This window comes from Thermobia domestica, chromosome 12 (genome assembly GCF_964235325.1).
Source record: "Thermobia domestica chromosome 12, izTheDome1.hap1.1, whole genome shotgun sequence".
Classification (NCBI taxonomy): domain Eukaryota; kingdom Metazoa; phylum Arthropoda; class Insecta; order Zygentoma; family Lepismatidae; genus Thermobia; species Thermobia domestica.
The window spans coordinates 106,722,024-106,866,202 of NC_137465.1; the positions used below are offsets into that span (position 1 = coordinate 106,722,024).

At 35.9% G+C, this 144,179-nt stretch overlaps 1 protein-coding gene across 2 annotated transcripts; it reads left to right on the plus strand.

The window, feature by feature from the left end:
* Positions 1-19,035: 19,035 nt before the first annotated feature.
* MRG15 (mortality factor 4-like) lies at positions 19,036-118,294 on the plus strand. Of its 2 annotated transcripts, XM_081733948.1 has the most exons (11): positions 19,036-19,194; positions 54,745-54,859; positions 64,750-64,845; positions 74,854-74,946; positions 89,527-89,740; positions 90,265-90,366; positions 91,411-91,502; positions 98,754-98,856; positions 109,491-109,560; positions 112,439-112,523; positions 117,824-118,294. In XM_081733948.1, exons 1-11 carry the CDS (start codon positions 19,167-19,169, stop codon positions 117,906-117,908), a joined length of 1,083 nt encoding a protein of 360 aa, XP_081590074.1. In that variant the 5' UTR covers positions 19,036-19,166; the 3' UTR covers positions 117,909-118,294. The 2 variants fall into 2 exon arrangements, with proteins under 2 accessions (XP_081590074.1, XP_081590075.1); XM_081733949.1 differs by lacking the exon at positions 74,854-74,946 and having other exon boundaries at positions 19,039-19,194.
* Positions 118,295-144,179: the final 25,885 nt, after the last annotated feature.

Here is a 144,179-nt window from a genome sequence, read left to right on the forward strand (position 1 = left end):
TTGTCTAGACACATTTTCACATTTCGATTTTCTAGACAACACTTTTACATTATTTAATTCACACACATTATTACATTATTAAAAATACACACTACATATTTCACACTTTGATCAGTTCTGACGAAAACTTGATTAGTATACCATAATTATTTGTTTCAAAATATACATAAAACACTACCAACAAACAAATCAAGACTTCTGTATGCCACCTCATAAGAATGGAATTAAAATACTCCAATGATTGGTCTCACAATAATATGCTGAGTGTCTTAAATGTATTATACTGTATATAATAAAATTGAGAAGAAAATACATACTTTTATAATGTATTTGTACACACATAATATTTTTACACACTTTCATATGGATGTGATAAGTAATTAAAGCTCATCTGCACTCTTACTTTGACAATTTTACATGTTTTATTGGATTTTCAGTTCTTTAAAAGTAAATGAAATGTTATTTCAATAAATTGAAGAATTACAGATAAAACTTTAGAATTCATGACAATTGAAGAAAGAAACAAACATACAATTTAATTAGGGTGTTCACAGGCACCTATCACAGCTGTGAACATGATACTGTTCCTTGGATTTTATCCGCTTGGATTTTGTCCGCCTTGTCAGAATTTAGCTTGGATTTTGTCCTCTTGGATTTTGTCCGCGCCCCATGTTCATGGCCCCAGAGAAGGCGTTACCTTCTACGGCTTGCCCATCTTCGGATGGGAATGAAATTGCACATTTAAAAAATAGTCATTACAACGTATTTTTGAGGTAATTTACTTTACGGAAGAGAAAGTAAACGCTATCGTTAGTCTCCAGTTCTTTAACTCGTTAGTGCTGTTCTCATTGCGGTATGTTCGGATGTTGTGTTTCTGAATTGATGACATTATTCAGATTCCAACATAGAAGCTGTTTGCAGACTCAAAATTAATGTGAAGCCCAATGTTGAAGAGTGTTTTATTTGTCAAGAAAGAAGTGAGATTAATATGTGACACCGGACGAGGACTGGAGACGTTAAGTCAAGCTTCCGAGACAAGAAATAAACTACTTGACACGGATAATAAATCTACAATCAATCGGATCCAAGCAGTGGTATCATCAGGTGTCAACGTACTGTGGTGGCATAAGTCATGTTTTTCATCTTTCACAAGCAAGACTAAGGCCCGCTATACATTATAGGATAGATCCTAGGAAATCTCTTACGATTTGTCCTAGAGTCAAAATCTTAACGTGTATGGCATCAAATCGTATGTCATTTCCTGTGTACTGAACGATCCTATGAGATTTCTCTTGTTTAGAGCACGCTCTATTTCGGAAAGAAAATTCGTAAGATATTGATTTAAGCGACATCAGGTGAGAGAAAGTGAAAACAAAACAAGTGAAAACACAACTAATGAGGTATCTTCTAATCGTGCAGGTTTACTTTAGATGTACCGCTCGAAATAATTGTTGAAAAATTATAATTTGTCACTGTTTCCTAAACGATTTGCGTTGACCGACATGAAAATATCTTACATAGCATAGATAAAATCCCTCAAGGAGACTATGAAAAGCAATTGTTGATAAACTACAATTCTTTTACGATTTGCCTACAAGTACGGGGCCGGATATATAGTATAAAAACTATAGTTCAAGAAACGCAAACCAAATTGTGTTAGGTGGTTTCTGGAAAGTACGAATGCTATCGAACCGACTTATTGCAGGGCGAAGCGGGGGCCGGAGCGTCAGCGAGTGGGTGCGAGCGAAGAAAGCAGGCGCATCACTGAATGTAGTGAAAACGAGTGGGTTTGGGCAATGGTACGAGTTTGAGTAGCATTTGTCATGGTATCGTGGTAGAGCGCTCCACTTGTAAACATAAATTATAGCTTCTGTAAACTATACAGAAATACACCGGTGGTGGAAATTAGTATCACCGGTCATCTTTCATATGCACTCACTTAGGTAAATGTTTAGCAGAAGGGGTCCAGAAGTAGGCAACACATACAAAATTTACAGGAGAAATGGAAGATGCAAGTACTTAGACCTAACACAACCTAACCAAATCTGACCTAATGAAATTAACTAACTTAAATTAACCTAATATTAATAGAAGTAAGCGAATTTCTATCGCTTTTTGAAAATTGTGCTGGACCCATATACCAATATAATCTAACGTAACATAACCGTAACTAACCTGAACCAACCTACACTAAACTAATGTGAATAGAAACTACCGAAATTGTAACATTTCTTAGAAAAATTAGCTGGACTCTGCTAAATATTGTCTCTCACCTATTTTATCCGTCGTTAAAACATTTATAATGATTTTACACTAGTAACCCTACAGCTGTAAACATAAAATACAGGTGTATTATTTTGTATTTAATTATGTTGTTTGCAAAAAAAAAATTGTTATTTATAAATATGTCTTTTCATGCAAAGTATTAAATTTTACTTGTAAATCTTCTAAAATGTGGTGCGCCAAAAGTTTACCAGCACCCTTCTGACTTTTATGCTTTTTTCTTTTCTTTTTCTTTCTTTTTTTTATAGATGGGAATATAAAGACGGTGAAAGGTGATAGGAACATTCTGCAGTGACTAATTGCTGACCTCAGGAATGAGTCCAGGCTTGTCGTCGACCAACCTTGTCGTCAGCGACCCAAAATGAGATGTGTCCAGGCTTGTCGGGATCGACCACGATAAGCTTGGACACCTCAGGAATTCGTTCGAGTCTGGCGCAAGAGGATAAATTGAGAAGTGTCCAAGCTTGTCATCGCCCAACCTTGTCGGGAGCGACCAAAATTAAGTGTCCAGGCTTGTCGTCGTCCAACCTTGTCTGTGTCCCGTTCTACAGGCCAAAATAAAGCGAAAATGTTATAAGATGGTTTGCCCTCCAGGACCCCCTTCAGCCGCTATGGGCAATCAATATTATTAATGGGACTCCATATTATGCTCTACTAGAGTTTATGTTAATTGTGCGAGGAGCATGTCAAAAAATTTTAGATACTAAAATTCAACAGGGTTCGGGACATTGCTGTAACAGTATCCCGATTTTAATATAGAAGTAGGTGACTAGTTTTTGATACCTGGGCAGTGCTTAAAGTGAGCCGGTATGAGCCGGTTATGCATCCGAAAGTTCGAAAATTGGCCGGTATGGCATACCGGTAAAAATAACTGATTTGTCTACAGAAACAAAATATTACACATAAGTGCAACGTTAGCATTGACTCAACAAATATGTTTGTACTATCGAAGATTTCGTTGCTGCTGTTTGGAATGTAAATATCAGTTCCCTATCACCCTATTCAATGGCAGAATTTGTGCTCTTGGTATTTTCAACATTTGTGTGAGCAATTCCATCCCTCTCCAAAAAAAAAAATCTAAATACCGTACCACCCGTCTTAAAATGTTTAACTTCGGTCCGGCATTGACAGGACTCTTTTTTTAAATTCCAAATTATTCTTTTCATATTGCCTGGACTTCTGCGTTTACAATTATAAGAAACTTAGTGTTGACTAGGAGACGAGACGAGACGAGACCAGAAGAAGTTTTTGAAAATGGAAATTAGATTGGAAAGAATCATTAAATACTAGTGAGATACATTACAATACAATTGAATTCAACGGAAAACAATATTCATTAAATACTAAGCTGATGATAGTGGGGAGTAAAACATTGGTATATTAGTCCTCACTCTTTCTCTCTTTCTATAGATTTTCACGTCAAAAATGGTGTAAAAATGACAAGAGTAGAGATGCTATTTAGAGTTCTGTCAAAATTACTGCTCTAAGGGGTTATATTTGTTCCATACCGTCACCTCATCTAATGTCATTTTAAGCACTGTACCTGGGTTGTATTATTAGTGATAGTATTGTAAAACTTTCTCTGTTATGTAGGGTAGAGGAAAATACGGTACACTGGAGATTGGACTTTCCCATCACCTTTTTTTTTTTTTTTTTTTTTTTTTTATAAAAGATTCTCTTGAGTACAAAAGTATATTACAATAAATAGTTTTCTCTAATATATAAGTAAATAAGGAACCCAATGACCAGGCGTCTTAGGGCATGCAGGAAAGGTATCTCTCAATTGACCAGGCGTCATGAGGGGTAAGGTATTCCCAATGGCCAGGCGCCTTAGGTAGAGCTTTTGGTAGTTTGATCAACCGGGAGAGATTGATACTTCTTATAGTGTGCTCTTCTCTTTTATACCATATGGTTGTTGACTGCTGGGCTCTGTGTCACAAGTCGAATGGTGGCGATGAATGGCGGCGGCGAATGGTGGCGACCTCTTCGTTAATGTCGTCTGAAGTGTGTTTATTTACTGCAAGCACGTGTAGTAGACATGGTTATAGCATGGTGTGAAGACATGCGAAACCTTAGAGAATGAAGGTGAAGTGAAATAAAGGCAAGGATAGGAATGACGAAAGATGCCTTTAAGAGGGGGAAAAATATTTTGTTGATCTTTGAATAAAGAGTAAAAGACTCATTAGTACTTGATGGAAGTGTTTTACTGTATGGGACAGAGACACGGACATTACGTAAAAGCGATGGAAAAAAAACCTGGAAGCTTTCGAAATGTGGGTGTGGAAAAGAATTGAGATGATTAGCGAAGTCACATGGAAAACGATTGAGAGAGAGTTGGAAATGGTCGGGGAGATAAGAACAATTGATATAATTGAAAAGAAGAAGAGAAACTTGTTGGGATGTTGGCTGAGAAGAAACTGTATTATGAGGGACGTGCTAGGGCATATAGTGGTTAGAAGAGGGAAGAGGGGGGGCGAAGGAGGCATAAGTTCATGGACGATATAAAAACAGAAAAATCGTACGTGAAGATGAAGAGATTAGCTGAAGACCATAGGGCGTAAAAGCTTCTCAGTTACGTCAAGTGATCTGCCAATAAGGGCAGAATCTATGATGGTGATTAATATATGGATGGTTCAAAAAATGAGAATTAATGTTCAATGTTTACTGCTGGCCTAACAGCAGCTGAACTTGCTTTCGATCACGCGCTTCAGCTTTCGCTGTGTAGTGTACTCATCTGCTCTAACAAACGTTATAATAATCCTCAAGAATGTCTTCACTAAACATCCCCTAGTTCACGTCTTCACAAGACATTCTTGACAGATGCCATGACTTACTGCAACGAAGCTGTGTCATTGTCTGCTAGGTGTCTGTACATGTCAACTTTGTGCTGACCAAGGATGTTATAAAATAGATGATCTGCCCATATGTATCTGCATCCTATTAATTCGATGAAGCCAAAAATCAACCTAGCATCGGGACGTCTGATTGGTTACTTTCGTTTGGCCATCGTCTGATTGACTACTTTCGTGACCGCCATGATTTTGGCTCAAAACATTGCGATCTTATAGGGCGGAGTGGGCAGAGTAGGGGTGTCGAAATTGTGATGTATGGCTTCAAGATTTTGTTGTAAGGGCAGATCCTCTATTTTATAATATCCTTGGTGCTGACACAGCAGCCAAGAATGTTGTATTGGTAGTTGTGGCACTGGATCACTCTCTCCCAGGTTCTGATCCCCGTAGCTATTTCACCAAATGGATCTGCTCTATCTAAATGGCAAGAGGATTGGAACCAGGCAAACGAAAGTACACTTTGTCCAGTAAAACCTATTTTGGGCAATTGGCAAGCGTTGTCATATACTAATCGCCGATATGAAGTGGTCTTTGTACGCTTACGTGTAGGACACTCTCATCTCTTTCATTATTATTTCGTCCACGGCGTTAATGATCCGTATTGTGAGGATAATATCATCCCACTAAGTATTTGGCACATATGCATGTAAAATGTGCAGCATATTCAGACCTCAGAGAACGTTTAGGGATAACTAAAAATCTTAATTAGGTTTTAGGGGATAATGCGGTCTCTAGTGACCATATTATCCACCTTTATTCGTAGATTGGGATAGTTCACATGCTCTGAGGTTTTGTTTTAAATTTTTCCTGTCATGTGCTACTATTATTACTTGTTTGACTAATTTTTTAATTATACATATCTTACATTTTGCTATTTGTTCTTTTGGCATTGTCACGTTCTGTTTGAATTTTAATTTCTTTAAAGTGTTATTATTGGTTATATCTTTATCTAAACTTCTCTCTCTCTCTCTCTCTCTCTCTCTCTCTCTCTTTTTTTTTTTTTTTTTTTTTTTTTTTAAGTTGCATGTTAAATATAAAGGATGTGACCACCCATGTCCAATCTACAATCAATACTCGTCTGTCATTGCTCGCTAATGCCTCTAAGCCAAAGTTTCTTTTGGAGGGATAATAATATAAATATAATAACCTTCCCCCGTATATTTTTGTACCAGTCTTCATATAAGTTTACGAAAGGTAATGCAACGCAAAAGCTGGAATAACCCATCGTAAGACGTGCCTGAAGTTGATCCCCCCCACCTCTTCCAAATTACACCAAACATTGCACATCGTTAGTGCATCGTTAGTGCACGTTAGTGCGCTCAGAACTAACATTAGTGCTATCAGCGTTTACGAGATATTGAAGATTTTTGGTGGGGGGCCAACTTCATATGAAGTTAGCCCCCCACCCATCTTTATGCAGACAGATTTTCACAAAACATAGCCCATCGTTAGTGCATCATTAGTGCACTTAAACACACTAAGCACTACCATTAGTGCTACCATATTTTGGGATTTAATCAAGATTTTCGGTGGGGGGGGGGCAACTTCAGAAATATCAAATTCTATACAAATAGAGGTAGAAACATGGAGTTAACGGCAATCGTTAGTGCATCGTTAGTGTACTTAAACGCACTAAGCTCTAACGTTAGTGCTACCATATTTTGGGATTTATTCAAGATTTTTGGTGGGGGGCCAACTTCAGAAATATCAAATTCTATACAAATAGAGGTAAAAACATAGAGTTAACGGAAATCGTTAGTGCACTTAAACGTACTAAGCACTAACGTTAGTGCTACCATATTTTGGGATTTATTCAAGATTTTTGGTGGTGGGGCCAACTTCAGAAACATCAAATTCTATACAAATAGAGGTAGAAACATGGAGTTAACGGCAATCGTTAGTGCATCGTTAGTGTACTTAAACGCACTAAGCACTAACGTTAGTGCTACCATATTTTGGGATTTATTCAAGATTTTCGGTGGGGGGCCAACTTCAGAAATATCAAATTCTATACAAATAGAGGTAGAAACATAGAGTTAACGGCAATCGTTAGTGCATCGTTAGTGCACTTAAACGTACTAAGCACTAACGTTAGTGCTACCATATTTTGGGATTTATTCAAGATTTTTGGTGGTGGGTCCAACTTGAGAAATACCAAATTCTATACAAATAGAGGTAGAAACATAGAGTTAACGGGGGTAGACCCGGGTTCGATTCCCGGCGGGAGCTCATGTGGTTCGGATTCCACGTTAATCAGTAGGTCCACGTCTCATATAGCCTCGCTGCTGAAAGGGACGCTAAACTAAAATCAACTCAACTCAACATAGAGTTAACGGCAATCGTTAGTGCATCGTTAGTGCATATAAACGCACTAAGCACTAACGTTAGTGCTACCATATTTTGGGATTTATTCAAAGTTTTTTTGGGGTTGCCAACTTCAGAAATATCAAATTCTATACAAATAGAGGTAGAAACATGGAGTTAACGGCAACCGTTAGTGCATCGTTATGTGCAGTTAAACGTACTAAGCACTATCGATAGTGCTACCATATTTTGGAATTTATTTTAGATTTTTGGTGGGGGGCCAACTTCAGAAATATCAAATTCTATACAATTAGAGGTAGAAACATAGAGTTAACGGCAGTCGTTAGTGCATCGTTAGTGCACTTAAAAGCACTAAGCACTAACGTTAGTGATACCATACTTTGGAATTTATTCTAGATTTTCGGTGGGGTGGGCAACTTCAGTAATATCAAATTCTATTAAAATAGAGATAGGAACATAGGGTTAACAGCAATCGTTAGTGCATCGATAGTACACTTAAACGCAGTAAGCACTAATGTCAATTCTACCGTTTTTTGGGATTTATTCAAGATTTTTGGTTAGATGTCAACGTTAGAAATATCGAATTCCATACAAATTGATGTAGAAACATGGGGAGTGTTTCGTTAGTGCATTTAAACGCACTAAGCACTAACGTTAGTGCTATCATATTTTGGTATTTATCCAAGATTTTCGGTGGGGTGGGCAACTTCAGAAATATCAAATTCTATACAAATTGACGTAGAAACACGCGGTTAACGGCAATGATTGGTGCATCGTTAGCAGTGTTGGGAAGTAACGTAACGCAAGTAACGCGTTACTTTTAAAGTAACGTTTCCTAGTAACGCGTTACATTATTCCCAAAGTAACTGTAACGGTAACGCGTTACAAATTTTTAAGTAACGTACCCAGTTTGCGTTACTTTTTTCGCGTTACGTTTCGGATGAGTAACTACAATATATGTATGTTTTTTTTCGGAAACAAATGTTTCTTTCCTGTAAGTTAATTTCTCAGAATGGAACAATGGAACATGAACGATGGTCGTGACCGACGATTCCTGCAGTGTTCGCCTTTCCCCGTTTCGCCTTATGACCTCTAGCAATGAAATTTGAATGTGAAACCTGTTATCACTTTTCATCTTAATGTAAAACTGAACTTGAAATCTCGATTTGCATTTTCCCGTTTCGCCTTACGAACTTTATGTTCGTAGGCTTGCAAATACATTCATAGATACAATTTGATTTGTTTATTTATATAACAAAATAGAGTGCCACTTGCTGTTTTTGGAAGATGGGGACAGCCTCAGGGAAATCACGTGTAGTGGTTGCAAGCACCTGGAAAATTTTGTCTTAGATTTTGACAGCTCGAAATCAATACATTCAGTGAGTGAACTACGAGTGCAATTGTATTGGTAATCTATTTTACTTTGATTGGTGTTGTTTTTATAAAGACGGAGAACGAAGATATTTTATCGTTCGAACATTTGAAAGAATACTTTTTCTTAAAAGCTGAAGATGATGGTGAACAGAATTTAAAAGTAAAGTGGTGCCCCGGCGAGAAATATTTATCAACAACTAGGGAGCCATAATTAACGACATACAGTAAGGGGTTAACATGAATAAACTGTATTCTGATGAGCAGGCCTACTTTATTGATGTAATGTTGATGGTATGTAATATTAGAGTTCCTTTAGATCAGTTTGCATATCCTAAAGTCCCGTTGATTATAGAGTTTGGAACAACTAGCTTTAAAAAGCAAGTATCGATTTTAGAGTTTTTGGCAAGTTTTGATTCACCCCCAGTTCATATGTTCTCATTTTGTCAGTTGTAGTGTAATGTTTCTCTATATTCTGTATTTTTAATTTTACATAGCAACATTGTTATTATTATATAATTAGTTTAGCAGAATAATAATAAGCAACCATTTTTCTAACGCATAGGGATGGGCACGAGTCAAGCTAAAACTCGACTCGAATCCAAGTCGAGTTTAGAGTCGAGTCAAAAGTAATATTCTCGAGTCGAGTTCCGAGCCGACTTCCTGTTTTTCGCGTCGAATTTCCAGTCGAGTCGAGTTTGATAGATGGCTCGCTCGTTTTAACTCGTTTTGAAATCATGGCCTGATTACACTGGAAAGTGAAAACCATGAGAAATGTAAGCTAAGTTTTAGTGTTGCTCACGAGAAGGGACACTGCTCACATTTCGTCGCGTCTGGATAGCGAGACTACAAGAGATTTTTATAACAAGCTTAGCTCGGCTCGGCTTAACTGAGCCGATGGCTCAAGCCGGCTCGCTTGGGGTAAACCATCGGCTCGAGCTAGCTTGGTTGGGATGAACCATCTGCTCGGTTCGACTCAACTGAGCGAAGGGCTCTAGCCAACTCGGTTGGGTAAGCTGTTGGCTCGGCTCACTTCTCGGTTTGGGTCGAAAGTGAATGAGCTGTGAGCCGAGCTGCTCGAGTCGTTGACAATTCTAAACCCAGGCCGAGCAGTTTTGAAGATATTTGGCTAGTGCCCTATAACTTTTAACAATGTTCGGCTCGAGCCCGAATACTCAACCTAGACCCTCAATCCAAATTCAGAAGCGCGTGAACATATCCTTGACTCCTAGACTTCACGACTACCGAGGTTGGCAATCAACTCCTTTTTAGTATTCAGATATAAACCGCCTATCTTTCATGTTTATACACAGTGTTGTTATAATAATAATAATAATAATAATAATAATAATAATAATAATAATAATAATAATAATAATAAGTTGTAGTAATAGTAGTAGTACCATTGATAATAATTATATTGTCTATGTAAGACACTTGAAGAGAGTACTCGAAACTATACATCAGATTTGGCTCGACTCGACTCGAAACTCGACCCGAATTCGAGTTGAGTTGGAGGAAATTTTTCAAGCCGAGTTCTCGGGTTGAACTCAAAGATGTTTATTTCTAGTCGAATCGAGTTTCAAAGAAAACTTGCTCGAACTCACTCGTGCCCATCCCTACGAGTAACACAGTATGGCATTTTAGTCAATGTTACATTACATTAAAATGTTCATATAGCTGTCAAGTAAAAATTTGTCCTTGCATTTACATAAATCGATCCAGAACGTGCAATAATAATAATAATAATAATAATAATAATAATAATAATAATAATAATAATAATAATAATAATAATAATAATAATAATAATAATAATAATAATCATAATCATAATCATAGCGGTAGTACAGAAAACTGAAGCAACAAGACTTTTTTCACATATTCAAAGTTTCGGACCTAAAAGTAACGCATTAGTAACGCGTTACTTTCGAAGTAAAGTAACAGTTACTTTTTTGAGGCAAGTAACGCGTTACATTTTAAGAGAAAATAAAGTAACTTGTAACGCGTTACATTTTTACAAGTAACTTACCCAACACTGATCGTTAGTGCACTTAAAAACACTAAACACTGACGTTAGTGCTACCATATTTTGGGATTTATTCAAAATTTTTGGTGGGGGCCAACTTCAGAAATATGAAATTCCATAAAAAGTGTCAGTATTTTCAGGAAGCAGTAATGAATCCACTAATTACTTTGTTAGTGCTTGAAGTGGGCGTAAATTCATGGTGACCAACAAAGATATTTTACTTGTAGCACCTACACTAATTAAGCACTAATGTTAGGGTTTGGTGCACGAAGAAGCACTAACGATGAACTAAGGATTGTACTAGAAGTAATCATTAATGCTTTTTAATTTGGCAGAAATTTGACAGAGTGAAAAACTGCCCTTAAATTTTTTATGTGAGTTTCCTGAGATGTAACTGGCCATAACTACACTAGTAGTGAAGCACTAACAAAACTAAACGTATTTTCTAGAAGCACGAACGATGCACTAACGAACGGCTCTAATTTTTTCGTTATTGTTTGAAGTGGGGGCGCCAAGTTCATGAAGGCTTCCAAAGGCTTATTTACTTGTAGGACCTACATTAATGAAGAACTAACGTTAGGTGTTAGTGCACTATGAAGCACTAACGATTTCAGTAGAAGAGGTCATTAGTGCTTTTGATTTTGGCGGAAATTTGAAGCAATGAACAATTTCCCATGAATTTCTTATGAGACTTTGTGGCATATAATTGGCCATATCTACATCAATAGTTAAGCATTAACGGAACTATGGGTGTTTTGCAGAAGCGCTAACGATAAATTAACAAATGGACTTATTTTTCGTTAGTGCTTGAAGTGGGAACCAAGTTCACGCTAGCCCGCAAAGTTTTTTTTTTACCTGTAGCACCTACACTAATGAAGCACTAAACTTAGGTGTAGGTGCACTAGGAAGCACTAATGTTACAAGTAAAGAAAACTTTCGAAATTAGCGTGAACTTAGCCCCTACTACAAGCACTAACGAAAAAATTAGTTTTATTCGTTAGTGCATTGTTAGTACCTCTAGAAGATACAAGTAGTTTCCTTAGTGTTTCACCATTAGTGTGGATATGGCCAATTATAAGTCACAAAACTCCCATAAGAAACACATGGGGAATTATTCATTGTATCAAATTCCAATCGCATTCAAAAGCACTAATTACCTCTGTTAGTGCAATTGTTAGTGCATCTTAAGTGCTTCTTAGAGCACAAACACATAACGTTAGTGTTTCATTAGTGTAGGTGTTACAAGTAAAAAAAAAGACCTTTGGGGAAGTCAGCGTGAATTTCGCACCCATAATTTAAACACTAATGGAAAAAATAGTGCCATTCGTTAATGCTTCTATAAAGCCCTAACAATTTCGTTAGTGCCTCACTATTAGTATAGTTATGGTCACACGAGACTCACAAGAAATTTATGGCAATTTTTTTATTGAATCTAATTTCCGCCAAATTCAAAATCACTAATGATCTCTTCTAGAGCAATCGTTAGTGCATTGTTAGTGCTTCTTAGTGCATCTACACCTAAGGTTAATGCTTCATTAGTATAAGTGCTACAATTAAAATACCTTTTGAGGCCAGAGTGAACTTAGCGCCCCCACTTCAAGCATTAACTAAAAACCGAGTGCCATTCGTTAGTGCATTGCTAGTGCTTCTAGAAAACACTAACAGTTTAGTTAGTACTTCACTATTAGTTTAGTTATGGCCAATTACATGTCACGAAACTCACATAATAAATTTATGGGAAATTTTATATTGCATCAAATTTCCGTCAAATTCAAGAGCACTAATGATCTCTTCTACTATCCATTTCATAAAGATAGGCCCCTGACTTGGCGGTGCTGCCGTGACGTCCAGTCAAAACTTATATTACATTGTCGTACCTCGTTGGAATTGTTGGAATGTTGTCTTTTCAATACTTAAGACATACAAATTTTCTTTGTACTGTGTAGTGAGAAAAAAATCGAAATTAATGAAAAAGTGCGTATTTTTTCGTACTTTTTTGGTAAATCAATGTTTATAGGACTATATCTCGGAAAGGAGATAACATGAAATAATTTCCTGTGCACCATATGTAGATGCATATGTTACCTGTAAGTTCTGAAAATTTCATCACTCAACACGTAGTAATTTTCTTGTTATTCAGTAAAAAGTGAGACATCATTATCTCTGAATTGCTGCGGTGTATTAACAATCTTAAAAAACTTTTAGAAAGATCTTAAAGTAGCTTTTTCAACCAAACTGTTTTGACTTGTTTTAAAAGATAAATAATCACAAATATGACATTATGATTTTCTCAGCTTTGCGCCCTTCGCTATCGCAGTTTATACGGAGTGCTACGTTGCCACATTTTCCTGGCGCGTATACACTCTCAGACGGACGGGTATTTAAACTTGTCACGCACACTGTCCGGCACTTTTTAGAGATATTTTTAAAATTTTATCTCCACAGATTTTAAACCAATTTCTTAGAAATTAACAGGATATACAGAAAATGTGCCAAATGTTCAAAATTAGAAAAGCGAACTCTTATTTTGTTTGGATTTGCATGTGATGGTCTTCGAAAATTTGTTGCTTTTTATCAGTTTTTCACTTACTGCACGCAGTACAAAATACACTTGCACAGAAACAAATACAAGCATAAACTTTATTATATGATACAACCTTAGTTGATATGTAATATTGAGTTTACACTTCACAGAAAATCTGTTCCACCACTTGACAGACATACTAATAGCTCTTGCGTAGTTGATTTGTAAAACCGCCTGAAGCTGGCTTCCGTACAAGGCTTATGTGAATAATTAGTGTAAAAATTTCCTTGTTTTTAATTAAAGTAACACGCTTTCATTTAGAAAACAAAGATTTTTGTTTTAGTATTTTTTTTCTTTTTCTCAATCTGCTGTTTTGCGTATTGATTCATAACTTTTACTACTATTCCTGGTAGAAGCTCATGTAGTTTGGATTCCACGTTAATCAGTAGGTCGACGTCTCATATAGCCTCACTGCTGAACAAGACGTTCAACTCAAAATCAATTCGACTTTTTTTTTTTTTTTTTTTTTACTATAAAACTTCATCGGTAAAAACAGCTGAAACACTTTATATGCGGAATACTCTGTAGATAGCCCAGCATTTTGATCAATTTCCGGGATACCACTAAACAGGGGTATGCATTTACTTGAATTTTATCGCTCCAAGCTACATCAGAATCTGTCTTTGAATAGGAACGACACTTTTTTTCTCTCTTTCCCGGCGCAGCCTCAGGTTCACTTGAAACAGAGTTACTATCTTGTTCACTCCCAAATACGCCACTGAGCACAGAATAATCAATGTCATTACTATTCATTACTAACTCATAACCGTCTGAGTCGGAGTCATTCATCAGTTCTGCAATTTCATTATCCCTAAAAATTTTGTCTCTTCTTTTTGTAATACCACCGCTCGTAAAGGAATATCCACATATATATATATATATATATATATATATATATATATATATATATATATATATATATATAATCAAAAGCCACGACATATACTAAGGAAAATATAAATGCCTATTCGTCCGTCTCATTGCAATGAACCCATATGGTGTGAGTGCATGTCTAAGTTTTTGGCGCCTACGAACCGAAGGGAAGTGTTGAAGACGTAATCAGTGCAACGTGATTAGACCCAAATACAGCCCTCGTCACCTACTCATTGCTTTAGTATTTTTTTTTTTTTTCGTTGAAAGAAAACAAAGGACCCATTCTGTGTTATTGTACATTCGGCAGGGGAATTGATCGCAGAACTTAGGTGAACACGTGATTGCCAAGGATACATTTCTTTTTAACCTTTAACATGTTCGTAAGCTGGAAAGTGTGTATACTGATACAGGATCTTGAGGTAGAAATGGAGCCATTGTTAATAAGTATACAGGAAGATAACAGGAGCAGCGATGAGTCAACAAACCTATTACGAAAGTGAATGAAGTAAATAGATGAGTTTTCGGATGTTTTACTTCAACGTTTTATTTCGATTAAATTGAGATGTGTAATGCATTATTATTATTTTTATGATGTTGTGAAAGGTTATAATAAATACTTTTTCCTATTACATTCTTATGAAGTAAGCTTCGCGCTACAAACTTCCTGAACGCGACAACACTGCACGACAGCGTTGCCGCACTTCCACTTACTGTATGCTGTTTCTTCATATAAGCGCGGGGAATTTAAAGATTGGGCTGCAACATGGCTCACCGCTTAACGCAGAGAACATGTTGAAGTAAAAAAAAAAATTTTAAAAAAATAAATACTCTACCAACTAAACCTTTTTATGTTAATAGTTTCAAATATTTGGAACACTAGACTTCAAAATTTTCGAACAGTGTTTTGTACGTTTCTCTAACTACCATGGTAAAGGAGATCAGAGCGTCGTACATTTGTTTTAATTACACAAAAAGTATCAAGTGATGAAAATTGAACTTTTCACAACTTACAGTTAATGGATACATCTACATATTGTGCACAGGAAATTATTTCACGTGATCTCTTTTCTGAGATATAGTCCTCTAATCATTGATCTACCAAAAAAGTACGAAAAAATACGCACTTTTTCATTAATTTCTATTTTTTTCTCACTACATAGTACAGAGAAAATTTTTATGTCTTAAGTATTGAAAAGACAACATTTCAGCAATTCCAACGAGGTACGACAATGCAATATAAGTTTTGACTGAACGTCACGGCAGCACCACGAAGTCAGGGGCCTATCTTTATGAAATGGATAGTAGTACAATCGGTAGTGCATCGTTAGTGCTTGTAGAAAACACTAACAGTTTCGTTAGTACTTCAATATTAGTGTATTTAACGACAATTACATGTCACGACACCCCCATGAGAAATTTATTGGGAATTTTTAATTGCATCAAATTTCCGCCAAATTCAAAAGCACTAATAATATGTTCTAGTGCAATTGTTAGTGGTTCTTAGTGCACCAACCCCTAATGTTAGTACTTCATTAGTGTAGGTGTAACAAGTACAATATCTTTGGAGGGCACGATGAACTTGCCCCAACTTCAAGCAGTAACAAAGAATTAATGCCATTCGTTAGTGGATCGTTAGTGCTTCTAGAAAGCACTAAAGATTTGTATGGACTTTAATATTTCTGAAGTTGCCCCCCCCCCCACCAAAATTCTTGAATAAATTCCAAAATATGGTAATGCTAACGTTAGTGCTTAGGGCATTTAAGTGCACTAAAGATGCAATAACGATTGTCGTTAAATGTATGTTTCTACCTCTATTTGTATAGAATTTGATATTTCTGAAGTTGGTCCCCCATCTAAAATCTTGAATAAATCCCAAAATATGGTAGCACTAACGTCAGTGTTTAGTGTTTTTAAGTGCACTAACGATGCACTAACCATTGCCGTTAACCGCATGTTTCTACGTCAATTTGTATAGAATTTGATATTTCTGAAGTTGCCCACCCCACCGAAAATCTTAAATAAATACCAAAATATGGTAGCACTAACGTTAGTGCTTAGTGCGTTTAAATGAACTAACAAGACACTCCCATGTTTCTACATCAATTTGTATGGAATTCGATATTTCCAACCAGTGGCGGCGGTTGGACGTTAAAAGTGAGGGGGCAAGACATGATCTGAATATTTGTATATAAATGTTAGTTTTCCTGGTTGTTTCTAACAGTTTGTTTGACGAAAGGTTGTATAACTAATAGAATGCTATATTTTCAGTTAAAATACCGTATATCGTATATAATAGTTCATTAAGTAAATTGAGAAGAACAACGCAAGTAGATACTAGCCCTTTGTACTCTTAAACAACGAAAATGTAAGAAGAGATTTGATTCTTTGCTCATGAACATCTTAAAATTCTGTCTGGAAAATTGTGTGATCAGATTATTTAATAAATTTGCAAAACAAATAAATAGAAAGGATAATATTAATCATAGTAATGAATAATGATGCTTGTTTTGCAAAAGTTATATTGAAACTGAGGATTAATGAAAAACTTAATATTTAATTCCACACATGCTATTAAATGTATATTATTACTCTTAGAAAATGAAAGGCAGTAAATACTACAAGCATATGCTACGACATTTAGAGAAATATTTGCTTTTGCAACTTCTTGAAATATGTTCGTTGCCATTAGGTGCAGTTTTCACTTTCTTGGAACACATCAAAACACAACAATACTTAGAATCAATCCACACTTCAGTTATACAAAATAAACTTAAAACCTAGAATTATGTTCAATTTACTAAATTTTATTGTATATACACTCGTACATCCTTAAACACAACACTTCACTCGTATATTACAGTACAAAACAATGGAAAAGGTAGAAGTTGTTTCTTATCACGCTCTTTTTAATCAATGTTCCGTACTTTAGAAAGAAGAAAAGACATTTTAGGAACTGTCAATTTTTGTGCAATTAAAGAATAACTTGTGAAATAGGCCCTACTTTTTTGCATGATGTTCTTTCGATTAGCTTCAAAGCGGCTCACTAACATATCGAGCCCTTGTAAGAAAAAATGAAAGTATGCTGAAATTGTGCTCCAATAGGTTATTTTTTGGGGTTATTTTCTGTGGCGATTAAAACGCAATTACTGTAGCTTTCTTTACTCCACGGGAAGACAACCAATACGTATTCACGCAACAGCAAATATTATATGGCAGCATTTTTTCCTATTAATCAGTAACAATACAAAATCGTTACATTTCCAAATGAAACTATATACATTAATTGGTTACTTCAAAAAAGTGCGGGGGCAACTGCCCCCCTAATCGCCGCCCATGTTTCCAACGTTGACATCTAACCAAAAATCTTGAATAAATCCCAAAATACGGTAGAACTGACATTAGTTCTTACTGCGTTTAAGTGCACTAACGATGCACTAACGATTGCCGTTAACCCTATGTTCCTATCTCTATTTTAATAGAATTTGATATTACTGAAGTTGCCCACCCCACCGAAAATCTAGAATAAATTCCAAAGTATGGTATCACTAACGTTAGTGCTTAGTGCTTTTAAGTGCACTAACGATGCACTAACGATTGCCGTTAACTCTATGTTTCTACCTTTATTAGTATAGAATTTGATATTTCTGAAGATGCTCCCGCCCCACCAAAAATGTTGAATAAATCCAAAATATGGTAACACTAACGTTAGTGCTTAGTGCTTTTAAGTGCACTAACGATGCAGTAACGATTGCCGTTAACTCTATGTTTCTACCTTTATTTGTATAGAATTTGATATTTCTGAAGTTGCCCCCCACCGAAAATCTTGAATAAATCCCAAAATATGTAGCACTAACGTTAGTGCTTAGTGCGTTTAAGTGCACTAACGATGCAGTAACGATTGCCGTTAACTCTATGTTTCTACCTCTATTTGTATAGAATTTGATATTTCTGAAGTTGCCCCCCCACCGAAAATCTTGAATAAATCCCAAAATATGTAGTACTAACGTTAGTGCTTAGTGCGTTTAAGTGCACTAACGATTGCCGTTAACTCTATGTTTCTACATCTATTTGTATAGAATTTGATATTTCTGAAGTTGGCCCCCCACCAAAAATCTTGAATAAATCCCAAAATATGGTAGCACTAACGGTAGTGCTTAGTGTGTTTGAGTGCACTAACGATGCGCTAAGTTTTGTGAAAATCTGTCTGCATATAGATAGGTGGGAGGGCTAACTTCATATGAAGTTGCCCCCCCCCCACCAAAAATCTTCAATATCTCGTAAACGCTGATAGCACTAACGTTAGTTCTGAGTGCACTACACTAACGTGCACTAACGATGCACTAACGATGTGCAATGTTTGGTGTAATTTGGAAGAGGGGAGGCAACTTCAGGCACGTCATCGTAAGTGGTATACTGATTATCGCGAATTCAAATGTTTGCGTTACGTTGACGCAAATCCATACAACATGAAATCCGTGGTACCCTAAATTGAGCTTAAATCAAAACTGCCTAAGAGTTTTCTCGTATATTACAAAATACGTCTACTTAAGTGAAAGATGAGTATGCAAAAAGCACTAGTTTGTAGTTAGGTTTGCCTGCTGTTCTCAATTTGCAAACTTGTTTCCGTTGAAATACATAATAATTTTTAAAATTTGGCTATATTCTTTTTCTTTTTGTGTAAGGAAATTGTTAGTGCAATTCTGCCTTTTGCACTGACAACACTGATAGTTGTGTTTTTGTTTTTGTGGAGGATTAAGCGTTGTGTACATCGACCTTTCGTGCTGGGCTGTTTCGAAAACTTATTTAATTTGTTTCGGATTGTATTGATTATTTAATTTTAACTTTCAACAAAATGCCACCGAAGTACAGGTTCCAAGAAGGTATGTATCACCGTGTTTGTGACAATGTGAATTGAATTAATTTGTTACAAGTTTGTACCGGTATCATGGGTTTATATTTGCCGCACATTTATTGTTCAATAAAATATGTGATTATTAGAATATCTAATGTTCGATAGAGAAATAATGTGATAACAGTCTTTACGATTTAATGAGTGCTATTTCTTCTTAATTATATAAAACTCAGGTCATCTATAGCTTTTAATTTTCCTGTAATGTCACAAACTGACAGTGGTCTGAACCAATGAGAAAGTTGAAGCTTTAGTTTATAGTCTTATATTTTTCTTATTATGGACATCATTTCGAAACTTGTATTTCAAGAATTAATATACATTTTCACCCTTCGAACTCTTTCCTTTCCTGTTTCCAATTACACGCCTCAAAGGAGTCGTGAGGAGGCTTCGTTGCATCATGGGAAACAATCGGGCTTAGCTGCTTGCATACTGTATGTGTGCATGAGTGTTGGGCATTTAATCAGAATAATTTAAAAACGTAAGAATAAAATGTTAAATTAATCCTTCGTGCTCTATAATAATCTCAATAAATTCCATTTTAGAAATTAAAATGCAAAATTTAATTTATGACTGGTTCAAACAATGCAAAGTATACACAGGAAATGTAAGATGTATGTAAATAATTAGTTACTGAAAAGTCATACATGAGAACGTTTGATAACTCCTGATCAGCATCGAGGCTATATTAGGCGTAGTGATGGGTCGTTACAAAGAAACGACTCTTCTTGAGTACTCAAAGGAACGAATACTGAAAACGACTCAAAGGACTCGGATTCACTTCGGAATCTTTTGAATCCAAGGACTCGAAGTATTCGTTTGGTTTCGGATTTAAAGTTAGACATATGATTCCTAGAATCAATTCGCGTCTGCATTGGAGAGAGATTGACAAGATTTAGTAACGAATACTCACACGAAGCAGACAAAAAGACACGTTGGTAGCATATGGCTATTATAGTGCGCATGCGTTAAGAAAAAAAACACACCATCATTCCTTGATTCTTCTGCTTGTTGAGTGCTCTCTCCTCTTAACCCTTATGCACGCTTCGTAAACAGGAAGACGAAGCTAAGCTGTTTCCCTCCCCTTTTTTACGGCATGGCAACTTTTAACATACAGCGGTTAGAATCTACGGCTTTAGCCATACAAGCGAACAAACAACAAAGTAATAAAAAAAAAGTGTAGTGCCATCTATTCCCCAGTTATATACAAATTCTTTTTAAATGTATTTACAACTATTTACACTGGCAGTCTTTCTTACATGTTTGCATATAAAAGCTGAATTTGGGAGACTGGAAGATTGCAATCACCTGCGTGCAGTTAGCACCCCCTTACAAAAAAAAATAAAAAAATAAAAATAAAATAAAAAAATAAAAATTAAATTACTTTTATGTCAATCGTGTGATCAGGTATGCTCAACAATTTTTAAGGTTTGATCAGATTTACTAATATAAATATAAGCTATATTTAGTAGGGGGGGACCTAATAACTACCGCCGATTCGCCTTTTTCTTGTCAATCATTTGATCACCATTTTTTAACGTTTGATCAGCTTTAGTAACATAAATATAAGCTATATTTAGTAGGGGGCTACCTACACGCTAGCCCCCTCTCCGGCTATGGCTTAAGGACCAAGATAGTTCACAGCAGAAACAAAATGTCTCCATCTGTTGCCATTTTGAGCAGCTCCAATTCAATTTGAATCCTTATACGGCTGTGTTCTAATTGTCTCGTACTTTTATTACATATGTAATATTTAAAAATACTGCAAAGATAACACAATTTCTCATTTAATGCCGTTGAATTCATTGTTCTAATCGCTTTCTTCACGTAGATTTTTTGAATCGTAATTTGTGGTAACACTCTAAATGTCTACAGATATCAACGCTAATGGTTGCTTTTAATCATCTTTTCTGGTGCATAACACCATTATCTATGATTATGGTTATTCATATTCCAGTATTTGCTTTCATTCTTGACAAACTAACAGACAAAAGAAAAAAACCGTTAAAATGTCATTTAGGGGGGGCGATCGGGCCATCGCCCCCCAAAAGAGGAAACTTTTTTTAAATTTTATATATAAATAAACCTCATCCCAGAGTTTGGAGCTCTTAAGCACGTATGAGGGATGACGTCCTCGGCTAACCGGGGGAGGTGGAAGGAAGGAAGCGGCCTAAGACCTATGTATTAGATACCATCCCGGCATTTGTCTGGTGTGAATGAGGAAAAAAACAGGAAAATCCAATCAGGATGACTGGCCTCAGAAAGATTTTACACTTTTTCGACCGAGTGTCCCCACCGGGAATAGAACCCGGGACTGCTCGCATCAAAGGTGAGAGAGTGTTAGCGACTACGCTATGCGAGGCCACTCTTACAATTCTTGCGCAGAAAGTACCGGTACCTTAAATTTTTGAACCTTGTCGAATTTGTCACTTGTAGTCAGTATGCTAATTAATTAATTTAGGGAGGACAGAATCCAAGTTCTATTTAGTCACGGAAGATTTCAATTTTTCCGGGGGAGGAATTCCAAGGTATTTTCCAAGCAGCCCGCACACTGCTTGTAAAGGCTTGATTTGTAGTGGAGGCCAGAAAGTTTTGCGTTCTATAATTTTTTTTAAATCTCAAATTTCATTCTATTTTCCCAATATTTTCTTACTTTCGAAAGATATTATGTTAATTCACTTCAAATTCATGTAAATAACCAACACTATTTTTCTAAAAAGTATATTAAAATACAGTGAAACACAGCCCTTCATACTTTGTCTTATTTAGCCGCCCCACAGTTATTCACAATAGTACTATCAAACTTATGGCAGTTCTACGTTGGGTGTTCATTAAGGAAGGAAGAATGAGAACAACTATTTTACACCGCTCGCTGGTGTCACTCCCTCTAAAGAGGATGAAGTGGGAGGTGCTATTTTCCTTTAAAGTCAGTAGCCTAAAAATATTCTTTCCTTTTCTCCCTTTCACACACCCGAAGCAGAGTTCTACTTTGTTGCTTTATGAATAGTATGCTGTCAAAGATATACAAACTACTACGAAGCCAAACTGAATACATTGATGAAAACGAGGAGCAAGCTTTTGAAAACGTGTTTGAGTATGGGTAATCAGAATTGAGGGAAAGAAACCCAAAAGGCAACTGAATACAGGGATTCAGAGGGACACATGAGTCCTTGTACTCAAAGTAACGAAAGTAGTCGTTACTTTTTATGATTCCTTTAACTCAACGAATCCAAAGGAATCGAATACCAGAAAGGAATCAAATTCCCATTACTAATTAGGCGTGGACATACAGCTTAATGTGATTCAAACCACGGGTTGTGTTCTAAAGTTGGGCGTCCGTTTCCAGCAAAATTTTTAAAATTTACAGGGAAGATACGGATAATTTGATCGTTTGTGTGCTCGATAATATATAAGGATCTCGAAAAATATCTTTATTTGTTATATATAAACGATTATAAACATGGGACTATTCGGCGAGCGGAGAGAACTACTTGGCGCAAGGTAACAGAATAGTTGCATTGTGGGAAGCTAACGAGCATTTATATTATCAACATGACGGCAAATATACCGAAACGATGCATAGGATGTGAACTGACTGTGTTAAATTTCGTGAAGCAATAGGTTCAGAACGAGCAAAATCTTCTACAACTATGTGAAGAGCATGAATTAATGAACCTAAGAACAAATTGTGGGAAGTGTGGAAACGAGGTGACAGCACAGAAACGTGGAGAAAGTTATTGTTTGCAGTACGAACCGAACCGAACCGAAATATATATATATAATATATATATATATATATATATATATATATATATATATATTAATTAGAGTTTAATGAAGACTTGAAGACTGAAAACAACGTGCCGTGCGGGGCTCTAACCCGCCTTCACTCGCTGACGCTCGCTGGGCAATACTATGTGAATTAAATAGTATACTTTGTTCGGACGTCTGTCCAAGGGTACCTCTTGTATATGCAAACTAAACCTAACCTAACCTCTCCCCTACCTCACAATGTAACGAAGGAAACCCTAAAGTCAGTTAAGAACGTAGAAATTGAAAAATTATGAATTTTAATAGCTTTTATGAAGATTTTGCTCGAAAAGTATCGGACGCCCAACTTCGGAATAAATGCCCAAACCACACTAGCTCCCATCTAGAATACGGAGTTAAGTTTCTTAATGGGTGTACACATGGTTTAACTCTTAGTACTAATCCTTTGTTATTAGAGTTCAATACATTGGAGGATGCTTGTTTCAGTATTCTTGAATACATTAATGTTTGTTACAGAACGGCTAATCCAGGAGTTCCGGGTGTGACAGTCTGACACAGGAAAGCTAAATATTTTAAAACTCAAGGACTGTTTGACTAGTTTTTGTTGTTATTACAATGACAAAATATTTGTATTTTACTATCTTCAAAATATCGGTTTGCAACTCTGATTTAATTTCGTATAAATAAAAAAAAAAAAAAAAAAAATGCGTTATGAATGTGACACACATGGGCAGTCAAACTATGTATGCTATTCTCCAATCGCAGAAATCTGTGAATATTCACCCTTTACAAATCAATCAAACACTTTAGAGCAATGAATAGATTTCAAGCTTTCGTATGTTGTATATATTTTCGAGAAAGCATGCTTACATTTTTCTCTTAAAAAATTATAAAAAGGTTCTGGACGTGACCTCTGAGAAGATCTTACATGTTAACTCTGTTTAATACAAACATACTTACCTAGAAGTTTGAGCAAATGGTATGTATAAGATGGTTAAAAATTACCTGGTTTAGAAAACAACTCTTCAATGAACTGAAGCTACTTTTCAGTAAATTGGACTTATATATTATTTAAAAACATAAATTTTAAATAGTAACTAATTAAGTGTCCTAAATTTTACTGGTTTTTCAGTTTATTTCCTAGAAAAAGGACTAAATATTTAACTTGTAGTATACTGTAATGTTAAATCGTTATTGTGTCACACAGGTACACTGCGATCACAAAAATGACAGTTTCTATGTTTGTTTTGTAACACAATATTTTACACAGGAACTTCTGTAAAAGTATACACCACTCAGTGTAAGCCTTGCATTTCAATTTGGAGAGGAGAAATTATTTTTCTAATCTCATTCAAAGAAACCACCCACTCTTTATTAGCAGCTGTGTATTTCGAATGCGATCCTCCAAAAGGTTCAAGAAATACTACTTCCATCATTTTCATCACGCCCGATAGGCAAATGCAAACATTTTTTCTTTGTGTTAGTTTTGCCACTAAGCAATTCCACCATCACGAATTTCCCTGCTAGCAAATCCTCTTCATTTCAATACCTGAAGGAGTGAAACAAGATTCAATTTCATCGCTTGATTCGTCTTTGGAATCTGAGTAGACATCTGTGAGATTTAGAGGCGAAGCATTTCTAATAGGAGAAGGAGATAAAACAACAAGGGTTTTAGGTGGGGAACTAATAGCTCTTCTTAGAGTAAGGGAGGTTTTGTCATTGCTGTAGAATACGTGGAGCGACTTCAAACCTTAGATTGGGTTGTTCCAGCCTTCGTTGAGTATTGGCTTGGGATGCTGCAAACAAGGACCAAGTTGCTGTAATAACTAGATCTTCTTTCGAGAAACAGAGGTTAGACGAGTAACGATTTTTGAATTCAGTCGCACAGTTATGAGAGAAAAAAAAGGTTTTTTGCAAATCAGTTACTGTCACCGTAATAAATGTTCGTAAAGCATGTTTGTCGTGTTTAATTTCGTCGCTAATGACAGAACAGTACTGCACTCCTTGTTGTGTCCAGATGTAACAGATAAAGATTGTCACCATTCCATCCAACCAGTGAGCCGCTTGAATTTTTTCTTGTTTACGAAGAGTAATTTTCCGTAAAATCAATTTGGACCACTGCATGTTCAGGAAGAGTATTCTGCTTCAATTTATCGAAATGGTCGTATTGCACTTTTTTGATGAAGCAATGTTTTTTGAAAGGTACGAGTTCGTTCTCCAGTGTGCCTATATCAGATTCAAGCGTTGTCTTCTTCCTAATATTTATGCTATGATTTATCCAAGGTGTTTGTGACGCGTGATAGTTACTCAGTAGCAATTGTGAAAGGGGGGAAAGTATGTGATGCACGGATGATGTATGCAAATGAGATTAGTTAAATGGACCCTGCCTACACTCACAAGTTTAAGGCAAAAGAAATTAAATTCAGTCGGTAGAGCTAAATTTACTTGAAAGAAAAATTTAGAAAAGGTTACTTTAATGATGAGAATCTTAGTTTCAGGGTCCTACGCTGTTTTAACGCGAGAAAATTACTCACAATACACATGAAATATGCCCAGCAGATTCATGGGATTCTCCAAATCATAGCATCTGGCCTGAAAAGAAACATGTTACAGTGAAATGGTAACACATACCTTTAGCTGCCCTGAGGTGGATGAAAGGACATTCTCCAAGTAAGCTGCATGAATCCTTTTTAATATGAATCCAGGATCCCAAAATTGTATGATACACTGTATTCATCACACGCAAGAGTGAGGAAACAAAAAAAAAAATTATATATATATATATATTGACAACCTCTTCAGTTCGTGTCTGAAATTTGGGGATGTTGGTGTGAACCGAAGAAGTTACCTTCCACTCATAATCTTATGGGGATTTTAGTATTGGAATAACAACTCAGAACTTCGATAGTAAATGACATGTGTATTTTCATAATAAAATGTGAGTAAGTGTGAATGTCGTGTTTTAAAAACGGGTAATTAGAAGTTTTGCCAGATCGCACATCGCATACCAAACATTGAGCTGTTGATCAATGAATTGAAAGCAACACATACCTCTTTGCTTCTGGTCTGCTTGTCCTCTGGTGCTGGTCCTCGAATGCGTCTCTCACGACGGGCTGCAGGCTAAGAAGTATCTTCGCTGATGTTATCTCCACGATGTGGGACGATGGTTCGAACACTAAACATACTGTTTTATAGTTTCTCAGCTATCGCGCTCTTACATAGATCTATCCTCGACTGATCTCCGTGAACTGATCCTGAGACTTCTGGTCCTTCTGGTTTTGTCCAACTTCTTCTCGGCCGGAATCCGCCGTTTCTGCACGACGTCAGAGTCATGTGCTTTTTCGTGTCCAGGAAACGAGGTTGTTTCCTCATTGTGATCAACAACTGGCAATCCTTGGAATGCTTCGTCTCACGATTCCTGGCAATTCTGACATACCCGTGAAAGTTTCTGATGTTGACAATCGTTTTACAAATGCACTTACAGTGGATTTTATTAATTCTTCTCATTCAACCATTTATGAGATTTTAATCCTTAATTCCCAGACATAAAACAATTTGCTAAAAACGATGTTCTAAATAACTTGTTACATAAGATTTTAAAAAGTAATGACTGCTACATTTATGTAATGTGTTATGCTGTTGATAATCGTTTCCGTGTTATTTTATTATTTTACAATTCTTAAACCCAAAAATATAAATCTTTAATAAAATAAAATTTATAAAAATATACTTGAAAATGGATATGAAATATGGGCTCTGCCACAATATATATATATATATATATATATATATATATATATATATATATATATATATATTCAGATTTAAATTTCAACACCTGAGCTCAGATCTGGCTACTTTGTTTTAAGTTCACCGTTCGTGCACGCGTTATGTTATACTTTCACACGCATCTTCTTTGTCGTTGAATTCCTGTTGCTTCCAGCGGTTCTTCGACCACTTCCGGTCATGAAGATTCCTGTGGGGACGCCGGGAACTCGGAAGTAGTTCAGATGACGCTCTCTCCTCTCCTGGAGGTCTGGATCACAGATGATAGCTCGTTCTCTGCATCTGGTCCTCTGTTCTCACTTCTGTTTGGAATGCAGGGGACGGTCATCAACACCATGGCTGCTGATACTAGTTCATCGTTGCTTGAAGTGTTATATGGCGATTCGTTGGTGGCACGAAAAAGTCTCGCTCTGGATTAAGCACGCACAAGTTAAATATATATTGAGCATTGAATTGTGATTATATTTACATTTTATACATCTATATACAAATGGTGACGATGCCGTTCTTCGACTCGCATAGTTTGTACAAAGCGAATTAGCTCAGTTCTTTGTACGCGATAATAAAGTAAAAAGAACGGTCATCAAGTTTGTCACAGCTGAAACTTCATTATTAATTATAATTAACGTTCACTTGCACTACGAGTAATTAATGTCACTCGCGAACGAAGTTTAGTGAGCTTATCACTTGTTAAAATATCTAGAGCGAATAATTAATACATGTTCAATGTGAGCTTATCCACCACTATAGAAACACTGACCGTACAAACTGTTCGGGTGTCGAACTCGTACACGCACGACGTGAGCTCGACTACAGCTAAAGATCAACTCACCACGAGTCTCTCAACTCCGTTGTTTTTAAAACAAACAGAAGTTCATTGTCTCTGAGAGACTCGCACTGGTTGGAACCACTTTCCAAACAGTTGAAAAATAGGGGTGTGGGATTTCTACCCTCTCAAGCACGCTGCTTGGTGACCTACTTTGTGATTATTTTTGCACTTTCATTTACTTTTTAGCATGTCTCTTCTCACACGTTGCAAAGTACTATGAGTGTTTATATTCATCGTATAGAGTATTAAACAGGCTTCAAATTGGTGTATGTCACTTCACAACACGCAATATATTAAAGTAAGAAAACGTAATGTAAACACAAACATTACTTCTATTTTTTAGGCATCTATACTTTTTCACAGTTCCTGTCTTTCACTCCCATCTGGTCGCAGGTTACCAAACTTCCACCTGTATGACAATGGAGTAGTTGTGGTAAACGCTGTTATTTCACAAAAGTGTTAAGTTTTTTAAGTGTTTATCAGTTCATTCTGATTCAAATAAACAAACTACATATATTAATTTTGCTGTATGTAGCCTCTCAAGGGCTGTCATAACTTAAAACCTGGTAAAAAGGATAAATAACCTGGCGAGCATCTTTCTCGCCCTTCAGGTTCGTCTGCGTTGATTTAAAAAAATAAAAAAACTTTTGTATGTGCTCTGCAGACATGTAAATTTGCAGAACCGTCAAGCACTCTCAGGACCTACATTAATACAACTATTATACTTTATTAAAACATATCTACGCTCTAATATTAATATATCTATCGAAAGCATCCAGAAAGTTTACTGTACATAATATGAACAACGTATTATAGCAGAAGCTGATGACAACGAATACAAGGGTGACATCTATCGTGAGTATCATGCAGAATGCTCAAATTTTAAATTTTAGAGGCTTACTGTGCCAACCTGAAGTTCGTTGAAGGAAAGCAAAGCCACAGCGATGTAGGGCGCTAGAAAGGGGAGGAGTTTGAAATGTTCACACTCTTTTGTATCCAACTTTTCGTATGGACACGCGAAAATTTCCTGAGTTTGGAAGACATTGTCTTTTCTCGACTTTCTGTCTACTATAAGCAGAGTGTCCGACTCAGATACAAAGCGCTGCAACTGTTCGCCTATCTCTTTTATGCTATTCTTGCGTTCATCTCTGTTCCTACATTAGAAAACGAGATAGCAACAGTGCATTACTAAAAGCATGCAAGCTTGCTCGCACAAAGGCAGAGCGTCGACATTCGCTTTCTTCTTCTTCTTTTTTTTTCTGCTTCGCTGTCTCTGCGAAACTCAACTTTTAACGTCTTTTCAGCTCCTTCAACTCCCCATATCCTGATATCTCTTGGCTTTCAATTAAAATATGCAGTCGTTCTATATATGTTAATAATGAATTGATGTCACATTACGTTGTTAATATCACACAAAGCAATATTTACATACAAAAATACACTAATTAATTCAGCTTCTGTATAATTATATTAAATCAAAATAAAAATAAAACTAATTAAATCATTAATTATTTATGTATTCAAAGCAAAAATTTCATATGCAAATTATATATATAATAATTACTGTTGTGCCTATCACACAATGCATTATTGTTCTGCCAACTTATAAGAGTAGGTCGATCACAGTGATTGTCCGAGCTCATATGACAATAGTTAGCCGAAAGATTATGTGAAATTATGGTAATCTTAGTGCATATTTCTTTTAAAATGTCTTAATCAGTAAAGTTCTAAAGTGAAACATGTATTTTGGAACTGAAAAAATGCATTGCGTTGCACAGCAAATATGCATCCTTTTTAAAAGTTTATATATAAAAATTGAATACAATTTTTCGAAATTTCTGTCATCATAATTTTCTCATAATGAATATCAGTATCTTCTGCTGTACAATTGTAAAATTATTCAAGGTAAACTTGCATATCAGCTTGAATTATGTATGGATATAAATATTTGTTAGTCTATCTGCTCTCAGTATGACAAAAAAATAATACTAGATTGTGCAAGATATTTTAGTAGTAAGATTTTTCAAATCAGGAATAGCTTTCTCTTTTCAAATATATTTTTTAATTCTTCTTATTTACAGTAGTAGCAAGTAGCTGAAGTGTCCGTTGTTAGTACGAGAAGAATACGTTTATGACAAATATATGAAAGATATATTTCAGCCCTCTTTCTCCCGCGTAGGCAGGGTTGGCTGGTTTAAACCAGCTGTTTTTTTTTTTAAAAAAAACCAACTGGTTTAAACCAAAAAACAAAAAAATGTGTAAGTGTTTGTAAAATCTTGATGAACATACATTTGTGGGTTATCACGTTTCACTCCCGTATATTATTCGTATTATATTCAGACCTAAATTCCCCATTCATTACTCAAAAAGATTATACTACAAAAGAACTTTTTTTACAAGTTTATAAATGTTTATTTTGTGATTTTTTTGTAGTTGTTATTATTGTTATGTAATTGCAATCGAAGAAAAATTCTAAATATTGTTTCGTTTCAATGTTTACTATTGATAAAATACATCGAAAATGCCGTACTTTTTGTGTGTGTGTGGGGGGGGGGGGGAAGTCATGCAGACCCCACGAGAGGAATTTAGTGAAATAAGTATCTTTGGTATCTATTTATGTATAAATGAGTTTGAGCCAAAGTGGACTCAAATAATTCGTATCTTTATTCACTTTTCTTATTGATATGCAGATTAAGTCGGTGTATTTCTTTAATTTGGACCAATAAAAGTCGTTGTGAACTAACTTGAACTAAATTAGTTCTTCTGTACTCCGTAGTACTTTGAAATTGTTCATATGTAATTCTGTGTAATGGTTTAACTTGTGCAACAGTTTATCTTTTTGTCCTTCTGAAATTACTCTTGACAGTTATATTAAGAAGCATGTAGAAATCAGTACAACGTATTTTTTTTTGTCAGGATTCCTTCGTGAGTGAGTCGGCAGACGTATCGCATTTGTGGCCAATTAGTCCTGGTTCTGAGTTCAAATGGAGGACAATTTCTCTCGGATGTAACTCGAGAAGCGGTTTTTATTCCGCTTTAAGCTTATGTGACCCCTTCCAGCATAACCCGGTTGTTGCATAATAACATCAAGGCGAAACAAACTTATTTCTGTCCATATATGATACGAATATATAGAGCAAATCATTTAAACCATAAAAACCTGGTTTAAACAAAAAAAACTGATTTAAACAAAAAAAACCGTTTTTTTTGTTTGTTTTTTTTAATAAAAACCATGGTTTTTGCCAACCTTGCGCGTAGGAGATGTATTGAATCGAAATTTAAAAATATAATCCTAACTGGACCCAAGTGCTAACCGGCTTGAAAAAATCTTTTCAAATGGTCCTGCCGTTATTGTTTGCATAAAATCTACCTCCCTTCTTTAGAATATGTATCTGAACCCAAATGTGGAGCTAATCATAAGCACCCAAGTCAACTTAATTTGTGTGTAAAAAATTAATTTTAAACAGTTCAACTGTGTCCTAACTTTTGTCACTTTATGAATATAAAATAGGAATATTACAGAAAATTTTCCTCCGTTAGAGGTAGAATTGGACACAACACAACTTATTTTCAGTATGGATTTTATATTCTGAATTGCATGGAGGAAATTGGAATGCATTGCAAGGAAATTCCAATGAACATATGCAAATCATTTAAACTATTATCAAGTAGGTCTAGGCTGCCAAACATGCGCATTCTAACAGTATATTATTTTTCTTTGTTCACACTATTTTCTTCGGAGCCTGTATCTTCCGATCCCATCAAAATCCCAAAATTAAATTTTAATTATTTTTATGAAGGCCTATCCTACATATGAAATTTTAAAAAAGTAAATAAAATTGTCCTTTTCTTATTAATTCTAATTCGATTTTTCGGAAAGCTAACCCATATTGAGTTGACCTTAAAACAAAGGCTGCAATGATCCAGGATCCAGTTCTGTACGTAAATTAGAAGCTGACATATATCAAATTAAAGAATCTAATATATGCTTTTTTTTTTTTTTTTTTTTTTTTTTTTTTACAAAAATTTGAAATTTCGAATCCTAATTAAAACCTAGAAGGTTGAAATTTGGCATTTTTCAGTCTTGCTATAACCTCTTCATATGACGTAAAACTAATCATAATCTCAGACATTCAGTCTAAAATGGTGTGTTGATCTGATACGAAATGACCCACTCTGTTTTTGGTGTACTCTGCAATAGTCATGATGATTTTGTTGGTCAGTGTATATTTAGTTGGCTTTTAGTTTACTGAATAGTTGATCAGGAGTTGCAGTCTTCACAGACAAAAGATAGTTGCGACATCACATTTTTAACATCACAAAGTTAACCTTCGGAACTTAAATGAGAACCTTTTTGCTCTGTCCCTAACCCCCACCCCCACCCTCTCCGCATTGCGGGCCCGATAGCTACGCCACTGGGTAGGCGTTTAGATAAACCTGATACCGTGAGACGACTTTCGTATGTGTTCCGTAACTTTGATCGCCACACTTTTTTGCACCCTGATATAGTAGACCCATGGGTTTTGAAATTAATCCATTCCGTAACACTGTTTGTGAATCGGAATGTTCGTAAACCGAAAATATTTTTTCATTGAAACTAATGTAAAGGCAATTAATCCGTTCTAATCGCATAAACATGGTACTGTATGTATTATTATTATTAATATTAATATTTTGCCTGTCTAAGTGTTTTCCTTGATGTAAGGCATCTAATCAAAACAACATTGTTATTTTTAAAAATAAATAAGTAGCACTAAAGTAAACAAAACAGTGTGAGGGCTAAGAAACACAAGATGTGGAAAAAAAAGAGCAAAAAGTAATTTCTAATCACAGCGCTCAGACAGAATGTTTCAGCAAACGCGCAAAGGTACTACTGGGCATGTGGAATTGTGGGTACACATGCATGTGCATTCGTATCCAAAATATTGATCGTAAACCAAGCGAAGAATTATTCCAAACTAAACAAATTTCTTCGCAAATCGATGCGTTAATAACCAAGTCGGTCCCGGCGTCCCCCACAGGGGACAAAGTATGACAATATTATTCTTTCTCTACAACTTTAAAATCAGACTGGCAACACTGAAAACTGTTTACAGGGGATAATCATAAATGGATCGTGCCCTGTAAACAATTTTCAGTGTTGCCAGTCTGATTTTAAAGTTGTAAAGAAAGAATAATATCGTCATAGTTTATGTCCTCTGTGGGGGGACGCCGGGATCGACATGGATAACGTAAGGGTTCATTGAATATATTTGTGGTCATTTCAGGGCTCATAGCGAGTTTTTTTTTTTTTTTAAACTAAAAGTTACTTTTTTTTTCAAGTTGGTCACTAAAAGTTACTTTTTCATAAATTTGTCACTAAAAGTTACTTTTTTAGGCCAGGTAAAGTGACTTTTTCGTGAGATTTGTTTTGCATTGGCAGTTTTCTAAGAAAAATATAAAAAATAAATGGAAAAAGGCAGAAACTTGTTACTCATTACTCTTCTGAAAGCTTCAGTACTTGCTGCCATATGTGAAACAGTCAGCTTTATTCTCATTTCAGCTTTCATTCTTTCTAAAACACTGTGGTTGGTGGATGCTTAAGCTCTCAAGGTGGGGTTGAGACCCTTCTGTGTCTATACTTTCTTCTATCATATTAGTCTTTTAGTATTCTCTCGTAATAGTTAACGCTCCGATCAACGTTGTGTGTGTGTGTTTGTGTGGTTCATCATGTTCGTCTTGTGTTATGCTTCTTGCATGTTCTTCTTAAGAGTAGGTGATGAATTTGAATATTTCATGGCTTTCAGAACTCTCATTGCTAAGTTAAATATAATGTCTGGGATGAAGAAATTCGGAAATAGGCCAGAACTGGTTCTACTTACTCAGAAGCTTCTTATATCTGCTAAGTCTGCTTACTGTAACTCCAAAGCATACTTAAAGGAAAAAAGGGCCATGATGAGAGTTTGGTCACGTTTTCGTGTGCTTTCAGTCATTTTTTGGTCACTTTTTCGTGTGCTTTTGGTCACTTTTTAACTATTTACAAGAGACCAGACCACTATGAGCCCTGCCATTGGCATGCCACTTGGTAAATACTTGCAAGTGATTGATTGTCTGCTGTACAGTGTTCTACTAAATTTCAAGACTGGCAACATTGTAGGATAACCGCAGGAGCCGCGAAGTGGTTAATGTGGGTAGCTTTTAATACCGAGTGTGTTGTGCATTGTGTGAGAATTCACGAATTTTGTGAGTTAAAGTAAGCTGTGTTTCTTTGTTCGTCATAGGTAATAAAGTGGAGCAAAGAGTATTCATCCAGTTGTATGTAAAACTTTGCAAAACAGCCACAGATACCATGGACATGATTCAAGCAGCTTACGACAATGATGCTCTTTCGGGAGGCGGTCACGGACGACCTTAGACCAGGCCGTCTGGTAACCGTTTGAACTGACAAAAATGTTGAAGAAGTGCGGGAAAAGCTGGCTGAAAGTCATTGTCAGTCCCTCAGGATGATTGCGGAGGACTTGAACATTGGTAAGGATACTGTTCGAAAGATCGTGGAACAAGATGTACAGAAGAGGAAGGTTTGTTCCAGATTTGTGCCCTACAGTCTGACAGCAGATCAAAAAGAAGACCAGGTGTCGCCGTGTCGGGAGTGGGTTCAACTGACCGAAAATGACCCAGAATGGTTTAAGAAAATCGTAACTCTTCCACGCGTACGATTTTGCCACAAAGAGACAATCAGCAGTATGGGTGTGGAAGAGTTCCTCACAACCAGAAATACTCCGCATCCAGAAGTCACATGTAAAGACAATGCTAGTGTTGTTTTTCGACTAACAAGTTTCTTAAAGAATTCATACCAGAAGGACAAACAGTGAATGCTACGATTTACAGAGACATTTTAGCACGCTTACTGTAAAGAATGTAATGGATTGAACAATGCACCGTGCCACAGAGCCATTGAAGTACAGATATTTTTAACAAAAAAAAAAAAAAAAAAAAAAAGATATGTTTCAACCATCCGCCCCACTCACCTGACCTGACTCCAGCAGACTATTTCTTGTTTCTAAAAGTCAAAATGACGTTGAAAGGAAAGCAAGGCTGTGGTGAAGGAACTTAACACTGTCCAACAAGAGGGCTTCCAGAAAGGAAGTCCAGAAACTACACAGTGTGCAATTTCCTGTATACAACAAGGAGGGTCATATATTGAATATTAGCGGCCAATCAAGGGAATTCTCTTCTGCATTATTTTCTGATAATGCCAGTCTTAAAATTTAGTAGACACACTATAGATTATATGCAGTTAGTTAGGTACTTATCCAACCTTCTGTAGACTATACAATTTTGGTCATAATGGTAAAGATATCCACTTCTCCAGGGTGTCTACTGATACTGGAAACTGAAAATATACTGGAATTTTGATCCACATACTGGAAAAATTATGAAATATACACAAAATTACCATTCTTTATAATCTACCTTGTATTTTTAAACTCCGAAAGTCCAGGATAATAACAATCTTGCATTATAACTACAATAGAATAATATACAATTATTTATACAAGTTGTATAACTTAATAATACATTTAGATAATACAAATAATACTTGGCTTACTGTGTGTCAGGCCTGCGAGCAGTGTGTCTACAGAATATGTAAGTCATGAATTGAGGTTGTCGGTCAAAGAAAGTAGTGAAATTCATGAAAAAAGTGATTTTACAGAACAACAATACTTATGTAATACAGTACAATTACTGAAATAATAGATTGTGATTTTCCCTAATGATTCGGCGTTAAGACATGACGCCATCTCTCTTGGGGTTGCAGGTAGTCACTAACTTTCCCCTTTCTACTAATATTGTGTTCAGTTTCCGCTTTTTTTTTTTTTTTTTTTTCAATACTCCACGTATAATAACAATGAATGCATTATATTATATGCAATGCTTCAAGTACAGTATACAGGTTGCAAACTAGTCAGTAAAGTCAGTAAAAATGTGCCCAATGATGAGAAAATGAGGGCGAGTTTTAATGTTTGGTATGGATGTGGCACATTGCTTGTGTAAAGATTTCAGCGCTTTCTTGAGCAGCTACATATACCTAATCATTTGTATTTCAAAGAGATCAAGGCTAACTAAATTTATTAAAAATAAAATATTAATTTGATGGTAAAACAATTACAAAACTGAAATCATCAAGAGTGTGATTATTCCTTTTTTTTTAAAAAAAAAAAAAAAAAAAAAAAAAAACTTTAAAAAATCATTGTATTAGGTACTGGAATTTTGCTGATATTTATATTGACTATACTGAAATTTTGAAATTGAAACTCAGTAGACACCCTGTTCTCAGAACTTCATTTGTGTACGATATTTTCTTTAGAATTTATGTTGTAAATTTTTAATGCACGTGTTTTCCATTTATTTAAAGTTAATTTTGAGTATTCATTTAGGAAGCCTAAATTCTAAACTGCAGTGTGTCCCAAGGATCAGGACCGATCTATTTATTGAAAGAAGTACAGCAGGTAGTGTTGGTTTGAGAATCTACATAAACAGTGGGGATGTTCATGTATAATGGTACAGCCCCACTCCTATTGTTTATTTATATTCTCAAACAAATGCTACCTGCTGCACTTTTTTCACGGTCCTGACTTTTCGGACACCTTGTAAACTTCATTGTTTCTGTTTTATTTCTTGTGGAACGAACGTATACACTCTAAAGAAACAAGTTTCTCCAAATATTAGCTTTACCTCTGAACGTTATTTTCTGTAAGTATATGTATAGAATTCATTCCCCCTTCGTAAACCGCAATATTTCAGAGAACTCTTCATTTATTATTATACATTCCTGTAGTGAATTCGATATTATTTCAAGATTTGAAGAACTTTAATAATAATTAATAAGCAAAAACCAATTTACCGGGATGAATGGTGGTTTTTCTTTCTTTCTTTTTTTTTTTTTTATTTTGAATATATTTAGCTTCTTTGGGGGCAAAACTGTTAAAATGTGATTTATATATGACGATAACTCAATTTACGACAATTTTTTGTTAACTGAAAAACACTTCTTCAGGATATTTGCAAATTTTCTGTCCAAGTGGTTGAATTCCATGCTGGGGGGCGCGGTGGCTCAGTGGTAGAGCGTTCACCTCTGGTGCTTGGGGTCCCGGGTTCGATCCCAGCCTCCGCCAAGTGAACTTTGTGGTGGACAAACACCGTGCTCGTGGGTTTTCTCGGGGTTCTCCCGTTTCCTCCCACTTTCTTCATTCCACCATTTCACTCATCTCTCATAATCACCGTCTCCTTTAGCCTAACCGGCATAACCGTGGGACGTAAAACTTAAAGATTTCATTTTTTTGAATTCCATGCTTCGGGTGTTCAGCATTTTTTTGATTATTGAAGGATAGCGTTTCTTTTCAGCACGTAGCCTAAATGAGATATGAACCTACAGTTTAAAGTGGAATGTGAACAATGTTAATACATTTACAATACACTACAATACAATACACTCCCACCAGGAACCGAACATATGACCGTGTGCACAGCGAACTTGCAACTAGACCAGCGGGAAGGGCTGTTCCGGTAATATATTGTTTTGTATATATAATATGGATAGTGACACTTCCGTTGTAAGTCCAAATTAGTCTCCAATCAGCATGGAGGGGTGAAGAGTGGATAAGGAGTAACGTTTAAAAATAATCGAAAAGGACCGATATTATTCAATCCATTGTTTTTAAGGTCACTGAGATGAATAATAACTCTTCTAAAGCTGTTATATTCAAATTCATCTCTCATTGTCATAGGGATGAGGGGCGGGAAGGGAATAATATATAATAAAAATAATCGAAAACGACCGATATTTAAGTCCTAGCTGTCCTGGATACTAAGGAGAGTAATAACACTCTCGATGCCTTTTATGTCTAAATTCATCCCCATGCATATCCGAAGGGGGAAAGAGATTTAAATGTTTTCCATACACATATTTTCCCCGTGCAAAGATCTGACATTCAACATGTAATATATATAGAGAGACTGTCCCATACTTTAGTTAGAACTTTAGTTTCATAGTACTCAGCACTCGTAAAAGCAAGAATTGTGAAATTCGCAGGCAGTTTAGAGGAAGGTCATAAGATTTGTTTGATAGCAAAACGAGGTCACGGGTGTTACAGTCTGCGGAGTCATAGGGTCAAAGGTCCAAATGCAGTTTTTTACTTATGCGATTTCAATGTTAACGCCATTTTTTGAATATTCATCTCTGCTAGTAAAAATTGGTATATCGACATAAATTCTCATCCGAAACAATGTGATAACAAGAAATGTGGGCAATCGTGGCCCGGGGACCTCTAGCAGGTCACCTGTGGCCTTTGTAAAAAAAAAAAAAAAAAAAAAAAAGTCTTTTCAACAATTTATTGTACACAATAAATTCCGTTGAAGATTATGTTAAACAGTATATGTATAAAGGATCTATTGAACGCCCTTTTTAGCAAAGCGAATAGGTCAACAATTTCATCAGAGGTCAAAGGTCAAGCAGTTGAATTTCATATTTGATGTGTTAGCAAGTGTGAAACTGTGACGTTTGAAAGAATGATTTGAGCTGTCATAGAAAACATGCATAAAGGTCCTTCCAAGGAATGTGTATGAGCATAGGAAAAAGGTCAACAATGTTATAAAAGGTCAAAGGTCACGCAGTTAAAATTTTATGTTTAATGTGTTAGCAACTGTGAAACTGCGACGTTGGAAAAAAATATTTGAGCTGCCATAGAACACATTCAGAAAGGTGCTTTCATGAACATTGTACATAAATTACATGATGATGATTTCGGTGCCAGAATTTTATTTTCTAACTAGATGGTAGACATATAAAATGAAAATCCATGTTTTAATTTCACATTATAATGTCAAATGAAACTAAGTTTTTCTTAAATGGAACAGTATCTTTTTCACATATACGTTTCTGGGATCCTAATCCACCGTCGGGAAGAATTGATCGCTGTGCAGATCAAAAGGGTATTATGGTATGGATGGAACTAACAGCAACTGGTGGTAGAGGGCCATTTTTCTTCGAAGGAAACGTTAAGCCCTGATCTAACCCCATGTGACTTCTTTCTGAGACATTTTCTTAAGCAAACAGTTCATAAAATTCTTTCAGCAACACTTGAATTTCGACAATCGATATAGCGTGCCGTTGAACAGATAGCTCCGGACACACTAAAAAATCTTCACAATTACCCTTATACACAGAGTGAATTATGCTTAGCACATCACGGAGGTCACGTGGAATAAACTGCTAACTACTGAAGATTTACAGTCTACAAGGACTTCAGTGTTTGCTGTACAGGTAAAACAATATTTCAAATATTTCTGTGTAGTAAGTAGCTACTAATATGTTTCAATAATGAGAAAATACCCGAATATAGTTTTGCAAAGCTAATTAGCAAGCGGTTGAACTCATATTATGTTCTATTCATTGTTTTAAACTTCACAGAAACAGATATTTACCATTACCTGCTTATTTACCATATATATATATATATATATATATATATATATATATATATATGGTGTTGTGTATAAACAACTCTACACGCCAGTGTTTACAAACACCACCACATGGTTTTGCAAGAGGATTCTACACACCAGATGGATCTACTATCACCTGCAGACGAGGGACTTCTGGCTCCTCCCACGAAGCAGACGACGACGACGGAGCAGTAGCGCCACCACCGTCTTAGGATCGCTATAAATTTGGTGGACGACAGCAACCAAATACAAAAACTATGGTTAACCAAATGAAATCTAGCCATAGTACGAAGAAGAATCAATCCACCAGCTCCAGTAAACGACAGCAGAAGAAGAAGCCTCCCATGTTTACTTGCGTGATAAAAGACTATCCCATAAACCAGAACGTTAAGGATCTTGAAGATGATCTGCAAAACCAGAACATTAAATTCAATAGCCTCAGTAGAATCAAGTCAGAGAATGGACCCACACAGCTTGTGAGACTATTCTCAACCAGCCCAGGAGATGTCAATAAGCTAATCACTCACGGCTTAAAAACAAGATCCAAAACATACAAAGTAGAGCAGTCAAGAAGCCAGCCGCGTCCCACGCCCTGCTGGAATTGCTACGAATACGGCCACCTGAAATATCAGTGCACGAATAACAGGAGATGCCACAGATGTGGAAACACGCACGAAAACAGCTGCAACTTCCCAATAAATAACAACTTCTGTGCCACCTGCAAAATAGATGGTCATAGAACCAGCAGTAGCAACTGTCCGCAAAGACCAAAAACATCTCAAACAGCAAGACCAAGGCTGATCCTTGAAAGTAGACGCAAACCATCAGGCTCTTTTCAGGGACAGAAATCAAACAAAGAAGAATCAGGCAGCACAACACACGAAGAACCAACCGAAAACACGCAAACCACTGAAACAATAGAGGAAGCAATTGATCGAGCCACGCACAAAATACTTACCTGGGTCACATCCATCCTGACAATAACAGCACCACCAGAAGAAAGACCCAAACTCATAGAAGTAATAGCCACAACCAGCAAGAAGATCTTCAGTCTATCAATAAATGCATTATCCACAACAGGTCAGCTGTATGTCACAAATCCACAAACAGTTGTTAACAAGAAACATAGCAGGGGGACCGGCGGAAGATCAAAAAACAAAGAGGGTAGTTAGCCAGCCGTGACCTGCAAACCGATGACGACTCAAAGCACCGACAATGGACAATGATATTGACAAATTGCATGTTAAAAAAATAACACAGACCCCACTAACAATACACTCCCTATTACAGACAACATAGATATACATTACTAACAAATCAGATAGGTTTTTAACTTAACAGACAAGCTTTACTACAGACGTGTTTACATGGATTTTCACCACCCTTCATATGTGGTTTTGCCATGTAAATTCTTATGCATGCAGCATGACCGATTAGGGTTTTTTTTCCTGGTTTCCAGGTTTTTTATCCCTCTATCAAAACATAATAAATCTCCTCTCGCGCCTTCTTCTTTACCCTTCTTTCCTTCTATCTACACAACTATAGATTCGCGGAAAATGTCTCCGTCTAAGATAGAAGCCGCGACATACACTCCCACCCGACAGATGCTATAGATTACTAACTGCATGTGAAGAGAGGCATGTAGACAGATGGTTGATGCCTTACTCTCTGTCAGGACGCGGGCTATCCTGAGGGGCGTCCTTATTTATAATTTTTCTGTTTCTGTTTCTAACTAGGTACCAGTTTTCTGGTGTCCCTCCTACTGTTTGCCACGGAACATTAGGAGTAACCTTACCCAAGGCCTCTAGTCTGCTACGGGACTACGCCTATCCTATCTCCTGGCTTAGCCTGCTGCGGGGGCTCTGTCTGGGAATCCTAACCTCAGCCGCTTAGCCTGCTACGGAACTCTGTTGGCTACTTAATCCAATTGTCAATAGGTATAGAGGGTATTCCCTAAAGGGTGTAATTCTCAGATATGTTCCCAATAGAGTTTTCACATATACCCTAATTTCAAGGAGGTAAGCCTTGACAACAATGGACAGCCAGTGCTTCGGAGGGAAAGCGGAACCGGCACCGTGTTTTTTTTTGTGTGTGTGTTTGTGTGTGTGTGTGTGTTCGGCATAACGTGTGATGATGTATTTCGTCACGGTGTATTTCACGTTTTTTTCACTTACAAGCGTGAAACAAAACATCGCACCATGCGTTTTTCCAAGTACAAGACACCGTGCTGCTGACTATCCTTAACACTTCCGACATCGCGCCATAGGATTCCGTGTTCACTGCAATCAAGATTTATCGTTTGCCTACTTTGGACCAGTCATAAAGTCAGAACATATCTTAAAATTCGGTTGATGGCATGTCTGGGAATTTCACCCTGCACGGGATACTCTTTACACCCATTGAACATTAATGAAATATGCATTTTTTGATTGAGTATGTGTTACTTCCTTTACGCTGGTAAGGACTACCATCCACAGTCCCTCGAATTCAAAATAGGGCCTCTTGAAATTTGGCTTTTTCGCGATTTTGGTCAGCCCTAGCTCTGAAACTATGCACTTTCCGCCATAGGTCCATATGAACTTTTTCTCTTATTTTTATGTGAGGAATCACTTCTTACAGTTTGTCGGTATAGTTCATTAACACCCTGTATATACAAAGCGCATGTCGTAAAAAGTGTCAGTATTTTTAAAAAATCAAGAAAATCATGGGAGAAGAAATTCATTGTGATTGGTATACAACTACATATTTCGGCTATTTTTGACGTAGTCACCATAAACCTCCATACATTTCTAATAGCGTGGCACAAGCTTCCATATTCTGTCTGTATAAGAATCTACCGCCCAAGAATGCAGCCAATCCACAACTAATGTCTTGAGCACTGCACTATCGTTGAAACACTTCAATAGAAGCCACTTTTTCACGTGAAGAAAAAGAAAGAAATCTCTGGGGGTAAGATCGGAATTGTGAAAGGGATGATTGAATAGTGCCTATCAAATTCTTCTAATTGTCTCAACAGTACGAGCAACTGTGTGAGAGCGGGCGTTGTCATTCATCAGTAGAATTCCAGAGCGTGGCATTCCTCTTCGCTGATTTTAAATGACACGTCGCAGATTACTCAGTGTTTAGCTGCTGTACACACATCTGTTATAATTGTTCGTCCTGGTTCCAATGATTCCACAAGAATCACACCCTTTTGGTCCAAAATACGGTTTCCATGATTTTATGAGCTGACAATGTGTGAATTTCTTCGGTTTAGGAGCACCAGAGTGCCACCACTGCATTGAATGCTGCTTTCAACTCCCAGTGGCGTACGATATCCGCTTTTCATCCCCTGTCACTAGTGAGAAAAAAGGTCATCCCCAATGGGCCAAAATATCACGTGCATGTGTCATTTTTTGCTCTTTGTCAGTGTCTGTCAGGTGTCAGCATTTTTATCACCCACCTCGCATACAGTTTGTGATAACCCACCTTGTGAGTCACAATTCGATGCACTTTTTTCGCAGACACTTTTCGAAACTCTGTCGAGTTTAGTTATTGCGAACCGGAGACTGGATCGCACTTTCTTGTTAACACGTCCACCTGATCGTCCGTCTGAACATTAGGCCTTCCCTTACGCTCATCGTCATGAACATTTGAACGTCCTTCCCGAAATTCTCTGCATCATTTCACGGAGTTCACTCATTACTGTTGATCCGTAAATGACACACTTCCCCATGGATGTCAGCTGCATTCTGTCCTTTGACGCTTAGAAAACATATAACAGATCTCACTTCTCATTTGGCGAGATTTTATATTACAGCAGTTACTTCATCTTACTGCTACTCGCATATATGCAAGTTCACTCAAACGATTCTATTTCTGTTGCAAATACAGAATACTAGGAGATTATCCTGCGCATGCACATTTTTTATCAATGTTGCCAATCCCGCGTAAAATTTTTTATCAGTGTTGCCAACCCCGCGTAAAAAATATTGGCCTTTTTATATACGAGGCATATATAAAAAAGGCCAGTATTTTTTACGCGGGATTGGCAACATTGATAAAAAAATGTGCATGCGCAGGAATGTGTATATATATAAGCAGGGTGTCTACTGATACTGGAAATACTTGAAAAAATAGGCTACTGGAATTTTGATCCACATACTAGAAAAATTATGAAATATGCAAATATTATCATTCTTTATAATCTACCCTGGATTTTTGTAGGGTAATAACAATCTTGCATTATAATTAGAATAGAGTAAGATACAATTATTTAAACAAGTTATAATATAATTATTCAAAGGATCATGAAAGTAGTGAAATTAAGTTTCAGGTGGTGAAAAAGTGATTTTATAAAACAACAATACTTATGTAATACAGTACAGTACGGTACTGAAATAATAAATTGTGATTTTACTCAACGATCTGGCGTTAAAACATGACGCCATCTCTCTTGTGGTTGTAGATAGTCGCAAACTCCCACGTTTCTACTAATACTGTTTTCAGCTCCGTTCTTCTTTTCTTTCCAGTACCTCACGTATAATAACAATGGATTCATTATATTATATGCAATATTTCAAGTACATTATGTGGGGAGCTGCAAACTAGTCAGTAAAGTCGGTAAAAATATGCCTAATGATGGGAAACTAACAACACTATTCTTCTTTAATTTAATTTAACTTTTTAATTTTATTTTTATTTATTTCTTTTTGTTGCAGGCCGCATTAATTATTGATTTTTGAAGATTTTTTTTTTAAGTTTACAGTGTTGATAGTTTTTATTTTTGTTGTACATAATGCATTACAAATTTTTGTATAGGTACTTATTTGTTTTTATATTGTACATTAAAAAGGAAGGAAGGGAATTGGACTGAGCATCGGTGACTTTCTCTGGCCTTCGGTGATAGCACAGCATTACCCATTTATCGCGTTCCTTTGTCATTTAAGGATCGAATTTCAATTTTCATAGCTACTTAGTGAAGAGAAGGTGACCAATTTTAAAATCAGTTAATTATATGATTTGTTATTATAGTCTTTATATTATATCCCAGCCTACTACATATTTTAAATGAGGATTGATGTCAGTAAATTTTACCCTACAGCTAGTTTGTAGCCCTGAGTGTATTTTATATATAATATACTGTATCCATTGTTATTTATTTACTTACTTACATTAGTGTTGCACTTACCTTTCCAAGACAATGAGTAAAATAAGAGGAAAGACTTCTTTCAAAGATGAGTGCTAGGGCAGAACAATAAATTCAGATTGGAATTGGCGTCAGAGGTTGGAAAATGATAAGTATAAAGAGTATTGGTCTTTGTGTATTATAACCAGTTTTGATATTAGCAACATGGGAGTCTTCAATTCGATCTCATGCCAAAGGTAAAAAGCATATTGAAAGAGTAAGCTCTTCAAGTTCGAGCAAAAAACTGTTTCACATGGTACCTATCAAGGAAGCAACTACAGACTCTGTTCCTGTGAATGGTGCTTCATCTACTACAAACTCTGGTCCAGTGAAAGCTGACCTTTTTGAAGTGCGAACTTCAATTGTCAATAACGAACATACTTGTGTTATTGATAACAGGACATTCAATACTTGTGTTATGCCTAGAAGTACTCTTTTACAATTTTATTATCAAGGATGAAGTTATTACTGCAGAAATATTGTAAGCTATTAATCAAGTTATGACCCATTCTTCTGTTGGAAGTGCTGGCATTTGTAGTGACCTTTTTAAAGTGATGGTTTCCGACAGCGAAATTGCGAAGAAGTTCAAGATGCAGAAGGATACATTTGAATACCTAGTTACATATGGACTGGGTCCATGGGCGCCCGAAGAAAAGTTTCTAGAGGAGGGCTCAAATCCCTGCTTGCTATATTACGTTTGGTATTTTTTATTTGTATGAAGAAGATCTTAAGAAATTTAATACATTTTCGTGAGCCAGGGGGACTCGGGCCCCACCCTGCCCTCCCCTTCAGGCACCCATGACTGGGTCTGTACTTTGACAAACGTGGTTAAAGATATTGCAAGTATCAATGGACGGGCCGAATGTAAACCTGAAGTTTTCAAACGACCTAAAGAAGTACTTGAATGATTCACCTTCAAATCCGAAGCTATTGGACTTTGGTACGTGCTTCTTGCATACTATTCATGGTCCATATAAAACGGTACACAACTTCGAATGGAACATTCATAGATTTTTGTGCTCTCTGTATTACTTAAAGGACTACCCAAGTAGGCTCGCAGATTAGAAACGCATAACATGATCACATATCTTTCTTCTGAAGTTTTGCACCATCAGATGGGTCGAAAGCTCAAAACTTATTGAAAGAACTGTGGAAATACTGCCACATATTAAGAACTATGTTGACGCTTTGTAATTATAAAACGTTTTGTAAGAAATGACCTGCTCCCAGTTAGCATTTATGCGATTCTTTTTCTTTTGAACTAAAACAGTATCTCTCCAAATATCAGAGTAATGATCCTCTTAGCCTTTTATGTTCACTGATCTGGGTACTATGCTTCTACACCCGTTGAGAAAAATTATAAAGAGTCAGATTTTAAAGTCAGCAAATACTAGTAAGAAACTTCTCTCAATTGATATCAAGAAGACAGAAAACCTGAAGACCTTCCGTGTTGTTGAGATTGGATTTCCAGCCCCAACAGCTTTAAAAGGTAAGGCAATAAAAGATAGAAAAGTTCTTCAGTTCTATGGAGACCAGAGAATTCCTTGATATATGCATAAGTATTTTGTCAAAAGTCCTCTTGCTTTCAAGTTTGTTAGAAGTGCCAGCTGCTTCAATCCTGGAATTATGACCAATTCGTCTATTAAGACCTACAGGGTAATAGCTGCATTAGAAGTTAATGTTGAGAGAAGTCAATTATCAAGTATGGAAGCTGATATTGCACAACTAGATTACTGAGATTTCTCGTCTTAGGAAGAAGTAAACAACTTTCATCCGAAAACTGATTGAGTGGACCATTTTATAAGCACCGCCTATTTTTAACACACTGTTTCCAAAGAACTGATCCACTTCACACAAAAAGTGCTGGTTTTGTTTCACGGTACCGCTGCTATTGAAAGAGGTTTTTCCATAAATAAAGAATAGAGAATCTTCATGAAAATAGCTTGATTGCGCAGCTTGTGGTGTATGGTGCAGTATCTGCGGCTGGTGGGGTATTAGCTATTGGTGTTTCGAAGATGATGATTCATGAGTCCAAAAATTCATCAACATTGAGAAATGAAGCTTTAGAAAAATATAAAAAGAGGGTAGATAACAATGCAGCCAAAAGAAAGTTAGCAGCAGAAGAAATAAAACAATTAGAATTGAAGAAACGCATTATACAGAATGTTAAGGAAGAAACAGAAGAACTGGAAAAGGGGGTGAAAAGTTTGAAAAAAGATACTATCGTAAATGCGTGTACCTATTGAGTGTAAGGTATAATCATTGTGAATTAATAATTAATAATTCACAAATATGTATATATCTGCCTTATGATTTATTATTTAGAACAAGTTTTTACTTTCTTTACTCGTTAGTATAAGCCTGGTACAGAATCTACTGAAGAACTGTTTACTTACACAGTGTGTGTTATGTGATTAGACTTTGTAATTAGACATCTAAAGCAATTTGTGGAGTGGAGAGCTGTGAGGAGAGTTGGAAGGCCCTTTAAAAATGTTAAAAAATCATTTGTATTTCAAAAACATCAAGTCTAACTAAATTTATTAAAACATTCTTTTGGTGGTAAAACAATTACAAACCGGAAATCATCAAGCGTGTGGTTATTTCTAAAGAACTTTAAAATAATCATTGTATTAGGTACTGGAATTTTGCTAATAGTTTTACTGAATATACTGGAATTTTGAAAATGAAACTCAGTAGACACCCTGATAAGGGGGGATGGACAAAAATATGTAAAACATCTGGTATAAAAGAGGTAGCCATTTTAAACACGATTTGCGTCTGAATAGTAAGTGTGTGTGGTCACGGGCTCATCCTGTGAGGAATACAACCTAGCCAATCGAACAGATGGACCAGTTACACTTCAGCGACTGGTCTGTGCAGGTTATCGTGAATCATATATGAGCTGACAGAGTTTCAAAGAGGGCAATTTGTGGTTTCGCGTATGGTGGGAACTTCCATGACGAAAGTTGCTGAAATATTTGGTGTATCAAGAGGCACCGACACGAAGGTCAAGACCGCCTACAAGTGTTCCTGAAAAACCGCATCAACGGGAACGCAAGTTTGTGTTGCGTGTGACAGAGACAGACGCACTGTGACCAAGCAGATCACCACGGTGCCAAAAGTCACTGCTGAGCTGAATATAGTGCTTACAAACTCTGTTTAGCGTCTAAACTGTCAGAAAGGAACTTCACAAACAGGATATTAATGTCAGATCTGCAATTTCTAAACCACTCGTGACTGTTGATCATGCTGCTTACACAGAGACAGTGGTGCAATGTCCATAAAAACTGAACAATGGAGCAGTGGAAAATTGTCATCTGGTCGGATGAGTCTTCCTTTACATTGTTTCCAACTGCTGGCCGAATTTACGTATGGAGAACGCCAGCACAAGTGTACAATACAGACTGTCTGTTATCAAGAGTGAATCATGGCGGTGGTTTGGTGATGATTTGAGCAGCCATATCCTGTTACTCTGCCAAACCCATCATTACCCTGCATGGACATGTCACTGCCAAGGACTACGTAACCATTTTGAATGACCAGCTGCATCCCATGATGCAGACTTTGTTCACAGATGGTAATGCCGTATTTCAAGATGAAAGAACCCCTGTTCATACAGCCCACATCGTTCAGGATGGTTTGATGAGCACGAAGATGAAGTGTCACATCTGCTATGGCCTTCACGATCGCCAGACCTCATTATCATTGAGCTCTTGTGGTCAGTTCTGGAGGCCAAGGTGCGAGCCCGCTACTCACCACCGTCGTCTCTACAACAACTTGCAGTTGTTTTGACGGAAGAATGGTACAACATCCCTTTGATAACCACTCCCCGTCGACTGCAGGTAGTTAAGCATGCCAAAGGTGGTCCTACCCGCTATTAATAAATGTAGCGTGCAATTTGTAAAGTGTTTCCATATTTCTGTCCATCCATATTATATATATATATATATATATATATATATATATATATATATATATATATATATATATATATATATATATTGCGCCTTAAGTGTGAGTAAGGTTTCCATAAACCTGCGCTTCATTTTTATATTTCATTTCGACGAAGGCGCAAATGCTACGCGCGTCTGTGAAGAAATTTGTGCTATTTATGGGCATGATACGTTATCAAAAACAACAGCCGAAAATATAGTCACTCGTTCTGGAAATTTTCATGTCCAAGATACTCTTCGCAGTGGGCAACCAATTATATCAAAAGTGGATGATATTCTGGAACATTGACAAGATTGGCATGTAAGCAATGCCAGTCATGACATCGCCAATACTCAAAACATCCATCACCAAATAGTGTTAAACTATTTGAAGAAAACTGGCTACAAAAAGAAGCTCGACGTTTGGATACTACATGGTCTTAACTAAAAACATACATTCGATCGTGCGAATCGCCACTGAAATGTAACGAACTCGAACCATTTTTAAAGCGTTTGATCACGAGTAATAAAAAGTGGATAGCGTAGGACAACAGTGTGCAAAAAAGATCTGGTCGAAGCGAGGAAAAGGTCCACATTCTGTGGGCAACCAATTATATCAAAAGTTGATGATATTCTGGAACATTGACGAGATTGGCATGTAAGCAGTCATGACATCGCCAATACCCTAAACATGAAGAAAACTGGCTACAAAAAGAAGCTCAGTAAATGTATCTTAATTTTGACCTCCACAGGCTCAATAGTTTTTGGATTAAAAATCCAATATATTTTAATCAAAAATTTTCTTGTAGGCCTTATATCTGGAGAACTACATATAGTGTAGCCAAACTCAAACTATCAGTTAATTCAGTATGATGTGTTTGTTCCGTAGAAAATACGAAAACTCGATTTAGTGGCCGTTCAAAAATTTTGTGGCCGTGATCCAAAAACTAATTATTAGCCAAGGTCTCAATCTTTTGATCCATTTTTGGTTTCCCTAATTCCTCGTTAGGTAATCTGATATAGATAATAACATATATATATTTAATGCTATAACTACTTATTACCTATGGATCATTTTTGTACCTTGTAAATACTATATATATCAGAGCACCCTTGTGGATATATGGTTAGCATATGCAAGTTCGGTGCGGGAGACTGGAGTTCGATATCCGTTGAGAGCTCGTGTGGTTCTGATTCCACACAAAGCTGTAGATACACATCACGTAACATAGTAGGCCTCTCCAATTTTGCAATAACGTGTACGATTCATTTTACGCATTTCGTTTCCGTGTTACACGATAACTTTTGGAAACGAATTAATCGCGTAATAGGGAGATATGTGTACCTACAAAATGCTACGGTGTATTCTTTACTCTTTCCCCTTTCTGCCTATGACTATAGATGCAGATAAGCTTGTCAGTTCCAGACAAGAATCAATCATCCATGCCGTCTCACCACTACTGGCTGTTAGTCCTGGAATCACAGTTTCATCCTGCTACTGTGTTTTGACTACCAAGGTGTAGGAACGCGTTATGCCTGTTCTCTTTCCACCTTTTTACGCTTTAAAACATGGATCTGATTTGCGTAGTCCATATCAATGTAAACAGTAGATTACCTTGATAGTCTCAGATGTTAACAGATTTTTAAATTCAGGATAAAGTAAGAAGCTCATATTTGTTGTTTTATTCACAAGAATTTCTGGTCCGAGATACAAGCTACCAAAGATGGCACCTCAGTAGCATTTCTCATGTTGAATTCAGAGGCGGATCCAGGGGGGAGGGGGCGAACAGGGCTATCGCTCCCCCCCAGAAGAGGAAACTTTCCAATTTTATATATAAATAATACTCATCCCAGAGTATGGAGCTCTTAAAAATAGCTCTAAGTAGCAGTATTACAACCCCCCGCCCCTCCGCAGAAGTTTGCCCTGGGTCCGCCACTGGTTGGATTTTTTGCAGAATTATGTAAAAGATAATTAGTGATTCAAATAATGCCCTCTGTTTGGAAATATATGTGTCCAAGTTCTTGTGTTGTGGCTTTCTGAAATTTGTTTTGAAAAATAAAAAATAATTTGTTGTTCAAAAGTGCCAATCCCGAAAATTTTGATTTCTCTACTGTTGATTAGTACCATACAGTACTACATTCCCTAAAAAGGAGAACTTCCAATTGTGAGTTTAACACGTTTTTAAACAATACTCATATTCGTGGTTGATGTTTTGATTGCACTCATTATTTATTTATTTATTTTGGTCTCAGAAACATAAATCCCAAAACTTCTGAGAATTTTACAGGAGTTGTTTGTATAAGGGTACTACTTATCATTGAAAGGAGAACACCCACTTTGGTTCTGGAATATTTCGTAATGATTTAAAAAAAAAAATCTTGTAACAATGTGCTCAGTATGATAGAACAAAAGCGATAAATTAACCCGGGAACACTAATATGTTTCTGTAGTACACTATTACTAAACATTTGTAAATTTTACGACTTGAAGTAAAACTCATTGTCTCCTTGTTATAAACTTTTTTCTAATATAATAATTAATGTTTATTTATTTACTTTATAGGATACATTGAGAGTGACTAATTTCTAGATTTTTAACTAAAAGTTGTTGGTTCAATATATAAGCATAGATTGCTATTACAATTTTATCATAAATCTACTTCAAAAAATTGACATTACTTTCAGTGAATCCGCTTTTACTATGCTAAACCGAAAGATGACTCAAAATAACACTCATGAAGTTATTTTGAGTCACTTCAATAGTAACTGGCTTTCAAATTTCTATTTCAGAAAAAAAAATACACAACAATGGAAGTTACTTTCAAAATTGTAACGTTATCACTAATGCCTCGTAAAATCTACGAATTGCCTCTCTATGTCACACTTACAGGAGAGCACTGGCAAACGCAGTCTGCCTATAGCAACAGTTACTCACCAAATGAGATTAGCCGAGATGCCAACTTCAGTGCATGCGTAGAACTGGTTGAAATCACCAAGTATTAGGTCGCCGTCGTAAATTTTAGGACATATTAGTGTTTCCAGGTTAAACAAGGTTGTATCTGATTTTTTCCTTCAAAATTTTCTTTATATAGAACTTTGCAAATCATAAAAGGACTGGAACATTGTTTAACCATCAGATTATTCCAGAATATAACAGAACCTTATAACATTCTAGAACCATCCAGATAATTCAGGAATGCTACAGAATATTCTAAAACAATCTGGAACGATCCAGATTATTCCAGAATGTAACAAAGCCTTCTAAAACATTCAGGAACCATCCAGATAGTTCTGTGTGTTTGGCCTAGCATATAAAAGGGAGGACACATTAATTCGTAGTTCATTGTTAACAGACAAACAAAGTGAGAGTTCACGACATTACTGATCCAACAGCATCTATAAGCTTTTGTGAGGATCCTGCTGATTAAGTTGTAGGGCATTTTGTGGAAAGGACTGAGATTGAAATGTCTTCTGACAGCATATCCATTGAGAATAAGAGTGCTTATTTCAAGAATGTTTCAAAGTCAAGATGTGTTCAGTAATGACTTTTTGTGTTCTAAATGCTTTGACAAAAAGCAGCAATGGCACTAACTGAAGAAAAATTCTCCCATGATGAAAAGCTTGTATCTGCAGAAGAAAAGAATGACATTTCCTGAATCAGTTAGCTATAGAGGTTGGTGTTAGTCCTTTTAATCAACCATAGTCAGTGAAGTCAAGTCGTTAGCTGTCCATTAAGAAAGCCCAATGAAATTATTGCAACTGTGGGTGAGTACACCAAATCAAAACTGGCTAAACTCTTTAAGGTAGAGATTCCATCTTCAGAGGAAAATAAACAAAAATCAGCTTGTGCAACATCCAGAAATTTATATCAGTTCAGTTGGTGAATGGTGTGAATCCTACAATGGAGGTTCTAAAAATTATTCTAGTGTTTCTTTCGAAGGTACAAATTTTTCACCCATTCTATCTGCAACAAAATACATCGTGGACAAAGCAATAAATGTGAGGTCTGCAAAAGGAGTTTTTAGAAACTAGATCCCTATTTTGGTCATTCTCCGAGTGAAACAGATGTTCAATTTGCACAGCCAGTCATTTCATCTGGAAGATAATGGGACTATTCTCACGAGAGAGCCAACAAAAAAGATTTATCACTATAAGAGTTACTGGCAGGGCCGGATTGAGATCCTCAGTTCCTAAGTTCTTGAGTATATATATATATATATAATTGAAAATATAAACATTAATAAACCATAAGATAAAATTTTGTTTATATTTGGAAAGTGTTCTTTCTTCTCCTTTTTATTTTAATTGAAAAGTATTTGATTAGATCTCCAATCACTACTGTCAGGTTGTCTGAAACGTATTGAGCCTTTGGAGGTCAGAATTGAGAATACATTTATTGTGGTTCTCTTCCATTTTTCCAGCAACACCGTAATTCTCTAACTTTAGAACTTCTGATGTTTCTGGTCAAAAAATTCACAGACCTTTCTGGAAACTAACTTAATATCATTCAGAGAGTTCTGCAGAAATAGAAACAAATGATAATCTTGCGATGCTATATACGAGCTATACGGTGGACACATTAAAACTTTCTAGGCAAGTTCTCTCACTTTCTAACGGGACTTTAAAGATGTATGCGCCCTAGCGTGGTATACGACAACCTTTTCCGTTGATTAGTTCGAGCAGTTTTTTTTTTTTTTTTTTTTTTTTTTTTAATGCTAGGAACATTCACGCTAATTGACAGTATAGGTCCGAATCGATCGTTCTGCTCGGCGGCGGCAGCCTGTGGTGTGCGATGCCCTTCCAATCACACCAAACACACAGCATAATCCTCCTGGGCGTCTGTCACTGTGAGCTTTTTCATAGACTGTGAACCTCCTTGCTTCGATCACAATCTTTTTCGGAGATTGTTGGCCTAGGATATCAATTTTTAATAATACAGTCATTACCTTCATTTATCCAGCTAAGTTTGAACTAGAAAATTGAGAGGATAATTATTTTACTCGTACATTGTTGGCCTAGGATATCAATTTTTAATGATACAGTCATTACCTTCATTTATCCAGCTAAGTTTAAACTAGAAAATTAAAAGGGTAATTATTTTACTGTAACATACGTTAGGTTAAGTGTACTATGATAGAACATGGTTATTTCAAAGTTCTATAGTTATTGTGTCTAAACGTGTCTCATTTTGTATGTTGTTTAATACGTTTAAAGTACGTGGATAATAGCATCTGCCTTATGACAATACGAAAATTAATAAAGCAAAGAACATAAAAATAAAGTGTCCCAATAACAAGAAGATTAACTATTTTTGTAATACCTGAGACCTATTATGAAGTAAAAAAGTGTCGTAAAAGCCTCGGCTCAACCTGTAAACGTGCGCTTCGATCAAAAAATTAAATTCACTGAAGACTTCAATTGGAGTATAGATACAAGGATACAGGATACAAGGATAGATACAAGGATATAGACAAGGATACAAGTTTTCTTGGTATATATATATATTACTGGCCTTTGCTTCCCCCTGCCCCCCCTCGTTTGCTTGGCTTGTTTTTTGATGTGTGAAAATAACCGGAAGAGTAGTCCTGGGTACTTTTCAATGAGACCAATACTCACCAACATAGATGTTTCGCTGTATAATTTTCAGATCCTTTCACAATAATCACCCGAGTTTATTCGAAAAACTCGTGGTTAATTTCTTAAGTTGATTAGGTATATTATACTATCTATTGTTTTAAATCAAACATTTATCATTTCAATTTGAGATAGCACTTGAGAAATTGAAAGTACGATGCCATTAAAGCGTGAAATTGTCAGTAGTGATAACCATTCACAATTGTCGATAATTACATTATTTTGTATAATTATGTCTTACGTCCCATACTGAAAGTTCTGTAGATTTGTATTGTTATTAAAGAGTATCACAAGCTGCAAGGAAACTAGTTTCTTTGTTTGATTCTTTTGTTAGAATTTCAGAGCTCTGAAAGAGCGGTTTCTGCGTATTTTTAGCAATAATAGAACCCAACCGGGAGATGGACGAGATAGTCCGTTTGATACATTTTTGGGCATAATTGCTAACTCAAAACAAGTAAAATACGGCTTTAGAAAAGAATAAAAATTCGTGTTGTAAATAGTTTTCTATTACTGGTACTTCTCTACGGTTGTGGAATGTTACTCGGGGAGAAATTGGGTGGCACACTTATGGCATGTTTGTTTCAGTTAATTGTAAAAATGTATGTATGTAACTTTCTGATTGCTTTCTTACCGATGGTCTAGTGGGTATTGAAGAAAGTATTCTGAATATATATTTTTACAACTTGAAAAGAAAGAAAATGTGTTGATGAGAGAACTTTTGATTTAGTAGTGTTGATTTCATGTAGATATATATAACAACAGTGAGTGATATGCATCTCCTAGGGTAAAGATTTGCTGCTCTAAGTGCATATAACGTCAGCATATTGAATTTTGAAGTGATGGGTTTATATTTTGATAATGTATACAGTTAATGCCGTACTGATAGAAGACATTTCTAATAGTTAGGTGTATTTTCAGGTGAAAAAGTGTTATGCTTTCACGGCCCATTAATCTATGAAGCTAAGTGCTTAAAAGCTCAAGTGAAGGATAAACAGGTCAAATATTTCATTCATTATGCAGGATGGAATAAAAAGTAAGTAGTACTTACTTTCTTATTCATTAAAAGAAAAAAAATCTAAGGGTAGGGGTTTTGGTGTAATTGAGACTTGATATAGCATGCAATGAAAAGTAGACATTTATAATTTATTCTGTTGCATATTTGTGGAAAGTTATTCACTAATAAACGTAAGCTCAAGATTTAATAAAATAACCTAACAATTTGATAAATAACTTTGTAAATATAATAGTATACAAAACCAAAGATCTAAGGCAGAGAGAAAATTGAAATTGTTGCAGGATAGTTATCTTTCTTACAACATATAGGTGGTGGTCTTGTTTCTTTTCACTGATTATTTTCTTGTGTTACTAATGAAAAAGAGGCGCATATTGTTTGATTGTTTTCTAATCTTCATGACTGCATTGATTTTCAATATACTTCTAACATTGCAGATCTCTTGGATAATTTTGTACTCTAAATATATAAATTTCCTGTAAGATTTCGTAATGTTCCGTATTGTTATATACTAACATGATTTTTTTTTTTTTTTTTTTTGATTAATACTAATAAAAACAGTGGTTTACGAAATAATCTTTAGGTTTAGGACATCTTGACTTCTTATTGTTATAAAATTTAATTAGAGGATAATGTACTAAGGTAATTAAAAGAATCCATGTATTTTATTTCTAAACTGTATTGATTTTACCAATTAATCCTTACAAGTTCGCAACTTAATTTAATAGAATAAAATTAGAACAACAAATGAGTTGATAAATTTAAACTTAAATAGTGGAATTGGCTCATTTTCATAGTCCAGGTTGTCAGCAACATTTTGCTTAATTAAATTCTGTTGTTCGATGTCGTCATGTGGTTTCGTTAAAGTTACTGTACATATGATCGAGTTCAAGATAGCCACATGTCTTAACAAAATATATTTAAGTTATTGCACGAGGAGCGAAACATTTTAAAGATTATGTAGTCATCATTAATAGAAAAGTAGTCGTTGACATGCCATAGTACACCCTAGACCTTGAAAATAGTTGTTGATTGGTTGTTGTTAGTCAAGAACGGGTTGTCTAATTTAAGTAATATTTCTTAAGTATCTAAACAGTGGAAATACCAGACATTCGAAGTGCCGAAATTGAAATTACATAGAAGAAGGAAAATTATCCCTGGAGTGAATCTTTAAATATATGTACAAATAGGTTTCTCATGTTTCCTTTTATTTTTGAGTGTGATTGCATTTGGAAGGATGTAATTCAGTCGAAGAAGGGATTTTGGATAGAGCAGCATCTAGAATGTTTTGCTTTCCAATTTTCATTAAAATGGATCATCCGAGACAAATAAATATATACACGAGACAAACAGGAAGAGAGCGAACAAAATATGTTTGATTTTGCAAAGTCAGTATCTTCAAAGTGAACTCTGTTGATATTACTTTATATTTATGTTATTAATTAGCAAATAATTATTCAACTGAATACGCATCAGCTGGTTTCACTGAAATTATTGACAGTTCAAGTGTTACGATAGTGTATTTGAAAAATCCATTCGCCTGCTCGCCAGTAGCGAGTACGTTTCTACATTTGACGAGTAAAGTCCGGTCAATCAAAAACGTTAGTTCAAGAATAAATAGTAGATGTCACTCTTTTTTATATTTGTAAGAGACATGCTAGTAAAGAAAAATAAAAATTGTATTGATATGCTTATTGTGTCGTAAAGCGATTTTTCTTTATTTGTGTAAACACTGTGACTGCAAAATGGTCTGGCTAGTAGATTTTTTGACTGGCTAGTACTTGCAAGCAAGATTTTTTAAGTCCTACGGAGCTTTCTCTGGCTATATGGTTAGTGTACGCGTCTTTGGCTTGGGTGACCAGGATTCTCGATGGAAGCTCATGGTTTGCACCTTACATTAAGCTGTAGGGTTCACGTCTCATATAGTCTCGCTGTTGGGAGGGGTGGTAAACTAATGAACAAATAAACAATATATTAAGTGGATAGGTACTATCACATTCGCTAAGCAAAAACACAAGAATAACGGGAAGGATCTCTACAATACTGTGTAAGTATTGGTGTGAATCTCTATACGAAGGTAAAAGCCAAAGTAATCTATACATTAAAATACTAGGTTTATATGTTTGTCTCCAAAGAAAAGTGCATATTTGTGTCTCCAATCCTTTCGACAATGAGATCTCGAAAACCACAAGTGCTAGAAACTTGCCGTTTTTGCTTGTCGATTCCAAATTTTATGTAGATTGTCAAGTTCTAATTGAATATATAAAAACGTGACCGTTATTTCCTTATTACATATTTTAGGGGTACACTGGAAATGTTGAATTTTTTTTTTTTTTTTAAAAAAAGTATAGCATCATATTCTGTGAGTTATACATTCCAACACAGCATAGTTGTATACAGGGGTTATATATCTCAGGCGTTTGTTTTATGCCCAAATTATAATGGAAAACGAAGGATAACCATTTCTCCAGGCTAAGATGAATCTTCATTGTTTGGAGAGCTCCTTCGTGGCTAATCGGTTAGCTTACGCGCCTTTGGTGTGGGAGACCCGGGTTCGATTCCCGGCGGGAGCTCATGTGGTTCGGATTCCACGTTAATCAGTAGGTCCACGTCTCATAGCCTCGCTGCTGAACGGGACGTGAAACTCAGTCAACTCAACTCTTTATTGTTTGGAGTGTTTTGCGCAATGAACAACATATATTACTGACATTATAATCAATTGTATATGTAATATATTTGCTTATTACATACTGCATGCAAGAAGAAAGAAAACACTGACCATACATGAATTAGAAACTCCAACCGGAAGTAGACTCAATCTCGCAAACCATACGAGATATTGAAAAAATAATCGAAAAATCTCCCCTTTATGGTACCCATTGCCGAATTTTATCAAGACGTGTTTCACTTGTTCCTGTAAAGGGACATGTACAGATGTTGGGAGGAATGACAAGAAGATTCATACTCATATGTGAATGATGTGCTGTGTAGAGAGCGCAGGTTCAGCTAGTTTTACATTTAAAAAGTAGAAAGAAAGTCACTTTATAGTGAAAATTTATTATTTTCATCTTTGAAGCGTGGTTAAGCTGCCGTGACAGAAAGTGCACCTCTAGTGAATTCATGATAGTCAGAGTATGACATAGAGAACTCAGTATACCGGGGTGATTTTTAACTCAGCTTCATTCAAACTGTTGAAGACCATCGCTTCTACAAAGGGCTGGAGTATTTGCATGCTGCGTGGCATAATCTGCATAGTAATCTGTGAGCAAAAGTGAATTAAAACTACAAGAAATTGTAGTGCTTAATCAGGATTTGTCGTTTGAAATTGGCAATCTGTAATTTTTAAAGGGCAATTCGTTAAAACTGCAAATGAATAGTATTATTTTAATAGTGTTTGATTTTTTAACAAAATAATGAAAAATCAGTGAAGTTTCCAATCATTCGTGATGTTAACTAACGTAAACATTACGGGTCTTTCTATAAGATTGTGCTTCATAGAAGATTTCTCAATATTACGACGAAAATAACTGTTATGGAGGAATTGCAATTTTTTTAGATCCTTATTTCACCTAAGTGTGTAGGCAAAGCTCGAAAGGTTCAGTGGCAAAGCTCGAAAGTGGCCTACCTGTAGGAAATTTTACAGTGGCCCAGGCTTGAGGACACTGCTTCTATCTCTAGCATTCGAAGCAAATGGGAAGGCTGCGTTCTCTCTTATCACCTTGTCGATTTGTCAGCTAGCCACTTAGTCATTGGAAGAGAGTCGTATATGACAATTAAACAACTAAAAATAATATTGAATAAATATTTGAACCTGTAATGAATCAATGAACTTACTAGCGTTTTTCAAAAGTTCTAATGTAATACTTAAAATATACACAACAAACGATCTGACCCCTCCACTGATTCTACACACAATGATATTATGGGGATTCTTACGAGTATCTGAACTGCCTGAATGACCATTCAAATATTGGTTTCTACATCAAATTATATTTGATTTATAAAAAATCACACTTCACAACATAGTGGCTAATTGAAGGTTAACAACGGGCCGGCGGTAGCGGTGCACAAGAACATAACGAATCCCACACAGATCTCGAGCAATATGTTTATCGCAATTAACATTTGCCTAAAGCAAATTTATCTAAACTTTCTACAGGTGGTACTGTTTTTACCATAAGTTAATTATATCGTCGGTCCCAACATGCTATTGAGGTGCGAACATGAGATAGTTCATAATTGTTATCTAGCGACAAAGTAGTACTAAGTATCTTTTTAAATTAATCGAACAATTCATTAGAACAAAAAGTAAAATAAAATGACAAAAAATGAAATGATCCGTCTTAGAATAAGGTCAATCAAGAACAAGATCCCCTTCAATAATTGATAAATATATTGATCAGAAATACAAGCGATACGCTGTAAAGCTTAAATGACTGTTTAACAAAGTTAACTTAACCCACCTGGAGGTAGAGTTCGTATCAGTTTTCCTCGATGTTTCACAAAACAACGGTGGTACCATGACACCGACAAAAATTCTTTACACACACACATCCACACGAGAATTGCGGATGTTCAACGAAGTGCTTATACGCTGAGCAAAAGAGTATATATAAGTAAAGGTTTCGTAGTTTCTTCTTGAAGATTCCCTGAAGGACATGATGAACTCTAGATGTTCCAATGTCGAAAGGGCGGCGTCAGTGAACAGTAGAGTGGACCACCAGACGATGATCCTCCTCACGATGCACTCGAAGCTCTAGCACATGGGCAAACAGTCTTTTGGATGAAGTACTCAACACGACAGAGCTGCTAGCCCCTTCATGGTCGGCATCACACCCTCCGATAGACTTCTAGCATAGCTTGTGACGCTCGGAGGCTTAGCCGAAATATAGCATAGCAAAAGAGTAGCTGGAATTTTTAGAGGCGGACTGTTAGACTTAAAGTCATGTAGGCGACACCAAGATGTTTATTTTGTGAATTTTAATTAGACGTTTATTCATTTTCATGGTCTTTGAAAACCTACCATCGTCCTGGACGAAGCGACCGCTTTCTTCTTCCGTGCATGTTTCCATTCCATGGATGCCTCCTTCCTTGATGGAGTGAACAGATACAATATAGTTTCATCACCAGTCACTACCCGGTGAAGAAAATTGTTCCCGTCCGCTGCGTTACGCTGCAGAGTATTCAACGACGCCACCATTTTGGTTGTCTTATGGATCTCGGATAGTGCCCGTGCCATCAATTTTGCTCACACTTTTCCTATACTCAAGGACATTAACCACAGCACCATATGGTGCAAGCTCAGCTGGTACTGAGCGTAATGTTGTTCTTCTGACCACACGAGCACAGTTCACATCAGTGGTTGAGGTATTTGGTCCACCGCTGTGTCCAGGATTGTCATTAACAATATAGATCCGTCCTTCTTTGAAGGCCATTTCGCTACATGTTGCCTTGAAATTGTGGCCTCTCCTACATCTCCACAGTCTACCTATGAATGTCAGCAAGTATTTTTTTGACCGCAAAAACCACACTACTGACCTTGCTTTTACTTTTTACCAATTTTCCAGGCAAGTCACTATTCTAAATCTGCACTCGAGTATACATGGTCAGAATCCGAAGTTCTCAAACCTGCAACAAGGCAAACATATTATTAATATACAAATAAATTTTCGCTAAGTTTCGGTTTTCCAATTCTTATTGGCTACAAAACTGCCATGAAACTTAAACTCTATAAATAAAAATTTTCATTTACGTAGTCTAGTTGCTCAGAAAACAGGGAAAATGCAGTCAGATTTCACAGTATTTAGAAATTTCTTATTACCCAAGCGATGTTAATAAAGATTAGAGCTACTCACAGAAGGTATGAAGAACATTTCAAAGAATCAAAGCATATTCTTCAAAAATAAGCTTAAGGAGTCACGAAAGGTATTAAAGCTTCAAGCTTTGAAAAAGAACAAACTAAATAATAATAATAAAAAAATCAGATTCTGCAGAAAAAAGTTACGTTTGTTGGTTGTACATAATCAAAGAGATAGACCAAATTATAACACACAAAGAATGAAAAAGTGAATGACTGGAAGAGAACTTAAACCCGGCTTCTCATGCCGATCTCTTCTACGCCACTCAGTTCGCTTTTCAAAACAGCTACACTCTCTCTCACTCCTGAAGTTGGTGCTTTCCATTTAAACCACATGGTTTGTACCACAGCCTAGCTGCTGGGCTTGGACAATCCAATGTTCATATATTGAAAACACCTTTTTACGATTGTAATTTAATATATATTAATGAAAGGAGAACCGCTCCAGTCACTCTTTGTTACTGTTTCACTCTTTGTGTGTTATTGAATTCGCACCAACAGAGGATCTAGTGTGGAAAAATAAGTTTAAAATCGGTTGTTTCCTATCTAATGTATATCAAATTATATGTTTATCTGGGTATTTTTATGAATGTTCAGAATGCCTAGATATTAAAGATATCTTATTGTATAATTATTGTTTGGTACTAGTGTTTTATTATAATGTACTTACAGGAAGTTAGACTCATAATAAATATCTGCAGTAAGAAAGTAAGGTTATGCAATTAAAATAAATAAAAAGGAGAGCATTGAGCTGCTATGAGAATGGTGAAGACCGATTTAAAAAATGGATTCTTTTCAAACCTAAGATTAAATGATAGTGTTCGTGGTATCACAGGTTCGAAACATTTTACTTACGTAATCATGGAAATTCATGGAAATCAATATCATAATTTCAATGTGAATCCTGGTATACAATGTTAGAACAAACGAATATCATCGTTGGTACGTGCCTCCTCTTGCCAACGCGGATCACATGCGTGGTACCTGGATTCGATTTCCGATGGGGTAATTAGCAAATAAGAACCCTAGTAGTGTTTAAGATTCGACTTTAAGCAGTAATTTTCCGTCTCATATATCCTCGGTGTTGAAAACGGACAATAATCTCTCATCAGTTTAGCCCAAGTTACGTTCAGTGGTACATACATGAGAATATTCGTTTCGATTTTGGAAGAGGACATGGAAAATTTTATTTTCCAGCAGAATGAGCCCCCTCTCCCCCCATTGGCACAGGGATGTCAGAAAGAAACTCAACAGACGCTTACCAAATCAATGGATAGGACGGGCTAGTCATGAGAATCAAGTTTTGCTTCATTTTTCCCTCCCTGTGCGCCAGATATCACCTCGCGTTTTTTAATGTTAAAACCGAGTGTATCAGTCACCTCTGCCTAACAATTTACCTCAATTTCAAGTACGCATTTAAGAGGCAGTTGCATCTAATGACTCCGAAATGTTAGGAATGATGTGATAATCATTACTCGGATTGGTGTGTGTCGAGTTACAAAAGGTACTCATATTGAGCATGTTTAACACCGAACATAACTAACTAACTAACTCTCTCTCTCTCTCTCTCTCTCTCTCTCTCTCACACACACACACACACACACACACATATATATATATATATATATATATATATATATATATATATATATATATATATATATATATATATATATATATAAAAGAACGTTTTTAATTTTCCTTTCAATTTAACATAAGTTGCATGTCATTGTGAATAAATTAACGTGAGTTATTAAAGTTTGAAATCGGGAAGAACATACTATATATAGGTTGTTTTTTTTTGTACATGATAATACTTCTCTATTTTTAAGATTATTTTATTATTAATATTTTTTTTAATTTCACATTTGAATGCGTTTCATGTACGAAAAATCGCTCCCCTAAAATGTTTTTTTGTCCTGTAAATTTTTAATATTTTAATAGCAGCTTCTGTCTTTTCTGTCTTCCTCTTCCTCGTATAAGCCATTGTGAAGAAATGCTTATTGGCGGGAACTTCATTGAACACACTTGCCTAAGCAGAACAAGGTGCAGGTGATCAAAATATTATAGCCCGAAGATTATTTAGAAAAACTACCAAAAAATAATAAAAATTAATAAAAGGAATGAAAATAGTCTTGGATGATATTACAATTCCTGGATAGAATGGTGAGATGTGTACCTAATCTTATTCTAAGAGTCATGGCAAAGTCTGGGGGAAGAATTTGGAGAATACTTACAACGTGAAAATTGAGATCGAATTTGGTAGTGAGAATGAGTTGGTGTAGAATTTGAGCGTTGCAAAAGTATCAGTGATTGTTCATATGGATTGCAAGAGGAATTTTAGTGAATGCGCTTGGGGTATGTAGTCATTTGAAGGTGTAAATAAGGATGAAAAAATTGCAGGTTACAGGATAGTGGAATTTGCATATTATCTTTGTGATGGGATGTCGGGAAATCAGACTGGTGTCGTATAAATGTAATAGTGTTTACGATGGACGAATTTGTTGTCTTTTCGAATTAGTTTAGTAATTTAAGTCATATGAAAGGTTCTTAAAAAAATACTGTGATTTTGTAATTGACATTGCATGGGAATAGGCCTTACACTTAAAGCTTAAAATACCATCAATATAATTCAATGAGAAAAGTGTTTTAAAGCTGTGGCTCTGTAGCAGTTTAAGATGCGTTTCGCAAGTGCAGTTAAAGTAATTAAGTAGGAGAAAATAGTAACTTTTCTCAGAACATTTAATAACGATAGAAGAATAATTATAACAGCTTGGACTACACATTTTCTGCTGTTTGGAGCAGATATTAGAAAGTGATAAATTAGGTGAAGTTTACTTGATATCACCAATGGATAGGCCAAATATTTTTTTTCTACCATAATGCTGAACAAATTATTTTTTTAAAATAATAGTACTTCAATAAATTTCAAAAATAAAAATAAGAGGAAACGGCTGTACTTAAGGTTATGGTGAACCCACGATTTCTTGCTCCATTTTTAAACAGTTTTATTTGTTGACATAAACGAATCCATTTTCGGGTCAAGGAAGGTTTATGAAGCAACACGATAAATAGAAAGATTGGCGGAAGTTCTCTTCATTTCCTTTTGAATTACTTTTCTTAGGTTAAGTCCAGCATTTTGTATTGAGTGATGTTGCGTTCAGTATTGCTTTTCTTAATTTATTGCCATAGTAGAACAAACTAGTGCTATTAGAGATTCTGTGCTGATCACACTTTTGTATCTGATTGCTTGAATTTCAGTGGCAGGAAGACATGAGAAGTGGTCTGTCTCTTCTTTGATAGTGAAGATAATGTGAAGCTCATTAATACTCGTACGCTGATTTTATTTTATTATGCATCGCATTCTGTCCTGTTATTATTATTGTAAATCAAGGCTTCCAAATTACGCGTGTAAAAAATTTTTCATTATTGAAATGAAATGAAATCTTTGAGTTTTACGTCCTACGTTTATGCCGGTTAGGCTAAAGGAGACGGTGATGATGAGTAATGAATGAAATGGTGGAATAAAGAAAGTGGGAGGAAACGGGAGAACCCCGAGAAAACCCACGCACACGGTATTTGTCCACCACAAAGTTCACTTGGCGGGAGGCTGGGATCGAACCCGGGACCCCAAGCACCAGAGGTGAACGCTCTACCACTGAGCCACCGCGGCCCCACTTTTTCATTATTGTGAGGTTTATGTTATTTCCCTTGGAAGGAGAGTCTCAAATAGGGATTGATATAGTACAAATGTATGAGGAGAGTGAAGTATATGTAACCATATTGATTACTTAGGTTCTGTTATGTTCTCAAGTTTTGACTCAAAACGGATTATTGATAGGGTAGAGTAAATGTAGTGAATAAAACTGATACTATGCTCATTCGGTATTTTAATGCCATTCAACATAATTGGCAGTGAAGTAGCCAGGAGTGTAATACAATAATGGAAAAGTATAACTCTGTTCATAGTGGCTATGCAGTAAAAGCAAACTTAGGTATATCTCACAAAGTGAAATACTTGTTGTCATTAATATAAACTTTCCTTTTCTTTCAGCTGGGATGAATGGGTACCAGAGAGCCGTGTTTTAAAGTATAATGAACCCAATGTCCAGAAACAGAAAGAGCTACAAAGGGCCCATGAAGCTCAAATGTAAGTTCGTTATAATTTTCTTAATAGTTTTGCATACACCTTTATCTGCGAAGTTCCGAGGCAAAATCTGTGTAAAGTACTAAAACTTCCCAACCAATGTTATCATGAATATCGATAAACCTAGTTGTTCACATTTCAGTTTCAACTTATAGTTTTGGCTGCACGGACTGCAGCTTTGTAAGAAGAACATATAGGGATGAGTCAGGAAATTTTAAGTACTATAAATGGTCTAATAAATAAAAAGAAATATTTGTAATTGATTGTTCTAAAAATTAAAAACCAGCAGATCTTGTCTTGACTTTGTCATTATAAGGCGCAAGTGAATGTATTACTTGAACGGCATCAGAAGTGTTACCTTCAATTCCCGGTTCTCACGAGAACTGTGGATTCGACACTAATATCAGTCCTTTTGAACATGTTATTTTTCACTCACCCATCCCGAGGACGATGGGGCTTAAAATTGAGTGTGAATGGCGTCGAGAGTGCCCCTAGTTCATCTTAACGATCCTTAAAACTATGGCTTTGACAGTAATATCCGTAGAGAGCTTCCTTGTGGCTATATGGTTATCGTACGCACCTTGGATGCGGAAGACCCGGTTTCGAATTCCCGTTTGCAGCTTGTGTGGTTCGGATCCCATGTTAAACTGTAGGTCATATAGCCTTGCTGCTGAAAGGGGCGCTAAGTTCCGATCCTTCACCACCTCCGTCGTCCAGGGTATTTATCCTCTCTTTTTATGTATACACTGAAAATTCTGGAATTTAATTTTGATACTGAAAATTCTGGAATACTAGAAATACTGAAAATACTGAAAATTCTGGAATTTAATTTTGATACTAGAAATACTGAAAATATACTGGAATTTTGATACACATACTGGAAAAATTATGAAATATACAAAAATTATCATTCTTTATAATCTACACCGTATTTTTTTAACTCCGAAAGTCCAGGATAATAACAATCTTGTATTATAACTACAATAGAATAATACACAATTATTTATAGAAGTTATAATATAACTTAATAATACATTTAGATAATACAAAAAATGCTCTTGGCTTACTGTATCAGGCCTGTGAACAGAGTGTCTACGGGCCATGAAAGTCATGAATTGAGGTTGTCGCGCTTTCGTGAGCAGTTACATATACCTAATCATTTGTATTTCAAACAAATCAAGGCTAACTAAATTTATTAAAAATAAAATATTAATTTGATGGTAAAACAAATACAAACAAACAACTATCAAGAGAGTGATTATTCCTTAAAAAAAAAAGAAAAAATGTATTAGGTACTGGAATTTTGCTGTGAATATACTGAAATATACTGGAATTTTGAAATCGAAACTCAGTAGACATTCTGATACATTTCACCACCACCTGAAATCTGAATTTCGAGGAAAGGGCTTCGGATGCGATTAGATCTGGTAAAAATCTATCTGTGTACAAAATTTGATGGCTGTAGGTCATTCTATGTGAAAATCTGATGAGAAGCACAGTCACATTATTTTATATATAAGTATAGATAAGTAGTTTTAGAAAATTATTTTGAAAGCCAGAAGTTGACTTTCCATGAGGACACTCGACTGCATGCACACTCTTTGCAGAATTCCATTAACCAAAACTTCTTAAGAAATATGGAAATTTTACTTATGCTGGGTTAGTGATTCGTGTATGGTAATTAAAGTGCTCGTGAGCTGTAGTCTATTAGAGTGTGGATATATCTAAGTTAGTGTCGTGAAAGAATGATAATCCAGTGTTTTCGTGAAAAATCAACTTCCGGTTTTCACAATAATTTATAACTTTCCTTTAAAAAAAAAAAATGGAGACGAAGGGGGTAAATCACTCCTAATTCTTGCTTGATTTCAAGCTGAAGTACTGGGTATTGTGAGAAGTCCCTCTAATATATATGGGGGTAAAGTGCAGAGGTACATTTACTCTTTCATTTTTTTGTAGATTTTAACCCAAATGGAGGTGGTTGGGACGTCTTAAACGAAATATACAAATTGCACCGAAATCGAATAATTTTGTCGAAATTTATCGGACAAAATTGTTTTATCATATTATTTAAATGCAGAAACTTCGAAGACTAGAGGAACTTGCTTACCGTAAACAGTTTATCCTTGATCGATTTTAACCGCAACCAATGGAGATGATCGGGAAGCTCTAAAGAAAACATATTATGTTTGGTCAAAATCGAATCATTTTTTCGTAGTTTATACTGGAAAATTGTGTTAAATTTTGTATGTATATAAATTCGCAACGTGGGGTTAATTTTACACTTTTTTAACATCTTATTCTTGATAGATTTCAACCCCAAACGTCAGACACATTTCTTCAGGTTGGAAGAAGACGCTTACTAAATTTTATTATAATGAGGTAAATTTTACGAGAGTTACCATAGAACTGACAGGTATACAAATATCAGTTGAATCGAATGGTAGGTGCTCGTTTCAAAATTGCTAATTCATGATGAATATACAGTCCTTAAACTTCATTTGTTTTGATTGTTTTCTTCTATATTGTGGTTGGTTAAATATTCCGTGGCAGTTTCAATTTTCTTATTTATTTCTTACATAAATGAACGATAAACAATTTGCTATGAGCTTTGAGGATGAGAAATTACCTAGACCACATTTAGAATGTACTGTACTGTACTTCAGCATTGCCTCACTGCCTAAAATTTACATTGGGTAGAGCAAGGAAAAATCTTAACAATTTTAAGAATGCTCTTAGTGGTTTTTTGATCAGAGTAGTGATCCAGTTTTCTCCCGTTGTCTTTAGTATTCTTTATCGCAAATCCTTGGTCTAGGAGCCCAAAGAAGACATGTTTTAACGTTCTTTCTATGGCATATATATATATATATTACAGTTGTAATGTACTGACAGCGACCAAATATTTGGTCTAGGAATTAATTCGTGCGGTTGGTACGCACACATTGAAGCTGTAGTACAAACACACAATACATAAATACCTTAAGAAAAATATTGTCCATCGCTAGCCACCACTTTCGCCCATCTGTCAGGCAATGTACGGATTCCGTGACGAAAGAAGTCCTCATCCTTGGAAGCGATCCAGTCAGAGACCCATGTTTCGATATCTTCTGAAGAAGTAAACCGCTGTCCAATCAAATCGTTGTTCATGCAATCGAACAAGTAGTAGTCCGAAGGAGCAACGTCTGGTGAATACGGCGGGTGGGGTAAAACTTCCCATCCGACATTTTCTAAATATGTTTTGACCGGTTTTGCGACATGTGGGCGAGCGTTATCATGTTGAACAATAAGTTTATCATGTCTGTTCTCCCATTCTGGTCGTGTTCTGGCCAGAGCTTGCTTCAAACGCATTAATTGTCGTCGATAACGTTCTCCATTCATAGTTTCACCCGGTTGCAGCAGCTCATAGTACACCACACCTTTCATATTCCACCATATGCACAGCATAACCTTTGCACAGTGAATATCTCGTTTTGGTTGTGATGGACCTGGTTCACCTGGTTTCACCCAGGCCTTTTTTCGTTTAGGGTTCTCGTAATGGATCTACTTCTCATCACCCGTAATAATTCGATGCAGAAACCCCTTTCTGCTCTGTCGTTGAAGCAGCAATTCGCAAATGGTTTTTCGTCTTTCAACGTCTCTGTCTTTCAATTCATGTGGAACCCAATGTGACATCTTTTGAATCATTCCCATGGCTTTCAAGCGTTTGGAGACTGTTGTTTGATCAACGCCTAATGCTGCTGCAAGTTGTTCCTGCGTTTGACACGAATCCTGCTCGAGCAATACTGTCAATTCTTCGTCTTGAAATTTTTTTGGCTGTCCAGGTCGCTCTTGGTCTGCCAAGCCGAAATCACCACTTCTAAACCGTGCAAACCACTTCTGACACGTTCGCTCAGCTAGAGCATGGTCACCATACACTTCCACCAAAATACGATGACTTTCAGTCGCACTTTTCTGCATGTTAAAGTAATGCAGCAGGACACCCCGCAAAAACACTTTATCAGGCACAAATTGCGCCATGTTCACTTAACTACAAACTGGTGTTGTTGACGCTTTAATCCACTGCCCTATACTACGAACGATACGCGATGACAGGGGTTTGCAACACATGTGTGGATACACGGAACTGTGGGACGCTCCGTTCGTTGCGCCATCTCTTGTCCACCCGCACGAATTAATTCCTAGACCAAATATAAACAGTCCACAGAATCAGACTAACGGAGGCAACCATTGGGTAGAAATCCTTTTTTGCGGTAATCATTCACTCTCAATTCTTCATCCTAGAGCAACAAAGAATTCAAATTTTACATCTCTCCTAAAACTGTTCACAGGTACAGTCAAAGTTGAAAATTATTTGATGACTATTTCACCAGTTTCCTCTTTTGTACTGTGTAGAGTTGTTCTTGTCACATTATGATCCAGAAAGCAAAACGTCACACTGTTGACATTACGAAACAGTGGGATATGCAGTGTTCTCAAAATAGTCGAAGAACAGGAACTTAGAAAACAGTTTTTGTCGTTGACAAGATATGTGTAACATTGATAGAATCATTGTGAGATTATTGTTAATTTAGAGAATTGAAATAAACCTAATGAAAAGAAAAATATTGCGATAATTTACTTCCCTGCGAATATTTTAAGTATTTATCTTAGGTTAGTTATGAAAATACTAATACGTTTGTAATGTAGTGCTATTTGTCTTGTAATGTGCAATCGTGTCCATAAAATTTCTTTTACAGGTCAAAAGTAAATCTCGAAGTATCGGATTTTGTGGATTGCGTAAACGAATGGATTGCACATCGTTTATGTTTCTCTTACTTATAAGAATATGACAAACAAAGAAAGAAAAGAAAAAATTCGCAGATGAAAAAATAAAAAAGGCATCTATATTTGATGTTCTATTTATCTTAAGAAAAAAACAAACTTACCTTCTTGTCGTACTTTAAGTTTTAGATTTCGTGTTACTAACTTATCTTTTTTGTTGTGTTGCATCGTATGTGATTGGTTTTTATTTTACATATTTATAATTTGTTTTATTTGTTGTGTTGCATCATATGTGACTGATTTTTCTTTTACTGGAAAAGAATTAACTAACTGTTAATAACGTCTTCTTATATTTATAGTAAACAAACAATGCGAAGTTTATCATTTGGTAGTTTGTGGGTTTTCATCAGCTTGTCTTGTTTAAATTAATCATTGTACTATTCAGATTTTAAAGTCACATATATAATCGTATTGCTAGCTTTTCCATTGTTATATTCTGACATTTCTATACACGTTTTGATGATTATAGAATTAGAATTTTGAATTATTAATGCTTCTCAATTTAGTCCGACGCAATGTCATTTAGCTTGCTTAGTAATGAAGAATGACTGTTAGTGTACTGTTTTTAATTTTGGTTCGCTTAATCTTTATATACATAAAAAAGAAGACGTCCTGACTGACCGAGTGACTGATCAACACTTCGGCCAAACTGCTTAAGGTAGAATCTTGAAGTGTGGGCAGTACATAGGATTTGTGACGTAAAGTATCACTGGGGATTGATTTTTGGTAATTCGACGTGGAAGGAAAGGGGGAGGTTTGCAGTCGGACACTTAAAAGTTAGAGAAGGAAAATTTGGTATTTGGACCTTCCATTTAAAATAATTAAACAAGTGTTTAAGCGTTTTTTGGTATCTGATCTAGAAGTAAACGAAAAAGTGAGGAAGTAGTTTATTGAAACGTTCGTTCGAGGTGTTCGAGTTTCGTGCGAGATTTCGAGTTCAGACAAATTCTATATGAAAAACATAGGAGGAGGAGGACAATATATTTTCCTTACAGTAAAACGTGTGACATTTGATCGTTGAAAATATTGGTGATTGTCGTGGATGTAGGCATTAATTTTATGTAATAGGTCAAAATATCATGATTGAAAAGTCTTAGTGTTTCTTTTGTCCATTAATTTAATATATTCAATCCAGAAAAAAAAAAAAAAAATTGTAAGTTAGAATATAATCCAATTTAAGAAAATATGTCCCCAAGGGAACGTAAATGCATATAATGACAAGAGAAATTGTTCTTCATTCAAGTTGAAGAGAAAGAAATTAATATTATAAGTAGAGGAAATAACTGATTTTATAATACGTCCATTGACCTCTATTAGTGTGAATTTAATGATGTACAAAGAATGAAACAATGCATGACTAGACCGTGAATCGAATACTTACGATCGAGTACGAAGTAATAATGTTCTACGTTTTTCATAATCTCAATTGTATGAAATTATGATTAAAAGTGAATATATGGTTGAAAATTTAATTATAACATAATTATAATAGACATTTTCGGGAAACTTAGTTTGAAGAAAACTCATTCATTGGTAACTCTCTCCCCCCTTTCCACATTCCTTCAAAATAAAATGCATTACTCTATATTGTAAAGCTAATAATGAAATGTCTGTTCTTAAATACCGAGAAAAACATTAGAGCATTTCCGAAAAAGTCGCTAATAAATCACAACTCTCTATCATTCTCTGCCATAAAGTTATTCTCTGAAATTTTGTGAGGGTAGATTCTAGAATTGTTAATAAAATATGTACATATAAAATATAAATGTAATAGTTGGAACAATTTCTGAGAAAATAACTGTTCCAGTTTCTATTCGTCAGAAAACTACACTTATATTCGTGTGTACAGACCTCCTCAGACTCATTAAAACCATAATTTTAAAACTTAGGTTTGATACGTTGTTGAATTATACGGCCTGTTGTAGGCTTCTGTACATACAAATAACTTCCAAAACCACTTTCTCTGCACTTACGGACCATGAAACGTAAATTCTAGATTCCTTTTTTCTATCACAAAACTCTGAAACTACTATTCCTGGCTTCTTTCAAGAGAAATGTATTATGTCCTGTTGTACGGTTGTTAGTGAAATACGAATTTATAAAATAGGAATAAAACTTTCTGAGCCATTTTTGATAAAATAGCCCGAAAAATCGTACCCCTTATCAGTAAATTTCTCCTTCAGGGATTTTATAGGAAAAATCACTGATGCCGTATTGTGGGACTGTTAATGAAATTTAAGCATAACTTGAACCGTTTTCAAAGAACCCCATTCGTAAACTACCTCTTCACGAGTTTTCTACTAAATCGCTGGTGAAAAAGCACTGATTCCTTATTGTAGGGTATATAAACGTTGCCCGATTTTTTTTTTTCAATGACCGAGAAAAACTTAACCTACCAGTAAACTCTCTCTTTAGTTTTTTTTTTTTTTTTTTTTTTTCAGAAAATAGTAACTAACTATGCCATATTGTAGGGTTATTGATGAAATACGAACAGAATCGTGCCTTCATAACTTAACGGATGGCTAGCGCGTGCTTTTTTGGTGCATATGGTTCGGGCAACAAGCAAACAGAAATGACAAGCTGTGTTATAAGATTTTACTGAAATGTTAATTTGTGAAATAAAAATAAGATCACCTGCATGGTTTCCGAGGAAATCGTTGTTTTTTTATTTTCACTCTCTAGTAAACTACTGTTGTTTTTTGGTGGTAGGAAAAAGTTCGAACTCTAAGGAATTTATGGAAACCTCAGCTTGATCACAATACATTCAACTATATTTTCTTAATACCTGTGTACGTACATTAGGATAAACAAATAAATTCATGAATATAAGGATAGAGATCCAAAAATAATTTTTTTCGTATATAGAATCCATGAAAGATGTAAATCCGTTGAAATTTGCGATTTGAATTTTTACCTTTTTAACTCTTCCACTGTCAGAAGATTTCACAACTTTCTTACTAGTTAAACTCAGTGAGGTGCAAAGGTTACGAGCGTATTGTATAATCTCAATGGAAGTCCAGAACTTACAACCCCGTCTGTAGGTGTAATGAAAAATAGTGTACATTAGCATAGAGAAAAGAGATATTAAAATAAGAATAATAGAACGTATTAGAGACTGAAGGAACGGTGAAAGTTCTCGTCGTAAAAATTCAAAGAACTCAGAGGCTACACAAATGTAAGGCTTCAATTTAAAATATTTTTATTATAAAAAAGACAGCATCTCTCAGTTTAGATAGTGGCAATTAAAAGATGGCATGTCACTGTAAGCAACTTTCCGAATAATTACCAAAAGTAATTTTTATGCACATCCTTGAAAAATTTTGCAGTAATGATATTCTCAACACAATATTTCCGTTATCCAGACATTGTACACCAAAATATGACAGTGTATGTTAGGTGTACTTTATTTATCACATTTACAGCAGAATTTGGTTTCAAGATCTCTACCGTTTAAAATAAAAATATTTCTTTCTTACCAACTCTTCCTTCAGTTTCTCAAATTGTAGAGGTAGTGAAATGTGCTTTACAAAGAAAGAAAGAAAAAAAAAAGTTTTCAACAATGAAAGTAAGCAAATATTAGTAGTTAAGTAGTTGTGTTTTAAAAAATAAACAGTTTCTTAAAAAATCACAACGTGAATATTTACCACATATGTTATCGAACTTACAAGATTTTAGAAGTTTAATTACTGCTGTGAGCAATTTTGATACTGGTTTTATCTTCCTGATTTGTGGTGCACGTACCACAAAGTTCATATGTATGAATATTTAAATAGAACATTTACTAGAGGTCCTGAAAATTTCTCGATTTGCTTGAGCTATATCCCGTGATTTTCAAACCGCGGAACACAGTGCTATGCGTAATTGTCAGAAATAAAATAAAATAATAAATAAGATAAAGCCGAAGTAGTTCAGGTAATGGAAAATAGTATTGCAAACAATAAAACGATAAGTTTTCGCAATTCAACGTCTCGCCGATGCAATGACGTCACACAAACATTGGCTTAGTTGCGCTGTCAGCACAGCGCTTTTGCGCTCATTTTTAATATGTGAAATGGCAGTGTCTACAACGGTTTCTCACATGGATTTTATCGACTGGGGTCAGTACTGTTTAATCAAATAGTCATATGCTGTGGATTTGTATGCTTTCGAATCAGGTCTCCAAGTTTCATCGATCTCATATAACACAAACAGTATTCACATGTAGCCATCTTTAATGAGATTTCTGTTTATTACTAGTTAGTGTACGCGCCTATGGCGTAGGAGACCTGGGTTCGATTCCCGGCGGGAGCTCATGTGGTTCGGATTTCACATGAATCAGTAGGTCCACGTCTCATATAGCCTCGCTGCTGAACGGGACGTTGAACTCAAAATCAACTCAACTCAACAACTCTGTTTATTAGTATGAATTATTAGTAACAGTGATCTTTAATCCGTTATTTAACAAGCTCCTGCACATACCTGCATCTTTTCTCATTAATGTTATTCACTTTGAATGGATTGGACATTTGAGACATGGTTATGATCAAACTTGTAGTCTCTTTGACGGGATTTTTCTAAAGACTGTATTGAGCTGTAGACTAAATTTTGCTAGAATATGTTGAGCAACTATCTCTAATTGGCTATCTAACAAGTTCCTGCATCTTTTCTTTCTTTCGTTAATAGTTATTTTTTGGATCACGTTAATGAGTCTTATAAAATTGTAATATTAGAATGTACATGCGTCTGCTACTTCACGCAATAACTTGAACGAAAGCGAAGTTTTGAATTCTATTTTTGCAATAGACAAGTAGAGTGATTTGAGAGTAATGGAGGCTATCCATATCTTTTATGGAAAAATATATTGAAGTTAGTTTTTTTTTAGATTAAAAGATAAAATATTTTTTGAGATTAACAGATTTTTCGTTAAACCAAAAAAATTGGTGAGATTAAACCTTCATATTCCTGGAGTATTAGAGGATATATAAAGCCTAGAGTATTAATGTTCTTTGACATCAGTTTACCACAGCTATATATATATATTAGTTAAATTAAAAAATTTATTGTTGAGGTTAAAACGTCACGTACTTGGAGTACGAGATGATTTGTAATACTGACCGCTTCAACTGTCAGCATAAATTCATTCATAAATGTAAGATTCGCGTGATCCTCTTTATTATCTTTACCAGAGTTTATTTTGTTATTTTTTTCTTGCAGAATCTGTAAAAATGTGGCTAATGTGGCCAATGTGCAAAATGTGGCTAAATCATGTACGAAAGTTCTCGCGGCCAAACAACTGCCAAAAGAAAAGTATGTAATAGTATTCGAAGTTATTCTGTATGTAGTCAGAACCTGAGTCATGTAGTGATGAAGAATGTTGCAGATTTAAATAAGTAGCGCATTTAATAGAAATAATTCAAGACAAAATCTCGGATTCAACGAAAATATGTAGTTATTAAACTTTGTACAGTGCGTTTGCACGTAATAATTTCACTAAATTTACCGTTACTTTTATTTTTTTCATTCATAGAAATCTTAATTTGAGGCAAAAGATGAGAATTTGACCTTAAAAATCGATTGAAGTTGAATATCGATTTTTGTCTCGAATCATTAGCTCACCGCATTGCTCAACTCTAAAAGATGATTTCTCGAACTTCCGCTAGCTTTTATATAACTGAAAGAAGCCATTTTACGACTCATATTCATTAGAAGTTTTTTACTTGTGTTTATTTAAAGTTGATTGAACACCCAAGTGTTTACATATTGTAAATATTTTTTGTAGATGCCATAAGCTGATCTCACAATCCTTGGGGAAATTATGGTAATTTAGTAGCCTTTATATTACACATACTGCAACAAAAATGACATGAGATAATACAGAAATAAACATAATGAAACATATTACAATGAAACATATTACAATATGAAACAATATAATGAAACATATTACAACTACATAGTAACTTGATACTCAGAATAAAATAAAAGCAATGTTTTTATATGAATTGGAAGGGGGGGGGGGAAGAGGACAATGAAAACACATACTCGCACATCTTGATAATCTACAAGTCACTAACCAATACGAACGAGATGCTTCAGTCAGCGTCTCAAATATAGGACAACATTTCTTATACGCAATATATGGAAACTTATTCGTGCCTAGCAAATGCCAACTGTTAGTTTTTGGAGTCGTTGTTGCTCAGTTCTTACTTTTGGTATGAAGAGTTCCTTCTGGACAATGTCAGATGGTTTCTGGTGGTAATGTGGTGGAAAATATCAGATCTGTGGGTTTTCGTGGGATATATTTAGGCGTCATAAGTTTAGATCAAGTCTATACACGACATCTTTTACAAGAGTAAGAAAGGTACTGCTCATAGCAAATTTGATACTCGGTCCTTTAAAATTCATTGTGTGAAAACCACAGGTTTCGAAGCGTGAATATTTAGATAGAACTAATTCCCGAATTATTTCTGGAATATCAAGAATAATTTCCTTCCATCTTTGTTATGAAAGCAAGATGATCCAGTCTTGTCAGTCACGCTGCTAAAAATTCACAGTGAGGCCAGTAGTTATTGCTAGATACACTGCCTTCCACCTGACGCCATATGTCGCTACCTGCAGGCAATTTCGAGATGAGCCAAAAGTGTGAAGGGAACTAGTTATGATAAGTGGAGGAAATAGCCAATTTTTGTCTCAAATTAGTTCCTGTGCAGATACGAATTCAATGATACACAAAGAGGGAAATATATATACGACTGAACCGAGAATCAAACCCAGGTCTTCGACTTACTGTACCGACGCGTTAACCATTATGCTATCCAATTCATTGCGATAAGAGCGATTGAATATATGGTTGTTAAGGAAACGGACTCGGTAGCATATGGTTAACACTCTAACATGGAGACCCCACGATCAGTTTTCGAACCAGTCATGCATTTTTCATTTGTCTTATATTCCTGTCGTTATCTTCATTCCATCAGTTTTCTCATCATTATTTACATATATATATCTTGAAATATGTCCGATTGTAACATAGTCATTTAATTGATGTATGATTTCAGAAAAGTATACTTTGTTTTGCTGCAAAGGGAGTGCATTTGCATCCGATGGAGATTTTTGGAACACGTTCTTTAATGTAGGATATCGAGTCACCTTACATCAAATGAAATGCTCGTTAAACTGATGTTTTTCCTGTAAGTCTGTCTCGTCTCTGTTAACCATTCTAAGTCGGTAATATTTAGATCAGTAAGTGAAGCAGATTGATGAAAATTAGAAAACGCACAGACCTGGAATATGTGACAACTTGACCTTAGTCAGAAACTCCTTTTTCTTTAACATGTGGTAGGTACTTCCTTACTAAAATAATCTGTTTTTGATTTTCTCTATTTCTTCTAACTAGAATTATCGGCTTGTCGGACGCTCGTTCAAATATTTTAAACGAAAACGTTGTAAATAATAATGGAATTAAAAAGAGCTACCAGAGGTTAGTAGGGATTCTAAATGTACGTGACAACTTAATTTCCGGAAGCAGACGGAAGAAGAAAAATATTTAGTAACCTGAATTTTGCTTGTGTCGGTGTTATGGTCCTGTAATCATGTCTTTTGGAGGTGACATAATGTGATGGGAAGCTGCATATACTGTAAAGTTGATCTTGCATGATGATGATTCATCCGCTAATTGCATCTAGTCATAGTTCGGAGCCTACGTTAATAGTAGATCCTTCCTTTCATATAACCTCGGTGTTGTATGACGACGTAAAACACAAACTCAAACCCAGTTAGTGAATCCTGTCACGTTCAAAGTAATCCCTTATACTGTAAAAAAAAGTATACGGTCACATTTACTGACCGATTACCGTCAATTCTGGCTGAAACCGATTACTCTTAAATTTTCGATATTACTGTAAAATTATGGTTATTCAACATAAATATGCTATATTTATGTTCTATTACCATAATTTTAACACTAATACCGTAAATTTTAGGATAATCGGTTGGCAGCCAGAATTGATGGTAATCCATCAGTAAATGTGACCGTAATTGTTTACAATGTAGTGAAGCGACACACTTAGAAAGATTACTGCATCATTACTGGGAACATTCCTAGAACTTGTTTTTTCGGAATTGTATACAGTATGTTAATGCGGCGCGCTTAATGTGAGGAATACCATCGAATTGGTGTCGTTTTAAGGCAGTTTTTAATTTTGGAAACAGCCAAAGATCGTATGGTATGAAGTCAGGGGAATAATGTCTTCAAGTTTCGGGATGGATCTCTGGGCCTGGTAAATGCGAAGTTATAAGACTGCTATAGATTTGTGTCTTTGATTTTCCTTTTACAGTGATACGGGCATTTGATATTTTGTCTGCTTCTCCTCGAGTCAATTGATCTGCAGTTCAGTGGAGCGCATGCTTTAACATGTCAAAACCATGCTTTGACATCAACTGCGAATAGAGCCATAGTGCTACGCCACAGGCATTCAGGGAATTGTCATATCTCGTGTACATGTAGATTTAGTGGTTTCTTTTAAAAATAAAATAAACTGCTTTTTGACAATTTCTTTCTGTAGTGTAATAATTGACCTGCTTGAAAATCACATTAGTGGCGGTATTTTCCCATAAATGAATAGGTATGATGAAGTTAATAGATTGGCTGTTAGGAAGAGAAATATCCATTTTGTTTTGAACCCGCGCTCGCTGTTCTCAGTGGTACTCTGGCTATGACTCTCGCTTAATTACTGGTTTAGAGCAAGCTGTAAACTTGTAGTTTGGACATTTCTTCTATTAGCGGGCACTGGTACTCAAACATTTAAAAAAGAAGAAACACTGCAATTGTTTATTTCATATCATTCAGTGCGTTAAAAAAAAAACAAAAAAAAAAAAAAAAAAAAAAAAAAACACACACACACACACACAACAACAACAACAACAACAACAACGAAATATGAAATTGCAATGTTGCTAACACATTTCCTCTTTTCCCCGCCAGTAACGTTTCTTGAAGCGCAAAGTTGGACTTGACCTGGTAACCTTTGATGTGGACGGGAGATCTGTATAGGTAGAAGCGATGGAACCTGGAAATTGTTGAAAATGTAGAGGGTGATAACCTGTATCCAGCAAAAGTCTGATGGTTCGGTAAAGATAACTGTGTGGGATGAATCGGTATATGATAGTTCTAGATAAGGAATGTTCACTATAACATCGGTCTCTTAAAAGAAGAATTAGATTTATGGTTGGTTCTGGATGAATAACAAATTTGCTTATGATCGAGGAATGAAAAATTAGGTTTGAAAAGGGAACAATATGTGTAAAGAACCAAATCAGATTGTTTTCTAATATCAACAAGTTATCTTAATTTACTTCAGACATTTCAGTTAGTTGTACTCTACTTCATAATTTCTTCTTAATGCTGCGGAACGAATATTTGCTTAATTGATTAGTAGTGACATAGCCTATAGATGTGAATGAAAAGATTTTTATATCTAAGTTAGAGGATTTAACTGACATATCTTGCATTCATTTCAATTCCAACGATGTGAGTAATTAAAATTTTGCATGCTGTACTTTATAAAAATCTTTAAAATTTGAATATCTCTTTTTAAATTTTGAGATGTATTCACTGTTTACTGTGGAGTTCATTCCACTTGAAAGCCTCAATAAAGAAGCACATGTCATATTTATGAAAGTGGATTAATTGCTATTAAACGTATCATTAAATTTGATTTATAAAGTTGAGATAATGCACCTCCTTACCTCTAACTGACTTCAGTGATTGGCAATAATCCCCATTAGGAAGTCTCAAAGTACAGTAAATGTTTCGTATAAATGATGTAAGTTTAGTAAGTTACGATTTTATGAAGGCGGCGTTTAAGCTAGTGCTTGGAATTTTCGGGTAAAGTACCCGATGCATTCAATTCTGTCCGATCGAATTCGAGCTTAGATCCGTTAGACCCATATGTCCCACTAAAAGCGATAGACTCATTGAACCCGTTGAAACCGAGATCTTTATAACTTTAGACCCAATAGACTCATTATGAATCCGAACATATACACAAAATACAACTGTTTGTGTTATACAGGATGTCTACTAGTCTGGAAAACACAGAAAAGCTGGAAAAGTCAGGGAATTTTAAAATTTCTGGAAATATCAGGGAATTTTCTGTATATTTTGGAAATTTTTGTAACGTTAGGTTTGTTTCGTTTCTTTTACACTTTATATGCACAATGTTTGGAAAACAACTTGTGGAAGTCATCATACAATGAAAGACTTATGAAAGAAGTTGGCAACCTTTGCGTCTGAAGCTCGTGGTTTCTGATCTCCACGTTAAGGAATGTTCCTCATGTCCAGGAGTGTAGCTAGGCTGTTGTAATCGGTAACCACCAATGAAGTTCTAAGTAATACTTGTTCTGATCTTGTTGATTTTAATGTAGCGATAAATGAGGGCCTAACTATGTATGGTCAACTCTAATTTATAATATAATGCGTACCTATTTGTTAGATTTAAAACTCCTATTCCATTTCCTCCATATTCATTTCATATTCCATTCATATTCCATTTCAGTGCAGTTTGGCGTTCCGCATGTCTTTTGTGATGTTTATTATTATTTTGTAGGTAATTTCTGTGAATTTTTTGGTATGCTTGTAACTTGTTAATAAGATCGTTTTTTCTAGCAAGTGCAAGCGTTTTTATAGAAAACGTGAATGTAGTAGACAGAGCTCATCGATTATTACCACACTTGAAGTATGTCGGTTCAGTTTTAGATAGTAATCAAAAACCATCTTGTGACAGCTTTAAAATTGTTAAATCATGTCTGAAAGATTCTTTGCTTGGAGCTAAATTAGCTTTCTCCAAACCGTTGCTACAGACATTTAGCTTTTTTTTCTTTCTTTCTTTTTTTTTAAATGAAATCTCAGTCAGAGCCACCAATGCTTCCTTTCCTTTACGGTGCAATACTTAAACTTTTGAAGTCCCTTATGATTAGATTTGTTTAAAAAAAAAAAAAAAAAAAATGATTGAAGCAAAAAGTTCTGAAGACCTGATGAAAGTTTGCCTAAAAAATGGTAGTGAGAAGTTATCTGAACTGGATATCCTTCGTTTTCTGAGGGATTTTGTGCCTATTTCAACAAGTTTTTGTAAGAAGATTCTGTGTAAATTGCCAGTGAAATGAAATGCAGTCTTACTTATGGTGCTACATGCCTTTCTCCCGATTCAGTTTTAAACAAGAGACTTTGGGAAGAACAAATAACCGTAGCTTGGAAGCTTGTAGAGAATCATTTATCTGGCCCTGCTGCTGATGAAATAAACGACTCTACAGTGAAATTTGTACTCAAGATTCAGTTATCACAAGAATGAAGAATTTTGACGTGGCTAAGGATCGTTTAGATCACTTGTGGTTCTTCATCCTTGACAACACTAATACCAGCAACAACTTATCACCGTTCGTTAAGAAAATTCTAGTGTTACCACGGAAACGCTTCCGTTAAACGCCGTTTCTCATTGGATAAGAAGTTTTTTGTGGGTAATCTACACGAAGAGTCTCCAGTTTCGCAGAGAATAATACATAATGCTGTCACGTTCCACGGAGGTGTTCAGGCAGTGCCAATCTCAAAACAGTTAATTCATGCAGCAAGCAATGCAAATGTCAAATGAAAAAAGAGGCTTTCAGAAGAAAGCAGATAACTGAGACAGAGAAAAATCGTTCGAAAGAAAGAAAGAGAGCAGCTGCAGAGTTGGAAGAACTGAAGAAGAAGATAAAAAGTCCTTGAGAAGGCAGCAAAAAAAATCAGCTAAGTTGAAGAGCAAATGAAAAATCTTAAGAGAAAATCCAGTAACGTGATCATAATTGGATATCTCATGTAGATTTTAGCATTCTAGATTATAAAAATATTCTATATTTAGTATTCTACGTCGAAATACTAATTATAGAATATTTTTATAATCTAGAATACTAAAATCTACAATGTTTGTCAGTACTTGAATCTCGCAACGACATTCTTGTTAGTGTTCATACAGAAGGCTGTTTCACCCTTATGGTAGTGAAGTACAGACCCGTGCCGTAGGGCGTAAAACCCCGTCTCTACCAGCGATCATGTTCGATGTGAGAGCCCCGTTGGTGAACGATTGCACGACATCGTAGTTTCCACTGAAGGAGACCTCTATTGAACACCGCCTGATCCAATTTCGCCCACTCCTCCTCGCACACTTTCCAAAGGCCACCAAGTGTGGTCGGACGACGCTTTTTGATCCGTTTGGGGAGGCCGAAAGCACATAAGTCCATAGGGGATGCATCTGGTGACTTGACGGGGATGTCTCGAAATGGAATAGCCTTTACACCTGTCTCCTGTTCAATATGTCATGTAGGCCACCGTTCGTTTGGCAGTATGGCTGCTGGCCTTGTCCTGGTGAATGAACACTCTGTCAGTGTCATTGCCATACAAAGCCGGGGCATGTTGGCGATAGATGGGTTCCAGTACATGCTCGATATAATACACTGCATTCACCTTGACATTTGATGACACCCGGTGCATCGGAACTTTCCTTTTGCACAAAAACCCGTCACTACTATAAATCCCTTTGAAAAACTCTCCTTGCAGGAGCGAACCCACTTTGCATGATCGGTTCCATCACTGCGGCGGTAGTAAATTGCACGCATCTGCTGGGATCCTGTCAAATAGACCCATGCTTCATCTAAGGTGATCACATAACGCCATTTGTCACCTGCCAGGTAACCTTCATACAGCCTTTTGCATGCCACCCGCCGTTCTGCGATGTGCGTTGGCTTCAGAACATGTACCCTCGGTGTACAGTTGAAGTTGACCGTCCAACACGCCTCGCTATGTCACGTTAGGTGGGTGGATTCTCCTGGGTCACAAACCGGCGGACCTTGGCAATGACGTCTTGACTGCGTTGTGGAGCCGGTTGCTTCTTTTTCCCCTTTTGACGACACATGGCAATGGTTTGCTCTGGGTTTGCATTGTGATAGATGGCTGCATTAATTCCCTTATCAGACACTGTGAAACCTTTCTTCTTGCACCGTGTTCTTATTCGGCTATAGCTGTAACCTTATCAGAAAGTGCTACGATGTAGCCCTCGCAAAAGGGGTCGATTTTCAGTGGCATTCTGCTCACACACGTCTCTCCTCTGCACGGCTTGTACACAAGTGTCTGGCTACTCCGTACTGCTTGCGTCACGTTTCTGACGCGAAATTAGCGCCTCTGGTGGCGACTTCAAATTGCTACCAAAAGGATAAAATAGCCTTCTGTATACCTGTAGGTATTGTCGTGTATGTATTAGTCCTACTTCATGTCCTGGAATAATAAAAAATCTAATAGAAGTAATTCACTTGTGAATAGTCCAGTTTACGTAACTGAGTGTACCTCACTAGTACGTGGTGTGAAATGTAAAATCTTTATACACATTTTTGTGTATTATGTACGTTTTGTCGTTAACGCTTTTTGTATTTGAATATATGTATATATTAGTTGTATTGAATCAAGAAGCGGAGAGGAATGGCTATAAGGAGAGATGGGAGGCCATAAAAAATACATTGTATTTAACAATATTGTTCTTGCCATGTGTAAATAGGTACTTATTTAAGCGTTCTTCACATTTTTATAACAGCTGTCGTAACTAAGAGAACAGATATAAAATTTCAAGTATTTAAAGAATAGCCGTTATTTAACTTCACAAATTTTCTGTTTCTGTCTGGAAAACCTGGAAAAGTCAGGGAATTTTATTTGCCGGAAATAGTAGACATACTGTTATAACAACTTGAAACATTTATTTATTTTTATGATTAATGACAAGATATATTTTCATACAACCATCTAATATGCTGTATGCTTGTTTCTATGTAGAAAAGGAAAGAAACAAAAACATGGAAAATCAAAAGTACGTTTGTGGCTAAGTAGCAGGCGCACTTGCATCATGTGCATCCCATCCTTGGTTTGATTTCAAGTTGAGCATAAAGCTTCGAATAAATTTCCTGCAAAACAATGGTCGCCTACAAATCAAGAATACTCTATAAAGCAAGAGTTAGGCTTTCTCTTGAAATGGTGTCATGAAAGTGACGTCTCGTATCGGAAAGAGTATACGTTTCTATTGCAAAACCTCTGTCTCTTCACGAAAATTCTGTCATCTCGCCTGGAGGGCAACTAACTATTCCTAAATATTGGTTTGTGTCCGTTAAGCAGAAGGCTCTGTCTCACGTAGCATCCGTGCTGAAAAAAAAAAAAAAAAAAAAAAGAAATAGGAACCGAGTGTGCCTTCCCTTTTACTTCCTTCCCCCAAAAAAGAGAGATTATTTAATAACGAAAACAAAATGAATAAATTTGCCTGAAGTATTTACATTATTTTTCTGAAATAATACACAAAACGATCCGTATATTTTGCGAATCTTTGTTGGTGGTAGCTTTTCAAGGCGGGTGTAAGATTTGCTAACCTCAGGTTACAGCTATATTTCCGGTTCGCCACGTCTGTCTCCTATAATCAAACATCACACTAAGGCAGGACCATGAAACCTTTCGAAGTTAGTGTTGCGTTGCGGGTCTTAAGGTGTGTTTCTCATCTGTTGGTCTTATTGTATGTGGTAGGTGGTTTCACATCACATACGTAAGGTATGAGAGGGTATATGGTGCATTCAGTACACAAGTGAATTAAGTCTACTTTTCGTCATTTTGAAGATATGTCTTCTTTAAGATCTCTGTGAGCTCTAAAGATTCATGTCCAGATATTGTAAATAATTTTTATATTATAAAAGTAAATGCTAGCTTTCCCATGCGCACCATACAAATTTTATGTCCCTTGGTCTCACAACTTTAGTAGTTGAACTAGATGCCCTTTTGCGGTGAACGCTATATATAAATCCAAGGGTATTGTTGTTTAAACTAATGTTAGATGTGTCTTCCAAAGATTAAAAGATTTTGTAGTTCAGCTTCGAAAACCTCACATACTTCGGATATGAGAGGATATATAAAGTGTAGTATTATTTGGGATCAGTATTACCTAAAATATAAGATTTTTTGGTAGCAAAGATTCATTCATATATGTAAACTTCACGTGATCCTCTTTTATTAGTTTATTACACTGTATTATCTTTTACACTGTAATTAGGGCCGGGCCTTCTGACTCCACTAATGACTCTTTACACTTTTACCTACTGATGTACAAAAAAATTAAAACGTTTGCAAAAGTGTGAAAATCATACCTACTATGGTGTGGGGCCTCCTTTTGCGTCCAAAACAGCTTGATCCGACGTGGAATGGACGATACAGCTCCTGAATCGTGGTGTGTGGAATTTTGTACCAATGTTCCTCCAAAACATGCAGTTCCGTAAATGATGCTGGTGGTGGGTAATGAGACCGAACACGCCTTTAAAACTCAGACCACAATGGCTCAATTATGTTCAGATCTGGTGATTGTGGGACCCAGGGAGGTGTGATAGCTCCTGGTCATGCTCCTCAAACCATGATTTCACCGTTTTTGCAGCGTGACAGTTTGCCAAATCATCTTGCTAGATGCCATCACCATCAGGGAACAATATTTGGGCCATGGGTAGAACCTGGTCTCCCAAAATGGCCTCATACGCCGTAGCATTCATCATTCTATGCAGGGCCATGATGGGACCTGCAGAAAACCACGATATCACTGTCCATACTGTAACAGAACCACCCCCATGCTTTACAGTTGGGAACAGACAGTCTGTATCATAGGCCTGCGACGGTGTTCTCCATACGTAAACACGACTGGTTGTTAAAAACAAGGTGAAGGTCGATTCATCGGACCACATTACGTGTTTCCACTGCTCATGAGTCCACGCCTTGTGGTCCTTCCACCACTGGATACGCCTCTTCGCATTTACTGCTGTGACCAGGGGTTTGGCGATAGCGGCCCTGCCATAAATTTTCAATTTATGAAGTTCCCATCGCTCTGTTTTCGATGAAACCGGACTCTGTAGGCCGGAATTGAGTTCAGACGTAATTTTCATTTCAGTGGCCTTCTTTTCAGCTGCTACAATCCGTTTTAATGTCCTTCGGTCTCTATCTAACAGGATTATCTTTCGACCACTGTTGTGCTTTACAGACGTCGTTTACCCATGAATTGTGTATGGCCTCGTGACATTGGACACAGTGCCTTTCGATACCCCCCACAATGTTCGCCACTGTTGCCACTGAAGCTTCAACCAGACGGGCACCAACGTCAGTCTGTCAGGTCGCCCATTTTACCGCACCACTTTCACACCACGACACTCACAGTTGAACTGGTGAGAGGAAGGTCCACATGATACATTGAAAATAAAAAACAATCGGCAACCGAAACACATTGTACAGTAGAGGGCCAAACTTACGTGTCCTGTATGAAGTGTTTTTAGATTTTTTTGTCTACCGCTGTATATATATATATATATATATATAAAGTGGATATACATTTAATTAATAATAATCTAACATTTCATGCTAATATCTGTCTGTTTTATACTTACTAACTTTCTGACAACTCTTCATTTACCGAGTGTGTGCTAATTGTGCTAACTTCCAATACATATTGCTGAGAGCGTCTTAGCAATGTATTAAGTACATGAATTGAAGGGAGCACACCACTCCCTTCGTTGTTTAAGTGTGACGTTCCAAACCATTTCATGTTCGTTTAATATCTGTTGTTATTTAAAAGTACAATTACTTATTTTAGATTGGTTACGATTTCTATCATTATATTTGGGTTTATTATATTTTCATATATATGTTGATAATGTGTGTTATTTACAGATTATAAAATGACATAATAAACTTGGACTTTGATTCGAACCATAGCATGAGGACCTGAAAATAAATGACAATCTAAATATAACAAAGTTAACTTTCATGAAGATTTCGAAAGTATCGTCTTAAAACTAAAATATAGTGAAGATTTCTGCATCATAGAAGAGTTTCTTCGGAACATTATCGCAAAAATCTCGTCTGGTAACAGTAGAGATAAGATTTATAGGTTTGGTAGATAAGAAACCAAGCATATTTCTACCAGATTAATAGCGATTTCAAGTTAGTTTGTGGCGGAGAAAGTATCCAGAAATTATAGAAGAATAAAGGATTGTAACATCCCTCAACGAGGGATATTTCCCTCACACCCATCTTATCCCCAAAATATATATATGAATTAATGAAAATTCAGTAACTCTATCAAAATTAATCAGTAATCTATCAAATATCTTAATGTATAGACTTATTGTTTCTTCTGGTTCGTATGTAATCGGGGCTATGAAATAATTTTGCAAATATGGTAGTTTTATCATATCTATTAAAATCAAAGTATACATTTGCTATCAACTTTTTTCTCATATATATTATGCCTGAGGATATGGTTTCTAGGAAAATATAATGAACTCTTCAAAGTGAGAACATATCAAGCCGATGTATTTTAGTCGAAGGTCGAGATGTATATGGTCTTATAAATAAACATCTTTCATAACGCGACTTATGCCGTCTGTCTTGTTGTAGTACACTTTTAGTCACAAAAAAACACCTTCCACACACTGTTTAAAAAAATATATATTACTATGCTAGAAATACGGTAATTTTAAGTCGCAGATTTGGTACATGATATATTTTAAAAAAGGAGGAGCAATGTCATACCTGCGAATAGGCTACGATGACTAACCTTCCGTTTTACCTGTTTTGTTTATCTAATAGTTCAAGTGTGCCCACGACATGCCCTTGTTAGGTAACCTTGTTTGGGATCCGTTAAAATCCCATCGAATTCAGCGTGGTGCAAGAAGTAATATTTAAAATCATTATGCTGTTTTCTGAAAATATAATCCAAAAGAGTTAAAGATTTCAGGAAATAAAGTAAAATCACGTTACTTGCAATGGCAGTATCATAAACTTTGTGAAAAATTAAAGTTACTATATGTTAGAACATAGTAAAAAAAGGAAGTAAAATAAACTTTGAAGAACTTATATGGATTAATGCACTTTGCAGCGCATATGGCATTTTTGTTTATTATTATTATTATTATTATTATTATTATTATTATTATTATTATTATTATTATTATTATTTATTTATTTATTTATTTTTTATTTATTTATAGGCCTGATCCTTAAAACAAGCACTTTTTTCAGCAAAGTAGCTAAAGCCGTGTACGTGCGTTACATAGTAGTATGTAACTACTTACATACATCAACAGTCAATCCATCCACCATTATACAAGGCTAATATTTGGAAGAATTTCTTTCGTAGGACATTATTAATTTGTGATCGTCCAAATTAACTCAATGACAAAATACAGTATTTATATCAAATAGAACAAAAAAAAAAGTATAAATTGCGTACCTTATAAAGGTGGTTCAATCAAACGCGGAAATCGGTGCAAGCCTCTAAAACAGTTATTCGCAAAGAAGCAGAAACTTGGATAGGAATTTCTTACTTTCCACAATTATTGATAAAAATTCAACGTATTCTTGCAAAGCATAACATAGGCTATCTCCTTCCAGTATCCCCTCAAAAAGTTTAGAAAAGCATCTTACCGCTTTTAAAAGTTAGTTTGTTGATCTAGTAAATGGGGTCAGGTATCTATCTTACTCAATGTGAATGTGACTCCTCATATATAGGTCAAACGAAATACAACATTAACACCCGAATTAAAGAACACAGACAATCAAAAATGTCACAAGAAGAGAGCATGTTGGAATTGTCGCTTCACTTAAAACAACATATACACAATATGAAACAGGTTAAGGTGATAAATTCAGAAAAAAAAATAGAAAGAAAACGGAAGATTATCTCTATTCATAAATATTAACGAGATTTAAACCTAGATGTTTGCAACACTGATAGAATCTGGTTATCTACCTTACAGTTGTTATTAGTAACTTATATATACTAACCCTATTTACTAACTTAAAACTCCCTGTAGGCATTCACTTATCTTTCATTCGCGAAGAAATATTTTATTAGTCACATTGTTAGTCATACTCTTGTACACAGATTCTTCTTTACTTACATCTCACTGAGATATATTCTTTGCTAAACTCATCATTACTCATAAACAGCTTTTCACATTCTTAAATACGTATACAAACATACTTGTATTTGATATTTTTCTTAAGTACTTGTTTCACACAACTTACATCGAATATAAATACTTATTCTTAGAGCCTTTCTGTTTCAAGTGTACTCCTTGTGGCGCTGCTGTCGATCTGTTTTTTTTTTTTTTTTTTTGTTTTTTTTTCGTACCTTTCTTCGAAGAGGAGGAACAAGTTGCTGCGGTCGAGATCCTTCAATAGTTGGATGCGGAAGCGTTGCCACAATGAATTATTTCACGGACTTTGCTGTACACTGTCTTCTTAGCCATTCTAAGTAGCCTACGATCTTCACTATTCAAGACCAAACAACTGAATAACAAATTGGCAACACAGCTGAGGTCTTTCACTTATTTTCCCTAAGCAAAGGGAAGGTTTTCTCCATCAGAGGCCGGCGGGGTGGGACCGAACTATGTTTAGCATATTTTCCGAGGGCACATCTGAAATAGACAGACTCTAGAAATGTAATCTTTCAAACTTACCAGTACTCATTTAGTTTTAAACACATACACATCCGTGCTCACTTATTCACAAGTTTTGTAATGATCGCACATTGCCCAAATCTCGCTTTTTCTTTCTTTCTCTCTTTCTCTCTCTCTCTCTCTCGTTGCATGTTATACAAACAGGTAGTTATTATTTTTTCCCAGATTCATGTGCGCCATCATATTCAGAATCTTGATGTCGCGTTTTCTACATTTTGCCACGTTGGAAACTAATTCTTGACATTTCATATGATCGTATTAATTAGAGGATATAATCTGTATTTATATCATGGGTGATTTCCTTGCCACTTAGTATTATTCTTATTATTCCAGGAAAAGTAAGAAAACGTCAGCGAAAACGCCTGGAGCGAAAAGAAAACTTGATGGTACACCAAAGGATCCTGATAGTCGTGCATCAACTCCTTCGACAGATAAATCAGTAAAAACTAAAGGTGCTGCTGCTCCATCTACGCCTTCGTCATCACAGGATTCCTCCTCAGATGTTCCCCGGAAGAAACGGGGTCGCTTGGATCCCACTGTTGAAACAGTAAGACTTAATTTAGTTTTATCTCAAAATGTTGATATCCCTCTGCTTATTCATACATAAACAGTAACTTATGAAGTTTATGCATTTCCATTTTACAATAACAATTTATAGTTGGCAGAAAAACTCGCCAAAAACTTAGGTTGTATTCTATGCCGATAGATAAATTATTGCAAATGATATCGAAAACCTTGTTGAAATCAGTACATTAGTAATTTATTCAGAGAAGTAAGTGAAACATATACACCATGGTGGCGATAACTAAACTACACTGAAAAAGAGAGGAAGACCCTCTTGTGGGCATATACTACTTCGAAAGCTGGAGGAGAGATATCTCGACACGCTCAAGAAAAGTAAATTAATGTGTATATATAAAAAGTTTCGTATATGTTAAGATATGGACAGCTAATCAATGAAGCAGACTAGTTATTTTATTCAGATTGTGTTTAAAAATGATGATGTACTGAAAACATAAATATAATTACGTGATAATAAATATTAATTTAAAGTCTCGTGATCTGTTTCAGGAGGAACAGTTTTTGACGAAAGTTGAAGTCAAAGTGAAGATACCAGATGAATTGAAGCCATGGTTAGTTGATGATTGGGATCTTATTTCCCGACAGAAGAAGGTGAGAATTATTAGAAGCATGTCCTCTGAACTCTTTATTTTATTCAAAAAGAAGAGGGATTGGCGTTTGTATGGGTTAATCAAAAGAGAAATATGAGCTTTTCAGAGTATCCTATAACCATCAGTATGAATGCTGAATAAATTTTATTGATTTTGATGGTACATTGCCTAGCATATATAAAGAACGTTTATTTAAGTCTTAAATTAATAATGGAATAATTGATATTAACAGATACAAATTCTACTTGTGCCCAAATGATATGTTTGTATTATAGTTGGAAGATCGTAAGATTGTTCACGTGTAAGCAGCAACAAAGAAGCGAAAAACAAGCTACAGAAATTAAAAGACTTGAATATCTATAGACATGATTACATTATACTAATATATTTATGTTTTGTAGTGGTAGTTACTTTGCTCCTCCATAGCCAGACATTGAGCACACCTTTCGAAGCATGAATTCAGTTTTCTGTGGCACCATTGAGTTCTCAATGTTGACCCAATACTTGTGTTAGGAGATACCAAACTCTGATATAGAAAGCGAGAAATAAAGACGTGTGAGACCGATGTGCCGAAGTATCTCAGTTAAACTTTATCATCTGACCTACGAGTAGTTCATTGTAGGCGTAGCACTAGGGATCAATGTTGCCGTTTTATGATGGAAAAAGTTATCCTACAAATTTTGTCTTGTTACATCATTTTACTCCTCAGCCAGTGTATCATGTCAGTGAATGATAAGTCTTAATATTTCAATATTTGAAATTCATATAATTTTTACCAAAAATCAGCTGTATATTTTTGGTCTTTGTCATAAAAGGTAAGATTGCATGTCATTTACGTTCGTGAAGGAGATAATAGCACAGGTACAACCTAGAGTCAAAACTGTTAGTCTTTAAAACATGTGTAAATTGAAATGAATTTTGAACATATAAAGTATTTGCATATTCTTTTACTTTGTCCAAAAGACATTCATTGACAAGGAGATAAATTCTGGTACTGAGGATTATTATTGTAATAATTTAACTTTTTGTGTACTTTTCTTTGTAGCTTGTAAATTTACCAGCTAAGGCCTCAGTAGACAAGATACTGGAGGATTATGTAAAGTACAAAACGTCAAGTAAAAGTAATACACCAAACAAGTAAGTATAAACCATAAACTATGTGTAAGTAATTCAAGTAGTTAGTTCTGTAGTCATGAAAAACGTCGATACAGTTTTTTTAATTTTTGTATGTCTTACGTCTTATTTTTGTGTCTTTTTAATGAACTGATCAGTAAAATATATTGTAAGGTTCTCTCAAAAAAATTATATTAGTTCAAAATTAAAAAAAAAAAAATGTTCTCAAATCGATTCATCTATTTGGAATTTACTTAATCGATGAAGAGACGATTATGAGCGAGGCTAATTAGTCCATGTTCGCACTTCTCTAGTGGAGTCCTAGTTTCTACTAGCACAAAGGGTGTAACTTGGAAATGTAAATCTAAAATAGGTAAATTCGCTTTACGTGCTATAGCATTCATCATAATTCCTTGGGATTTTCGGACAAAGAGAGGAGGAAAAAGAGAAAGAAAGAAAGAAAAAAGAGGCCAGGTACATATCAGTAGGGAATGGAACTTTAGTTAAGTAAATGTTTTTTCTGCAGTGAGATAGAGGCCCTTTCTTTTGCCAAAATGCTGATCATATCCTTTTATGCCACCACAGCAAATTTTATTTTACATAAAAACACATATTTTCCAGTTTTCCGTATGTAAATACATATTTTAAGAATTTTTGTTTTAAAAACATAAAATCACTCATTGAGGCCTGCTACATCGAAATCTTCGAAAGAAAAAATGCTTATTTTCCCACACCTCTTTTATATCGAGTGTATCAGGTTTGTTTTGTCTTTGAGCACGTTGACTGGCAGACTTCTGGTGTCTTACTTTAATCTACACGTAAGGTCCTGTTGAAGGAATTCTACCCAACCATAAGCCAGCTATAACATTGCAGGACTTTGAATCCACTACGTGTCTTTTCGTTCATTGTGTTCTGAGTGGTGCTTCAACATGGTTTGTGTGTTTCCTTACTGTAAAATGCCTAAAATAAAGACAAGTGTTTTATCTCGTTTACAGAAGTTCTGTGACGAATATAAAGACGTATTTTCTACTGATGGCAAAGTGCTATCAGTGTGGTAAATCTGTCGCGGCTGACCAACGTTCACAAATTACGCAGCATTTGAAGAGCAAGAAGCATATTGCTGCTGCTTCTCGTTTGAGCAAGAGACAGGCATTTATCGGTCAACCAATTGCGTCTAGTTCTGGGGAACTGTCAAAATTGTCCGCTTTTTTAATGGATTTGTGCACAGCTTTTGTATCCGCAGATATTCCACTGTTCAAATTAAAGAAACCTCAATTACGAAAGTTTCTCGTGAAATATACGAACTTCGAACGGCCTGACGAATCAACATTGCGAAAAACATATCTGCACAGGTGTTACGAGCAAACTTTACAACATATTTGCTCGGAATGTGCGCATCAAAATATTTGGGTATGTATGGACGAAACTACAGACTCTAGTGGTAAAAATGTGGGAAACGTGATTGTAGGAGTCCTAAGTAATGGTGACTAAACTGTGTTGACGAAAAATTATTTGCTAGTGTGTAAAGAGCTATCTGCTGCTACACACGTAACGATAGCAAGGCTTTTCAACGAAGCAATAGGCCTTTCCGTTAGCTACCCCAAAATGGTGCATGTTACCTGTAGGGCTCATGCCTTGCATAGAATATATAAAAAGATAAGAGTTCTTTATCCCAAGGTCGATAAACTAGTTTCAAATGGAAATAAAGTTTTTATCAAGTCACCTAAAAGAATATACATTTTTAATCAAAAATGTCCTGGGATTCCTCTTCCACCGCTCCTGTAGTTACGCGATGGGGCACTTGGTTGGACATCGTTGAGTATTATGCCCAAAACTTTAAACAATGCGTATCTGTCGTAAATGATCTCGACAAAGACGAAGCATCATCCATAGAAATTCTACAAGAACTGTTGAAAGGTTCCTCCGTAAAACTCGAGTTAGCATTCATTTCAACAAACCTGTTCTTTCTTTCTCGTTGTATAGAAAAGCTTGAATCGTCATCGAACACTGTCAGCTTCAGTGGATGAAATCCTCATAGTAGAAACGAAACTGAAAGAACTTCCTGGAGCTAACGGACAAGTGCTAGTGTCTAAATTTACAGACATTTTTGAAAGAAACAAGTTTTCAAACATTGTGTAAAATTGCACGTGTTTTGGAAGGGGAAGTGGTGAAGGAAGATGTGGTCAATTTCAGTGTTAGTGAAATTTCGTGTTTCAAATATACGAAAATTGTTTCTTGTGACGTGGAGCAATCTTTCTCGCAATATAAGATGCATTTTAGGGATAATCGTTACAAATTTACGATGGAAAACTTCGTGAAAACTATGGTGATCCACTGCAACGCTTCCAAAGAATAGCTCGCTAGAAGGTAAGAATTTTAAACTGAATTTAAGATGTTCACAATGCACGTAATATTTAAGTTTCTGTTGCGAAATATTTTTATTTTTCTCGCATATTTTTCTAGTTTTATCACATATTTTCAAAATTTATAGCACATAAATAAATAAATATTTCTGAGTTTTTTAGCACGTGAAGTTCCGTTTCCTACATATCATGTTGTCTTAAAGGTATTGAACCTTTTGCGCACGAGGTAGTATTAATATCCCAAATCTCAGGATATAGATGAGTTGCAGCGGGGCAGTCTTAAACTCATTTGACAGTTAACAATTGAAGCTCGTAGATGTGCAAAAAGTGTTGGAATTCATATAATCAGATGTGAGGCATTGCGCCGTGAAGGTGAATGGACTTTCCGCAAAACTGTGCCACATTTTACACTTTCATTTCGATGTAGACACATATGTTGCTCAGGCCCATGAAGAAATTTATGCTGTTTTTCGGCAAGATATGTTATCAAAAGCAACAGGTAAAAGATAATTTAGTCGCTTTCGTTCTGGAAATTTCGATATCTAGTATGCTTCTCGCAGTGGACGACCAATCACAGCAAAAGTGGATGATATTCTGGTAAAAATCGAACAAGATCAGGATGTAAGTAGTCATGACATCGCTAAACAGTGTTAAACCATTTGCAGAAAACTGATTATAAAAAAGAAGCTCGACGTTTGAATGCCATATGTGATATGACTCAAAAACATTTATTCAATCGAATTTCTATCTGCGAATCTCAACCTCGAACCATCTCTAAAGCGGTTAATCACGAATGATGAATAGTGGATAACCTACGAAAACAATGTGCGAAAAAGATCGCGGGTGAAGCAAGGAGACACTCCACAGTCTGTGGCTCATACTGACGCCCAGCAAGGTTGGGATGTGCGTTTGGTGGGATTGGAAGGACCTTGTGCATCACGAGTTGCTGCCGAGTAGAATGATAGATCTGTACTGTCGACAATTGGCGCGAGTGCACCTAGCAAGTGAAAAGAAACGGCAGGAGCTGGTGAACAGAAAGAATGTCGTGTACCACACTGACAACGCCAGATCGCATACATTTTTAACGACCCTCAGAAATTGATAGAACTTTCTGTTGGATGCTAGGAGGTTTTAATGCATCCACCGTATAGCCCGACCTGGCACAATCAAACTATCATTTGTTACAGTCTCTGCAGAACTCCCTGAATGGTGTTAAATTATCTTAAAAAGATACCTGTGAAAACCATGTAAAACTACTACTACTACTACCACTACTTCTTCTTCTTCTTCTTCTTCTTCTTCTTCTTATTATTATTATTATTATTATTATTATTATTATTATTATTATTATTATTATTATTATTATTATTATTATTATTATTATTATTATTATTATAAAAACAGAAACCACAGCAATGGGATTATAGTGTTGCTGGAAAAATGCCAGAACAACATCGAACAAAAAGGTGCATATATGGTTTCCTAATTTTATTTTAATTTCACAATAAATGTGCAATATTCTCAATTTTGACTTCCAAAGACTAGCACATTTTAGATAACCGGATATAAAAAATCATGCAACGAAGTTTTCGTTCAAAATACAAAAGAGAAGCACCCACAAACAAAACAATTTGTAAGTGATATTGGAAGTTCTCATATACCAGTTGCCTTTGTATTGCTAAATAAACAGACTGGCAGGGTCTCTCGCGCCGCCTCTGCAAGGAAAGACATGTCGACTATCTGTACATATCAGTGTTTTGCGTAACTTAGTGAGTTTACGTCTAACTATATATATTAAATCTTGAAGGAAATTATGATATACGCTGTATATTTAGTGGTTTAATTACACTGATTAACCTAGTGCCAAAAGCTTAGATACATAATCTGTCTTATTTTCTTCACCAGTTTCAATATCCTAGAACCCATAGAAATTTTCATTCCTCCGTTCTGACAGTTGCGATTTGTTCAGTTCTGACAGTTCCTAATTTGTTTCCTAAAATCACCTTTTGTTCTGCATTTCACAAAGCCACATGTTATACACTTTTTATTGGTATTGGGAAAGTAAGCGTAATAATATAAATTATAGGAAAAGTTGTTACGGTAGTTATATTTAAAACACCTTACCTTTTGTTACTTGCTAGCATTACAGATTAATAGAAAATTGATAACAAAAACAACAGTAAATAGACTTTTAAAGATCTTTTAAAAATTGTTAACTTTTCCTTGTAATTTGTTATCACGTTTACTTTTGCTTAAGCACTGAAAATTTATAACATTTTAATGTCGTTACTTCAAGTATTTGACATAATGGTAATTCTGAAGGCAATTTTTTCTTGACCTAAAATTTATTGATCGATTTCTGTTCGCGTCCTTTGTCAGCAGTGGGGTTATATAGAACGAGATATAATTTTAAAGGTGGGATTTGAACGACTGTAGTGCGTTCGATGTTCTTCCATTGGGATCGAATCTGTGACCTCGTGCACTAAAGGCACACGTGATAGTCATTGCACTACCGAAGAAGGTACTCTCGACTTAAAAGATCTACTTTTGGAACGTATGTACTTGTTTCATTTATCAGATTTATTAATGGTCTGCGGTGTTGGAATTTCAAAGAAGTAATTCATATACAGAGTCTTTCAAAAGTCCTGCAAAAAAAAAAAAAAAATGTAACTGTGAAAGTACTACTTACAATTTTGTATTTTTTTTGTAATGTTTAGTAGAAATGTTAAAATTTTTGTTGGCAACAATGCGGATGTAAACGTTGACGTCATAACCGCAAATCACGTGACAGATGGCGTCTACTCAAGAGAAAGTGCAGTGTGTGGCGTGGTTTTGTGAGTTAAAATCTAGTGTTTTGGTGAGAAGAAAATTCCGACAAAAATAACAGAAACAACCACCTGCAGGTTCAAGTATCAAGAGATGGTACGATAAGTTCCTAGCTACCGGAAGTGTCTTGGACTTGCCTCGTAGCGGAAGGCCAACAACCAGTGTTGATGTGATTCAGTCCGTGCAGGAAAGCGTGTTGCAAAGTCCAAAGAAATCGTTGAAACGCAGATCCTTGGAGCTGCGAGTGCCAATGAAACGCTACATAATATCGTTCGTAAGAAAATAAAGAGCCTTACAAGTTGAAACTTGTACAGGAATTGACGGAAGAAGACTGTGACATAAGAAGTGAGTTTTGTGAAATGATGCTTGCACGGTTGAACAGTGATCCAGGGCTTCTTTCAAAGTTACTGTTCTCAGATGAATACACGTTTCATGTATCTGGTAAGGTAAACCGACACAATTGTAGAATCTGGGAAATTGAGAATCCACACGAATTTGAGACACATGTTCGTGATTCTCCAAAGTTAAATGTGTGGTATGCCGTTTCAATGAATGTCGAAATGCCATTCTTAGATTCCCGAAAAGAATTCAGCAATGTTTGGACGTAAATGGTACTCAGCTGGAGGTTTGACGTTAAAAAAAATGCTTGGAAACAAAATTTCAGACTTTCTTACAAGTCCACTAAAAGTTTTATACAAATACAATAATTGGTTACAAAGTTAAAGCTTTTTACTTTTTTGCAGGAGTTTTGGAAGACCCTGTATATTCTATAGGAAAAGTAGAAAGTTAGTGTTGGTCTCTTACGAAGAAATTGTTATTACTGTATAATGATATTTCTGTTTAACTTTTTATTAAAATTAGATATAATGATTTTGTTGTGGAGATCTTTCATAAATAGTATTGCTTGTCTTATACATAATAATTTATACTTTACAATAAAATTTACCTACGCAGTTTGTTATGCTTGTTGTGTTCCGTAATTAAAATACTTAATTTGCAATAATTTGACATATATATATATATATAGAGAGAGAGAGAGAGAGAGAAATAGCTATACAGGGTTTAACATTAATACATAATCAAAAGTGATGAGGTAATTGCGGACATCCAAATAAGCAAAAATGTTCCTATAAACATGGATCCGATGCTTCGTTTCCGAGATATATTGTGTTCAAATGTCGAGTCCATCCAATGGCTCATTATGGGAAAGTGAATGAAAGTGTTCATATTACAGGAATAATACAATCAAATGGAATTACAAATGTACAAATACATTTAAACTAACATAGAGGATGAAACTAATCAACATTTGAGGTTATTAGGTTGTCAGTGTTGCCAACTTAGTACAAAGTATTACGTTTTCGAATAGCACGAGACGTCCACACGTTAGGATATGATTACTGACAAAAACGTTTCTAAACATGGTGCAGATTTCGCTTCGTTTTCGAAAGACAAGGCGTCCAAGTGTAAAGTCAATTAACCTCTCACAATAGTAAACAACGGTTCATAGATAACAACTATTGCATGTTTCCAAAAATAAGTAATTGAGAAAGGTATTCTGTGGATGCCACAGCGCACGTTTATACCACTCATGAACTTCGGAAGACATGTTGAGGAACGTTTTGGTGTCAGCAATCATATGCTAACGTGTGGACGTCTAGTGCTACTGAAAATAACACTTCGTACTAGGTTGGCAACACTGACAAGCCAATAATCTCAAATGTTGATTAGTTTAATTTTCTATGTTAGTGTAAATGTATTTGTACAGGCATAATTCCACTTGATTTTATTATTCCTGTAGTATTGAACACTTTCATTCACTTGTCCATAGTGAGCCATTGGAGGGACTCGACATTTGAACACCCTGTATTTCAGAAACGAAGCGGCATGGGACCCATGTTCATAGGAACATTTTTACTTACTTGGATTTCCGCAGTCACCTCGTCACTTTTGGCCATGCATTTATGTTACACTCTATATAATACAGTAAAATATAGTTTACATGTGTTCTTACCAAATTTATGCTGATATGACTAGCAATAGTCACTTTTATGTTGTACTATAAACATTCCTTCTTTTTTCTCAGAGAAAGCGCTGTTTTGGAAGTGACCAATGGCATTAAGGAATATTTCAACGTTATGCTTGGTACACAGCTTTTGTATAAATTTGAAAGGCCGCAATATGCCGAGGTGAGTAGTACAGATGTAGCAGGCTTAAAAATGAAACATTACTTTAACTGGTAACACGTATATTCGTATTAACTGGTTTTCTTTTACGGTAACACATATATTCGTATTCGAAATATTCTAGGTTACAGTAGAAAATTTATATTGAAGAGTGACGTGAAGAAGCTACGTAGACGGAGTAACCAGGGATTAGCCGTGAACAAATTTGTAGAATTGATTATAGAGCCGCTCACGTTATAAGATATCTTTTACAGTTTTTGTAAACGCAAAAAGTTACAAATCATGGAATCTCGGTAATCGATGCAACATTTCAATAATTTGATTTAGTATTCCTAGTAATGCTATGCAGAAAACGATTAGTATTCATATTACACTCATCTTAAAGTTCTTTACGTTATGACGATTCTACTTGTCGTTATCAGTATGGTGTCAGAACTTAACAGCTGCTGAGGTGTCGTATTAGTGCTAGTGAAATGCCACCGAAAATGAACTGTTAAACTGGGAAAGGTACATTATGGCAGTTTTCCACGTTTATATTTCGTACAACCAAATTGTGAAATAGTGCGGGAAAATGTTAACCACCGAAGAGACCAGAGCTATGAATGCTGTAGCTTTGAAAACACAAATGAAGCCCATTCAGAAATAATCGTTAACAAATTGTACACACATATGTAATTAAGTATATTCGAACTATGACAGCAGACATCGGGCTACATTTAAATTTTATGAAGTGTGAAGTAGGGTTTTTAGGAATTTCGCAAGATCAAATGGAAGTGTTATATTCACAATTTAAAAATTCAGCATCAGGTATACAACTTATCACAACCTCTTCAGCCTTCTTTTGGTGCAGCCCTTTCACCTGAGGCAACACGTAATCTGTTAGTCGAAAAAAAACTAAAAAAAACTAAAAAAACTAAAAAAAAAATTCTTGTCATGTCCGGCCCTAATAGCACATTCAGCTTTTTATTTCCTTCGTGCGTCAATCTCCACACCAAGAATAATTTATTTTTTACGCTGTTCTACTTCTTGGCGTGAAGTCGATTTACTAGAGAAGTTTGACACCGTTCTGAAATGTGGACTGGAATCGTTACTCAACTGTAACCTAAATAGCAACGCATAGATACAGACCTCCCTTACAGTTGATTCTGAAGGTCTAGGTATTCGTCGGGCTGTCGATTTGGTGTATCCTTCATTTTTAGCGTCATTCTATGGATCTCGGCATATCATTGAGATACTCCTCAACCAACTGAATGAGCCTCACATAGAATCTGATGTCCAACACTGCATATCTGACTGGTCTAACCTAGTCGTCCTGAAATAACAGACAGAAGTTCGCAATCAGTTTGGGACAAGCCAATCATCAAATTATATCAATCAGTGTTATTGCAAGAAGCAGACAGCCAAGAGGATAAGGCTAAACTTCTCGCCTTATCCTCTTTCAGGTGCTTCGCCATAGGCATTACCTTCACACACCCTAGGACTGCACCTTCCAAACGAAAGTTTTCGTATTGCAACTAGACTTCGCCTAGGAGTAGACATCTGTGAATCACACAACTGCTCTAAATGTGATGCATCAGTCAAGCAGAATGGTCTACACAGCAGAATGGTTTGCCGTATATAAGTAGCTCCGGAAGACATGTGAGGCATTCGAACGTGAATGACATCATCTGGAGAGCACTCCCATCTGTTCGTGAACCTGCGGGGTGTAACAGATCTGATGGCAAAAAACCAGATGGCATGACGCTGGTACCATATAAGAGGGGAAGGATTCTTTGGGATTTCACCTGCTCTGACACTTTCGCGTCATCTAATCTCACTCTTTCTTCATCTCGAGAAGGAGCTATTGCAGCCCGCAGAGAATGCGAGAAAAGAAGAAAATATAAAGATCTACTTGATAGATACATGTTCGTGCCAGTAGGCATTGAATCGGACGTCACTTGGGGCGTCGAAGAGCTCAATTTCATCAAAGAAGTAGGCCAACGTATTGCACACGTTACTGGTGACAAGCGGACTACTACTTTTCTGATATCAGCATAGCAGTTCAGCGAGGAAATGTGGCTTCCATTTTAGGTACATTACCTCCTGGCAAATTATTAGAAGTTTTCCTTTTGTAACTAACTGTTCAGAATTTGCTGTTTTGCACATTTTGTACACACATCTGGGACATACTTGTACAACAGAGCATTTAAAAGAGGTGAATATTTGTAATCTGGAGGTGTTCAAAGGGTGTCGATAATGTGTAAAGTGTCCTACTGTGTGTAATTTAACTTTTGAACTGATCTTTAAACTCAAGTGTATAAATATTAATAAAATTATTTATCTAATAAAAAAATAAATATTGCGGTCCCAGTTCGATTAAAATTACTTAAATAATCATCAAAATTTATCATGATAGTTATTTCAATAAATTAAACTATTTTTGTTACTTTTAAACTTTGTGGCCCCGCGTAGCGTAGTCGCCAACGCTCTCGCCTTCGGTGCGAGCGGTCCCGGTTTCGATTCCCGGTGGAGGCATTCGGTCGAAAAAGTGTATAACGCTTTTTCAGGCCAGCCACCCTGAATGAGGTTTTCCTCATTTACACCAGACAAATGCCGGGGTGGTACCTAACTTATAGGTCCCAGGCCGCTTCCTTCCTTTCCCATTCCTTTCTTCCTTTCCTTTCCCCGGATAGTGTGCTCGCCGAGGAACGTCATCCCTCAAAACGTGACGGGCTAAATGGCCATAGATGCCGAAAGCCCAGAAATCTAAATCCTAAATTCTACTTTTAAACTTCGTATTTCCTTAATACTTATCATTCATTTTGCAGAAATTAAAAATACACTTCAATCACTTATGGCTTTTTCATTTATTATATCTTTAACAGCATAAATAAAACAAGTTTAAATAAGTCTTTCCACAAGATTTGTTATCATAAGGTACAGGCTTATTGTGCTTGTTGCCCTATAACTAAATATGTATAAACGTATCGTTGCACAAAAGAGGTCCGTTCGAAGTTAGCGTAAGTGTTGCCTGAGATACTATGTGGAATTCATCGACCAGCAAACCAAGAGAACCCACCGCCCAACGTAAAATGACTGAGACTAAATCTGGTGCAGTCCATTGTCAACTACATCATTCGTCGCCGTCTTGGCCTGTGGTGCTTACATGAGTGCCGGTTTCACAACGTCTTTCCACTGCACATTGCTGAACGTAAGACAAGTTTGTAAAAGTCACTTTCTGTCAAAATGGAAGACAGTTGTTACATTGAATGAAGCCTATGTTTATTTCACGCATAATGCTAATATTCAGGCATTTTATCATTAATCCGAGTTATTGATACCATAACATGTCTTACAAAAGAATTCCGAATGTTACTGCCAGTGTAGAGAAAGTTTTCCGCAGGAAGTCTTGATTGTCGCCGAATATGGCTACGAAAAAAAAAAAAAAAAAGTTCGAGGTATATAGGGTTGGACAGAACCATGTAGGTGAATGTTACCTACTTCCAGAAACCCATCATAATCCAAATCTATCCCTTCTCTGTATGGAGACCAAGAACCAGGTACAGATCTACATGGAGAAAGCGTCCAGCCATACTCACAAGTCATATCCCTGCTTTTATCATGATATGGAGCATGAAAGTGGAATCCATGATATTCCCTTTCATGGCATTCCTTTTAAAAGCCCTGACGCTAGCCCCAGCGCATTTGGGCTGTTAAAATTACGTGTACAACATCGCCACCCTTGCTGGTCTGTGAGAAACCTGGAAGGAATGAGATGGAATTATTATAGTTGTGTTTCAGTGTAGTTTGTTGCAATGTAGAAGTAGCGATAATAATCCATAATGCTGGTGGTCCGATAAAACACAAACGATGGTGGCGGCAAGGCTTTTCACAGAGTAAGTACGCATCGAAACTCGGATATAACCCTGTCAGCCTTCTGTACTACATTTCATTCCTGAATTCCAGTTGTGATTCAAGACCGTTTCTGGGGAAAAGAAGCAAAACACCAAAGGGGTTTATAGGTAATTGCATGTGAATACTGCTCATTCTGGCTTTGGACATATATATATCTTAAATAAAAATGAAACCTGACCAAAGCAAACGCTTATTATTACTAATATATGTTCCAGTTTCTGAGATTTATCATTGACTTCATCACAAATATTATCTAAAGAAATTATAGTAAAATATTGAACGTAAGATATAAAATTGTTTTCACCCTCCATAGTGTAATGATCCGAATGCGTATCTTTAAGCTGTAGGTCTCATCCCATATAATCTCGCTGCTAACAAAAGACTTGAGTACAAATGGACTATTTTTCCCTCACGAACAACCTGCTTAAGTCACCATTGTTGTTTTCAGATAAGTGCCCTTATCTCTTTTTTATTTTTACTTTGCAATGGTACGAATTTTGAATAAAGCTAATCGGTGTTGACATAATAGTAGGTGATTAAAACTAAACATTTCATTTCATGTAACGTTATTAAAAGCTTTGCTAAGGAAGAACAAAAAAAAAAAAAAAGTCATTGGTACTCCATTAATCTTACTTATCTGGTACACAGTTTTTCGTTAGTAGTCATAATTTTAAAACTAGAAATCGACTTATTTCTCACTATATAAATAATAATAATACTTCGAAGAACTAATTAGTAATTTCGTTTGATTTACTTAACAAGTAAACGTTCTCACCTAACAATCGGGAACGCTCTTGTCTGCCCGCTCCTATTTCACGAGGAAAGTATACATTGTAGCGACCTGTAAGCAAAACGAGAAAGGAAACATAATACATGGGAATTTAACCTAGAATGTTACAAGTAGATTTTTGACGCTTATTACTACACGCACGTTGTATCGACTACCATATCCGCAAGGTGTGGCAATATATTCAACCTAGCTTACATTTTCATTACTGTTTTTATCTTTCTTTTTGTTTGTTTGTTTGTACGGTCTTTCGCTCCAAAATAAGTGTGCATGCGAGGACGCCGAGCTTTCTCCTGCTTGATTCGTGCCACTTAGACGTTATGTTGATTCTCTGGGCTGTTAGGCGTAGTTTCACAATAAACTTACATGCTCATGTTGCAGGTTTTTTGCCGCGGACTGTACAATTCATTTCATGCAGCTTACAGGAAATTGACAGCGGAACATTGTCTTGGGGCATGAATATTTGCTGTCATCCTTTTTTTCGAACCGACACACTTGGTTTTCTTCGAACTTACGTGGCTGCACTAAAAGCCACACCACGACTTTAGTTTAACTGACTGATAGACACACTGCTTGCGACTGTGTGCATGTCAGGAGGTGGGAGAGAATGGTTTGAGTGGAGGTAATTGTTGAAATGACGTAGTAATGTTCTAGGGTTCAAACGAGAGTGGGAGAGATGAGGACAAACATTCATACATAAACGAATGCCTTTTCAGGTAAGTGAGGAAGAGAGAAGGGAAGTGGTCTGGTGGAGAACATGAAACAGCCAGAGAATGATCAGAGTAGGAGAGGATCAGATGTGCATATGCACTGACATACATGTGTGCATCGCATATCCTCTTCTTTGCTGCCCTGATTCTATAGGACCTGTCTTCTTCTCTTTTATGTCTCTCTGATCTGTTTTCCGGCCACAGATTTAGAGCCTCTGCTCCCCAACCCTTTGCTGTCTACCCGGCAGTGCGTTTATTCCTGTCCCCATCTATCTAAATATATTCCTGGATTCCAGATTGTTGGAAAAGAAAGTATATTAGTAAAAGGTCTTTACCTTTCAAAATTTTGCTACTTCCATTAGATATACTGTACGTGTATCATATGAATATACATATATTTTAACAGTTAGAACGGATGTGACATATCTTTATGAACACGACAGTTCTTAAGAAACTTTGAAATGAGAGACGCAGCGTAACGAAATTTATTACAAATACAATTTACACTGTGTTAATATTTTATTGGCTTGTAAAAAAATATTAGAACATACATGCATTTTTGTGAACCTTGATCACTCCTAACAAACGTATGCAAGACATTCTAATGACAGTTTGTCGAAAGTGTCATACTAAATGTACGTTTGAAGACTCTTGCGGTGTCTTTCAAAGCTGATTCACGTTATTTGATTGTGCTCTTGGACACGTCTGTCCTAATTCATTCGATAATAACTCAATGGGGATACATAATGAAAAAGGAGCAATACCTCAAAATTTTGTTACAGCAGAGGCGTGTGGAAAGTTGCTCATTGACAATTTAATTGTACATTATAGGCTGAAGCATACATCACATCTTTGTCACAGCTATGTTCAACAGAAAGAAGCTTTGGGAAATAGTTCAAAACATTAATCTGTTCAAATTAGACATATTTGGGGGTAAACCCAGACATTTAAAATAGCTAAACGAATCCTGCTGGAATACATTCTACTACTATGTCGTACTGCTCACAAAAAATCCTTTTGCAGGTTTTTATCATCCATATGGTTTCTATCAAAATTCGTAGTGAAGTCTTTTGGTTGCTCATAATTGTTCACATAATGAAGCCGATCAGTGTGTTTCGGTGGAAAAATAAAATGAAGAAAATAGGTTGGACATTTTGTAATATTTTCCATTGTAAAAGCTTTGCTTTAGTAGACTTATAGTCCAGAAGGTATAACATCGTTCGCTTCCCGCCCGTGGACCTGCTCGTCGCTAGGGGTGTGGTAAGAGGGTAGCCAATCACCACCAACCGCCTACTGCGCTCATCAAGCCACGAGTAATCAAGCTAGCCACTCCCCATAAACGTCACTACAACTTTTCGCGGGAAGCCAACGACGTTATACCTTCCATGCTATAAGTCCGATTAAAACTACTCGCTGAGCAAAACAGTGTTTATTGTAAAAATTAGTAACGTATTGTTTTGCTCAGCGAGTAGTTTTAATTGGACATTTTGTAGAATAAATATAACATGTAAATTAGAGTGACCAGATTCTGACAAGAAAAAAGTAGGACACAAATATAATAGTATATGATAGTTTACTGCGTTGGCAATACCCATGTCCTTATTTCATTTTATTAAACTTAAGTTAATCATTAGTTTTTGTTAAAAAGAAAAGTAATGAACAGAAGTATTGAAGGAACTCAACACAACTCCTTGCTTTGATCAGTGACAAAGTGGTTTATTTTTATGAACGTACAGTGAAGCTTCGTGTAGAGCTAAAAACTTTTTAAAGTTGATTTTCGGAGACTGGGATTATTTTAAGGAATGAGGAAAAAATTTAGACCGGCACGAGGGAACTTCTACTTAACTTGGTTAGCATCACTGTCGCAAGTTCAAAAAGAAACCTTGGGTAAACTTTTACAATACACGCTTCAGCTGCGCATAGGTAAGTAAGATCGCTTTAAAAGGGTATAGTAGAATAGGGTAGGGGTAGAAACGGGTTAAAGAAGTTTTGAACCATTTTCATAAAATTAATGAAGTGTAATTTCTCGTTTCTGAGTAAATATACTAGCTGGAGCGGGCACTGTAAAGTTAACCCGAAACATTTCCTACCTTACCAATATCTCAACAAGCCTTTTACAGTAAAAATGTATTGCAAAACAATGGTTTCTTCATTGTTCTCCTTCCCTAATATTTTGAGGAGTGTTCACCAAAAAGTGCCTCTGATTCAAGATGTTGTGAATAAAGAATGTAACGTTAAAATATTGCAAATAAGTTAACTCAGGACATTTCGCATGACATTTTTAAAAAAGAAGGACATTCCTTGATTTTCTAGGCATCTTCGCAACACGCAGGACAGCTCTTTGAAAATCAGTACTGTACTGCGAAGATCAGTACGTGTGATAGTCACCCTAATGTAAATAGAAATGTTTCAATATAAAGTGTTTTTTTTTTTTTTGGGGGGGGGGGGGTAATGATATAAAGTTCGCACGTTAATATCATTCTGACTATAGAATACTAGGTAAGTATTCTAGCGTTAATATTATAGACGTTTCAGTCATTTTAAAACATCTGCTTTATTTCTCTATCATAAACAAATAAGAGAGCTGCTTGATTTCATGTTGCGACGGTGTTGGTATTGATTTGAAGATTTACATCCTTTAACACTTCGTACAACTGTTTGAGTTACAGTGAATCATAAATAATAATAATAACTACAGGGTGATTTTTGATTTAAAACTCACGGATTTCATTTGGGTCTAGAGTTTCAAACTGAAGTCCGATTTTCATGCGGTTCATGGCAAATGATCAAGGAAGGATGGGAGATTTATGGTACTATGTGTACTAGTTTAAATTTATCCGGGGTAATATCGATCATGCCTCAAGAAAAACAGCAAATTTTCGTCAGTGTACCATACAATTGGAATGAGGTGCGGTGCGGTGTGGAGATCTGAGTTTTCTTCGTTAGTTGGTAAGCTCCCCAAAGTCAATAAGAAACAGGAAACTGGGCTGCTGTATTTGGAATTGTGCTGTACTGTTCTGTGCTACTGTGTATGATCAGGACACACTGAGAATACTGTACACTTTGGAACAACATGAGTTTATCGTTAAAAGTTTTGGAAAACGAGATCTGTTGTTGCTATGCAAAGGGCATTCAGAAACAAATTTGCCTCACATTCTGCCCCAGACGGGAACATAATGTGGTTTCTAGTGAATAAATTGGAAGAAACAGGATAGCTTCTGAGTGAGACAGGGAAGCATCGGACCCCGCAGGCGGCTTTTGTGGAAGATGTCAGTTATCGACTCTTTAGGTTGCCCAAGAAATCTCTCCGTCGTTTCTGGCAAAACAACCGGCTAAATGTATTCAACATGTGTCACCACTAACACTTAATTTGTATTCTGCAATTTCGCTTAAAAAACCCAATACCTCATATCAATTGTAAGGTACACTGTTGAAAATTTGCTGTTTTTCTTGAGGCGTGATCGATATTACCCCAAATGAATTTAAACCAGTAAACATAGTCCCATAAATCTCCTATCCTTCCTTGATCATTTGCTACAAACCGCATGAAAATCGGACTTCAATTAGAAATTCTAGACTCAAATGAAATCCATGAGTTTATTAAAAAATCACCCTGTAATAATAATGTAAATTAGCGCTGATACAACTATACGCTAAATATCGAATGTATAGATTATCTATTCATGCGATACTTGTTTCACATTTAGTTTAGCTGTACAGATGGAGAACTTAGTTCATGGGTATCGTCAATACTTTTTGCATTAGCATGTTTTGAATTTAACAAGTTTGCCTTGTCATACTCACATTTTTCAATTGTTATTGGGCTATTACTATACTCATATACCATATATATGTAGATGAACACAAGTCCATTTCTTTTACACCCAGAAATTCTTCCACATTGTATACATACACTCACAAATGTGCATTACTCTCATCAGAAGGCTTTTAAAAGCAGTTGATTCCAGCTGGTACAAGTTTGTTGTTTCGTAGCTTCCAATCCCATTCTGTGGGTTCCACATGTCTCCACTGTTGCAATTATAAATATACATGCAATGAATGCTAACATACTGCACCTGAGGTTGGAGGAAATACTGTGTGGTTCATGTTTCCACCGATTTCCTTCTTGACAATGGTCTGCAGTTAAATATGATATTACTGCGTCAAGTTTTTTTTTTTTTTTTTTTTTTTTTTCTTTATTTCATATACAGCCAGGAAGACTTTTTTTTTCTCGTAACACCATTCACATCACCATTTAGTGCTTCTGTTAATATTTATGATTCACTGCAATTCGAAACAAGTGTTAAAGGTTGTAAATATTCAAGTCAGAATCAAGCGAGGGCGATACCTCATGCTGCACATATTACGGACCGCATCCATCACAACATAAAATCAAATAGCTCTTTTATGTTTTATGATAGAGAAATAAAGCAGATGTCGTTTTAAAGTAACTAAAACGATCTGTAATATTAATGGTAGATACTTAAGTCAGAATGATACTTACGTTATGTGTAAAGTTTTACGTTATGTCCTCAAAGAAATGATACATTGCTGTTTATGTGGAAATATTTCGAAGAAAATATTTTATTTACGTGTGATAGTGTATTCCACAAAATGGTCGATCTATTTTCTTCATCTTGTTCCCCAAAACGAACTCTTTGGCTTCATTATATGCAAATTTTTACCCATTAAAAAAGATTTGACTTCGAATTTTTACGGCAACCATATTGATGACGACATATTTCGAAAACCCGCGACGAGATTGTTTGTGAGAAGTACGAAACAAACACTAGAACATATTCCAGTAAGTTTCGTTTTGTTATTGTAAATGTCTGGGTTGATGTTTAATTTGACAGGTCTACATGGCCTTCTTTCAATAATTCGAACAGTGCTTTAAACATATAATCTAATTGGAGTACCAACATATAATCTATTGGAGTATCCATATAATCTAATTGGAGTGTTGACTCTTCAGGCATACCTAATTATTGATCAGGCTAAATAGTTTAAGCTGCAAATCTCAGAACTATTTCATTTGCTAGCTTTATGTACTGCTATTGTTATACTCTAGATAGAATCGAAATCACTGTTTGTGATAAATAATTGTCTTGATATAATCGAAATAACTATTTGTAATCGATAACTGTCGTGATCGATTCCTAGAAATCACTGAATGAACTGATACCGAAAAATATGTTAAATCACCAATGTTTCCCTCTGTATTATTTTGTAATTTTATTTTACAGATATTGCAGAAACATCAAGATACGCCGATGAGTAAGATTTACGGCGCAATTCACCTGCTGAGACTTTTTGGTAAGTCTTACTAGAATAAACTTGTACATTAAGAACAGTGCTCAGATTGATATTTACTTTTCTTGCAATACAGTATGTGTATGTGTATGTTTATATCGAACTAAATTTAGTTGTTATAGATAACTTTAACAATACGTAATCAACATACAATAAGAGCTCTTTAATCCAGTATTCGGAAATCTTGCACCGATCGAGCTACTTGTATTTTTTAAAATTAATTTTGTTTTATTTTAAGGATGGATTTGGTCATTTGTTGGCTTTGACCGCCAGATTGCGCCACCGCTACCCAGTTTTTAGTTTGCCCAGTGTTTATAGTGACTGACAGTTTTCATTTCAGCTTTCTAGCGGATTCCAAAGCACGTTTGCACAATATTACAACTAGGTATATATAGCGTACTATACTGTAAAATGTTCTCGAAGCCCAGCCTGAATTCTTCAAGTGATAATAAAACTAATAAGCATAGAACGTAACTTTCACTATAAAGCAAATCTTAGAGATAATTAATCGTCTCGAAAGAGATGAAAACAGAAACTTCATAATGTGTGATTTTATTAAATAAATGTTCAGTGTTTGAATTTAATTTTTTACTCTGTTGAATTGTAAGTAAATAGAATATTGTAAGTAAAAAAGAAAATTTTAAAAGCTCCAATTCTCCAATTCTACTTTGTAGCAGAACATATATATTGTCTTCATAGTTCAGCATGTGGCTGAACACATAAAATACATGTTCTAGTCGTCTGTATTTTTATCTAGAGTGAATTATTCTCTCTATCTTTGGTATTCCCGTTAAAATTATATTGACGTTCGATAATACATAAAAATCACTAATCTGGCACAACTATGGTTCCGAACGTGCCGGATTAAAGAGCTCTTGCTGTAATAAGATAAATAATGACATATTATTGATATGCATGCATTAACAAGATGACTGCATAATTCTTCAAAATCATCGTTTGCCCTACAATTCATTAATCATGCCTTCATACTTATTTTTCCATATTAACATTTTTATTGTCCTCCCAACAATCATCAGTATCTTTACCTTGACATACACAGTTATTCTTCCAATTATACCCACCAAATAAATATACCAACAAACATTTATCGTTTTCCAAACAGCAGAATTAACGTCACACCACCTAACGCGCCTCTACTATCCCAATTTTACACAAGGGTTACGAATAATAAAAACAACGAATGGTTTTCTGATATGATGCAAAAATTGTTACAGCTTTAATGTTCAAGAATCTCCCGGTGATCATCTTCTGAAGCGGAGTGGTCAATTAAGGATAAACAAAAAATATTTAAGCTAATGATTTGATGTCACTATTATTTTTAAACATCTAAATTATAATATGGAGTTGTATTGGAAAGTAGTTTTCCTCTTGAAAGGATATCTTTATAGTTTCTAAATAGTTTTCACATATAAATGCTGAAAATATTAGTACACATCCTGTTTCTAATGTTCTCGTATTTTATTCCATATTACCATGAGTTCTATAGATAAAAATTGCTTATAGAATGTAAGGAACATATGTTTAACGCTTAAAGTACCAAGTCTAAGTCGTCAACGTTGTTTACCAATCTGGAGTCTTCTGGGGACCCCCAAGTATTATTTTAATTTCTCAACTTATTTTTTTGTACTTTGTTAACGAACACGTCATTGATCTAATTATGTAATAGATATCCCAAATGGATGCAGGGCACATATAACAATCGAGAATAAATTGGTTCTTATAGTTGCAGCAGTATCACCAAATATCACCCTCTGGGGTCCCTAAAGGACCGCGCTTGATATGTTATGGGTTAAGTTATATTGTACTTTATTAACCTGCGACATGTTCTTGTAATCGTCATAGATTTTTTTATATGTATTACATATTTCGAATATATAGATAATAGATTACTTTAACAAATATTTTTCAATTTTTCTGTTTTTAATCATTGAGTAAAATTTTCGGTTAAAGTGTTGACAAAATATTACGGTGTAAAAATGAAAATAAATAAATAGAAAAATAGAAATCATTCCCTGTTGTTTGGTACAAGGATAAAAATGATCACTTAGAGCGTATTACTCTTTTTGGGTCATCAAGCGGTTAACGTTTTGTGTCCTCGATGCCATCTTTTTTTGTAATATCGCATTGGCGGCGGTAGTCAAATAATCCGAAAACGTGGATGTTGAGGTTATGCCTCGTTCGTCGGAGTATGATTATAGAAACATATCATTCGAAATGCTGATTGAGTTATGCAATCAGTTGCAATTGTTTCGGCAATAGTTTTATGGTTGTTTGTGGTAATCCTTTTCTAATATTCGGTGATCTTTCTAAACTTAGATTTCATCCATTATTGCTCTTTTGTGATGATGTCTTTCCACGAATCTTGTGTGCCGCCATCACCGTAGACATATTGCTTTCGCAACACCAAACACACTGGCAATGTTAGCTATACTTGCTCTAATTAACCGTGCATCCATAATTTGCCTTTTTGAAAATGGAAGAAATCTTCTATTTAACATCATCAACGTCTAACCTGTTGCACACACGAATCCATACTACACCACCTTCCGTATATTTAACATAATACAGTACTACCACTACACAGTCATAGTGTAAGAATATTTACTGCTACTAATTCACAGATAGTACGTGTTACCAAACATGCAACTGCAAAACAAAGTTCTCGAACTTGGAAGAGAGATAAGGTAAATATATTATTCAGATAGTGTATAGCAGTATTACAAGGTTTATTTTACATTATTATTAGTTAATAAACAGTAATCATAGTAAAAATTACATTGTTTCTGTGTTGAGTAGATGTGAGTTACTTCTAAGTGATGGATTGTGAAAAAGTCTAAATCGTACTTTTTTTTCCTCAAAGTTAAACTTGGAAACATGTTGGCATACACTCCTCTTGACGAAAAAAGCATTCAGCTGCTTTTGATGCATATCCAAGACTTTTTAAGGTAAGAAATGCTTTCAATTTTAGTATCTTTATAATAGAAAATAGACTGAAACCTATGGTACGAGAATCATATTGAAAGTAATAAGCAACAATTTTTCATGAATCAGTTATTATTTATTTATTTATTTATTTATTTAAAGGAAAACATTCTACATCCCTTTAATTTTCAGCAAAGTATACATTCTTTCACTTTTATAGAAGCTTGAAAATACCCTTGCGATACAGTTCCGTTCTAGCTGCTCAGACACACTAATATACTGATTTTCGTATATCCTCCATCGTCTTGTAGTATTTACCTCGTAAATGGTCTTTCACGAAACCGTATAAATGATAATCGGAGGCTGTGATTTTGGGACTGTACAGGTGGTAGGTTACAATTTCCTGTCTCATTTTCTGTTTTCTGTCTGGTGAACTGAGTATAGTGGGGCGTGCATTATCATGTTGAATGATTTTCTTTCCAATGTGTTTATCCTGCAATTCAGGACGAAGCTTGTGAAGTATTCGCATATAACAGCGAGTACTTATGTTTTTCTTTGACTCAAGTAACTATACCAGAATGTATCCCAAGAGACGGTGTCCGAAACTTTTACCAGCATACTGCTCTCTCTTTACTGTTTTTTAGCCGGTGACGTGGAATTCCATTCCATGCTTGCTGCTTTGTTGCCGGTTCATAATGATGAAACCGCTTTCATCGCCGGCCGTAAGATCATTGTCCTTTCAATATCTCGGAGAAAGTTATTTTTGTGTGGTATTTTTTCACTGCATTTTGTGGGACCCAGCAGCAACACATTTTTCGGTAGCTTAACCTTGGAATCATTTCCTTTACTGCATTGCGTTCAATGCAAGTGTTGTTGCAATTGTACAGATTTTGATTGTCTATCTTGTTTAACAGTATTGTTAATATTTTCCATTTTGTATTCCGTGGAAACAGTTCATGGGCTACAACTCAACCGGAGCTAATCACATGATACTACCTCGAAGTTAACTAAGTCTATATATATTATTTATTTTAATGTTACTCAGTACTTTCAATAGTCCCTTAATTATCCAGTATTATTCCTTTGAATAGCACTTTTTCTTCTTGTTTCTCCGAAAGTTCTGTTAGTTTTACACGTTACAATATTCAGTCTGAGGTGAATGCAGTCGGTTGAATGTTCCTCACATTAAAGAAATATATCAGACGGTATTTTAAGTGTGACGGGATTTTCGATTTTTCGTAAATAGTAAATGTACATTACGATGTGTATGCTTCGTTTTCATGTCTCGAAAGATATTGGTGCGTTTGTAACAAACCAAGTTACATGGCACACAGGCATATCATCGTAACTGCAGTACTGCAGCGACAATATTTGAGAACGGGTCCTTACTTTCTAGGTATTCCACGTATTTATTCGTTTATTAATTTTTAAATTTTCTTCACAATCTCTTTGTTTCAACAATCTGTTAATGTTAGTGATTGTACTTAAAAAGCAAATCATAATAACGTAAAATTCATGCTTTTTAGTAGTATTTCGTCAGAATTTTTGGTTGTCCACTTCAACCTTCTACCGGGTCAGTTATTGGAATGGTTATACAAAAGGTTAGTTGGCAATCGAAAGAAATAATGGAAAACTTGGCATATGTTAATATATATATGCACATATTAGGAACATATTAGGGATTTCAAGATAATGAAAACACAACTTCAGCTTTAGACAAACAAAACAGGTTAATTTTAATAATAAACAACAACAAAAGAAAAAAGAAAAAAAACTGACAAATAAGCAGTAAATATAAAAATGACACAATCCATGGCCGCCAATAGATTTCATCATGGGCTCAAGACAAATTTTCGGCAGGAATTACAAACTTGAAAAATCACAATTGAATGAAGAAAACTTTGAAAAAAAAAATCACGCCCCTCGACATTTGTTGGGGTTGTTTTTCACTTGTGAGCGCCCCTGCACAATCGATACCTTATTGTTCACAAATAGAATGGAGAGTGTTACAATTTACGTTATATTCTGGTAAGGAATCTAGTCTAAATTTAAAAGTAGGGTTCTTAACAAATACAAAAATCACGAAAATAAGTTAAAAGAAAAAAAATAGAACATAGGTGTTTTTGACGTTAGCAGAGCTAACGTACGCTGCTTTGGCGCGGAAGTCCTGGGCTCGATTTTCAGCGAAAGTTCATGTGGTTTGGATCCCACGTTAATCTGTTGGTCCACGTGTCATAAGCCTCGATCCTGAAAGAGACGCTAAATTCATAATTATAATCCATCCATCCATCTCGTTAATTGAGTTCCGTAGTTTTTGACCTGGCAACATTGTCCTTATTAACAAAAAATTGGCTACTTAGCAATGAATCCTCCCTTGAAAAATTTAAAGATTTTGATGTTTCGGAACTCTCAGCTGGTTCCTTCCTCAGTGGCAAAGGTAAAAAGGATTAAAACGGAAAGGAGATAAAAGGAGTAAAACCAGGAATACATACCACTATATAAAAGTAACGTACAAAAAAGATCCCGAGATCGACAGAGCAGAGTGAAAAAAAAGAATGAACTGAATAAAGAAGAACGCGATGTCTATGTTAGGCCACTATTGCCAGATCCAAAGTATACATCAAAGGTAGGTACCCAAATTCGATCAATGTTACCAGTATCGAGGTTCAATGCAGGTTTGTATTTATGAATAAAGAACGATTCTTTAATTTCCCGTTGTTTTTTTGATTTTGCTGAACCTATTACCTTAACCTGTTTTATATTATGTGAATGTTGTTTTAGATGAAGAGCTAAACCCGACATGCCTTCTTCTTGTGATTTTTTTGATTGTCTAACATGTTCCTTCACACGCGTGTTAATATTACGTTTAGTTTGGCCAATGTATGAGGAATCACATTCGCAATGTACGCGGTAAATACCTGCTTTATTTAATAGATTGACAAAATAGCTTTTAAATTCAGTGAGATGTTTTTGTAAACTTTTGGGGAGAATACTTGAAGCAGATATGTTATGCTTTGCAAGAATACGTTGAATTTTTGTTGAAAGTCGTGGAAAATAAGGAATTCCAATCCAAGTTTTTGCTGCTTTGGAAGTTACCGTTTTGGGGACTTGCAACGATCTACGTGTTTGATTAAACCATTTTTGTAAAATACACAGCTTATAACCGTTTTTTTTTGTTCTATTTTATATAAAAACTGTATTTCTTCATTGAGATCTTTTTGACGGTCACAAATTAATAATGCTCTACGAAAGTAGTTCTTCCAAATATTGGCCTTGTACATTGGCGGATGAGCTGACTGTTGATGTATGTAAGTAGTGCCTGCATTGGGTTTTCGGTATACTTTTGTAATAAATTTATTATGTGATCGGGTAATCAATAGGTCTAGAAATGGAAGGCCGTTATCAGATTCACATTCAAGGTGAACTTCAGCCTAGGATGCTGATTGCTGAATTGTTCAAATATTTGTGTAAGTATATTTTCGTCACGAACAAGTAGTAAAATATCATCAGCATAACGGTAATATCTAACGATGTGTCCTGCCGTAAAATAGAAGTTTCAATCTGATTTAAAACGATATGTGACAATATTGGGGATAATGTGTTACACATGGCTAAGCCATCATTCTGAGAAAAATAATGATCTCCAAATTGGATTATATTAGTTGTTAAAACAACATTCACATAATATAAAACAGGTTAAGGTAATAGGTTTAGCAAAATCAAAAAGCAACGGGAAATTAAAGAATCGTTCTTTACTCATAAATACAAACGTGCATTGAACCTTGATACTGGTAACATTGATCGAACTTGGGTACCTACCTTTGATGCATACTTTGGATCTGGCAATAGTGGCCTAACATAGACACCGCGTTCTTTTTTTTTTTATTCAGTTCATTCTTTTTTTCACTCTGCTCTGTCCATCTCAGGATCTTTTTTGTACGTTACTTTTATATAGTGGTATGTATTCCTGGTTTTACTCCTTTTATCTCCTTTCCGTTTTAATCTTTTTACCTTTGCTACTGAGGAAGGAACCAACTGAGAGTTCCGAAACGTCAAAATCTTTAAATGTTTCAAGGGAGAATTCATTGGTAAGTAGCCAATTTTTTGTTAATTTTGAATATCCCCCCATGCGCCCATGTAATTATAATTGTCCTTATTACTTTGAAGAAATAGTACATACTTAAATATTATTTTTCTTTTGGTTATTAAATTTCAGTTATAAATATTAAAGTTTTTTTTTAAGGCAAGTAATTTTTTCCATATCCTTTTTCCAGTAAATAAACCGATAGTAAGTTAGAGCAGACAGTCGAAAATTCAATACTAATATTCTATTACAGGAGTTTGGAAGGGCATATTTCTGACATATACAGAATAAATTACTACTGTTAATATTATGTAAATATTTACGCGTTTTATACGTTAAGCGCGCAGTTGTAATAGTATTACTGATACTTGGCCGTTAAAATTAGCTAAAATTCGAAAGGAACATTTCTTTTTAAAACCTTTTTAGCAGATTGAGAGATATTTAAATGGTGGCGGGTCTAACGTGCGCTAAGATTGTTGTTACTAATATTTAGTTATAAGAGAAGTAAATTAATATCAGCTTGATCAGGAAGAGTCTGAGCAGGTGTAAAAATGCCCTGAAGCTATATTCTGATAGTGCTGTGAGGTTAAATTGTGTTTTATGCAAAACACATAGTTGATTTTTATCGGACACGTGAAATGCTTCGCTACTTCATTGTATTAAGTCACTTTTCCGTATCCAGATCCTATTATTGATAGAAGTTTATATTTTCTGTGACGCTGTTCATTGGTTCACGAAATAAATTCCTTGGTGAACGTATCCTGCGTTTGTCATAATGGAACTCAAGTCAAGAATTTTCGACATTGTCTCTATGTTATGGAGGAATGCAGATCAAGAAAGACGCAAATAGTAATGTCGGGAAGTCGGATGTGGTTTCAGGTGGAATCGAGTAAAGATTACTATTTAGTACTTAACTCCATCTGTACCTTGTTGTTGGCCGGAACTCCTCACAAATAATTTAGAATGTAATATCAATAGTAAACATAACTATATAGTAATAATAAAACAATAACTAACCTATATTATGCCGTAATATTTTACATGATTAAATCACTTCGAAAGCCGTCTCTGCTTTCTTCATCAATCATACTTCGAAAGAAGAATGTAGGCGTCGACTCACATTTTTATTTGTACTTTTCTAAACATTAGGTGTAATACAGATTAATTACTATCCTATGTTAATAAAATGTGCCAGGTGTTTTTTTATTATGTAAGTAATAGTCTTGTTCTATATTGCAGGTATTTGCAGAAGAATTCTTCCACATTGTTCAGTCTCCAAGACTATGGTGTTGCTCCTCCGGAGTACCATAGGAAGGCCATATGAGAATTACTGGACGAAGACTGTATTCAGTCTGACGAGATAAAATTCTGCGAGTTATAGGGATCAATTAAATATTGCGATATAGCTAGTGAAAAGACGTTTGACGTAAAACAAAATTATTTATGAACATTTTGATTTTTATGTGAACAGGACTTCAGTGTGTGAAGAAATTGGTTCCAGAAAACGACAAAATTGAATTGAAGCAATGTAGGCTTCTCATGTTTCGTATTAGAACTTTCGGTATGACTGTGTGTGATATTATATAGGATGTTGTGTGTATATGTTATGGATGTGATAATTATTGTACGTAAGATATTTGGCTGATGAATGTAAAGTTTCCGATTCATTGACGTGTAATATATTTACAAAATATACAGGGTATTAACTCATTTGATTTCATTTCATTTACTTAGATAGCCTTAAGATTGCTTCGTGTGCTAAAATTTGTTTTATATAGAAACAAAGATTTTAAAAAAAAATCAAAATCTCTGTTTTAATGTATTGTCATAGCATAGCATTACATAGTCAACGACTTTAGTGAAAGGTTACTTTATTTAAAGGAAATATGAATACTCAGTACTTCCTTTTATGATACCCAAGTACTTTAAAAGTACTGCGCAACGAAGATGATGTGTTCAGTATTTCAGAGCATTTCTTTACTACGACCTATTCTCTTATTATCCATATGTAGAAGTTGAGTTCCGAAGCAAGTTCTGAAGTTGTTCTGAACCAGAGGCAAGTCTTTGGCGCCTTACATCGCCCGATCCCAAGTTATCGCCGCCTTCGGCGACTTGCATTAGTTACTATGATTCTCTAAAGAACCCAATCCTGCAATAAATTCTTGAATGAAATGTGTTTAAGAGTAATTTAATATTAATCGGTTTTCTTTCAGCTAACTGAATTATTTAAATACGAATACAAAACTTGAATTGCAACAATGATAACAATATATTAAAAAAAAAAAAAAAAATATTCTTTTGCTTGCTCCGAACGCCTTGCTTCTGCTTCGCAAGTAGTTAGTACAGATATTTATAAATACTGGGAATGTTCTACTGCTTGTAGTGCTGTCACGGGAAAGTAAGTACTTTACGCTACCATGCGAAGTCCACAGCCAGTGCTTCGATTTTATGTAAGATATTTTTGTACTTATACATTTCCATTTTCCTCAGAGTACTTACAAAGTATGGATTGTAAATTTTTAGGTAGGTAGGTTTATATAAAAGGAAAAAAAAAAAAAAACATTCCTATCTGGTAAAGTGCAAATCTTATTACCCAAAAAAAAAAAAAAAAAAAAAAAAAAAATGTAACGACTTGCTGCGTCCAAGTTGAGTTGATTTTGAGTTTAACGTCCTTTTCAGTAGCGAAGCTATACGAGACGGAACCTACTGATTAACATGGAATCTGAACCACATGAGCTCCCGCCGGGAAGGTGCATTTTGGGTGCGTGTACTGTTTGAGCAATCTCGGTTGCCTTCGTCAGTAGCTTTGGACTTTGGAAATACGTCAAAATTTTCATTTCTCAGAAGTTCATTTTACACTTTTTCTTGTGCTAAGTTCAAGAATGATTAGGTTTAAATCATCATCATCATAGGTATTCTGCCTTTATTGGCAGGTCACTTGCTGCAGCTGAGAAGCTTCCATGCTCCACGGTCCTCCGCTAACCTTTTCGTCTTCGCGTATGATCTTTCTGTTTTAATATCATCCATTAATTGTAGTCTCTTTCGCCCCCTCCCTCTCTTTCCCGCCAGCATACCCTCTAGGACGTCACTCATGATACAATCTCTTCTTAGGCAATGTCCCAACCAGTTTCTCTTCCTCTTCCTAATACTATCTAAAAGTGTTCTTTTCTCATCCACCATTTCTAACACTCTCTCATTCCTTTCCCGCTCGACCCAACTAATTCTTTCCATTCTTCTCTACACCCACATTTCGAAGGCTTCTAGTCGATTTTCGTCACCTTTACGTAATGTCCACGTTTCCGCCCCATACAGTACAACACTCCACACAAAGCATTTTATGAGTCTTTTTCTCAACTCTTTGTTCAAGGTCCCACAAAACAGACTTTTCTTTCTTTTAAAGGCTTCTTTCGCCATTCCTATCCTTGCTTTTATTTCACGTTCGCATTTCATGTCATTACTAAGAACACTACCCAGGTATCGAAAACTATTCACTTGTTCTATTTTCTCCCCTCCTACTTTTATATTTGACACAGACCCCTTCGTTCCAATCACCATGGCTTTTGTCTTTCTAACATTTATTTTCATCCCATATTCCTCAAAGCCCTTTCTCATTTTTTCTAACATTTTATTGATTTTATTTTCAGATTCTGCAACAAGCGCTATATCGTCTGCAAATCTTATACATCTAATCATTCTACCTCCTACCGAAATGCCATCATCATCATGTAGGCTCTTTTTCACTATTTCTTCTAGATAAACATTAAATAGTGTTGGCGAGAGGCAGCATCCTTGTCGAACTCCCCTTCCAATTGCACTCTCTTCCGTCAGTTCTTCCCCTATCTTAACACTTACTTGTTGGTTCATGTATAAGTTTCTTATGAGTCTTCTATCTTTCCATTCCAACCCTATCTTCGTTAGAACTCCCAACAACAATTACCAATTCACGCGGTCAAAAGCCTTTTCTAGATCAATAAATACAACATACACCTCTTTCCCTTTTTCTATAAACCTTTCACCCATCACCCTTAATAATCCAATAGCATCTCTTGTGCCCTTGCCTCTTCTGAACCCGAACTGCTCTTCCTCAACATCTTTATTTGTTCTTCCATATAACCTTCTGTTCAGTATTCGGAGCAGAATTTTAGTTGCATGAGATATGAGACTAATAGTTCTATAATCCTCACATCTCTTTGGGTTCGATTTCTTAGCCATCGGTATCATGATCGTTTTCAGAAAGTCTCTTGGCCATTCTCCTGTTTCATATATTTCATTGCATAGTCGCCACAATTCTTTCTTTCCCTTGTCTCCTATATTTTTAATGAATTCAATTGGTATGTTATCTATTCCTGTTGCCTTTCCATTCCTAATCTCGGATATAGCCTTTTCAAACTCATCCCGAAGAATACTAAATCCTTTATCATCCTCGCCTACTTCATTTTCCACTTCAACATTTAGGCTACACGGTCTATCCCTACTCTCATATAAGTCTTCAACGTATTATTTCCATCTTCCTATGACCTCATTTCTCTCGCTGACTGCCTTCCCATTCTTATTTTCTACTGCCATCATAATACTCCCTTTTTCCCTCCAAAATTCCATAGATTTCACCTCCTTGTACATTTCCTCATATTTCCCAACTCTTTCTAATTCTTCTATGTCCTCGCATTTTCTTTTGTAAAACTCTTCCCTCGCTTTGTCTGTTTCTCTTCGTAATTCATTATTTAACTTTCTGTACATCTTTCTGCCCTCTTCTGTATCAACCTGTTTCCACATCTTCCTCTCCTTCATTTTCTGCAACATCTGCTCCGTAACCCATGGTTTCTTAGCAGTTTTGTGTTCGCGGTAACCTACTGCTTCTTCTGCAGCCTGCTGTAAGCAACGTTTAATGTGTTCCCACCGTGCGTTACTAGCTGCGCCTATCCTTTCCTCGTTTGAACATTTTTCTTCGAATTTTTCAGCGAAAAGATTTCTTATTTCCTCGTTTTTCAACTTTTCAGTATTCAACACTTTGTTACCTACTTTTCTTCTGCCTACATTTTTCAGTTGAATATCTACTTCGGCCAGCACAAGATTATGATCAGAGAAAATATCAGCCCCGGGAAGGGTCTTCGCGTTCTTTAAGCTATTCCGATACCTGTCCTGAATCATAACATAGTCTATCTGATATCTTCCGCCGTCTATTGGTGATTTCCATGTATATCTTCTTCTCTTGTGCTGATTGAACCAACTGTTCCCAATTACTAGTGAATTATGTCTACAGAAATTCACCAGTCCCTCTCCCCTTTCATTTCTTTCGCCTAAACCATATTTGCCTACGATACTACCTTCCTGTTTTTCTCCCACAACTGCATTGAAATCTCCCATTAGAATTATGCATGCACCCTTCTTCTCCCTATTTATAATTTCTTCTATTTTCTCATAATTTTCCTCTACTTCTTCATTTGCATGCGAAGTCGTCGGTGCATATGTCTGTATCACCACTAGATCCTTCGTTTTCCCTTTAAGTCTTAACATCATAACTCTATCATCAATAAATTCTACTTTCACTACCTTCTCCTTTAAGCGCTTTCCAAGAATTATTACTACGCCATTATGACCGCCCTTTTCATTACCTGAGTAAAACATTCTATATCCTTCGCTGTTCAATACCCCATTACCTTCCCGTCTAACTTCACAAACGCCTACCAAATCTAAATTATTTTGTTTCATTTCTTCTTTAAGATTTTCTAATTTTCCTCCCTGTAACATAGTACGTACGTTCCATGTCCCTATCCTAAACCTTTTGCTTTTCCTTGTCTTTCTTTCTCTGTTTGTCTTCCCCCCATTATTACTTTCTCGTCCAATAGTCCTTCCCAAGCCATCCCCCTCCCGGAGATCCGAATGGGGGGATATTTTACCTCCGGAATTACATTTTGACCTGCGAAAGACCATTGTTCATATGTTCTCTTTTTGCTGCCAGCAAAAGGTTTAAATAGTAGTACTGTTGAAATTCGAATAATAGTCTTTGAATATTCGGATATTTTCGAATAACAGAAGAAAATTTTAACATCACTAGTATAAACGCTTATTAAGGTAAATCTCTTGTACTCTAAGAAAGCGTTTCCATTCTTGGTTCTAATTGGAGTGCCATTCTTCAGTTTCAGCGTATAGTTTAGTGTCATCCATGTACAATAGACGCGTTCGTTACTTCGTTATTTTTGTTTGCTTTGTGAAAAGGCAGTAATATGTTCAGTTCATGAATACTGAAAGTAGGTTTGTTCCATGTAAAATTGTTTTCCTAACGAATGTCTCTTCTGATTTTTGACGGCTCGCTTGCAGATTCCAGCACTGCTATTAAAATTATTAGGCATTATTTTGTATATGCGCAGTACTTCCCACAAACCAGCTGTGTGGTACCGAATCAAACATCTTACAATAATAATTAATATAGCAAATATAGATATTCTACAGCTGTTTTGTTATAATGAGCTTCTCCATGCATCGTATGTAATTATCGTTGAGTCCATTTTCTCTTCAGTTAATATGTTATTGGCGATTTTATTATATATTGCGTTGGTAATGTGAAAGTGAATGTCTTGTACACAAACACGTAATCTGTGTATATTGGGAGGATTTGCAGTAGCAGGTATGTTAGCTTTTGTCAAGTATTGAGCTAGTGTGTCTGGATCCTGTACAGTGATTCACTAAATACAATGTACAGCTGTTACTTTCTAGGTGTTACCAGGTCGTAAGGCTTTCCTGTTGCTTATTTTGTTATGCTGTTATTTCTTAATTTATACAGTTATAACTGGTATGGTTTAAATGTTTGCTTCTCTTTCATGTTCACTGTTGATTTATGTGACATTCTTGTTAGTTTTTTTTTCTTTCTTTCTTCAAATTCCGGACTAGTAATCACGTTGTGTTACGTTAGATTCCCGTTCTTATTCTTTTCCTACGCTTGTTTAATTTTCATAAAATCGTTCCTCATACAGGGCGTTAATGAACTATACCGACAAATTGTAAGACGTGATTTCGCATATATATATATATATATATATATATATATATATATAAAAGCTTCATGTGGGTATGTAAGGGGAAATGCATGTTTTCAAAGCTAGGGTTATGCAAAGCCTGAAAAACTACATTGCTGCACGCGTTATTCTGGACATAAGGAGCCGCGGAGCTGGCGGGTCCTAATACTTCTAACTTCATGGTAACGAATTTCATATTCACTGCTGTCAAGGGTTTCTTTTTGTCTACTTTGGACCCATCATCAGGAATTCTGTTCATATCTGGTAATTATGCATGTGAGAAGTCCTTTGCACTTCATTGGACGATTGGGGGCGCGGTGGTTCAGTGGTAGAGCGTTCATCTCCGGTGCTTGGGGTCCCTGGTTCGATCCCAGCTCGCGCCGTGTGGACTTTGTGGTGGACAAACACCGTGCTCGTGGGTTTCTCAGGGTTCTCCCGTTTCCTCCCACTTTCTTTATTCCACCATTTCACTCATTTCTCATTATCACCGTCTCCTTTAGCCTAACCGGCATAACCGTGGGACGTTAAACTTACAGATTTCATTTCATTTTTCATTGGACGATTACTGAAGTATGCATTTTTGGATGGGGTATGTATGACTTCCTTTACGTTGACATAGACCACCGCTTCACGGTTCTTATTCAAAATAACCCGTGTCGCAGTTTATTTTTCCACGCTTTTGGACGACCCTAGTTCTGAAACTATGCACTTTTGCCCATATACTCATATTACTTTTTTCTTTGGTGTGAAGAAGCACCTCTTAATGTTTGTCTGTATAGTTCTTTAATACCTTATGTAGTTGAAGGTGTTTGTTTTCGGTTTCTCCCTTGCTATGTTTGTGGAGTCTGTTGCCTTGACTTCCAGTTTCTCATTTCTGTATAGTGTGTCAGTTTTATGTAGTAAGACTTAAGTTCTCGTTGTTATGGTTAAAACCTACGGGATACGGACAAAATCTCGTGGCCGAAACATCGCCGGCCAAAACCTCGCGTGGCCAAAACCTCGCCGCCCAAAACCTCGCGGGGCAAAATCTCGCCGGGCCAAAACCTCGCGTGACAAAATCTCACCGGGCCAAAACCTCGCCGCCCAAAATCTCGCCTGCAGCTTAATAAAAATTCAGTGTAGTATAACAATATCTGCTGCTTTTCTTATAAGTAAAAAGAAAAAAAGGAAGGAAGAGCTTGGTGTGGTGAGAGTAGGGGCGCCGAATTCTCTAGCTACGGCTCTGTATATATATACACACAGTGGAGTCTCGTTAATTCGAACAGAAGCCCATTCCCCTTGAAAACTGTATTGAAAACAGTAGTAAAAAATCGTGGATAAATCGAATTTTTGAACCTAAGGTTTGAATAATTCGAAGTAAATACAGTTGAAAATTTTTAATGTTGGACAGATGTAAACAGAGAAATACAGTTTTAACGCGTTTTCAGTTATCCAGATGCAGCCATAGGGAATAGAAAATCTATGTAATGATACAGATGAAGGTGAGTTGGGGAAGAAGTAAAGATAGAGAACGTGTGCCAATCTCCTCTTGTTTCAGAATTGGTTGAAAATTTAAGATGAATTATTAATAAAATCAACCAAATGTTATTAATAACGTATTCCACGCAATACATGAAATTCAAGATTTATGGATCGTACAAAAACAATCAAATTTAAGCAAATGAGGTTTACGACTTCTTAAAAGTGAGAACAGAATATTCAAATTGTTACTGGTGTTTAATTGTTTGGGCTATTCAATGTATGTTGTAGTGTTGTACGTAAATATATTTTCCATTGTACATGTAGTTTGAATTATGTGGAGTCAATGTCGTTGCTTAGTTTACGGCATTCGATCACGCAAATAATAAGCTGCTTTAAAGGTATAGTCTACACCATATGAATATGTTTTTGATGCACAGTACTTTGGTTTGTTTGTTGTTATATATGTGAAAATGAGTGTTGTTGGATAATTCGAATTTTGGATAATTCGAAGTTTTTTCGTGTCCCCTTGGACTTCGAATTAAAAAGAGTCCACTGTATATCGCACTCCCTCTCTCTTTTGTTGTGCCGACAAAGTGAAATTATAAAAGATATCCTAGGCTCGAACCTCATTTATGTTGAAAATTTGATTGAGATCGGTAGGATGGCTCGAGAGGTATAATGTAACAAACATAGTCATTTAATTTTTTATATATATAGATTTCCAAAGCATGCATTAGAATTTTTCTTGTCATTATTTTAATGTAATTATGTGTTATTACTAAATATATACATATAGTAATATATAGAACATTCTACATTGAAGAAATCGTCGTGAAGAGGTTTTATCCTGACGACATTTCTTCCCAGGCGACACTACGTCTCGCTTAATTTAGACCAGGCGAGATTCTGTGTCGCGAGATCATTACAACGAGGTTTTGGTCAGGCGAGATTTTGGGTATGGCGATATTTTGGGGCGCGAGGTTTTGGAAGACGATGTTTTGGCAAGGCGAGGTTTTGGCCCCGCGACGTTTTGGGCGGCGAGGTTTTGGCCAGGCGAGGTTTCGGCCCGGCGAGATTTTGGGCCACGAGGTTCTGGCCGCGAGGTTTTGTACCCAAATCAAAACCTACATGTGATGTGTCTTAAGTAGTAATGAGATATTTTTAATAACTCTTTGGATTTGTTTCCTTTAACAAATTTTTTACTTATCTCCATTACACAGCTCTTTTGAGATTATATATATATATATATATATATATATATATATATATATACACCAGGTGCTGAAATAGTGGCGACAACGGAGATAACCATTTTGTAGGAGACCTCAAAAGAAGCGAAAATTGTCTGGTAAACATAGGGCGGAAAATGCCTCCTTCCAAAAGCAGAAGCTGCCGAAAACCAAGATCTATAGCTCAAGAACTATTTGATCTATCGTAATCGGGTCGACGAATTACACAGAAAGTAGTATACGCTGTATTTAAATTTCCATCTTTCAAAATATTCAAATAAAGGCGCAATGAATTGTGTGGAGGAAATCGGGGTACGGAGAGACACTTTTAACTACTAATTAAGTATAAATGGTATCATTTATGTAGATGTCATTTAAAAATCATATCATTTCTCTGTCAGTAATCAAAAATAACTGTAGCACTTACTCTTTTATGTAACAACCAATATTATTTTTAGCAAGTTATGCAATCACACAACATAGTTTAACTTCAAAGGAAAGTTTTTCATGAATTAAATTTCCATATTAATATATAGTTTGGTAATGTGTGAAGGATGCATTTACTAATTTGCTCATGTATAAGGGTAAAAATGACCAAAATACTTTATATCTTAGAGTTGGACAATCCCTTCTATAAGGAAATTTGCAATTTTTTCATTAGAGCTATGGTTATAATCAAGTGGGTATTAGAAGATACAAATGAATTGAAAAGTATTAATTCAATTGGCAGATAATCGAGTCATGTGTCTTGTTTGACGACGGTTGCTGTATGCCTTATGTACTTGAGACATCAGTTTATTATTATTATTATTATTATTATTATTATTATTATTATTATTATTATTATTATTATTAATAATATTAATATTATTTAACTCCGTCGTATGTCTACGAGAAAACGTAAACAACTACAATTTTGATTATTGTTTTGCAGTTGACTGTTTGCAAATACAAAACAGTAGTGGGGGTCCACAGTGGCTCAATTATAGAGCACTTACCTCTGGTACTAGAGGTCCCTGGTGCGATCCGAGGCCAACTGAGTTTGTGGTGAGAAACATCGTGTCCATGGGTTTCCTCGGGGTTATCCTGTTTCCACCCAAATTTTCATTCGTCCTTTTCTTCATCTTCATTCTCTTTCATTAACCAGGGGCCGCGGTGGCTCAGTGGTAGAGCGTTCACCTTTGGTGCTTGGGATCCAATTTCGCGCCAAGTAAGCTTTGTGGTGGACAAACACCGTTTGCGTGGATTCCCTCGGGGTTCTGCCCTTTCCTCCTACTTTCTTGACTCCACCATTTCATTAATTTCTCATCATCACGGTCTCCTTTAGCCTAGCCGGCATAATTGTGGTACGTAAAACTCAATAATTTCATTTCATTTTCTTTCATTAACCATCCATCTCCTTTAGCATAAAGGGCATACCCGTTCGACATAAATCTGCAAGATTTTATTTCACAAAACAATGGTAAAATAACATGCATTTCTAGATGTTGAAATGAAAAGAAACTTCGATCTCCCATTTTCCTGGAAACTGCCTTTTCTTATCCCTCCTTTAAAACTTCAAAGATACTTAATTTGAAATGTCCTCAAAATAATTGGTTGACTCGGTAAAATAATTATCAATCTATTTGTCTGTTTAATGTTTAATTGAGAAATTCTTTGTTCAAGGAGTGAAATGAGGGTGTCCCGACAAAACGTACCAGCGACAAAACGTACCACTTGAATTTTCGCGACAAAACGTACCACTTTTGACGACCTGTCACAAATGACAACCTGTCATGGATTAATTAAAGCATTTCTGATATTTTTTCCACGACAAAACGTACCAGTTACATAAATTACAACCTGTCTTGGACTAATTAAAACATTTCGGATATTTAATCCGCGACAAAACGTACCACTTCAAGCATATTTTTTTTCAGCGTGTTCACAGATTATTCTCCAGATCAAACAACCTTCTCTTAAAGGTTCTGTACGTGACAAACGTAACATTAAACACGTTTATCAGCGAGTAAGAGAACACGAGTCTTCCAAAATACATTGGACCAATGTGGGTGCTTACATATCTAACAAAAGAGTACATAATGTTCAGAAACTACTTCCTCATGAACAGGTAAAACAACGGCAGTATAAGGTTGAGAAGAACAGACAGGTAATGTATCGAGTTGTCAAAGTGCAGAAACTCATTGGTAAAAGAAGGCTCATTTACAGAGGAAATGTAACCGCCTATAAACTGAAAGACACAGCTATAGATCTTGGAAACTTTTTGGATATTATTCCTTTCTTAAGCAAATTTGATCTTCCGCTTAAAAGTAATTTAGATGAGATCACCGAGAAGAGTCATATACGAGGAAGTAAGCAGGATAGTGGTCGCATAACTTTTACTAAACACGGTGAATTATGTTTTGAATGCTATCAACACACTTATCAGAGAAGATATTTCGAAAGAAGTCTCTCAAGCTTCAATATTTTCTGTTCTATTAGACACTGCTCAAGATATAGTAGTTTCAGGCCAGTGCTCTGTTGTTTTACGGTATGTTGTTAAAATGGTTGTTAAAGTATTGTTGTCATTGTAAAATGCATATCTACCACAGGCCAGTGTCCTTGCGGTTTACTGCTGGAAATTCTGCAGAAGTTGAACCTTGATATTAAGAAGCGTATTGGAAATTCAACCGATGGCTCAAGTAACATGCAAGGACAATATTCGGATTTTTTCAATTCACCTATGATCAGTTACACGTGTGATTTAGTTGATTTTGAGTTTAACGGCCCTTTTAGCAGCCTGGCTATATGAGACGGGACATATTGATTTACGGGAAATCCGAAGCACATGAGCTCCCGCCAGGAATCGAACCCAGGTCTCCCACGACAAAGGCGCATACGCTAACCGCTTAACCACTAAGAAACTCAGTTACACGTGTGGTGTTACGCTCATATACTCAATCATGTCATATGTGATCTGACAAAAAAAAAAAAAATGCATTGATTCTGTGTCATTGTTCTGCTGAATGACTGTGCGATCTTTATGCGTGAGTCTTATCAGCGAATGGACATTTGGAAGATCAAATGTTAACAAAGGCGTCTTACAGTTATTGCGGAAACAAGATGGTAGAAAACACACTGTTTATCAGAAAAAGTTTGGTCATTTTTCGAACCCAGAAAGTGCTTTATATAGAGAGTTGACCATAATAATTAAGGAAATTGCTTCTACAGAAAATATCAAACCTAAAGCTAGGTGTAAAGCGAAAGGATATATAAAAGATCTTCTCAAGTTCAAAACAATTCGGACAGCACAAATGTTCCTTAAGATATTTCAAGTGACGACCTCTCTGTCAAATTATCTCCAAATAGAGGGTACTGCTAGTGTAGTCCTATCGGATGGTGCAGACTACTTTGTTCCAAGTGAAAGAGTAGAGAGATGATTTTGAATCCGTTAAGAACGCATTAAGCTTTGCAGAATGGGCCAATAACAAATTTGAAGACTTAGAACGTGACTTTTTTTTTCTATTGACCTGTCGACAATTCGCCTTCAGAGATGGACAAAGATTTTCCTGTGAATATGAAGATGAAGCTGCTTCTATCCAATGACCAGGTACTGCATCGACGCATTCAACACAATATTGGACATGGTAGTTTCGAGTATTTCTTCAAGATTCAAGAAGCAATGTACTTTATGGATTATTTGGACCCTAGACACTTCAACCAAATAACAGAACTTCCAGACGTGCCTTTCGATAAACTTACATATTTTCTGAAAAACTTCAGTAAAGAAGTTTCCAAGGATACTATTAATGTATTCTCTTGGACTTTTGAAGGACGTGGATATTCTTGAAAGTCAGTCTTGGTGACGAGCACAACCGAGAAAAAATGACTGTGCTGATGGTGCAAGTGATTCAGAATTAGGAGAAAATACATTTCTTTACAAGGAAAGCGAATGCAAAACGTGTTGCAAAATTGTCCAATGTGCTGTTTTTTAATTTTGCAGAATTGTAAATTTTGCAGTAATATTTATCCAGGTTTCCAGCATACAAATTTTTATTGACTTTGCCCGTAACTCAGGTAACATGTGAAAGAAATTTTTCAAAACTGAAATAAACTGAAATACATTAAAAATAGGCTAATAACGAGTACCATGTCTCAGAAACATTTGAAAACATTTATGTTGATGTCTATTGAAAAAGATTTATTAAAAAATATTTCGAATGCAAAAGTGATAGATACAGTAGCATCAAAAACTAGTACACTAAAACATGTGCTAATTTTGTAATATAGTATACGTTCTCCTTGAACTTCATATAATATTTTGAACAATTCAGAGTAATATACTGATGAAAGAATATCAGGTTTTAATTGTCAATTGTTAATACTATTGACTTACTGTAGAAAGAAAACTGTGCAACTTGATTTGTGACATTGAGATGCTGGTGGCCCTTGTGGGAGAAGGCGCCCTGGTCCAAAGCCTGGATAAAGTGTGATGGAAATCAGCAAATATTCAAATATTGCATATGCAAGATTTTTGCTGGTCTTGGTCTGGCGAGAATCTTGCAGGTATGGTCTTAGTCTTAGCCTTAGTCGTAGTCTTGGTCTTGCTTCGGTACTTTTCTCACCACCAATCTGTTCAACTTTTAACCTTATTTTGGCCAATATATATATACTTATATGCTGTCCTATCAAGTGGTACGTTTTGTCGCCTGCCATTATTTGATGGCTGATTGGAAGACTCTTCGCAAGTAGCCCTCCAGGCAAGTGGTACGTTTTGTCGCTTGTCATTATTTAAAGTGTTTTTAGAAAACCCTTCCCAAGCATCCCTCAGGGTAAGTGGTACGTTTTGTCGGTGGTACGTTTTGTCGCTAGTACGTTTTGTCGCGTATTCGAAATGAGATAGTTTAGTATACAAGTCTTTATCGGTACAATCTCAATCTGATTAAATAAAGTTAATTTTCACATAAATGTCCAGTTTATTTCATTCCATAAGATTCCTGAATGCTTGTAATGAACTTGTTCTTCAGAAACTAGATGTCATCTGAGAAGTAGCTTCAACGTAATAATGAATTAGCTAAACACAGAAAGCCTGATTGAAATATGAGCCTTAACATTGTTTGAAGATAGAATTACAGGTTGTAGGAAATGCAACAATAAACTATTCATATAACAAAAGTTATGGAAGTTCATTTTTGTGGCTTTGCATTTACGTAGGTATAAATGGTATAAGAAAAAATGTTAAAATCCCAGCCATGTGTATCCTGTTCGGCATTTGATTAGCACAATGGATTATTAATCAGTATTGCACTAATATATCTGCAAAGTTCGAATATACTTTTTTTTTTTTTTTTTTTTTTTTTACAACTTGTTAAAAATAGTTGCCACTCTTATTTGTCAGATATAGTCCAGTAAAGATAGGATTGAGAAAGGAACAATTAGTAACAAGCTGAAAATTGGTATGGAAGTAGGGGGATGTGTCAGGAATAACATACTAAAAGTCCCCTAAAATCCCACTGTAGCTTTTCCCGCAATTTTGAAAAATGTCCGCCATCTTTAGATGACGACAAGGAATTTATGGAAATCGTCACCCTTTATGTTTATTCTTCTAGCCACCGTTCTAATTATCACAAAGCCATGAATCATATATGGTTGGAAAGCTTGAAAGACAGAGAATCTAAGTAAATAACATATATGCCCATCGTGCTAAATTTCTAGAAGAAGAGGAAGAAGAAAACAGCTTTTTTATTTTTAAAAAGATATTTTCAGAAATCATGAGAAGTTTGCAACACTGACAGTTATTGCACACCAACGAAACACCATCAACAGATATTCTTGATATTTATCTCAATCATAGCCAACAATGACACAAATCGGTGCAATACAAGACGAGAAAAAATATAACTTATGTTACTTTCTGACCTCTTTATACAAAAGTGCATAAGGTGACATACACTTTCACGGTTCTAGTCAGCTTCTTTTATCACGTAGGACCAAGAGTTATATATCATTGGAAATCTTAAGAAACGTAAATTCGAACGAGGTAACACTTATACTAAGCAACCCCAATTTGTGGAAGAAGCGCAAAACCCAAAATTTCGGGACAGAATGTGATTTTCGCATAAATTCTTCAAACCTTGCAACACTGACAATTATTGTGTGTTAACTTATTAATTAATTATTAATTTACTTTTAAAATGGCCAACGTTTTTCCCAATGGAGTAAGCTTTTATGATATATAGTTTTACATCACTTAAATCATTTATTGACAGCATTAGAAAGTAGCAGAAATTGGTAGTCTTCTATTCATAGGAAAATCGTAATTTACACACTTAAAATCACTCTCAACTTCAGTAGTCATTTGAGTGTATTTTTTTGAATGTCTTGTTCATAACTAGAATGCAATTTTCCTCCTAGTATCCTTCAAATCATTTTAGTATTTACATTACACGTTAGTATGCACTTTAAGAACATTTTTGTAACTAGTCCATTCGGACTTATTTTATTAGAAATCAATGAGGTTATCATTATCTCGTTCATCTCCATGGTTTTCAACATTTGATTTTGCATTCACACATCCAATTCCTCGACAATCACATAAATTAGAGCACACAATTCTTGCTTTCCGACAACCGTACATACTTTCACAGCCCTTTTTACAGTTACAGGATATTACACGGAGCGGGTTCCTTGGTCATTCTTGCTGGTACGAGGATACATCCTAATGTTGTCCATTCATATTCAGTCGCTCGCATATAATTGAGCAATACCTGGGTTCAAAAAACGTATACTGTCAAAGAATGAATGGAATATACCACTTTTAACGTACACGCGCAAAGGTAATGGCCTTTCGGATTGAATCATTGAAGATGTGATGTGTTCTGAACATCCAAATTGAAATCCACCTTTTGTACGATGTAATATGGATGATTCTCAAGTGGTTGAAGACACTAACTTGCCCGAATTGGAATGGATTTATGCAGCTGGTGACAAACAACAACAATAGGCTGTGTATCAAACATATTTAGTAGTAATTCAATCTCTCATCAATCTTCAACCAATAAGCATGGATGCTATATACTCGGCGCTTATGTTTGCCAGCAAAGAATGTACAGGAAATAAGCAAAAAAGCGTGCTTAGTCACGTTGGACCAACCTTTGTACTCTAAAGCATGTGACATTGTAGCAGCATGTAGAAATTCTGGTGAATTACCGTCAGTGGTTGTTAGACTTCGAGGTTTTTCACTCCATAATGTCATTTATGGAAACAGTTGCATGTATAATGAAAGGTAGTGGCATTGAAGAACTTTGATCTTGTGTGTATGCTAGTAACTCCATGCCACAGATAAAGCCAGGCCATTCTTATTGCTCGTGCTTTGAGAGCTATGTTTTTTTAACACAACACGGTCCTTAGCAATTGCTATATATACTGTTTAATTAATGAATCAGACGGCAATGAGGAGTTTGTGCGTCAATTGCGAGATGTTTGTATTCCTCTGATGACTGAAGAAGATATCGATACTGATGTAGTTGTTCAACATTCATAGCCAATCAAGATTGCAAATGACCTGAAGTTATTCATTGACGCTGCTGCAGAAACAAGCCGTATCTCTAAGTTATTCGCTCTGTACTTTCAGCTTGTAGAAATTATGCGCCTTTTAATTCGAAAGAACTGGAGACTTGAATCTTCATCTTCACTGCATGTAAGAAATGTTACCATACTTCTATGTAGCTGAGCATATTTTGTATGCCAAATACGCACATCTGTACTTACAAGAAATGTTGCGGTTGGAGGATGAAATGGATCTTCATCAGTTCCAGCTATTTGCAGGAGATGATTACTTCACTATTCGTAGAAAAGATTGGAGTGGAGTGGTACATGGAGTGGTACATGGTCTGATATGACGATTGAGCAGGTTTTAGCGAGAGCAATGAAGAGCAGCGGTGGACTGACCCATGGGAGAGGCATGACTGAAAAGATAATATCTAGGTGTGTGTCAAGTGTGCCAGCAGCGTGCCACTTACGAGAATGTCTTGAAAAAATATTAAACAAAGATAGGCATGAACTTCAGACTGGTCGGCATGTGGACCTGTACCAAAGCAGTCAATCGCGTGATATATTACATCTAAAGAAGTTCTTGCGTTGGTTTTGCCAGCATTCTCCATTCCCTTCATATCCGGAGCTCGCGTCCCTAAGCACTGGCATGGTAGGTAATGAAATGGTCAACTGATAAATCTAAGGAAATCGGATTGGCTGCTATGGAAGGAATGTTTGGACAGACTTTGGGAAATGTGAAACTTAAACGAAAATATAAGGTCATCCCACTATCCGTAATACACAATGTAGTGCGTATCCGTGATGAGCTACTGGCTGTAAACACCATACTTCAACTGAATCATATGAGTAGAAGTCCGAAAAAGAACTCCAGCAGTGTTTTGCTTACGAGCTTGCACCCTATTCACTTTCTCTCTTCACAGAAATGTCTATGAGAAAAACGAAAAAGTCCGCTTTATACGACATGTTTGAATATCGGACAAATTTTAAAACTCGAATTAAAAACACTGTGTACGTTATAGATGGAGGCTTGCTTCTACATCATGTTGTTTGGCCACAACATGAAACATATCTTGACGTGCACAACTCGTATGTGTCCCATGTACTTACAAACTCAGGAACGAAAGCAACAATTATTTTTTTATGGGTATTGCACTGAAAACTGTACAAAAGCCGCTGAGCGGGAGCAACGTGAGTCAAAGGTTCAATCAACACAGGTAATTTCAAAAATAATTGTATTGTTTCGCCCGTGAATTGATGGTTCATTTGACACAAGCTGGAATTCAAACCCAGCAAGCAAGAAGTGATGCTGACGCACTTATAGCTAAAACTGCTATAGCCAAGTCTTTAAATCCTTGTAGGCACGTCGTAGTAATGGCGAGGATGTTGAGATTTTAATCATTTTGCTTGAACAAGGTAATAATCAGTACGACATCACATTTCGAAATAATCAGTACGACATTGGACGTGTACAAGACGTGAATAAAGAATTTAGTACTAAGAAGTTGTAAGATACACAGACAAATATACTAACTGTTTTGCTCAGTTACCATGCTTTAACTGGATGCGACACATCATGTGGTTTGTATCGAAAGGGAAAAAAAAAACATTGCGATTACTTCAAAAACGAGAAGATTTATGCCGATCACTTGAAGTTTTGAACCATGATAATGCTAGTGTACAATCTATGAAACTGGCACATCACTTCTACTAACACTACGATTCTCCAGCAATAGTAACCTTACTGGATGAATTCCAGTATCATCCATACATCCTTGCAGTAAGTCGCTCCCAATTCAGAACGAAATACAATTGGCAAAATGTCACCCACCAGTGATGCTGCGAAAAACCATATCATCAGGTTCAATAGTACCGTGGAAATGATTTGCGAGCGACTGAATATGGATGGACAACATTAGGAGGTATTCTCGTACCAGCAAGAATGACCAAGAAACCCGCTCCGTGTAATATCCTGTAACTGTAAAAAGGGCTGTGAAAGTATGTACGGTTGTCGGAAAGCAAGAATTGTGTGCTCTAATTTATGTGATTGTCGAGGAATTGGATATGTGAATGCAGAACCAAATGACGAAGACTATAGAGATGAACGAGATAATGATAACCTCATTGATTTCTAATAAAATAAGTCCGAATGGACTAGTTACAAAAATGTTTTTAAAGTGCATACTAACGTCTAAAGTAAATACTAAGTTGATTTGAAGAATACTAGGAGGAAATTTGCATTCTAGTTTAAACAAGACATTTTTTAAAAATTACATTCAAATGACTATTGTAGTTGAGAGTGATTTTAAGTGTGTAAATTACGATTTTCCTATGAATAGAAGACTACCAATTTCTGCTACTTTCTAATGCTGTCAATAAATGATTTAAGTGATGTAAAACTATATATCATAAAAGCTTACTCCATTGGGAAAAACGTTGGCCATTTTAAAAGTAAATTAATAATTAATTAATAAGTTAACACACAATAATTGTCAGTGTTGCAAGGTTTGAAGAATTTATGCGAAAATCACATTCTGTCCCGAAATTTTGGGTTTTGCGCTTCTTCCACAAATTGGGGTTGCTTAGTATAAGTGTTACCTCGTTCGAATTTACGTTTCTTAAGATTTCCAATGATATATAACTCTTGGTCCTACGTGATAAAAGAAGCTGACTAGAACCGTGAAAGTGTATGTCACCTTATGCACTTTTGTATAAAGAGGTCAGAAAGTAACATAAGTTATATTTTTCTCGTCTTGTATTGCACCGACTTGTGTCATTGTTGGCTATGATTGAGATAAATATCAAGAGTATCTGTTGATGGTGTTTCGTTGGTGTGCAATAACTGTCAGTGTTGCAAACTTCTCATGATTTCTGAAAATATCTTTTTAAAAATAAAAAAGCTGTTTTCTTCTTCCTCTTCTTCTAGAAATTTAGCACGATGGGCATATATGTTATTTACTTAGATTCTCTGTCTTTCAAGCTTTCCAACCATATATGATTCATGGCTTTGTGATAATTAGAACGGTGGCTAGAAGAATAAACATAAAGGGTGACGATTTCCATAAATTCCTTGTCGTCATCTAAAGATGGCGGACATTTTTCAAAATTGCGGGAAAAGCTACAGTGGGATTTTAGGGGACTTTTAGTATGTTATTCCTGACACATCCCCCTACTTCCATACCAATTTTCAGCTTGTTACTAATTTGTTCCTTTCTTGGCAGAAAAATGGACTATCTTTACTGGACTAATATTTTCTTCAGAAAATTATCTGAAGAAATATATTGTAATATTTCATTTCAAATACAAGTAGTAGAGTTTAGTCCCGACGAGTTAACACAAAATCCCTATGTAGCTTGCACATGCGTATCAATATTGATAATGAATCACCAAACATCAGTTTTGTTGCCTACCAAATATATCGTGTATTGACTTTTTTTTTTTTTTTTTTATGTTTCATCTTTTATTAGGTTGGTGCGAATGAAGTGTTTGCTTTGACGTCTGGTGGAAAGGTTAAAGGTGAATCTCTACTAGTTTTTGTCTTACGTATTTGCTCCCAAATCTTTTAATGTTCTCATTTGAATTTCATCTCTTTAAACTGTCATACGATCTCCATTTTACAATTTGCCATTCATTACTCAGCACAGAATATTAGTTACTTAATGACAAACGCCAGGGCCGGATCTATGGGAGGGGGGGTGAAATTCGGGGCATTTGCCCCGGGGTGCAGCTGGTTGAGAGTATGTAGGGGCGCCATTTCGAACCCGAGATTAATGCTGGCAGGATATATGGCCGATGATGGTATTATTGGTGGAATTAATAAAGTGGGAGGAAACGGGAGAATTCCGAGAAAACCCACGGACACGAGTCAAATAAGAGGAATATAGGCATGTTTCCAACATTTATTAACTTTGTACACTGGAATTAGTTCAATGAATTTTCACCTTGTCAGGCCGAAAATAAATCAATTAGTCTTATGAAAAGTGCCAAAAACTACATTTTTCTTTCTTTAATTAGTTGGTATTTCATTTTTAAGCGTAATAATTAAATTTTGTCAAATGAAATCGATTATATTTTTATTTAATGAAGAAAATAAAGGTATCTGAATGTGCTACCTTTTTAATATTTAAACGTTTTAAACGATACTGTTTCACAATTAAGAAAGGAATATGAAAATTATAGAAAGTCAATCGAAACATAACATTTACCTCCAGGTATTTTCTGAAGATTGGAGGCCACTGAAGTACGACTGTAATTACTTTGGGTAAAAGAGTTTATAATTCTCGATAATTCGTCAGTAATCCGACAATATATAGTTGTTGTAAAAGATGGAAAAGAAATATGAAACAAAATTATCCCATAGTTATAATATTTCTAGATTTGATACGCACGCTTTTGTTTGGCTTTGCGTTACTTTCCTTATCCAAAGGTTTTGTTATAAAACTAGGGTATCTCTTCAATTGAAAGACCATACTATTTTGACGTTGTAGGGTAGAGAACCATTGACGAAATGAGTTCGATGTCTGGAAAGAAAATTCTCCAGCAACGAGAATAGAAAAAAAGGGAACTAAAAGAGGAAGAAAATAAGGTATATGAAATAGCAATGAAGTGGTTAGACAAAGAGGATGATTCTCACAGCTTCTCTGATTCTTCTTCCAAAAATATGGAAAAATCTGAAAATGACAGTGTTTATCAGTTCAAAGTATTGCAAAAAATTGAGAATTTTCCTGAATTGCTTTTTAGCAATGATAGTGAAGGCTCTTCTGAACCAGACGAGCACACTGTTTTCCCAGTTGCTGCACATAGTCAAATATCAGTCAAATTACGACAAATCCAAGACGCGAGAAAAAAAAAGAAAAAGAAAAAGAAAATTATATGTGCGTTGAAGATCTAATACTTGACCAAGCGAAATATCAGACAAAGAAAGCTGCTATTTTGTACAAAAGTTCATGGTTTCGTCATTTAATCCAGACAACACAAACTTTTCTTGTACAACCAGATGGTTAACTCGTCACATGTGGTTCAAAGTTCTTCCAAACAGGAAGAAAACCAAGCGGTCCTGGGTCCTGGCTCTTGTATGCAAAAAATGAAAATGCTCTCCTTTGTTTTCCCTGTAAGTTATTTTCTTATTTCAATCAAATTAGATGTTCGTCTTTTAGTACCATGTCAAAATTAATGAAAGTATCTGAAAGAATACCAAATCACTCTCCAATAACAAGTTTGTTGTGCAGTGGAAGTGTCCACTGAACTCCCTCAATTTAGACAAAAGAATGGACAAAGAATTTCAAGAATGCATTTGAAGAGAAAAAAATAGTGGAAAGAGGTTTTATTGATAATTATTGTTGCAGTGTTTTTTGATCATCAAGCTGCTTATAGGGATGGCCGGATCCGAAGATCCGGATCTGATTGGGTCCGGATCTCGGATCTGGATCCGGATCTCGGATTTCGGATCTGGGTCCGGATCTCGGATTTCGGATCTGGGTCCGGATCTCGGATTTCGGATCTGGGTCCGGATCTCGGATTTCGGATCTGGATCCGGATCTCGGATTTCGGATCCGGATCTCGAATCCCGGATCTGGATTCGGATCTCGGATCTGGGTTCGAAATTCGGATCTGGATCCGAAATCCGGATCTCGGATCTTGATTCTTATCCAAAGACACATCCCATCCAAATTATGATAAACTTGAATATCTAAAATTCGCCGAAAGTAATTTCACGAAGTCCTGACAGTGAAGAAGAGAACAGAAAATTAAGACGAATATTGACAAGTCTATTTGTTTCCTTCATTCTACTCTAAAAATCAAATGTTTGGCTTACTTAAGAAAAAAAATGATCCGGATGAGAGTTCGAATGTCGTATCTAGTTCCACTCGGTTGCAGGACCGAGATGAATATTTAAAATTCCTCAATGCATCTATTTCATTGACAGTTAAGAAAACAAACAGTTAAGACAAGTATTGACTACTTTTTACGTATATTTATTTTGCTCAGTCTGCTCAAAATATCAAATGTATACCCTACAATTAGATTTAATAATTATTTAGTAAATCACAATATGAGCACCGAGAATAAACTATGAATTTTGGTGCCTCTTATCTAGATTTGAAATTTCGGATTCATACATAGAATCAGGCTGAAATATAAATATTTGAGATCTGGAAACCGAAACATGTGCTAGTACCAAGATCGTAGCCGTTTGTACAGTGGCGTATTTACGATTTTGTTTCGGGGGAGGCTTTGCCTGAAAATGTGAAAATTCTGCAAGATATTTCATAGTTTACTATAGTAAGTAAGATTTCGGGGAAGGCTTAAGCCCGGAAGCCTCTCCCCTAAATACGCTATTGCGTTTGTACCTAGGTAATGCGAGCGGAAGGCACTTGCACTAATTCCGCATGTAGTTTGAGGAACACGAGAAATTAAAAACAGATAAATATTCTTTTTCAGGAGTAAGTCGCGGTTTAACATGACTTTTCATGAGTGTTGTGTTCAAATATGAAAACTGTAATGACAACTTGTTTGAAATAAAAACCTTTTCATTTTTAACAATAAAGTTAGGTACTTTCACATTGGAGAAAAATTAGCAAGGCACATACCACTGATTAGGGTGCTGATTCTTATGGAAGCTTTCACTTGAACCGGAAGATTTCCTCATGTTAGTATCGGATTGCCACAATTCACCTTGCTGAAAGACGTGGTTTATCAGGAGGTCGGACAAGATTCTTTTGAACGTAGCCTGTAGACTGCTTCTAGTCTCAATTATTCCCATATAACAAGACTAGCCATATACATAGTTGGTTCGAAATAAGTTAAAATATCACTAATTGACCTTAAGGGGATAATCGTGATTTAAATATTCGTAAATCAGAAGAGATGTGAAAGTTAGGCGGTAAAATAAATCCGATAATTATGGAATAAAGAGATTTATATGCAACCTAATGATAGCAATAAAACTCTTTATGTAACATTTTCAAAGCTAAAATTAACAGTTATCTTCTTGAAGAGGGTTTACGGCAACATAGAATATTACAAATCCAATTATTATAAGTAGTACCTCTGACAGCCCTGCATTTCACATCACCATCGCCCTTCATCCTGACAAGTGGGCAATTCACTTACCCACAATGACTTTTCAGGCGTTCCAGTGACATCAATATCTCAGTTTGGGTTTGGGATCATGCTTCGGTGAACCTTGACTATCACCATCAGCAGCTATTAGAGAATCAGAACTTATTTCTGTATTAGATAATGTGGGTAACTATAGCTTTTCGTCTATAGAAGTCGGAGAGTGTATGGTATTATCGCAGGAAATATTTGATACATAAAACTTAGATTGTCAGTATTTAGGAGCAACTTTTAAAATAATCAGTTACTGTAAATGTGCTACAGATTAGCCGAGAAAACCCGACAGCCATAGTCGAGTGGTCTGCGGCATTAGGCTGTGGATTCTTTTACTGTAAATGTCTTGCATTCAAATCCCGCTTCAAATGAACGTAAGCCCGATGGTAGGAACCAAAGGACTGTCGTGCCAAGAATTTAATTTGTTTTAATTATCATAAATGCCTTCTTTATTATTAAATTTTATCCAATATTTTCTTTTCAACCAGTTTGCGAAACTCAGAGCTAGCTACTTGTTTTCTTTTTAATTCATGTTCATAGTTAGCACAACTAATCACTAAGGAAAAACAATCATTTCAATAAAATTCGCCTCGCGTCTTTCGTAGCTCTAAGTTATTTTCAGCTTTTTTTTTTTTTTTTTTTAAAAAACTGAATGGCGTTTTATCACTTTCCCCTCGCTTTCCCTATTTTTTTTCTAGTTTTACCTATGTTTCTTTGCACGGATATTGTGCCTATATGCACGTGCTTAATGTGTTCGTTTACAAAAGCGGGCCATTTTCCTGCCACTATAGAAAGTAGAGTGCCCTGTATCAGAGAAATATTAATTGACGTATGTAAGTGAATATATCTGTGATGAAGTCATAATTTCTCAGTTTTTGCATCGCACATAGTTTCCTCATCCTCATTAATCTCTTCACCCCCGCTTCCTGAATTCCAGTTCTGGTATTCTTTCTTGAGCAAGGCCTATGTAATGGGAGACTGATGTTTCATGTAGGCTTATTAACTATATCATCAGCAATAAAGAAAGTAGGGTTTAATTTGCACTAATTTTAGAACATTACGTTAATTAAATAATAATAATAATACGGAGTGAGCTCAGGCTACTTGTTAGGATTCTTGCTTCGCAATTGGATTATACCGAGTTCGAATTCGGAGACCAGCTATCCTGACTGAGGATTTTCTAGGGTTGTTCCTCAGTTATACTGGGCAAATGCTAGGTTAGTACCTTGATCTAAGGCTCTGGAGACCTTCCTTCCATTCCTTTCCCAATGTTTTCATCTGTTGATTATTACAGTGTAAAGTGGCCTCTGAGGATGTATCTGGCAGCTTATAGTAAATAAACAATAACGACTTAATATATCTTTACGAAACGTGTGGGTTAATTTAACTATAGCCTTACAGTCCCAATAGATGGCTAAAGTTTTAATATTAATTTCCTGACTTTTAAATACTATTTTCATATTGTTTCAGCTTTCAATTATCTCATGTATGTTCCACCGAGAATTAAACCTGAGATCACATGAACAAATGCGAATATGTTAAATATTTTTGAACACTAATATACAAAACAAAAAACGCTTCAATGATACGATACATGGATATGTTTTGGTTACGTCCTGCAATGTATGATTAAAGAAACCTGGAGGGTGAAGAAGAAATAACAGAAATCTCTTTTATATTTACTCCTTCAACAAACTCCTGACCTCAGAAGGGCAAGCCATAAGTTAGGTAATAAATTCGTACAACGAACACTTTTATTAATACTAATAATACTACACAACCATATCGCTCTCGTGAAATTCTCGTGTGTATGTTTAAAGATCTACTGTTGCTCCACGCCAACCAGTCTATATTTTTTGTTGTACCTTCGAAGTGAAAGATTTGTTGATGGTTGGACTCTAGTGAGTCAGAAACTACTATTAATAAAGAGTTTGTTTTGTCCAGTATTCCTGCGATTAGAAGGGTCTTATCTAAAAGATATTTCATTTGTATGTGAGAAAATAAGAAAGTTTATATAAGAAAGTAAATATTGCAAGGTTAAAATAACATAAAGAACAAAGGTAGCACAAACGTGTTATGGAAACATTTAAAAGCACAGCATCCTACTATATTAGTGAATCTGAAAAAAGTTTTGACGAATTTTAGATATTCAATTTTATCATCACAATTTCAGATGTAGGTTTGGATACGAATCAATATCTGAGATTCGGATCCAGATCCGAGATCCGGACCCAGATCCGAGATCCGAATTTCGGATCCAGATCCGAGATCCGGATCTGAGGTTCGGATCCGAGATCCGGATCTGGATCCGAAATTCGGATCTCGGATCTGGGTCCGGATCCGGCAAGATTCGGATCCGGATCTCACTGGATCCGGGATATCCGGATCCGAAAATTTTTGGCCATCCCTAGCTGCTTATCCTTCCGTGGTAGTAAGGAAGGAAGAAACTACGTTGCTCTGACCGTTTGACCTAGAGAATGGGAACTTTCTGAAGCTCATTCTTCTCGCAAAGCATAATTCTATCTTACGAGAAAAGGTGAAATTGTTTTTAAAAAAGGCCAAGTTTTGTACATTTCACATGACATTCAAAATTAATTCGTCGGTTTAATAGCTAATACAGTAAGGCAAGAAATTCTTAGTGAAGTGAGGAAGACTAAATACTACTCACAAGCAAGGGGCGCGATATCGAGACTCGAATTGCGCAATAAGACTTACATATACTGAAAGAGCATCAGGTAGTTAGTAAGTTACCAAATTATTAGCTGCAGTCCGCCAGTAGGGAAAAAGTTATGGGACTGTAAAATTCAGAGCCTGGCATACGAAAACCACACAAAACTTAGCATTTGGTTTGTTCCTCTTTGTATTGACAAGAGATAATGAAATCTAACGTATTCCCATCACAGAACATGGTGTTTGACGTAAGAAAATCTGTATAAGAAGAATTATCAGTGTTGCCATCCACAGAAATTACAATATTGCCAGAATAAGAATACCTCGAAAAGCTTGCAAGCAAATAGTACGTGATCAGGACTTGCGTTGCACAATACGGGTTATAAAGTATATTCTGTAAGAGCATCAATCATGAAATGACCACGTTATTAGCTGCAGTCCGCCACTAGAGAAAAATTATGGGGCTGCAAAGTGAACATGAGAGACTATGGCAAACAGAAGGAATAACCTGTTTGTGTGTGCAATAGCAAATGGTATTTGTTTGGAAAGGGGAGATAGCTATGTAAATGACAGTGTTAA

What these genes read in the sequence shown, in the direction of transcription:
- MRG15 (XM_081733948.1), top strand. Translation starts at nt 19,167, where the DNA reads ATGCCACCGAAGTACAGGTTCCAAGAAG. An exon ending in AGGGCCCATGAAGCTCAAAT is followed by an intron (nt 64,846 to 74,853) that starts GTAAGTTCGTTA and finishes TTTTTCTTGCAG; the next exon opens with AATCTGTAAAAATGTGGCTA. An exon ending in TTATTTCCCGACAGAAGAAG is followed by an intron (nt 90,367 to 91,410) that starts GTGAGAATTATT and finishes TTTTCTTTGTAG; the next exon opens with CTTGTAAATTTACCAGCTAA.